A 144,179-nucleotide genomic window follows, 5' to 3' on the forward strand; every position below is an offset into this window, starting at 1 on the left:
TCTATATACCATGTATGATGAACAAGGGAAAATAATTTTGATTTCCTTGTATGTGGATGACATGATTATAACAGGTAATGTAGATGCATTAATTAAAGAACTCAAATTGCAGATGTCACAGGTTTTTGAAATGAAAGACCTCAGAAGTTTAAATTACTGTCTAGGTTTGGAAGTGTGGAGAGACTCTGGGCAAACTTTCCTTACTGAAGGGAAGTATGTCAGATGGTTCCCCAAAAAGTTCAGAATGGAACAATGTAAGACAACATCAGTACCTTTGCAACAAAACCTAAAATTGTGCAGAGACGATGGCTCTAAGGAGGTGGATGCTACTTTATACGGGCAGCTAGTTGGTAGTCTGATATATCTGACTACAACTAGACCAGACTTAGCATATTATGTTAGTGTGCTAAGCCAATTTATGTCTAAACCTCTTGAAAGTCATTGGGTAGCAGAAAAAAGTGTACTGAGGTATCTTCATGGTACTAGTGATTATGGTATTTTATACACTAATACATTTGATGTTATTTCAGCAGATTTTTCAGACTCTGATTAGGTATGTAACCTGGATGATTGATGATCTATCACAGGTTATGAATTTAGTGTTGGATCTGGGGTCATATCATGGAGCAGTAGAAAGCAGAGCATTGTGTCTTTATCTTCAGCTGAAGCCAAGTACCAAGCATTATGCGCAATGACATGTGAAGCTATTTGGTTGAGGAGGTTTCTCCATGACGCAAGAGAAGAGAAGAAAGAAGTGAGCGTCATCAAATGTGACAACCATAGTTCCATTAAGCTGGCAAACAATCCAGTGTTTCATAAGAACACGAAACACATAGATACGCAGTTTCACTTTGTTAGAGAAAAGGTATATTCAAAAGAAATTTTTATTGAATACTATAAAGCATGTGATAATGTGGTTGATATTTTTACAAAGCCTCTTGTGAAAGTGAAGTTTGAATTGTTTAGGGGGATGTTAGGACTTCAGGATAATCCTTTCTCCATTAAGGGGGAGAATTGAAAATAATTAATATTATATTGTATTAATGGAGAAATGGTTACATGGTTGTAACGTAACTCCTTAAGTTAGGAATAGTTCCTAGGTTGTATGAGTTTGTTCTCACGTCCCTATTCCTTTGTAATTTATTGAATCATCTTTGATTAACTGAATGAGAGTGTACACTCCAGTTTGTGCAGCCTCCAGGTGCAGCTTGCTCACCTGTGAGTTGTTGGTTAATTCAATTCATTTCTTTTCTTTCCAATTTTCTAACAGCTATCAACATATATCGTTGGATCGTTGGATCACTGGTTCGCAAATCGGTGAAACTATTAGAATGGAATAGCACTCGGGTTGGCATAACACTTGGTCTAAAATGGATCCAATTAATGAATGAAGATAAAAGGCAGATGGTGATGAAATCAAAACTTATTCACAAGAAGGTTCTTGTATTAATTCACAGTTGAAAGATTGTTTGCAAGTCTATTATTATTGCATAGTTTACTGATGAGACATGGACACAAAGCCACTGAATATTAAATCCAAAGATCCATACGACCAATCCATTCCTCACTTCTAGGCTACTTTGGTAGACGAGACACAGGACACAAGCAAAAAGCATCAACGCTACAAAGATCAATGTAACAATTGCAGTGCAGTAAAGTTGTAATTCACTAGTTATTCCAGATGCTCGCAAAATCTAGAAGATGTTGAATATTAAAGATAAAGATCCATACGACCAGGGCATTTCTTGCTTCTGGGCTACTATTGTAGACGATAAGGTAATAACAACATCAAATCGATCATTTCATTATCTAGGGTTTCTGCTTTAAAGACACTAAATTGATTTTAGGTGCAATTTTTCATTTGAAAGTGAATCTTCTTCCTATAGTATTTTATTTTATTAAATTTCAGAAGACTATGAAGTCATTCATAAGAGGAAAAATGAAAAATCAAATTTGAATTCAATAACATGTTGAAAGAGAAATCAATTTAAGACTTCCTTGCATTGAAATTGTAAAATAATGTCTACCTAAACTATTTTATAATAGTATTTGTCACTACATTATTATATGTTAAAATTTTATGAAAACAATTTATAATTGAAGTATTTAGTAGACTATTTTAAAATTTTAAATATGAAAAGTTTTTGTTTATAATTTTTTTATTAAATTAATGAAAAAATTCCATACATATTTATTATTTTTATCTCTTAACTGGGTTGCAATAAAAATATAAATTTTTATTTCAAATTATTTTTAATGTGATATGAGAGAAATTTACACTTATTATTATTATTTTACTTTTAGATTTTGGAATATTATTTATTCATATTTTTGAAATATTTTAGAGTTTAGAATCAAATTATCTTTCATTATATATATTTGAAAGGAAAACAAGTTTGTGATTTTTAATAATTTATTTGGATTGGAGGAGGAGATAGCACAATCATAGTGTTTCTTATGATTTTCCACCTTTTTCTCTTTTTTTTTAAGCCAATGGGAGTTTTAAATTATGCTTATAGGCGTATATCAACCACATTTACTAATGTAGTTGTACCAGTAATATTAGACTTTCCGTTTCTTATTTTATTATAAAATTAAATCTCCAATAATAAAAGTATTCACGGTTATAACATGCTTTTACCCCTTGGTTAGGTGATGATGTGACCATAGGGGACTATGGAGGATTGAGAGTTAATTTTCTTTTTCCGTAAAGTTGCAACTTTTGCGGTAATCAGTGACGTAAAGGAAGAGACATAGATGTAGAATCTTTATGTAATTAATAATTATAACTGTTATTGGTGTAATGATATATTTTGTATATTTTTTTAGTTGTTTTTTTAATATTAATATAATTATATGGTAAACATTTTAGTAGTATATTTTTTATATTAATTTATATAGTGAATCAATTATATAAATTAAATGGTTGATAAATATGGATAGGCATTAATTCATAATAAACATCAAATCACTTACTTTATGATATGTCTAACATTACTAAAATTCAAAAATTCAAAAAAACTAACTAAATTATAAAATTATTATTATTAGTAGTAGTATTATTATTACTATTTTTAATTATAAAAAGAATTAAAATATAAGTTAAATATATATACACTTGGAGAAAATATGGAACAAGATTCTTAATTTTGGAGATTTGCCTCTACTTTTCCATGAAGATTTTTAATTTGTAAATATGCTTTGTTACAATACCATGGGCTAAGACTATAGCTTCTTAGTACCACATGTCAAAAAAATCACAAATCACTCCATATGATACTTGCTCATATGATTTTTTTTTAATAATCACTTTAATTAAAAAAATGTTACAATTAAGATTTAAATTAAAAAATACACTTAAGATTTGGGTTACAACTAATTATTCTTTCAAAATAAAGAAGTAGCTATCTTATGTTTTTTCTTAAATCTTAAAAAAAAAAAACCACCCAACTAATGAAAGCCACCCAACTCTATGATAAATTTTCTTTCTATTTATTTGAAAGTCATTCGGAATGAAAGCGAGAATCAAGAATATTTTTAATATTTATTCAAATATAGAAAAGTAACTTTCTTATAATGTTTTAGTCGGAAAAAATTACCATGTTGCAATATAATTTAGTTTCTCTATTTATTAATAAATTCAATGCCATTTAGAATTAGAGCTATAATTTGCGTTGTAATTAACATTTCTTTAAAGATGAAGATATTTGATTTCTTTTATTATAGTTGGCGTATTTTGTGGCTTTCTTTTGGATACATTTTTACTATTAGTTCTAAATTGTGCTGAGAAAAGGTAAATATAAATCTTTCTATTATCTTTGATTTATTTATATTATAAAGAATATATTTATGTGGCTTTCTTTTGGGTAAGTTTTTACAATTTGTTTTAAGATTGAATATGCCAAAAGGGAAAATATAAAACTAAGTATGTTTTCTTTTTAATGTGTGATTTAGAAATTACAGAGAATCAAATAGAGATAGGGATTGGTGAGGATTGGATGGATACAAATTTTCACTCTATCCCATTCATATATATTGGTATACTACCTAATTCATTCTTCTTTGCTCACATACAATGTAAACTTGCATAGGAAAGAACTTTTTTACTTTCACAATGCACTCGAAATCTTAATACCCTTCAAACTTTTTCTAATGGATTCAATCCTAGATTTACAAGTCTTTTTAATGGATCCAATGGTTATTAAATTCTTATACTGAAAACAAAAGCCTAATTGCACATATCATGTAAAATTTCTAGATGATCTTACCATGATCTACCTACAGTAGTCTAAAACTAGTTATTCCTTTTAATAAGTAATCAATGCCCAAGTTGGATGTCCTCTTTATTATGTTCCAAATTATGTTTGTGATACGAGTCAATTAAAAACGAATTCCTCACTTTGGAATTATGGATGATTTTGAGAAGTAGAGTGATAAATTACACATTGAAAAGTTTTATGGCATATATTCCTCTATTATTGGTTTTATTGGTTTTGTTTTACATGAAATTTATTATGGGGGTGTTGACAGTGTTGGACCCGCCAACATTCAGGGGATCTCCCCGATATGAAGTCCCAATTGGACCTCACACTATTTGGAGTAGAAGTCCTGACAGGGGGTGGTAATGTTATGCTTTGACTGCGAAAATGCGTAGAGTGATGTATGGTAACTTTGGTGAGAGAAAGTGCGTGACGCTACAGAAAGTCAAGTGTGAAAGTCAAGGTAACATTGATCTCTTGCATGATATGGTTCTTGGGTTTAGCTTCGGTGAGCGAGCCAACTGATGGGATCTTGTGTTCATTCACCAAGGCATCCAAACTATTGTATAACCGTACATATGAGGCATGAATAATTCCAATGAACGAGGTGAGTTTATTTGTTGTTCTAAATCAATATTCTAACTCTTGATTTCTCCAGCTCTACATGTGGCTTCATTTTCTTTGGCACGTTAAGCGGTGCCCCTTTGTATCACATTGTCCATTCCTACATGGCGACAATGGCATATTGTACATTCCTTTTCAAAAAGTCTCTTCTTTGCTGCTGCAAACCATGCAAGTGAACAACTGCCTTATGTATGGTTATGAGATCCTCATAGAGGTCCCGTATGGTCTCTCCATGTTTCGATACTTCACCAAGTATCGCTGCTCTCATTTCCTTTAAGTAGACCTGTGCGGAAGTTGCATTTTGCGTTGGTGCGCGAAGATGTTCTATCTTTTGTTGGGAAAGCTGTAGATTTTGTACCAATTTCTTACTCTCAGCTCTCAAATACTGATTGTTTGATCTCATCGCACTCGAAAAGGAAAAGTTGGCTTCGATAATGGCATTTGGATTCCTGTTGGTGTCCGCCACTATCACCCTTTCTCTAATGAATGCAGGTGATGCATGATCATCGAGAAAATGCTTTATTCATGCTTGTACAATTCTCTTCTAAAGTTCGTTATATGAAAAATTGTACACATCCATTGACATATCTTCCTCAAGAGGAACTATGTCCCATTCCTCGCTCAGGGCTAACTTTGAGGCTAGAGGTCGTGGAGTCTGAATGGTGATGTGTGGTGCACTGGGCATATGGTCAACATCTTCATCCCATGGTTCATGTTCCAACTCCATGTCTACAACTTCAATCAAGTCTTCAACCTGATGAGAAAGCTCCCACTCCTGCATCTGTTCGCTCTCCCCCTCTGCTACTAGTTGGTTATGTTATTACTCTTCAACTTGAATCGACGTTGTTTCTTCTGCCATAGTGCCCTTCCTTTATTCTTCTTCTTGCTTCCGCTTCTCCTCCTGTTCACTCTTTCTCTATTCCTGTTATGTTTTCTTTGCCCTTAGTTCTGCTTCCTGCAAGCTCTATTTTCTCTCTTCCTCCACTCTGCTCTCTGTATCCTCTACTTCCTCTTTTCTTCTACTACCATAGCTACTTACATAAGGATTGAATCCACTTTCACCCTGCATCTTTCTTATCCCTCTATTATGTCAGAAATCTTTCTCTTTCCCTTATCCTATACAAGATTTCTCCCTTCTGCTACTACTATTATAATTCCTGCCATGTTAGTGTTAGCTCCTTTTCTATAAATAGTTGAGTGTCCGCATATATTGGAAAGTTAACTGGCACTTGCTAAATTGCTTCCTCAGTAATGCTTTCGCTAGTCTCTTTTCAGGTATCTCTCTTTGTTTCCATGGTAACAGTGACTGTTAGAGAGAGGTGCTCAACAACTGTGGTACCTATGGGACAAGAAAGACACTCATGGAAAGAAAACATCAGTCTTTAGCAAGTCTACTTTCAAGGCATGCTCAAGCAGAAAACTAGGAATTTGATGAGAGGTATTTTTGTTGGCTTATGGGGGCCTGACCCAGGTTCAATGTTAGTTAGCCAAACAAATCCCTACACTACTGCCCCTTTCGACATCAGCCCGCGGAGTGCTAACTGAAGTCTCACCAAAAGCAGTAGGGGGGATGCTGCAACCAAGTTTCTGCACCCTTGAAATGGTTGTGATGTCGGTTTATTCCAACTATACTTGCCTTCGAGTAGGTCGCTTCACGTTTTGTTCCACCCTTTAGTACCTTCGCGATCTGTTACAATCGGTTTTCGCTCAATCCAAACCAGGGGCTGAAGTCCTTTTGCGCTACTAGGGTAGCGACTGTGATATTTTCCAAACTATGCTAAGTATCTTACTTATCTTATTAACATACCGTTGTTATCTTTGCGTAATCAGATGTTCTTACTTATGTTCACTTAACCAATACAATTATACACATTCGCACACCATATAAGCATTAGAAGTGAAATTCATACCCGATATAACAGATGCATAAATAGGAAATAATTACGCGGAAATGACAAAAACTTCTCTTTATTAATACTTCTAGATGATTACAGACTCGACTCGCCCTGTGCACTCAGGTGCAGGGGTCCGCGCACTCAACTGCAGACTACTAGGCCTTTGCACACTCAACTGTAGAGCCTCTACCTACGCTACGACCCAAAAGTTAGACTTACACTTCAGAGCTATCTCGCATACATCATATCTTCATTATTCGATCTTCTGTATTGATGTCTTAACTACTTAGAGCTTCGCTCTATTTATACAATCCCATAGCCTGCGGACCATGTTTAGATCTTCTACAGTCGACATTACATTATCAAAATAAGGGCAGACAACCCTATGACTCTTTAACAACTACACGCTCTGCGCCCACAAAATGCGGAGTCTTTACATTGGAATTACAAAATTAGACCAAAATCTGGGCTCTAAGCCCCAAAACTGCCCTTGGGGGATCCCGCGCCCAACAAGACCCCAACACAAACATCATGACTCGCCCTCAAGTCACTCTGCAGGTGTGGAGATCTTAGCACGAAGACCTCCCAAATCTGTTTGGATCGCTGCAAGTTCGGCAACGCACTGAGTGGCTGCCTGCTAGACTTCCTTCACGCGTTGTTTGGTGACCACTGCTGTTGAACTGCTGCCCTGAATCCTCTCCTGAGTTGCTTGTAGTTGCGCGACCTTTTCTTCAATGGAGGCTGTAATTGTATATGCCTCATCGATCCATGGCTGTAGTCGCGCTTTCAAGGCTGCCTCCTTGTGCCGAGCGACATCCACCTATTCCTTGAGCGCATTTGCCTATTGCATTCGTGCAAGCCTTTGTGTAAGGGCAACCGTCTCTGCTGTCCCTTTTACCTCATCGTATTTTTGTTGCAGCTCGCGTGCCTCTGTCTCTAAGTGATCCACATTCGGGTACTCCTGCAGGGTGGTTAGGACCTCGAATGATTGTTCGAATGACTTCATGCAATCTGTCACTGCACTGCCAACCGCCACGATTGTTGTCGTAACCGTGGTGCTACGATGTTCCTTAACCTCCGGTGGAGTTGAAGGCTGAGCCTTCAATTGTAGTTCTGTGATCTGTAGGTTCAGCTCCAGTTGAACCTTGGCAATTTCTGCTCTTGCGTCATGCACCCTTGTGGATAACTTACAAACGCGTGCCTCCACCGGTTCCTCTACTTGAATGGCCAACTCCAGGACCATTTGGTAGGCTTCCTCCACAACCTGCATTATTTGTTTGTTCTGCTCCACTGCCTCATTGCACTGCAGGCTCAACTGTTCAATGTTTATGTGCTGCTTGCTCATTACCTGTAGAGCACGACTCTCCCTGGTCCGAAGTTCTATGGTGACTCCATCCTGCAAGAGATAAAGAGTCTCTCGAGGGAGTGCAACCATGTTTAATTCGAATCCTTCTAACTACTGACCATAGGCCTGTCAGCCTCATTCTCTGCAATGAGTGCTCCATCTGGTAGCACTATTGTGTTGGTCATCCTGGCGTGCGACATTTCCTCGGTAGCTGAAGTGCCGACAGCGACGCTGGTGGACACTGTTCCAACCTGTGGAGTGCGCACCTGCAACTCCTGTATTTGTGTCCAGAGTGCCCCCAATACCAACTGGTGTTGTTCCTCAAATTGGTGGAGGGCCTCTGCGGTGACATCCCTCAACGTTTCGCCAATATCATGCAAATCCCCTTCAGTGAGGGTGATAGGGTCGAAAGATGTCTTCGAGGCCTTTGTTTTCATTCACAGCCCTACCTACTCTCGTGTCTCAGACGTTTGAGTTGGGTGGACGTCGTCTGCGGGTCTGCGCCACCTTGTTATGTGTCTATCTCTAGTTTGAGCGAAGGTGACTTTTGTCCTTTGCGCTCTTCGTCTGCTATTTTTTGCTGCTTCGCCAACTTTGCAGCATCGCGCATTGCCTAGGCCTTAGCCACTACTTCTTCTTTCCTGCGCTTTTCTGCCAGCTGCGCCATCCGAAGTTTTGTCTCTTCCTTCTTGCGCTATGCGGCGGATTTCTCTGATTCCACCGCGGAGTCACCTGGAGAGCACTACTACGACGGACAAGACTCAATGACTACGAATATCACATCGTCCGTCTCCAAATACGATAAATCATGCCATGTCTTTGTAGGGTCCTTCCGTGCCCTGATGAAGATATGGTGGAATTTTGCTTTGAACTCTGCAAAGCTTTGCAGACTTTTGTAGACTGTGGGTGATAACTGTAGCTTGCGATTGATCCCCATCCGGATGTTCATTTCCATTAGCACCCAAAATATCTTTCTTTCTCTGATCTGATGTGCATCCCTGGTCGCCCACAGCGAAGCATACTTCACTGCCTTTGGAAGGTCCGACGTGACTGAAGGGAACTCGATATCTTCGGGTAGTTCCCATGCCACCAGTATGATCGACAACATAAGACATGCGTAATGAAATGTTTTCCCTACTCCTGTTCCTCGCAGTAGTTCGCAAGGAACTCACCGCATAGATAGTTCGCCCAATTGAACTGGACCCCCTCTGCGCATTGCGTCGCTAGTGCAACCACTGGCGTGGGCACCTCATCCATGTGGCACTTCCGCATCACCTTCCCTGCCAATATCTCTGTCGCAACCTTGACTGCAGGGTTTTTGATGTTGGAGATGATATACCCTCACTTCTTCTTCTCCAACTTAAACTTCTTTTTCATTGCCTCCACGAGGGCCAACTCGCCACCTTTTCCCTATGAAATGTTTGCTGGATCCTCCCCTAACAAGGGAGTCGTGTAATCCGATGAATCAGATGGTCTATGATGGGGATGGGATCCTCCAGCCACAAGCACCCATCATAAACCAAGCAAAGCAGCTGCCTGATGATGAAAACGGTCACTGGGGTGCGGTGGTAATGCGGCACCCAGAGCAGGTTTAGCAACCCTGCTTTCTCGACACCTCTGAGCCATTTGCGCAACTCCAATTCAATTATTCCAACCAGCGTGTCTATATTCTAGCGCATTAGCTTCGCAGTCGCTAAATGCGGGAAGTTCTCGTGGTCTACGAGGTCCCAATATTCAAATTTCAACACCGGAACCGTCCCAAGTGCAGTCCCTCAAAAATAATATCGTTAGGGAGTAGCACGGTTTGTAGAGAGCTCTTGCCCTCATCTATATCCTTTGGAACCTTGGCTTTAACCTTTTGCGGAGGAACATATTCCGGAAACTGTGTCAAAGGGTCTGCACCTTGGGTTTCAACGTCCATCTCTACATTCTCCTCCTCCACCAGGATTTCTTCAAACTCTTCCTCCTCATCGGCTTCCAGATTAATGGCCTTCCCCTTTTCCTGCAATGTGAGCTTGGTCCTCAGTGGATTTCGGTGCAAGACGCACACTGGGATCATGGCATGTTTATCCTTCTTAGGTCTCAGTGTTCGCGGTGATTTAGGGACCTCAACGATTATTCCAACGCTCTCTAGGGCTTCCACTTCCGCAATTTCCTGCGCAGCTTCCTCGGCTGTCACTACTCCTGTGTCCATGGCTTCTTCGGGTGTTGACGTAATGTTATTCCACAGTTATTTCAGTGTCTCTGGTAGCTGCTCAAACAATGAATTCACTTTCAGAGTCTCGTATAAGTCTCAGTTCATGAATACTTGAGCGCGCAACAACTCAATTCTCAAATTGCCAAGTGTTTTTCACTGGACAATCACTTGTAATTTATAGCGCCTTTTGAATTTGAATTCAACCATTCCCCCCACATTCGGTCCATTAATGCTAGATTGGCGACAGATTTTCAAGAATCTAGCCCATAAAGTTCATCTTAAATGCCTGCCGCCCGCTCCATTAGCCTCAAACCAAGCATCAAATCGTGAATAGTGACTTTAACAGTCAGTTTCTTAGAAACTTGTGCGCCAGTGCAGTTGTCTTTGCGCTGTCACAGACCCTATGACACTTCGCTACTCCGCACAGTGCTGACATCGTGCAGTTTTCGAGCAGAGTAGTTTACAGACCCGTGCCTCCTTTCAGCTGCCTAGAGCGTTAAGATTGTGCTTCGGTCGGCTAGTCAGATGGTCGTGCCACCTTTGTATGGCTTCAAACGACTACCATTCACTTAACCTAAGAAGGGATCTCCATTTAACTTAACCAGTTGTACCGCGCCTTCATCGGTAATCTCCTTAATAATATATGGCCCTAACCTGTGCATTTTTAACTTTCCAGGGAATTTATCAAACTTACTATCATACAACAAAACCAGATCGTTTACCTTGAATCTGTGCAGCTTGATGTGTCGGTCGTGCCATGCCTTTTCACGCTGCTTTTGAAACTGTTGGTGAAATCCAACCAAAAATCGTTCTTCTTCGAGCTCATCTAGCTGCGCGAGCCTCTCCTCCAGGGCTTCGTGATCCATCATAACTGTGAGTGTTGCTATGCACAGACTAGGCACGATGTATTCCATAGGCATTACGACTTTCACTCCATAGACAAGCCTAAAAGGTGTCTGTCCCATCAGCTTCTTGCATGTTGTCCGATAAGCCCAAAATACTGTTGATCCGGATTTAAACAGGAACGCAACAAAATATAGAGATAACCAAATACACAAAGATGCAGTGGAAATAATACTTCATTTCATTAATGTAAAATACCGAAATATGCTTACAAACAGAAATGGAAATAAACCAGCTAGGGTGATGGTAGCTTATCTCTGAGAAGAGATGTGGTGGCTACATGCCTCTGAAATGTGTTACAATGAGGCTTGAAGGCCTATTTATTGTTGAGAAACAATGGAAAACCCTTAACATCCCAAAATCTAACCCTAGAAGATGAAACGCCAAATTGTGGGCCCTGTTTGGGTAAATTGGTACGTCAATTTCCCGGGGTCGTAACTTTGGCACCCAATCTCCGTTTGACGCGTACAATAGCTCGTTAGAAAGATCTATATGAGAACTATAACTTTGGGAAGAGCAACATTAGGCCATGGACCCATGTTGCTCCCAGATTTCCCAAAAAATGTCGTTTAGGGCCTCAAAATGGCTCCAGAAGTTCAGGACCCGAAAAACTGCTAAAAATAGTAAATTGTGCTACAATTACGGAAATTGAAAAACTGAAAGAGATAGTTGTGGGGGTCCAAGTGGGATAGGTGGGTGGCCACCAACATCCACCTGGATCATTCCTCCCCCCTTAGGAAGTAATGGTCCCCATTGCGTTGAGTTCCTCCATCTACTGAACTTGTTCCCGGGTGAGCTGTTCTGCAATCTCTGATGTGTCTAGTAATGGTGGGAAGCATGGTCGACGACTGTCCACATTGAACACTCGGTGCAAGCGAAGGAATGGAGGAATGATGTGCTCCAAAGAATTGTTTCCTATAGCCTTAGTAATGCTGTAAGGACCATGTCAGAGTGGTCGGAGCTTCTGATGGGATCTTGTAAGGCGTTCTTTCTGCAGATGCAACCAAACTTTGTTGCCCACCTGAAACTTGTGTGGTACCCCTGTGGGTGAGGAGAAGTTGTTCTTGTGTTCTTTCATGACTTTATCCCTCTGTTGCTGCTGCTGTGTGGAGGAACCCTTCACGGGGGTCATGGATGTGGTTACGACCTTCCCCTTACTTTGGGAGCGAACCAGATAGAAAATAAATTTCCTAGTCTATGAGATGAGCTTGCTACCTTTCTTAGCAGTGATCAAAGAAGTGGCGGTAGGTGGGGCTACCTCTGGTATCTTGTATAATGAATTATTCAAAGAAATAATGACAGCACGAGGCCTGGACTCATACACAGCATGTCACCTCCACAAGTATGGCTGGCCTAATAATACATCACAAACATCCAGAGGTGTAACATCACACAATACCTCATCTTTGAAAGGCTTGATGTTGTAGGGAAGGCGGCACTGCTGGCGCTTTGAGATCTCGTCCTTCATGAAGCCACCCGATACTGTATGGCTGTGGGTGTGGTGTAGTCGGTAGGCCCAACCGCTTCACGACCTCTGCTGAAATGAGGTTCTTTTGGCTGCCACTGTCAACAATGAATTGCAGTGGCGAACCTTCAGCCACATTTGTGAGTGGAAAAGACGTTCCCCCTCCTCTGGATCTTCGGGCTCATTCTTCTGGATCTTGATGGTGGCAATAGTGACGCTAGGCTCCGCATCAATGATCTGCTTCCCTTTGCCATTACCCTTGTCGGTTTCTGACTCAGGGTCAGAACATGCATCTGATTCTAAAGCCTTCAACTCGGCCACCAAAGACTGCTTGGTCCAACACTCACTTGTGTTATGAGTGGGACTCTTGTGGAACTCACACCACTTTCCTGTGTCCTTCTTCGACTTTGTGGTGTTGTTCTTTTCTTGTGGCTTTGATGGGTTGTCTTGGGTCACCCCGCCTTGGCTTTGTCCTTTGGTCTTTGGATTTGCAGATCCAAAGTCTCGCTTCTTCTGTTTGAACTTTTGCTCGATTTTGACAACATATCGGTACATCGTGCCGAGCAAGGAGATGTTCAGGAACTCCATCTCTTCCTGGATGTATCAGTGTAGGCAGCCACGATATTTGAGTACCAAATGTAGCTTAGAGTACTTGATACCCAACTGTGTTCGAAGGGTGTAAAAAATGTTTGTGAACTCTAGCACATCTTGGTCCCTTCTCTGTCACAGTTTGGTCCATTTGATGTATTTGTCCTCATAGCTTTTGACAGGGTATTACTGCTCCTTGACGGCATCCCGGAATAAATCCCAAGTGGGTGCGGCTGAAAATAGTGAGCCTGTACTTTCATTCTTCTACTCGCAGTAGGTTTCCCACCAGTCCTTGACGTCGGGGGCTGCTTTGAGAAGAGTGAAAACAATCTTTTCCCGACTGGAAAAATCATGAACAGAAAAATACCCATCTAGCAGATTTAACCATTTATCTACCACATCTGCGTCTATTTTACCCTCGAAGATGGGGATTTCAAAATTAACTTGTACCTTCAACAGTGTGGTGTTTCCAGAGTAGCTGTTCGAAGCCAATGCGTCGCCTCTGGGTAGCCGCTGAAGGATCTGGGCAAAGTTGTCCATCATCGTGTTCCTTTGTCGCTCGAGGGCTTCTTCGAGCAAGATTTTGATAGGATCTCCTGCCCCCTCATCTTTCTTCTCATCCGCCATGGGAGGCCATCAGGATTTGCAAGGCTGGTCTTGCAAAGGTTCGACCAGTTCAAGCCCTAACTCCTTATATCCCGACCTCATTGGGGACATGCAAAGAAAAAAAGAGAAGAAGCAGACTGCTCTGATACCACTAATCCAGATTTAAATAGGAACGCAACAAAATACAGAGATAACCATATACACAAAGATGCAGCGGAAATAATACTTCATTTCATTAATGTAAAATACTAAAATATGCTTACAAATAGAAATGGAAATAAACTAGCTAGGGCAATGGTAGCTTATCTCTAAGAAGAGATGTGGTAGCTACATGCCTCTTAACTGTGTTACAATGAGGCTCGCAGGCCTATTTATTGTTGAGAAACAATGGAAAACCCTTAACATCCCAAAACCTAACCCTACAAGATGAAACACCAAATTGTGGGCCCCGTTTGGGTAAATTTGTATATCAATTTCCCGGGGTCGTAACTTTGGCACATGATCTCCGTTTGACGCGTACAATAGCTTGTTAGAAAGATCTATCTGAGAACTATAACTTTGGGAAGAGCAACATCGGTCCACAGACCCATGTTGCTCCCAGATTTCCCAAAAAATGTTGTTTAGGGCCTCAAAATGGCTCCAGAAGTTCAGGACCCGTAAAACTCCTAAAAATAGTAAATTGTGCTACAATTACGAAAATTGAAAAACTGAAAGAGACAGTTGTGGGGGTCCAAGTGGGATAGGTGGGTGGCCACCAACACCCACCTGGATCAACTACAGGTATGTGTAGGTCCCAATCACTTCGCTGCGCATTGCATAGCTTGGTCAGCGCAGTCTCTAGTACTTTCTTGAATGCTTCCACTGTCCTGTTGGCCTGTGGGTAATAAGGTGTGCTCTTTTGATGATGCACTTGAAATTCTTCCATCAGTGTGCTGATCGTTTCATTCAGGAAGTGGGTACCACGATCGCTCATCAAGATCTTCGAACATCCAAATCACGTCAGTACATGTTCAAATAAAAACTTCACGGGAATCACGTTTGTGCAATCCTTTGCCAGCTACGCTTCTGCCCAATGAGTCAAATACTTTGTCGCAGTGATAATATACCTCGCGTCTGTCTTTGCCTGAGGTTTGATGGGTCCTACAAAATCTATTTCCCTTTTTTCGAAAGGTTGCAATGTCATTTGTGGATTCAAAGGCATTTCATCTCTTCGCGATGGCCTCCTTGTTCTTTGACATACATCACATTCCTTGCAATATGCTTTTGAATCCTGATGAAGGGTTGGCCACCACAACCCTGCACGTAGAATCTTCTCCGCGGTTGCTCTCCCTGCGTAATGTCCTCCCGCGACACCTCAAAGAGTGTCCACAAGGATGCTGCTTCGTTCAAATTCAGGTACATACCTTCGCAGTATTTCATCATTCCCTATCTTGTATAGATGCCCATCAATGACAGAGAAATTTTCCGCGTGCACCACTAATTATTTATTTTAGTGGACAAAGTATCCTTCCGACGTAGTTCTAGTTGCTAGAAAGTGTATTATATCTTCAAAATTTCCATCTGCTACACGTGCAGCAAAGAGCTGCTCGTCGGGTAATCCTTCCTCCAAACTAGTAGGTTCCTCCCCTATCTCGATGTGCGACAAGTGATCTGGTCCCGCGTTCAATCATCCAGGCTTCACAACAACTTCAAAATCATATTCTTGGAATAATAAAAGCCATTTGCAAATGCACCCCCCCCCCCCAACACAGGCTTATCGACCAGGTACTTTAGCGCAGAGTACATGTGCATCTGCACAAGTTGGGGCCCTTCTCCATAGGCCTGCATCCACTTGGCCAAATGCGCGGGTGGATCATCCTGTCCATTGTACTTGTCTGTTAGTCGCATCTTAGGCTTCTCAAATCGTACTCGCATCATTCTCCTACATTTGCGCCAATCGTCAAAGCTTCCTTTGTGCATACCCCACCATCTTGTGGGCGTAGTGCGTAGTACCTGGTCCAAGGACTGGAATCGTTGTTTTTCTGGCACTTCCATTTCAAATGCATCCAAGAAGGTATATACCTCATTTAGACCATCATAAGTAGGCAAATCTCTTACTTCTGTCGATAGGTAGTGCAGGGACCTGGTCATCATATTGTTGGGCCGTGCAACATGTATAAATTTACCCTTGATTGCACTATCTTTTTTCCTCCTTTTTATGCATCTGTCCCAGGATGTAATAAGGTTTTGATAAGATTTCAATAGAAAATGAATGAAACTGATTTTAATGTGATTGGCTGTCAAAACTAACTTTCGTTGCTTTTTATGTAGAAATTAGTGAATGGAATAACTGTTGTTCAAACTAGTGAACAACAAAGGCTAAACAGAGAAAACAGCGTGCGTCTTGTGCGGTCAAATCGAGAAGCGAATCAGGAGGATCAGTGGAAGATAGAAGACTGTCTGATAATACTATTTAGTTGTGAATTCCTCAGGATCTCCTCATCCTGAGGAATCACATTTATCTCTTTTCCTCTTTGATTATAAGAGGGGAAAGACGAATAGAATAGGGGACTTAACTTTTCGACCTTTTTACTTCAATTGTAATTTTAATATACAGAGCGTTATTCTGAAGGATACATCGTGTTGTAATGACATTTGGATTTGATGAATAATATATAATTCGCATTGTTGTTCATTCGTGATATTCTGAAGTAGTAATCATTGGCGGCTTGGGCCCGGTCACTGATGGATTTCACTGTTGTTCCCTATTTTATAGTTTACCTTTCTTTTATTGCAAGTTTAATTACTTTGCTTTATAGCTTTGCGATTGATTTACTTTCACTAGTGTTGAGTTTGTGTATTCACTATTAATTCTTATTTTTGTTGATTGGCTTCATTTATCTATGTCGTGGATTGATTTGATTACTAGATAAGAATCATTTATTGTTAATTGAAAGCTAGAGTTTTATTGATCATATAAGGTGTATTACTTTTATGCATAAGTCTAGATTCAGCTGAAAGAGCAATGTTATCGTTACAGTGCACTCGGTTGATGTAATTGCAGTTACATTAAGATTGAATTTGGTTTTGATTAAGATTGAGTTTTGATAAGTTAATTTCCTTGAAGTTACAAGTTGGTAGTTTATGGTTTGATCCGTTTACTCTTGTATTGAAATCAATAAGTTATTTTAAAGCATTACTCTCTGTAGATTCAACGATTTACATCACTTGCACATATTGTGTACACTCTTGAAATAAAAAGACTTACCCAGGTTGATAATTAATGTGAGGCATTTAAGAGTTCTAAAAGACACCTTAAATGCGCCCAACATTTTGGCGCCGCTTTCGGGGAGAGTGTTTCCATTTCACAGAAGGTGAAGTGTGTTTTATGCTTGTGTACTGTGAAAGAACTGGGTATTAAAAATTGAAGGTAAGAACCTGTGTACGAGTAAGTAAAGTGCTTGCTCCCTCGCTTGCTTTTCAACACAATTGCGTAGGAATAGATGTTTGATGTTTGATTGCTGTGAAAGAACTTTGTATTAAAAACGGAAGGTAGAACCTACGTACGAGTAAGTAAAGTGCTTTCTCTCTCGTCCACTTTTCAGCAAAATTGCATAGGAATTAAAGTAGAAATAAATGTTTGAATTTCTGTGTGAATGACTAAGAAGAAAAGAGTAGAAAAAGATTTAATGCCTCTACCTAGATCAAAAAAATCTAAGGGATTGTTACCCCTTGGATGATCAACCTTCATTGACGAAATCATAAGGAAAGTTGAGTCTCAGTCATCAGTAGGACCCCGAATCATTTCTACAAGAAATCCTATTGTAACCCTTCAGGCCGCAGGATCACCATCTGCAGCTGACGTTGAGATTCACAGCAAGACTAAAGGGTCTGAACAGAGTTTTCAAAACACTGAAAATTTGCAGTTTAGCCCTTTACAAGAAGGGAATTCTTGCAACCTTCGTGAAGGAGAAGGAGAAACAGGTAGTGCTGAAAAGATTAATTCATCAGAACCCAAATCTCCTGAAGTAGTAGTTGAATAGAGGACACCCAGTATTCCAGACCAAGGTAGTGCTGTTAAAATCATTTTAAAAGTCTCTTCTAGCTCCCCTAGAAACAGAGCTCCAGCTCCAGAAATCCCTGAAGAATATTGGCATATTTTTTACCAAATGGCCAACAATCCACGACAGCCTCAGACCTCTACATTACAATACCCTATTGTTTATACATCTGTCAATGCTCCCATGAAATCCATTCCATTACAGAATATTCCTAACTTCCATGGGCTAACTTCAGAGGATCATGATGTATTCCTTTTCAAATTCAATGTTTTATGTAGGGGATATGATTACACTACCGACCCCCAGAAACTGAAGTTGTTCCCCTTTACTTTGAAGGGAGTAGCTCTGCGTTGGTTTATGGGGCTTGGTGGAGGTACCATTAATGACTGGGATCAAATGAAAACAACATTTCTAAAAAAATACCAAGATTTTTGCCGAACTAGAGAAATGAAGGATGAAATCTTTCAAATGGTAGCTAAGGCTAATGAGACTCTTGAAGAATATGTAGAGCGTTTTCAATATAATCTACAAAGATCTCCTTATGAAAATTTTCCCCCTTTAGTCCTTAAAACTATGATGATCAAAGGTATGAAAGACCAATGGGTAGAAACATTAAATTTAATGGGGAAGGGTGATATTTATCAAGAGGATTATGATAATAATATACATTTCTGCATCAGGTGTTCCAGAGGCAGTACAAGGCTAAAACCAACCGGACTTGATGCAATCACCAAAGACAACAAAGCTTCAGGAGGAAGCATTACACGAGTTGAAATCAGCAATCTATTGGAAGATTTCAAGATTGATATCCTGGGGACCTGACCACACAATTGGATATTATGCAAGCTAAACAAAAGCAGGACGAAGCTGAACAGAATCTGGCTATTTTTTGTCTGCGCTGCAGAAAGAAACACAATCATAGAGAATGTTTGTTAGATACGATTCAAACATGCACCATTTGCATTAAGGATCACACTACGGAAAGCTGCCCATCGCTTCCTGGATTAAAGGAAGTCTTCAAGGAAGTAGAAGAGGAAGTGGAACCAGTATATCTAATGAACCAGCGTAGTCAATGGCCAACACGTCTGACAGGTATGCCTACAGAACCATTTGTGTTCTTTCCTTCTTCGCAATTTAATTCTCAGTAGTATTCAGGAGAAGCATGGCAGAGCCGACCACCTTTCTCTACTTGGCCACCTCAAGCATTTTCTATGCCACCATGGCCTAACCAATCAAATCCAAATAATAATTGGCCAAATTCCTTTTACCCTCCACCTTTCTGGAAGAACACCCCCTATTCTTCTCAATGGTCTCCTTCTACCTCGAAAAATCAGAACTACCAACCAAATTGGCAATGATCCGCAAACCAACCTATGGGAACACTTCCTCTGCCTCAACCAACCTTACCAGCACCTTACACATTGCAGTAAAATCCTCAACCTAATATACGACCGCAACTCCCAGCTCAACCCAACCTAAATCCAAACAACAAACCAATCCAGTCAGTCCAAATTATTTAGATTCTGGACCCTAAAGTTGAGATGAGAGAATGTAATGAAATTAAGTTAAGATCTGGACACGTAATTGCTCCAGATGAGGACACAAATCTACAACCTGAAGTTAAAGAAACATATCCGAATAAGCCTTTGACTGTAGATGACCAGAAAATAAAACAAGGAGGAGATACAGTCGGGCAGAAAGATCTCGAGCAAGTTATAATTACTTCTCCCCCGTTCCCAGAAAGATTGATAATACCTCGACCTATTGAATATCCCGACTTTGATCTTCTGGGTGAACTCAAAAATCTCTGTATAAAAATACCCCTCCTCTAGGCCATTCAAGACATTCCAATATATGCTAAAACCATTAAAGAATTGTGTGCAAATAAGTCTGTGAGGAAAACAAAAATAACACCAACTATCCATGTTGTCGGAACTTTGTCTGATTTATTACTAGGCAAAGAGACACCTGTAAAATACAAAGACCCAAGAAATCCCATTGTCACAGTACAAATAAATGACCACTCTTTTCCCAATGCTTTAGTTGACTTAGGGGCAACCATTAATATTCTTACAACAGAAACTTGCGAAGTGCTTGGCATCACAGCCTTAGAACCAACCACTACCTTGCTGGAACTAGCTGACCATTCAGTAATTAGGCCAGAAGGAACATTACAAGATGTGATGGTTTCTGTGGACTCATGGGAATATCCAGAAGATTTTTTGATTATTAACCCTAGAAATCAGCTAGATGGACATCCCCTAATACTAGGAAGGCCTTGGCTAGCAATAGTCGATGCTTATATAAGTTTCCGAACAGGCAGTATGACCATAACCAGAGGGAATGGTGTAAATAATCTAGCTTTATACCCTCCTACTCAGCCAAGACTAACCATTGTAAAAACTAAGAAACAACCAACAACATATTTAAAAGAAAATATTCGTTCACCATTGACTGTGGCAGATGTGCTTGAATTCAAAAACCAAACAGAAGATGATGTCATCAACTCCTTTATCAATCACCCTGCTGTAGTGTCTAATTTGAGATGTCACATGATTGAAGCAGTCCTTGATAATGATATTGAAGAAGATTCCTTGAGAGACATTAATGACCAACTGATACCAACAACCACTGTCTATAATAGCAAGCCTATTGAAGTTGAGCAAGGTAAAATCCTAAACATTAACAGTAATCTGAGTAATGACCAGCAACAAAAACTTATCCAAGTCCTTAGGAAATATAAAGGGTCTTTTGCTTGGGATTACCTAGACATGAAAGGGATTGACCCTTAGTTATGCATGCACCACATCTACACTGAAAAATATGCAAGACCCATTCAACAGCCACAACGTAGATTAAATCCTCATCTAAAGGATATTGTGAAAGAAGAGCTTCAAAAATTGTTAGTTGTGAATTTTATCTATCCTATATCTGACAGTAAATGGGTTTCTCCATTAGTAGTTGTCCCAAAAAAGAATGGAAAATGGCAGATATGCATTGACTATAGAGAACTCAACAAAGCAATGCAAAAAGACCATTTCCCCCTTCCACTTATCGACTAGGTCCTAGATACACTAGCAGGAAAGAAATTCTTCTCTTTCCTGGATGGCTTCAGTGGCTACAACCAAATTCAAATTTCCCCTGAAGACCAGGATAAAACTACTTTCACCTGCCCCTGGGGAACATTTTCTTACAGGGTATTGCCTTTCGGATTGTGCAATGCACCTGCTACATTCCAAAGAGCCATACTCAGTATTTTTGCAGACTTGATAAATGAAGGATTAGAGGTGTACATGGATGATTTCACACCCTATGGAGATGACTTTGATCAGGCATTACAAACATTGGAGAAAGTCCTAGATCGGTGTATTGCTACTAGACTATGCTTAAGTCATGAGAAATGTCATATGATGATGACAGAAGGCCTGATTCTGGGTCATTACATTTCAGCAGCTGGAATTCAGGTAGATCCAACAAAGATACAGGTAATCCTCTTATTAGCTACTCTGTGCACCCAAATAGAGGTACATAGTTTTCTGGGATTTGTTGGATATTATCATAGATTTATAAAGAACTTTTCACAAATTGCTGCACCATTATATGCCTTGACAAGAAATGTTGATTTTATATGGACTGATAAATGTGACATTGCCTTCACAAATTTGAAACGGTTAGTATCGACAGCACCAGTATTATGAGGCCCGAATTGGGATATACCTTTCCAGATTTCATCAGATGCATCAGATACAACTATCGGAGTTGTTCTTGGCCAAGAAGAAGACAAGAAACCCTATGCTATATACTACATTAGCAAAAATTTAACTCCTGTTGAGTTGAATTACACAGTAACAGAAAAGGAGTTTCTAGCTGTTATTTATGCTATTAACAAATTTAAACACTATATAACTGGATAACCTATATTTTTGTATACTGATCACTTTGCTATTAAATATTTAGCCAATAAACCTATTACAAATGGTAGAGTGAATTGTTGGTTACTACTTTTGCAGGAATTTGACATAACTATAAGGGATTGACCAGGGAAGGAGAACCTCGTGGCAGACTTCCTCTCCCAAGTGCCAAGAACAGACAATACCGTGGTAGTAGAGGATCAGTTCCCAGATGAACATTTGTTTGTTGTGGCCGTAAAAATGCCATGGTATGCAGACGTAGTGAATTACTTAGCAACGGAAAAATTGCCCAAACTTCTGACATCCAAAGAAAGGAAATTGATTGTGCAGCGTAACACTTGTTTCTCCTGGATCGAAGGATACCTTTTCCACACTGGAGCTGATATGCATATCCGCAGGTGCATCAGGGAGGACAAAATTTATGATATATTAAAAGCCTTCCATGATGGACCTTGCAGTGGACACTTTGCAGATCGCAGAACTAGACATAAAATTCTACATATGGGCTATTATTGGCCCACTATTTATAAAGATGCTAAGAAATTTGTCCGGGCATGTGATAGTTGCCAAAGGATGGGTCGCCCTAGCCAATCTGACGAAATGCCCCTACATCCACAACCGGTGATAGAACCCTTTGAGCGTTGGGCATTAGATTTCATTGGGCCATTCAAACCACCATCCAACCAGAAAAAGTATATATTGGTTGCAACAGATTACGTAACTAAGTGGGTGGAAGCAGTAGCGTTACCACGAGCAATAGAGGAAATTGTTATTAATTTTCTTTTCGAAATTTTTGTGCAGTATGGCTTACCTAGAGAAGTAATTACTGATGGGGGGCCACAACTCGTGGGTCACAAGATTACTGCTACACTGAAAAATCATCACATCACACACAAAATTACTTCTCCATACCACCTGCAGGTGAACGGGCAGGTGGAAAGCACCAACAAAGTTATCAAAGCTATTCTAACAAAGACAGTCTCAACACATCGACGAGACTGGACTGATCGACTGCCAAATGCCTTGTGGGCATATCGTACAACTTGGAGAAACACTATTGGATACTCACTGTATCAGTTGGTATTTGGTAAGGAACCCATTTTTCCCATAGAATTTGAGATACAAACACTAAAAACAGCCCAGGAAATAGGATTGGATTTAACTGAAGCCGAAGTTAATAGGTTACAGCAGATGAACGAATTAGATGAAATTTGGCTATTGGCTCTACAACATACGACACTTATTCAACAGTAAAGAGCTAAATGGCATGATGCCCTGATTAAGAAAAAGACATTTCATGAGGGAAACTGGGCACTTCTTTACGATTCCAGGTTCCAGAACTTCCCTGGCAAACTGCAGACTAGATGGTTAGGCCCTTATGAAATAAAGCAAGTAGATGACAATCTCACTCTTACACTGGCCACCATAGATGGGTCTAGTTCTTCTTTTAAATCAAATGGGCATCGGGTGCGCCTCTACCAAAAGCCACTTGCCAAAGAATATTTCTATCAACAGATACGTGAGGACCCCACCATGCAAGTTTTAGCTGCAGAAGGCAACCCTTCGATAGCTTCATCTTTATAAATTTACTTCTTCTCTGTAAAATATGTAAATATGGTTGTTGATTTGATTTTCTTTTTCTTTTTTTTTTGTTGTTCAATTATTTGAACAACTGTTGTTCAATCTATTGAACAACACTTTCGTTCTTTTCATCGTTTTTCTTTTCAATCTATTGAATAACACTTTCTTTCTTCGTGTTGTTTTGCTGTTCATTTAATTGAAGAACCGTTGTTCAATCTATTGAACAGCTATTGTTCAATCTATTGAACAACACTTTTTTTCATTTTGCGTGTTTGTTGTTCACTTAATTGAACAACTGTTGTTCAATCTATTGAACAACACTTCCTTTCGTTTTGCGTATTTTGTTGTTCATTTAATTGAACAACTGTTTTTCAATATATTGAACAGTTGTTGTTCAATCTATTGAACAGTCATTGTTCAATCTATTTAACAATAGTTTTTTTGTTTTGCTTGTTTGTTGTTCACTTAATTGAACAACTGTTGTTCAATCTATTGAACAATTGTTGTTCAATCTATTGAACAACACTTCCTTTCGTTTTGCGTGTTTACTGTTCACTTAATTGAACAGCTGCTGTTCAATCTATTGAACAACACTTCCTTTAGTTTTGCGTGTTTTGCTGTTCATTTAATTGAACAGTTGTTGTTCAATCTATTGAACAACCATTTTTTCGCTTTTCATGTTTGTTGTTCACTTAATTGAACAACTATTGTTATATACTACATTAGCAAAAATTTAACTCCTGTTGAGTTGAATTACACAGTAACAGAAAAGGAGTTTCTAGCTGTTATTTATGCTATTAACAAATTTAAACACTATATAACTGGATAACCTATATTTTTGTATACTGATCACTTTGCTATTAAATATTTAGCCAATAAACCTATTACAAATGGTAGAGTGAATTGTTGGTTACTACTTTTGTAGGAATTTGACATAACTATAAGGGATTGACCAGGGAAGGAGAACCTCGTGGCAGACTTCCTCTCCCAAGTGCCAAGAACAGACAATACCGTGGTAGTAGAGGATCAGTTCCCAGATGAACATTTGTTTGTTGTGGCCGTAAAAATGCCATGGTATGCAGACGTAGTGAATTACTTAGCAACGGAAAAATTGCCCAAACTTCTGACATCCAAAGAAAGGAAATTGATTGTGCAGCGTAACACTTGTTTCTCCTGGATCGAAGGATACCTTTTCCACACTGGAGCTGATATGCATATCCGCAGGTGCATCAGGGAGGACAAAATTTATGATATATTAAAAGCCTTCCATGATGGACCTTGCAGTGGACACTTTGCAGATCGCAGAACTAGACATAAAATTCTACAGATGGGCTACTATTGGCCCACTATTTTTAAAGATGCTAAGAAATTTGTCCAGGCATGTGATAGTTGCCAAAGGATGGGTCGCCCTAGCCAATCTGATGAAATGCCCCTACATCCACAACTGGTGATAGAACCCTTTGAGCGTTGGGCATTAGATTTCATTGGGCCATTCAAACCACCATCCAACCAGAAAAAGTATATATTGGTTGCAACAGATTACGTAACTAAGTGGGTGGAAGCAGTAGCGTTACCAAGAGCAATAGAGGAAATTGTTATTAATTTTCTTTTCGAAATTTTTGTGCAGTATGGCTTACCTAGAGAAGTAATTACTGATGGGGGGCCACAATTCGTGGGTCACAAGATTACTGCTACACTGAAAAATCATCACATCACACACAAAATTACTTCTCCATACCACCTGCAGGTGAACGGGCAGGTGGAAAGCACCAACAAAGTTATCAAAGCTATTCTAACAAAGACAGTCTCAACACATCGACGAGACTGGACTGATCGACTGCCAAATGCCTTGTGGGCATATCGCACAACTTGGAGAAACACTATTGGATACTCACTGTATCAGTTGGTATTTGGTAAGGAACCCATTTTTCCCATAGAATTTGAGATACAAACACTAAAAACAGCCCAGGAAATAGGATTGGATTTAACTGAAGCCGAAGTTAATAGGTTACAGCAGATGAACGAATTAGATGAAATTTGGCTATTGGCTCTACAACATACGACACTTATTCAACAGTAAAGAGCTAAATGGCATGATGCCCTGATTAAGAAAAAGACATTTCATGAGGGAAACTGGGCACTTCTTTACGATTCCAGGTTCCAGAACTTCCCTGGCAAACTGCAGACTAGATGGTTAGGCCCTTATGAAATAAAGCAAGTAGATGACAATCTCACTCTTACACTGGCCACCATAGATGGGTCTGGTTCTTCTTTTAAATCAAATGGGCATCGGGTGCGCCTCTACCAAAAGCCACTTGCCAAAGAATATTTCTATCAACAGATACGTGAGGACCCCACCATGCAAGTTTTAGCTGCAGAAGGCAACCCTTCGATAGCTTCATCTTTATAAATTTACTTCTTCTCTGTAAAATATGTAAATATGGTTGTTGATTTGATTTTCTTTTTCTTTTTTTTTTGTTGTTCAATTATTTGAACAACTGTTGTTCAATCTATTGAACAACACTTTCGTTCTTTTCATCGTTTTTCTTTTCAATCTATTGAATAACACTTTCTTTCTTCGTGTTGTTTTGCTGTTCATTTAATTGAAGAATCGTTGTTCAATCTATTGAACAGCTATTGTTCAATCTATTGAACAACACTTTTTTTCATTTTGCGTGTTTGTTGTTCACTTAATTGAACAACTGTTGTTCAATCTATTGAACAACACTTCCTTTCGTTTTGCGTATTTTGTTGTTCATTTAATTGAACAACTGTTTTTCAATATATTGAACAGTTGTTGTTCAATCTATTGAACAGTCATTGTTCAATCTATTTAACAATAGTTTTTTTGTTTTGCTTGTTTGTTGTTCACTTAATTGAACAACTGTTGTTCAATCTATTGAACAATTGTTGTTCAATCTATTGAACAATTGTTGTTCAATCTATTGAACAACACTTCCTTTCGTTTTGCGTGTTTACTGTTCACTTAATTGAACAGCTGCTGTTCAATCTATTGAACAACACTTCCTTTAGTTTTGCGTGTTTTGCTGTTCATTTAATTGAACAGTTGTTGTTCAATCTATTGAACAACCCTTTTTTCGCTTTTCATGTTTGTTGTTCACTTAATTGAACAACTATTGTTCAATCTATTGAACATAACTTCTTTTCTTTTTGCGTGTTTTCTTGTTCAATCTTTGAACAACTGTTGTTCAATCTTTTGAACAATCGTTGTTCAACCCAATTAAACAGTAAATTTCTTTCTTTTTTGTGATTACTATTCGCTTACCTCAACCCCATTTTTCTTTTGTTTTTCAGTTTTTTTTCTTTTCATGGCATGGAGTACACTACTTTTATGAGGACAAGAATTTGTGGATTCTATTGAAGGGAGTTAACATCATTAATGTTATGATCTTTAACAGGACAACTTCTTGATGATAGATTCTTTTCAAGAAAAGGGAAATAGTTATTTATATACCACTTTACTGCATCGTTTTCTACTGTGCATGATACTGATTGATCATCTTAACACCATGCTGTTTCCACGCTTCCTGGTTATAATCTTCTATGTCTATAATAAATAGGACTATGGGTACACTTTTTCTATTGACATGTTCAACTTCTTCCACCATCCCTGCTCTTAAGGAGTATTGAGCCTCCCTCTATTTATTATAAAAATGTGTAATAACAACAAAAATTTGTTTTCATATGGAGGATAGGGGGTCTTATTATGAGCCAGCCTACCATGTTCATAAGGCTGTAGCAAAGTGACATTCCCACTATGGCCACCACACCAGGGTTATGATCCATTGGATAGCTAAAATATCCTTGGAGCAGGAGGTCTCATCACGAGCTGGCCTGATCACTTTTGCTACATCCTAGTGAATGGTAGTGTGGTTATCTGGTTACCACGCCAGTACACTGATCTCTTCTGTAGAACAACACCGGAACTCTCCATTTATAAATTGAGGATCCTGGCTCATATGGGTTAAAAACCAACCCTGTCGAGGCTATGGACGCCTGCTGGCAGCAGAGGCTCTGCTTATGGTATTGAAGTTATATCTTATTGTCAATTACTACTATAATACCCTCTTCTTATTCTTTCTTTTTATCGGAGAAATTATTTCCTTAATTTTCCCCTGTTTAGAACCTTTATGTATCAGATAATGTTTTTCGATCAATTGTATCATTCTAAGCTAGAATACGTCAATAGAGTCCCTTTTTGGAATATTTTTTTCCTTTTATTTCTCTCATAACTTATCATCAATCCAGAGCGTCCTATCTCTTATTCATAACTATCATTACACAATCCGCTCTCCTTATAACCTGACCTCTTTCCGTCCTATCATTGATATGCGTACTCTGCTTCATTTACTGTCGTACTGTTCATTCCCTTGCCTTGCCATCAGAACAACACTTTCCCTGTCTACTCGGTCATAGGCAACCTCTCTTTTTAAGGAGGGGGAAGGATTTCCATTATGCCTTTGCATGCGCTATATTTATTCCGCTTATTGAACTTGATATGTTGCTATGATATCCCATGATCAAATGACATGTGGTAGTATGATAGTCCGAGAAGTAATATTATTAATTATCATGGAAATTTCGCTTGACATTATGGAATTTAGTTGTTACGTCCACTTGTTGTTCCATTTTTACCAAAGAATTTGTTGTTCTTTGCTATGTTCTTCTCCGGTGGTAATCTTTGAAATTGTAGGGCGAATATTGGAAGATCCGAGCATTATGGGTGGAAAATCATTTCGCCGAGAACCCTTAGTGTTGGAGATTTTTGACAGAGCCAGGGAAATTCTGGTGCATGCAGGATGGATATCATATTTCACTAGACTTCAGGCCCCTAGCGAAGAAATCGCTATCGAGTTTTTATAGCATTTACAGAATGGGAAGTCCACAGTAAAAGGCATAAGAATAACAATGTCAGAGGCTGTGATAGCTAAAGTTTCCGGGCTATCGATAGAAGGAGCAATATGGCCTAAAAACCACATAATGTTGCATGACGCAGTGGAGATTTTTAGAGACGCTGGTGAGGAATTAACACGAAAAGTCAAGGGCATTCAACCATCCTCCCTGGGAGAACCATGGTGCGAATTGGCAAGTGTCATCCAGAAGTACATCACCTGTGATGGTCAACGGGATGTGGTAAAACTACGACAACTTAAGCTCTTAGCCATTTTAAAGCAGAAGCTTACTGTCAATTTACCATTTTTCTTAAATTCATTATTGCATGACACATCTGATAGAATAAGACGGCCTAGACATCCTGAGACTGTAGTTAGTCATCATGGTTTGATCAGACTAATTGTTAGTCACAGTCTTGCCCAGCAAAATTTAATTTGGGACAATTTTATAACGCCGCTAGAGATAGGGACAAACCCTGTAGTCCAAACCCCTGCAACCGTGGAAATTGAACAACAGAACCCTGTTCCAAAGAGGAAACGAACTGCTCATACAGCAATAGGACCCCATAAGTGCAGGCATTCAGCGAGGCTAAACCCAGTTCAGAGGACTTTCGTAGATCCTCAGGGTAGCGCCGAACAGCCGGCAAAACCATCTTGTCCAATTACTATGCATGAATTTGAACAGGAACAAGAGGAAGAACCTAATTCTGAATCAGAACCCAAGGAAGAATGCAATTCTGACCCAGAACAAGGGGAAGCACAACATTCTTTTCAAAATGATGATGAACCAGAAAATGAAGCAGGGCCTTCTCAAACACCACCTATGAACCCCCAAGATAATTTCTTGCAGGAATTTGAGGAAGGGATGGCCTAGGTTCTTGCAAATTTGAATGCATATATGCAACCTGGAGGATCACTTGACCAGAATCTAAACAAAGCTCAATCCGTAGAAGACTTCGGTCACACAAAAATTTTGCCTTCCCCAAAAGCTGCACACTGGGAAGAGGAAGTGGACACAGAAGTAATGCATGAATCCGATAACCAGTCAGGTGACATGGTTATATTGGAACATAGCCAAGACGAGCACCAGGAACCTTTAGATACAGAGGGTATTGATAAACCTGTTTCTATAAAGGATGCTCCTCAAAAGAAGCGAGTAGCGGAAACAGAGTTAAGGAAGCTGAGAAAGAAATACAGAAAGCTCCAGAAGATGGTTAAGCGGCTACGTCGGAAATTGAAAGAGACTGCAAATATGGAAGCTCAGAGCACTACTACTGAGTTAGTCACTGTCGCCATAAAAATAGAAATATGTGAAGGTAGGGCAATAGGAACCCAGACCGAACCTATTTCTACTCAGACTGTGGCCACACAAACAAGATTTCACATAGAGTTGATAGATAAGTCTACTCAGACCAAGGGTTTACCCTCTCACAATAAAGGAACTCAAACAGAAGAAATAATCAATAATGCTCCATCATGCAGTGAGCATATTCTTTCAGAGTTAGAAGAGGAGTTGGCAGAAGCCCAGCTTGCTTTAGAGCAAAATACGAAGGAGACAGTTCCTCTGCCAAAGTATCAGGAGTTGCAGAGGCAATGCAAAGAATTGACCATAACTGAGAATGAAACGGTTGATAAGTTCAGGCAGGATGAAGAAAAGCAGAGGAAAGTAAAAGCCAAGCTAGATAAGGTCGTGGACCAGATCGATGCTATTTTCTCTTTATACTCTGATGTCTTATCTTGTAGATCTCCTGCCACAAATTATGCTCTATTTTTATTAGAAAGATATTTGCTGTTGAAGATTAAAGCTGTTAAGGTCGGCAAGTCAGTTGAATTGAAGACAACTGATGAATTCATAAATCATTGTAAGGAGCATGGGATAAAAGTCCAACCTCTCCTCTGTGAATTTTATTTGCACAATTTTGTATTAGAAGGGGAGGTGGATAGTAATCCTAGCCCTTTTTTTGGGGATATTCAGTTCCAGACCTTTATTTCTCTTGCAGCAAACCAACTCAAGTGGTCTAAGGCTTATAACACCTTTCAAAGAAAAGAACATGGACTGGATTTGTGGGTAAGGAGTGAACCTACGCACCCCTTACAACTTTTTTGTTAAACACAAAAGGCTCATGACACAGGAGGGTGTAACTAAGATTCTGGGGCCTATACATAAAGAAATCGTGCAAACAGGAAGGGCATATTTCTTATCCATTCAGGAAAGATCCTTGCTTGCATCCAAATAGAGATGGACAGTCTCAACCAATAGTGTCAAGGATAGAGAACCATTTAATTACAAGAATTTTAAAGCTGCCGCAGGCCGTTTTGTCACTTACAGCAATATTATCTTGAGGGAAGGACCATATTGGCTAGGATGTCGATTTAGGAGTCCTATTATTTGGTACCCACCTAAGGGATACCATTCTGGTTGTGAGTTGCCTGAAGGTCATGAAGGGATAGCCTTTGCAGATTTAATACAAAAGCATGGTCTTAGGTTAGATACAGAAAAAATCTTTCCTGCTTACTCTTTAACTGCATTACACAATAACTATTTATGTTCACGAGGACGTGAAACAAGGTAAGCAGGGGAGTATGTTTGGCCATGCAACAGGTATAAATTTACCCTTGATTGCACTATCCTTTTTCCTCCTTTTTATGCATTTGTGCCAGGATGTAATAAGGTTTTGATAAGATTTCGATAGAAAATGAATGAAACTGCTTTTGATGTGATTGGTTGTCAAAACTAACTTTCGTTGCTTTTTATGTAGAAATTAGCGAATGGAACAACTGCTATTCAAACTATTGAACAGGAAAGGCTAGACAAAGAAAACAGCGCACGTCTTGTGCGGTCAAATCGAGAAGCGAATCAGGAGGATCATCGCAACATAGAAGATTGTCTGATAATAGCATTTAGTTGTGAATTCCTCAGGATCTCCTGATCCTGAGGAATCACATTTATCTCTTTTCCTCTTTGATTATAAGAGGGGAAAGGCGAATAGAATAGGGGACTTAACTTTTTGAGCTTTTTACTTCAGTTTTAATTTTAATATAAGAGCGTTATTATGAAGGATACATCGTGCTTGTAATGACATTTGTATTTGATGAATAATATATAATTCACGTTGTTGTTCATTCATGATATTCTGAAGTAATCAAGCAGTAATCATTGGCGGCTTGGGCCCGGTCACTGGTGGATTTCACTATTGTTCCCTGTTTTATAGTTTACCTTTCTTTTACTGCAAGCTTAATTACTCTGTTTTATAGCTTTGCGATTGATTTACTTTCACTAGTGTTGAGTTTGTGTATTCACTACATTAATTCTTATTTTTGTTGATTGGATTCATTTATCTATGTCGTGGATTGATTTGATTACTAGATAAGAATCATTTCTTGTTAATTGAAAGCTAGAGTTTTATTGATCATATCAGGTGTATTACTTTTATGCATAAGTCTAGATTCAGCTGAAAGAGCTATGTTATTGTTATAGCGCACTCGGTTGATGTAATTGCAGTTAGATTAAGATTGAATTTGGTTTTGATTAGGATTGAGTTTTGATAAGTTAATTTCCTTGAAGTTACAAGTTGGTAGTTTATGGTTTGATATGTTTACTCTTGTATTGAAATCAATAAGTTGTTTTAAAGCATTACTCTCTGTAGATTCAACGATTTACATCACTTGCACATATTGTGTACACTCTTGAAACAAAAAGACTTACCCAGGTTGATAATTAATGTGAGGCATTTAAGATTTCTAAAAGACACCTTAATTGCACCCAACAAATATTGCAATTCAGTGTAGTTACGTCATGTAACCGATTCTTCAATCGTTCTATTTCTTCGTCAGAATCCGAAGTGCAGGAACTCTCGTGCTCCCATGTAATCCACCATCCATGGTGGGATTCACCCAGTCTTGGTCTCGCGTTGTTATCTTATAGATACAGTCCAGATCATCCTCACTCTCGTAGTCACGGACCGGCTCTGTATAGAGCAATCCTTCAGCAGGGTTCAGGGGTATAATTACGCGAGTGATTTATTTTCAAAGATCATCTTGTGCTTCTTCAAATTGATTACCCCATTCATATCAGTAGCCCAATCAATTCCCAGGAGCACGAGGTAGGGATTGTTGTCATTAATAATCTCTACTACTTCAAAAAATGCCAGCGCGCTTGCGCCCTCAATATCCACAGTTATTCCTTTCAATTGCCCCATGGGTATGATTTTTTGCTGATTCGCCATTCTCAGCTGGATTGGAGACCATTGCAGCACAGGTCTTCCAATTCACTCCCATGTCTGTTTCGGTAAAACATTCGCATCTGATCCCAAATCCAGAATGGCTTGATCCATTTTGTATTCTCCGATTTGCACTGTTAGTCTCATTTCATCCCCTGTCCTTATTTTATGTTTTCCGGTCTTCCGGACTACACGTGTTTCTCCTGGTGCAGTCCAGTGCATCTGCTGATGAGTTCCTATAACCCTTTCACAGCCTTGCTGTCGCACAGTAACTTCATACAGGTTTCCAGGAAAGTTGCGAGCATGGAGGGATCCATCTTTTGCTCAGGCTTATCATTGCTTCCTGACGTGGAGGTCTCAGCGAAGCTCTTCTTAGCTTCCATGAAGGTTTCCCAAGCACGCTTCAAATCAAACTCAGATTCTTTCATTGGAGCTTTGTGAACCCAAGTACTGTCTTCTGGCTATTTCCCTTTGTCATCTCCTGTCGTGATTCCACTTCAGGAACAATGTTTACATTCGGATCTTTCTCGTGCGACTCAAACCTCATCATCTGCAGGTTTTTAGTCGGGGGAGGTGGTAGCACTCCTTTGTTGCGTATCCTAGCTATCAGTGTAGGACAATCTTTTATCTCATGATCAAATAGTGTGCAATACTTGCACCACAGGCGCATTCGATTAGTGCAATCGCGGGCATAGTGTCTTGGTCCTCCGCAATTGCAACAAATCAACTGTCTGCGACCTCTACTAGGTCCTCCTCCGCCTCAACCTCATCCATGCCCCTGAAATCTTGTCAATAACATTCCTGCATTCTGGTCAAGGGGCCGCGTTTCGACCTGCACCCTGTAGGTGGGAGTTCTATCCATCATCAATTCATAGCTTCTGCAAGTACACTCTTCATGTCCCACCGACCCACAAAAGTTTCAGAAAAACTATTTCGAAGTTTGTGTATACTTCTCTGACAAGTGGCAATTATCTGTGGCATGTTTTCCTGTTATTTAATAGATAGTGCACGACAAAGCAGGCGTCGTGCTAGGTCATGCCTGAGCTTTCGGCCTTAGAGGCATTGGTCCTCCTCCTACAAGGTAATTTGTAAAGACTGGGAAGTGGTCTTTTTCATGACCCTGACTCTTGCATTTTACACACCATACTTCTTCGCGTAACTCTGGTCGAACCATCCTTCAAGCTTTGCATCTCAAGGCACAGATTCTTCAACTACGCGTGGATCTGCTGAACTCCTAGGTTAGGATCTTGCATTGCGGTCTCATGTAGCCTCATAGCAACCTCTAAGGCCTCTACCGGAGTTGTTATCTTCTGCTGTGATAGCGCACTCCTTAAATGTGGTAGTAGCGAAGCTACAAACCACTCGTGATGCTGTCCATTTGTCAAATTCATATTGGCTTCGCGAATCGTACATGATCTAGTTCCCAAGGAGACTTGCCTAGTAACATCGTGATCTCTTTAAATCCCACAATCAACTGTGCTTCAGATTTAGGCATGCTAAATTCTCTATTTAGCGTTGTTTGGTTATCCGCGACTCTCGCATTCGGGTTATCATTGGAGTACTTAATATACTAGGTCAGCGCGCGATCCTGTTGCGCGCTAACCAGTGTCACTTTATTTATATGGTCATATGTAACACCTTGCGCTTCCCATATAGCCCTTACAACGAACCAAAATTGGTTCTAATCCTCATTTCCCAAACCTTTGAACACATGCAACTTCACTATGTTTGCCATACTGAATCACGGTGATGGTGGAGTTGGTACAGGTGAAGTTGGAGGTGATGGTGGTGAAGCCGGTGGTGTGGGCAGAGGCGGTATTCGTGGAAATACCTATCTTATAAGATGAAATAGCACTTCGCGGAGAGACCTTCGCGAGCTCTTCCTTGTCCCCTCATGGAGGTGAAATCAAGAGGCTATTTTCTAGACCCTTATTTCCTTCATTCCTGTAAACCTTTCTGCTTTGTGTAGCCCTGAACATCAAGGTAACTGCATAACCATTTTTTCGCACAACAACATTTTAAATCCAAGTATTCAAATATTTTACTTACTTACCTCGCGGTCCTTTGAGAAAGCATCGTTCAACCTCGCTGTAGCTAACTGAGGTGTCAACCGCGAACTCAGTAAAAATTCCTCCTATAATGCAATCATGCCAATAATCGACAGCGCGCGCAATCTTATCCTCCGATGCTTCCAACCTTCGCACTAGCTCTGGTGTCCACACAATAGGATCGTCATGTTTCCACCTTCCTTGGTTATCTAGTAGCTTCGCAATCCACTCGTATAGCTCAGTAGGGTAGGACAAGAAAAATATTTCGTGGATCTTCGTATACAGGTAGCTGTCTAGCCACTCTTCTTTTGACAGTCGCGGGTTTCTGTTCTTCTGCGCCGCGAACTTGTGAATTCTTCTATCCAACCATCCTTCGATTTCTTTCTTAGTTGGATTCCAATGATACAACATCACACATATCTTATGCAAATTCTGGTCCCAACAACAGAACCATTTTTTAGCTTATGGGGGCCTGACCGAGGTTCAGCGTTAGTTAGCCAAACAAATCACTACACTACTGGCCCTTTCGGCATTAGCTCGCAGAGCGCGGAATGAAGTCTCACCCAAGGCAGTATGGGGGGATGCTGGAACCAAGTTTCCACACCCTTGAGGTGGTTGTGATGTCGGTTTATTCCAACGATACCTGTCTTCACACAGGTCGCTTCGCACTCTATTCAACCCTTTAGTACCTTCGTGATCTGTTACAATCGGTTTTCGCGCAGTCCTAACCAGGGGATGAAGTCCTTTTGCATTGTTAGGGCAGCGACTGTGATATTTTCTGAACTATGCTAAGTATCTTACTTGTCTTATTAACAGACCTTTGTTAGCTTTGCGTAATCATATGTTCTTACTTTTGTTCACTTAACCAATAAAATTATACACAGTCGTGCATCATATAAGCATTAGAAGTGAAATTCATACCCAATATAACAGATTCATAAACATGAAATAATTACACAAAAAAGACAGAAACTTCTCTTTATTAATACTTCTAGATGATTACAGACTCGACTTTCCCTATGCACTCAGCTATAGGGGTCTGTGCACTCAGCTGCGGACTACTAGGCCTCTGCGCACTCAGCTGCAGAGCCTCTACCTATGCTACGACCCAAAACTTAGACTTACACTTCAGAGCTATCTCGCATACATCATATCTTCATTATTCGATCTTCTCTATTGATGTCTTAACTACTTAGAGCTTCACTCTATTATACAATCCCATGGTCCGCGAACCATGGGTAGATATTCTACAGCCGACATTAAATTATCAAAATAAGGGTGGAAAACCCTATGAATCTTTAACAACTATGCGCTACGTGCCCACAAAATGCAGAGTCTTTACATTGGAATTACAAAATTGGACCACAATCTGGGCTCTAAGCCCCAAAACATCCCTTGAGGGATCCCGCGCCCACCAATTGCACAATTGTAAACAACAAGAGGGAGAAGTTTCCTGTGGGAACTTCACACTATGTAGTCCCAACCGCCAAGGATGAATCTTGTGGCTTGAGACTTCGTAATGCACAGTTCAGCCTCGATAATGGACTAGGAGAGGCTGCGCATTGCGCAGTCTCAGCGGCTAGGGAAGTAGGTTGAGCCCTAGAACTGCACAATGCATAGTTGGGCCAACATGTACTATGGTTTATGTAGTTCTAGAGGCCAAGCTTTTGGCTTGAGCCTTAGAATTGCGCAGTGCCTAACTGGGCAAAGTGAAAACGAGCAAAGGAGAGTGTAGATCTGCTCAAGGGAAGTGTGAAAAATGAGTAGATCTAAGTGTTGGTGTGAGCTTGAGTGCATATCTAGATAAGTGTGAATGAATCATGATAGATCATGTGTAGAAATAGAATGAATGGGAATAAAATCAAATCGGTGAGGAGAGTCGTCGCAATGGCGACCATTGGTCAAAAAATAAGAAAATTGATGTGACACTTGCGAAAGGAAAATGAAAACTTAGAAAAACACTTCTAAAAGATAAAATAAGTTTAAATTCCAACAACCATCAAGAGAAACAAGCAAAACAACACTCACACAAGCAAAACGACAAAAACCGACAAAAAAATGACAAAAGATGATAAAAGAAAAACTCACCCGGAAATGCTATGATGACTGCACCGAAGGTTCCTTGATCTCCTTATGAATACTAGAGATACAAGATCAAATGTGTAAATGAGATCTAGAGGTGTCGGTTAACTAGATTTGAGCAAATTATATTATATGTCGTGCATACCTAAAATCAAGGAAAAAATGACACTTGGCAGAAACTTCTTAAAATAGAAATGTGCCACCTTTAGAAAACTAATAATGGATCCTTATTTCCTAGGGATGTTTTTTTCCCTTTAGTTTTATTACTTTTTTAGGGAAACTTCTCATGCACGCTACCGCGAAAGATTGTGCAATTCTGGGGAACTGGGCAACATTTTTGCTCAGTGCACTGCACAGTTTCTGAGCTCAATGAGTGATTGCACATTTTCTAGGCTCGATGTTGGGGTTCCTTCCATGACTGCACAATTTCTGAGCTCAAGGTTGACTGCCAGTATGAGCCGTGTAATTACAATAATCAAGGTTGACTACCTTCAAGGATTGCACAGTTTCTGGAGGCAAGCCCAAAATGGTTGTGTGACCAAGTCAAGAGGTTAGCTTGTGACTTAGAAAAATCAACCAAGTAAACAAATGAGAAAAAAAAAAACACAAATGAAAAAGATAAGTCTTATTCAAAACATGAATACCTAAATCAATACAATATAAGCTCCTATGAATATGAATGAAGGCTCCAAAATCAAAGCATAGGAAAAATTTTGGAGGGTGGTTGTAGCCGCTACAACACTGGAGACACATTGGTAGAACTCCAACTCTCTGTATGGATATGGTTTCATTCAAAACAGGTCTAACTCTTTTGGAAGAATTTTTTAGTTTATTGATTGTCGCAACTTCTTCACTTAGCTTGAGTTAAAGATATAGTCCCTACCATTCTCTTTATCGGCAGCACACATACCAAGCCAAGTCAAATTGAGTTGTTTCGATTGGGGATGAGGAGTATATAAATGCACAAGTAAAAGAAAATGTTAGAGTATTAGTATTCATCTCTGGTGTTTCTTCGCCACCAATAGGACTAGACAGTACCCTGATGAAGTCACTTCAGGAACACAAACATTTTTCCATTGCCAATGATCTTGGACAATACCTTGGCAAAGTTGCTTACTTCACCTCTTTGTGTAACAAGCCTTTCTCTTCTTTCGCCCTTTATTTCATTTTTCATTTTTTTCATTTTTATTGTTCAAAGAAATATGCATAGGCACTTATTTATTTCATGGGGGTGGAAGAGGGATCCTGAATTATTAAGAGAATAAGAGGTTATCCCTTCAGAGACGGATATTTATATATACCTCTGACATACTTGTTAATGTTTTCCTCCCCTCCTTACTCTACTTTACTTAGTTGACAAGGATTAACCGAAAACTAGAAGTCCGATTAGAGTAGGCGGTACTAATTAAAAGTGCAAGCATCATGATTTCAATGTGACTTTATCCAAAAGGAATGTATTTTAGATCATAGTATCATAGACTAAAAGAATGCACTATTTACACAAAGAGAGTGAATAGAAAGAACACCAAGTGTTGATAATAACACAACTTCCTCTTGGATTTCACTATACTTTCTTCAGAAACCAAACATGGTTTCATGTGAAAGCTAACCTATAACTGAAAATAAAACAAAGGAATAGAAAGAAATGAAGTGAAAGAAAATCAAAGGAAACAACAAAGAAAAGAGAAACTACTCCTACTCCTAACCTAAACATAGCATAATCTAGACTCACGTGAAGTGATACTTCCAATGCAGCCATCGGCACATTGGCTAGCCTATGTGGGCAAGGGGATGTATGTCAAGAAAAATATACACGAAAAATAATAAACAAAAAGGATAAGATAATACAAACCAAAATGTTCGAAGTATGAATGAACATGCAAAAAGGTAAAAATGAAAAGTGCATGAAAGTCATTTTGCAGTCGTACCATGGCATTTAAACAAACTGCGAGTCAAAGACATGCAGTAAAAAACTCTCAAACTGCGAAGATGAGCGAACATAAAGAAAGAATAAAATTTCCATTTTGCAACAGTGCTCTCGACGTATGACTCCTCAGATGAATGAGCAATAGGATCGTGTAATACATCTGGAGGATGTGAAAATTGTAAGATAATTTGATTTTCAATAGGTGTGATAGAGTGATGAGGAGCCTCAAAATATTCAACAATTTTCTGATTGGAAGTGGAACTGACCTCAAGACTATGAGAACATGACATAACCATTAGCTCAGGATGAAGTACCTCGACATCTTGGGGTAGTTCCAACTCATTAGAAGGTAGATCGTCACAAATCGATGGCTAGGAAAGATCAACAATGGAAAAATCAAAATATTGACCAAATAAATCAAAGAAGAGGTCATGAAAGCCACAATTAGAAAGTTCAAGATCACAGATGGAGGAATCATCATGATCTAATGAATTGCAAAGAGGGGAAGATGAAAAACGATAAATTTCACCCTCTAAGTTTTCAAAAATATGAGATGAGAGATTGGGAAGATCAATAGTAGAAGATTCATCCTCTCCACATATTGATGAAAAACTGACATCCCACATGTTGTGTGAATGATTGGAAGTAGTAACATCATCATAAACTTAATTTTCACAGGATTCAATAGGAATGAAAGAATCGTGGAAAATTTCAGGATGATGAAGGAGAGGTGTGGAAGGAAAAAAATCATCCTTTGTCACAGATTATTGTTCGGCTATGGGATCCCACACATAATCCTCGTGAATTATATTGTAAGTTGGCTACTTAACAACAACGCCATCCAACACTTGATCCTCATGAACATCACAAGAGAGATTCAAAACAGGTGAATGCAAAAACTCACAATCTGGAGGATCATAGGAACCAAAGGAAGGAGGAAGAGGAGATAACACTTCATCGTAACCATCAGATTTGCAATCCAAACCCACGCTGAGATTTTGAGTATGTGGGGTGGGATAAGATGGTCATAGATTAGGAAATGGATTCTCAATCTCTCCCACCTCAACCTATGGAACCAAAGCTATTTGATGAGAAGGGAATGGATGGTCACTTGGAACAACAACCTTGTCCATCCTAGATTTAGAAGCTCTAACACAAAGGTATGTTGGGAGTAGTTCGAAGGATTCAAGCTTGTGTGGATTTTCGAAACTGTGAACAAGATATTGAAATATTCGTGACAAGAAAGGCTAATCAACTTCATATTTAGGAAATTTAAAACAAAAATGCATGAAATGATTGTGAAAGTGATGCAGTGACTCATCAGGTGATTTTTGCAATTACAAAATTTTCTTGCAGAAACGTTTACAATCATACATATCAAAAGCGCGAAACAATTTTGTGACAAGATGTTCGAAAGAGTGTATAGAGGCATCAGGTAATATGCGACACCATTCCCTTATGCGCCCTTCAAGCGTGACAATGAATAACCTACAACCAACATCCTCATAGTGGATGTTGTTTTCTATGCATATTTCAAGAAAACGAGCAACATGCTCAAATAAGGTTGTTTCAACCTCACCATCGAATCTGAGAGTTGACAAGTCATCTGTGATACTCACCGACACTTTCAGTCTTTTGTTTCCTGGAAAAACATGTCGGGATTATGATTGTGGAAGAAGTAATTAGATGAGTGCGGAAATTCAAAACAATCTTCAAGGGCTGAACTTGTAATATGGCCCTCGGGCCTCCTTCTGGCGCCGGAAATGATCACGGTGTTAGACCCGCCAACATTAAGGGGATCTCCGCGATATGAAGTCTCGACTAGAACTCACACCGTTTGGCCCTAGGTGTCCCAGCAATGGGTGGTAATGCTATTCTTTGACTGCAAAAACGGGTAGAGTGAAGTACAGTAACTTTGGTGAGAGAAAGTGTGTGACCCTGTAGAAAGTCAAGTGTGATGTATGAAGGTTCCAACACATGAAGGGAAAAGGAAGTGAGCACCTTGGAAGCCTATAATACTACACAGCTGGAAAGGAACACATGAGCATAATGACATCACAGGCTAAGATGTGGAATAATCCACAAGTTAAAGTGATGAATTAATACAACAACATGCATTCAACAAGATTCATACAAATGAAAACAAAATATTTCATAAGCATAAACGTAGTTTATATAACATACATTGTAAATATAATAAGAATAGTCCTACTATTTTTAGAACATATGCATGAAAACATGTCAACTCTGATTTTATTATTATAAGTAAAATTTCATTCATACATATACCATTGATGGACCACTAGCCCCAATAGTGGAACATTAAAGTCAAGAACACCTGCTCCTCCAAACAAGTATGCACGCTCTACGCTACAGAGAAGCCAGGGCTTTTCACAATACTCCCAAGCTCCTTCTAAGTCAAAGCCAAAGGCTTGGCTCCCAAAAGCCTCTTGCATGAGTTATGAGGTTCTATTTATAACAAGGGGGGGTGACTCTTCAACTCCCCTTTGTGACCTTTTGACTACCCTTATGACTCTTCAACTTCTTTAGAAACTCATTACATTACATCGCGACTCTTCATATTCCAATAACAATGTAAACTTTGAAACATGAATTGTAAACTCAAAACAAGGACTCTAGCAAAAAAAACATGAAAAACAACACGAAAAAGAAAAGTATTGATGTTGGAATAACTTTTTTTCTTTCTAGAGTAACATTTCAACTTTTTTTTTAAATGTTAGTGAAAAACAATTTTTTTCGTGGAAAAAACATCTTGAAAACGAAAAGTGATGATGCTGAAATAGCTTTTTTTTTGTTCATGATAAATTTTCAACATTTTCAAACAATTGCGTAAAAGATAAAATATCATGACTCCAAAAAACCTTAAATTTCAAAAGAAAAATGAAAACAAAAATTTACAAAAAAAATTAAAATTAAAACAATGAAAAAAAAAAAACTAAAAGTTAAGAAAATAATAAAAAGCAAATAAAAATATATATTAAAAAAAACATAAAATGACAAAAAATGACAAAAAAGAAATCAAATATATAAAGATATATAAAAAATACAAAAAATATAAAACCAAACATAAAAATGTAAAACAAAAAAAACAAAATTAAACTATGTAAAATAATATATATATATATATAAATTAAAAAAAAATTCAAAAAACATAGTTAGATAAAAATAATAACAAAAGAAAGAAAAATAAATAAATAACACTTTTCGGACAATTAAAAAAAACAAACAAGATAAAAAAACATTAAAACAAATAAATAAAACATTAATTAAAAAACACATTTAAAAAAATCAATAAAATAAAAACATTAATAAAAAAAATTCATAATAATAAAATTAAAAATATAAACCACAAAAAAAACATTTAAAAAAAACAATTATAAACAAAATTTAAATAAATTAGAAAAAATAAAAAATAAAAATCATTAAAAAAATTAAATTTAAAAAATCTAAGAAATAAAAAAATAAAAATAACAAAAAAACATTAAAAAATAAAAATAAAAGATAAAATTAATTAAAATTAAAAAAAAAATAATAATAATTATTGATTTTTTTATTATTATTTTTTTTTGCAGCATTCCAGGGCCATAAGCGAGCTAACCTGATTCTCAAAATTAGAATGAGCCCGCAGTCGATTCCCAAAATCGGCTTGAGCCTTCCCAGGGGCCTGAAGGGTCACCACCCTAGGCGGGTGGAGCTACACGCAACTCCGCCCACCAGGGGTGGCGACCCCTCATGCCCCTAACCGAGCTCAAGCCAATTCTCATGATCAGGTTGAGCGCTTGGCCGATTCTAAGAATCGCCTTGAGTTTGCATAGGGGTCAGAGCGGTCGCCACCCTCGCAAGCTCATGTCGATTCTCAAAAATCGGCATGAGCCCACCTAGGGGCCCAAGTGGGGAGACTCAGCATCAGCCCACCTAGGGGCTCGAACGACGACAATCAGCATGAGCCCACCCAAGGGCCCGAGCAGATACCACCCTGGATAGTGGCGACCGCTCGAGCCCCTAAGAGGGCTCAGGCCGATTCTAAGGCTTGAGCCCACCTAAGGGCCCAAGCGACGACCACCCTGGGCGTGCTCACGCCAATTCTCGGAATCCGGTGACGACTCAATCTGATTCTGAGGATCAGCTTGAGCCTGCCCAGGGGCACAATTTTTTTTTTTTGTTAAAATTGTTAAACTATTTTTATAATATATTTTTTAATGTGTATTTTTTTAAAACTTTTATATTTAATGTTTTATTATTATTATTATTATGTATGGATTTTTTTAAATGGTTACTTTTTTCTTTTTAATATATTTTTTATTTTATTATTTTTTTCAACGTTTGCTTGTTTGCTTGCTTGTTTTTTTATTCTTCCTTTATTTTTAATGGTTTTTTATAACTTAATTGTATTTTATATTTTTATATTTTTTATTTTTCTGATTTTATTGTTTTTTAAATTTGTATGTTTTATTTTTATTTTTCATATTTAAAATCTTATCTTAATCTTTTTTTTTTGGAATTTTTATGTTTCAAATGTCATCATTTTTTTTTATATAAAATTCATAAAATTTGTTATTTTTCCAATATTTTTTATTCAAAATTTCCATAAAATTTTTTATTTAACATGTCATTTTTAGCGAAAATATCCTAAAATACATACTTTTTAAATTATATCTATATGCAAAATGTGTACTTTTTGTCCATTTTTAAAAATTATTATTTTTTAGTGACAACTATTTTATGTTTATTGCAATATTTAAAAAAAAAAAAAAAAAAACAAAAAATAAACCTAACCTCAAAATATTTTTTTTTTTAACTTAAAAAAAAAAAAAAAAAAAATTCATTATAAAAGATATTGCAAAGGAAAGCAAAATGAAGAAATTTGGAAAACCCTTAAAATCCAAATATCTTAGGATGAAAAACATGAAGAGGAATAAGACAACTTGAAACAAGTTAAAATAATCAACATTTAAAAAAAATAAAAAAATTATGTATACTTGGGATATAAGAAAAATTAGAGTGTGAAAAATATGCTTGAAAAATATTATTGATGTTTTTCAAAATCTACATGAAAATCACCAATATATATATAAAAAAATTATGCACACTTAATACATTAGAAAATTTAAACTGTAAAATAAAAACCCTCTAAAGAAAGGGGTTGACACCGCATCAACACTTTTCAAAATTAGCATGAAAATCACTAACATTTTTTAAAAATTATCCATACTTGATACATAAGAAAATTTAAAGTGTTAAAAATATGCTCCAAAAAAAAGGTGTATTCTGAATCAGCACCTTTCAGAATCAAATGATTTTTTTCTACCTCAAAATTATGGGTACTCAGTACAGTCCATGTTTCAAAGTTTACATTCTTCAATATTGACAATTGGAATTTCACTTACAACATAATTACAAATAATATTACAACTTAGACTTGTACCCATATAACACAAAATAGGGCAAAGACAACTTGACAACCTACCAAGACACAACACTATGATGCGTGAGTTTGGGAAAACTCTAGCTCAACAACTTCCACTTGATGCTTCTCGGCAACATATCGGTGCTAAGCTCTGTACTATACGATGACATCCCCAAACTAAATAATGGTGTTTGGATGGAAGCGGACTCTAGCCTCCATGGCAACTAGGTACAATGACTTGGAGCTAGTTTCAACCTCATTCTGAACCATGAGAAACATTGTTCTAATCTGGATAAGACCACCAATGTAGTTCTACATGTTCTATCTGTTCAACTCCAAATCTTCCTTAGTGCCAATCTGTCTCTATTGCTCGAAGTACTCGTTGATCTCCTGCATGACCTGGTTCCTAGGTTTAGCTTCTGTGAGCGAACCAACTGATGGGATCTTGTGTGCATTCACCAAGACATCCAAACTATTGTATAACTGTACATATGAGGTTTAAATACTTCCAATGAACTAGGTGACATGATTTGTTGTTCTGAATCAATATTTGAACCCTTTCTTTCTCCAGCTCTACCTGTGGATTCATTTTCTTTGGTAACTTAAGTGGTGCCCCTTGGGCCCTTTGTATCGCATTGCCCATTCCTGCACAACAATAATGGAAGCTTGTACATTCCTTTTGACAAAGTCTCTGCTCTGCTGCTACAAACCATGCAAGAGAACAAATTCCTTATGTATGGTTGTGAGCTCCTCATAGAGGTCCCGCATGGTCTCTCCAAGTGTCGATACTTCACCAAGTATCGTTGCTCTTATTTCCTCCAAGTAGACTTGTGCAAAAGCTGCATTTTGCGCTGTTGTATGGAGTTTTTCTATCTCTTTCTAGACAACGTGTAGATTATATACCAATTTATTACTCCTAGTAGTCAAACACTGAGTGTTTGATCTTATCGCACCCAAGAAGGCCAAGTTGGCTTTGGTAATGGCATTTGGATCTTTGCTAGTGTCCACCACTATCACCCTTTCTCTAATGAATGCAGGTGATGCATGATCATCTGGAAAATCCTTTCTCCGCACTTATACAATCCTCTTCTGAAGTTCATTATATGACAGATTGTATACATCCATTACCAGATCATCATCAAGAGGAACTATGTCCCCTTCCTCGCTAGGGCCTAAATCTGCAGCTAGAGGTCATGGAGACTGAACGGTGACCTGTGGTGCACTAGGCATCGGGTCAACATATTCATCCTATGGTTCTGGTTCCAACTCTGTGTTCGTCACTTCAACTGAGTCTTCAACCTAATGAGCAAGGTCCTGATCCTGCATCTGTTTTCTCTCTCCCTTTGCTACTGGTTGGTTCTTTTCTTGCTCTTGAACCTGAATCGACATTGTTTCTTTTTCCATTTCCCCCTGCCTTTCTTCTTCTTCCTGCTTCTGCTTCTCCTCCTGTTCTCTCCTTCTTTGTTCCTGTTATTTTTTCTACACCTTTAGTTCTCCTTCCTGCAAGCTCTATTTTCTCTCTTCCTCCGCTCCATTCTTTGTATCCTCTACTTCCTCTTTTCTTCTGTTGCCAAAGTTTCTTACATAAATCTATTGAATCCTCTTTCTCCCTGCATCTTTGTTCTCCCTCTATTCTATAAGCAACCTTTCTCTTTCCCTTATCCTGTACGGGATTGCTGGCTTTTGCTAAATTGCTGCCATGTTAGTGTTAACTCCTTTTCTATAAATAGTTGAGTGTCCGCATATATTGGAAAGTTAACTGGCGCTTGCTCAACTTCTTCCTTAGTACTTCTTTCAATGGTCTCTTTTGAAGTAGCTCCCTTTGGTGCCATGGTAACAATGACTTTTGTAGAGAGGTGCTCAACATTTGGGGTACATGTGGGACAAGAAAGACACTCATGGCAACCAAATATCAGTCTTTAGCAAATCTACTTTCAAGGCATGATCAAGAAGCAAACCAGACATTTGATGAGAGGGATTGTGCAATTTTCAATAGTAAGAGGGAATGGATACCTGTGGGAACTACGCACTACATGGTCCCAACAGCCAGGGATGAAGCTTGTGGCTTAAGACTGCACAATGTGCAATTTATCCTAGGTAGTGTACTAGGAGAGACTGCGCATTGCACACTCTTAGTGGCTAGGGACATAGACTGAGCCCTTGATCCGGATTTAAACAGGAACACAACAAATTATAGAGATACCATAAATATAGAAATGCAGTGGAAATAATACTTCATTTCATTACTGTAAAATACTGAAATATGCTTACAAATAGAAATGGAAATAAACTAGCTAGGGCGATGGTAGCTTATCTCTGAGAAGAGATGTGGCGGCTACATGCCTCTAAATTGTCTTACAATGAGGCTCTAGGGCCTTTTTATTATTGAACAACAAGAGCAAACCCTAAACAACCAAAACCCTAACCCGAGGAGATGTAACACCAAGAGTTTATGGGCCCCATTGGGGTGAGTTGGATAGCCAACTTCCCAGGGTCGTGACTTGGTAATATTATCTCCGTTTGACGCACATGATAACCCATTGGAAAGATCTCTTCGAGTATTATGACGGAAAAGACGATTTTAGACAAAAAAATCGTTGGCGGTATATTTCCAAAAAAAACGTCGTTTAGGGCCTCAAAACGGCTCCGGAAGTTAAGGACCCGAAGAATTGCTAAAAATAGTAAACTGTGCTACAATTAAGGAAACTGAAAAACTAAAAGAAGCAAATGATGGGGGTCCAAGTGGAATTGATGGGTGGCCACCAACATCCACCTGGATCATTCCTCCCCCCTTAGGAAGCAATGGTCCCCATTGCGTTGAGCTCCTCCATGAGATGAGGAAAGTTCTGCTAAACTTGGTCCCTGGTGAGCCACTTGCCCTGGTGAAGGAGTTGGCTTGCTTTGACAACTCGATACAGTTGGATATTTTGCTGGCGATTGTGCTTGATCTGTGTGTCTATGATCCAATCAGTTGCAGCTTGTTCCATGCAATCTGAATTTAACTTTGTGGGTGTGAGCTATTTTGCAATGTCGGATGTGTCTAGTAATGGTGGGAAGTATGGCCGAAGGCAGTCCACATTGAACACTGGGTGCAGGCCAAGGAATGGGGGAATGTTGAGCTCAAATGCATTGTCTCCCACAACCTTCGTAATGGTGTAGGGACCATATCGGAGTGGTCTAAGTTTCCAATAGGCTCCAGTAAGGCGTTCCTTTTGCAAATGCAACCAGACTTTGTCGCCCACCTAAAACTTGTGTCGCACTTGATGTTGATCATGTCGCTGCTTGTACTTGGCATTTGATTTCTCCAGAATGTCGTGGACCTGCTGGCGAATATGTTGGATGTGCTCAATGAAGTTGTTTTCCTTATCTGTTTCGGACTGGACATGAGTCAAATCTGTGCGAGTAGCTGCAAATGGCATGGCCACATCAATGGGACATAGTGGCTGGAATCCCAAGCCCGCCTAAAAAGGGCTGTGGTCAGTCGAGCGATGTAGAGCCCGGTTGTAGTTGTGTTGAACATAGGGGAGGCTCTTATCCCATGTGCGTGGATGCTTTGAGTTGTACATGCGTCGAATGTGTACGATCATCCTGTTCACAACCTCTGTCTGGCCATCAGTTTGAGGATGGAAGGCTATGGACTTAGTGAATTTGGTGTCCAACATCAACCAGAGACTGGACCAAAATGTATTGAGGAACCTGTTGTCTCATTCTGAGATGATAAACTGTGGGATCCCAAAGTGTACCCACACTCGTTCAAAGAAGAGTTTAGCAGTGGCTTCTGTTGTGATATTCTTCTTGCAGGCCGCCATAATAGCCATCTTCAAGAACCTATCGACGACCACAAAAACACAGTCATTTCCATGCTTAGTAGAAGGAAGGCCTGACATGTAATCCATGGAGATGGATTCCCAAGGTCGACCAGGGGTAGGCAGCGGGGTATAGAGGCCTTGCTTCTTGATGGTCAGTTTGGCAATGACGTATGCAGTGCATGATCTGATGCACTTCCTAACATCCTATCAAAGATTCGGCCAATAGAAATACTTTTGCAGTACTGCCACCATTTTCTCAACCCCGTAATGCCTAGTAGCTCGACTGTAGTGTGCTTCCCAAAACATCTTGGCACGCTCGCTTGAAGGAACACAAAGGTGACCCAGGTGGCATAACAAGGCATCCTAGAGGTGAAAATCTGAAACATGTTGACCCTCCAAGAGTGCCTGGTATGTGTGGCCAAATTCTGGGTCGCTTTTGTACAAAAGAGGCTAGTCAGAAGTCTCGTGCCCACAAGAGTTGAGCACGGTGGTTAACACCATGATCGGTGGTTGACTGAGGTAATCTGCAACATTATTGGTGCTGCCCTTCTTATACTTGATATTCAAATAGAACTGTTGTAGGTATGTGGACCATTTCTGATGGCAATCATTCTGCAATTTCCCTTGGGTCTGTATCAACTGCAGGGGTCGATGGTCTGCGTGGATAACTGTTTCCTTCCACAAAATGTAATGCTTCCATTGTCAGCAAGCCTGCACAATGGAATACATCTCTTTGTAATAAGTGGGATACTTCCGGTCTGTGTCTGAAAGTGTCTCACTGTGATATGCCACTAGATGCCCGTGTTGAGTAAGGACTGCCCCAATAGCATAGTCAGAGGCATTTGTCTCGACCTCAAACGGTTGTTGCAAGTCTGGTAATGTGAGCACTGGTGCCGAGCAGAGGCGATATTTCAACTCTGTGAATGCCTTCTGTTGAGATTCAAACCAAAAGAATTTTTCTTTCGCTCCTCCCTTGGTGACTTGACTCAAGGGCCAAGTGATATGAGAAAATCCCAACACGAACCTGCGGTAGAAGTTGGCAAGACCTAGAAATCTGCAGAGCTCTGTCAGAGTGGTTGGAGATGGCCAATCCCGAATGACTTGGATCTTGGCTGGATCCACATGCACCCCCCGTTCATCAATAATGTATCCCAAATACTGAACTTAAGTCATGCCAAAAGTGCATTTCTCCAAATTGGCACATAACTTGTGTTGCCGTAGTGTTTGGAGAACCTGTCGAATGTGGTGGAGGTTCTCTTCCCAACTCTAGCTGAAGATCAGGATGTCATCCAAGATGAGTTGGTGAATGGCCGCAAGATGTCATCCATTAGCCTGATGAAGGTTGCAGGAGCATTTGTCAATCTGAAAGGCATAACCAACCATTCGAACAGGCCCTCCTTGGCTTTGAAGGCAGTCTTCCACACATCAGAGGGTTCGATTGGTACTTGGTGATATCTTGACTTCAAATCGATCTTGCTGAAATATTTTCCCCCCTTCAGTTGGTCCAAGAGGTCATAAATCCATGAAATCAAGTACCTATTACGGCCAATGATCTTGTTCAGCGCCCGATAGTCAATACAGAGTCTCCAAGTCCCATCCTTCTTTTGTACCAACACAATCAGGTTCCCACAAGGTGATGAACTCAGACGGATGTGACCTTTTTGCAATAGCTCCTGAATTTTCCTCTTGATTTCATTGTTCTCCAGAACAGAGCGCCGATAAATTGGTCCATTAGGCAGCGGCGCACCTGGGGTCAGATCGATGGAGTGCTTGACCTGACAGTGCAGAGGAACTCCTGCGGGGGATGTGAAGATGTCCTCGTACTCCTCCACGACCTTGTCCATCTATAGTTGTCGTGCGGAGGGGCCTTGTCTGGAGGTTGTGTCCACCGTCTTCTTCTTCCCTTGAGGGCGTATCATTAGGAAAACAAACTTTCTAGTTTTGGAAATGAGCTTACTGCATTGTTTTGCAGTAACCAAAGAGATGGCGGTAGGCGGTGCTACCTCTGGTATCATGTACAACTTATTTCCCAAAGTAACAATAACAGCATGAGGCCTTGATTCATACACAGCATGTCGCTTCCACAAGTATGGTTGTCCTAATGATACATCAAAAACACAATACCTCATTCGTGAAGGGCTTGATGTTGTATGGAAGGTGACACTGATGGCTTACGTGAAGATCCCATCCTTGGTGAAGCCACCCGATGGTGTATGGTTGTGGATGTGCTGTGGTCAGTAAGCCCAGCCACTTCATGACCTCTGCCGAAATGAGGTTCTTTTGGATCCCGTTGTCAACAATGAACTGTAGCAGGGAGCCTTTTACCCACATATGGGAGTGAAAGAGACGCTCCTCCTCCTCTGGATCTTCGGGTTCCTCCTTCTGGATCTTCGTGGTGGCAACGGTGGCGTTGGGCTCCGCATCGATTATTTGCTTCCCTTTTCATTCCCCTTGTTGGGTTTTGACTCAGAGTCCAAACATGCATCTGATTCTGAAACCCTTAGCTCGGCCACCAGTGAGTGCTTGGCCCGACACTCACTTGTGTTGTGCGTGGAACTCTTATGGAACTCACACCACTTTCTCGTGTCTTTTTTCGGCTTCGCGGCGTTGTTCTTTGCTTGCAGTTTTGGCGGGTTGTCCTGGGTCGTCCCGCCTTGGCTCTGTCCTTTGTTCTGTGGTTTGGGGGCACCTTTCCCTTGCTTCGGATTCGCAGATCCAAAGTCTCACCTCTTCTATTTAAACTTTTGCTCGACCTTGACGACATATCGCTATGCCATGCCGAGTGAGGAGATGTTCAAGAATTCTATTTCTTCCTGGATGTACTTGTGTAGGCAGCTGTGGTATTTGAGTACCAAATGCTGCTCTAAATCCTTCATACCCAACTTTGTGCGAAGGGTATGGAAAATATTGGTAAAATTTGGCACGTCTTGGTCCCTTCCCTGCCGCAACCTAGTCCACTTTATGTATTAATCCTCATAGCTTCCAACAGGGTAGTACTACTCCTTGATGGCAGTCTAGAATGAATTCCAGGTGGGTGTGGCTGAAAAAAGTGAGGTCGTACTTTCATCCTTCTGCACGCAGTAGGTTTCCCAGCAGTTCTTGACGTGGGGGGCAGCTTTGAGAAGAGCGAAAATAATCTTTTCCCGGGCGAAAAAGTCATGAACAGAAAAATACCTTTCTAGCAGATTTAATCATTTATCTACGACGTCTGCATCTATCTGACCCTCAAATATGAGAATGTCAAAGTTAACTTGTACCTTAAAGGGTGTGGCGCTTCTAGAGTAGCTGCTAGAAGTAGATGTGTCGCCCCTGGGTAGCTGCTGAAGGATCTGGGCAAAGTTGTCCATCATCGTGTTCCTTTGTCGCTCGAAGGCCTCTTCGAGCAAGATTTTGATAGGATCTCCTGCCCCTTGTCTTTCTTTTCATCCGCCATGGGAGGCCGTCGGGATTTGCGAAGTTGGTCCTGCAAAGGTTCGACCAGTTCAAGCCCTAACTCCTTATATCCCGACCTCGTTGGGGACATGCAAAGAAAGACAGAGAAAGAGCAGACCGCTCTGATACCACTGATCCAGATTTAAACAGGAGCGCAAAAAATTACAAAGATAACCATAAATATAGAAATGCAGTGGAAATAATACTTCATTTCATCACTGTAAAATATTGAAATATGCTTACAAACAGAAATGGAAATAAACTAGCTAGGGTGATGGTAGTTTATCTCTGAGAAGAGATGTGGCGGCTACATCCCTCTGAACTGTCTTACAATGAGGCTCCAGGACCTTTTTATTATTAAACAATAAGAGCAAAAACTAAACAACCAAAACCCTAACTCGAGGAGATGTAACACCAAGAGTTTATGGGCCCCGTTGGGGTGAGTTGGACAGCCAACTTCTCGGGCTTGTGACTTGGTCATATTATCTCCGTTTGACGCACATGATAACCAGTTGGAAAGATCTCTCCGAGGACTATGAAGGAAAAGACAATTTTCAAGAAAAAATCGGTCGCGGTAGATTTCCAAAAAAAACGTCGTTTAGGGCCTCAAAACAACTCCAGAAGTTTAGGACCCGAAAAACTGCTAAAAATAGTAAACTATGCTACAATTAAGGAAACTGAAAAGATTGAAAGAAGCAATGATGAGGGTCCAAGTGGAATTGGCGGGTGGCCACCAATATCCACCTAGATCAGCCCTGAAACTTGATGCAGTATGAATACGACTTAGAATTTCTTAAAGAACTTGGAAACAATGCTTACATTAGTAAATTGATAGATTAGGTTAGTTGGTTGTTGGAATTTGTTGAGATATTTTCTCAACAAGCAATTCCTTGTTTGGAATCTGTTGGATCTCATGAGCACTATTTATGTGACTTGTAATTTGGCTTTGATTGTAATATATGAATTATTTTTGTGTGTACTATGTCCACCATGTCTACTCTACCAATTTCTTTATCGGTATAAGAGCCTCTTTTGGCCTCTTCTTGCTTCACTCCCTTATGGGAAGGCTATGAAGATAAAAGAGCCTTGAATATTATTGTTACACTAAATATATTAGTAAATCAACTTGTTTTATGTGATATTTCTGTGTGTTGTGTCATCAGATAGTACCAGATCAGGACATTTCCGTGGTACGGAGAATCAACTGACATGCATCATTTTGTAAGCTGTGTGTCTGTAAGTGTTATCTGCAACGATGTCTGTGTATGCTTCAGATTTTGTAGCAAGAGATATCACAATTGATATTCATATGCTCCCCGTGCTATGATTCCCAATGATCAAGTTGTGGCATCGAGAATTTTGGCAGATCGTTGTGCGTTTTATAGTTGCAGACTTCTTGCGTATCAGGATCTAGTATGCCCAGTTTGCAAAAGAATGAAATTAAAGCTCTTGTAAGTGTTTCATTAAGCTGGAAAAATGAAATTATAGAAGTAGGTGGAGTCCTTGAGATTTCAAATGCTATTCTACAGGTTGACCCTCCACTTCTCCATGTACTTTGAGAATCTGCAACTTTTGTACTATCAAGTATTTTACAATTCAGTTCCCAATATTATTTGGTTTGGATGACAAGTTGCATCAAAGATTTTTTTGGACAAGATGAGGCTGTTCAAAAGGTTCTTGATCTCACCTTAAAAATAATGGACAGTGATAATTTAAACAACGATTACTACGTTGGATAAGAAAGAATTCCATTGGAGGAGGTATTCGAGGAAGGAAACCTACCTCTGAAGTCGTACAATGTGGTCCTTCCAGACCAGACCTACTGTAGTGAGATAAAATTGGGCCTCACATTCACTGAGAAAAAAAAGAAGATGATGATTATGGTAAGGAAGCGGAGGAGAAGAGATTTGAACGTGTCAGCCGAGGTTATTGTGGCATTCTCCAGGTTAGATTAAAGCTGCATGCTGTCTTTTTAAAATTAAGTTGTTTGTTGTCTTTACCAACGCATAGTCGTTGGTGTGGCAATCACATTAGTTGTCGTTCGTTATATCTCTGGCAATTGGGAGAAATTCAAAGCGGTCACTATGTTCCATCTATGGCAATTGGGAGAAATTCAAATCGTACATTGCATACGGAAGGCGATGGTTTTGCGTGAAAGGGAGTCATTGCAAGCCACGCTGTCCCATTTTCTAGTCTTTGAAGCCATTGTTTTACATATACTCTGAGTTCGAATTACACTGCAGTGTTTCATCATTGAGGGGAGCCATGGTTATTATTTTTTTTTAGACAACAGTGTTTGAGTTCGTGTACTCGTGTTATAACTTTACAAGTTGTAAAATTATAGAGTGGCGTGTAAAATTATTATTTATTTATTTTATAAGGTAAAACTAATTAATGAACAATGTTTCATAATTTAAATTAGTTGTTTTGGGCACTTGGAAACACTCGAACACCTTACTAGTTTGATTGTGTTTATATTGTTATGGTTTGTTGTTTTTGGCACTTAGAAACCCTGAGCAACGGTTACAAGTTATAGTATGAGATCCACATATGTGTGCAACAGGGCAAGTTGTTTGATTAATTTTTGAACACATTCAGTATTCAAACCGTCTTCCTAGCAATTGATGGATAACCAAAAGCAAAATATCTGACAGATGGTGATTGGTCCATAGGATAGTTCATTGATTGACAACTCTTATCGTGGAAGCCCCGATGAGCCGAGTTGTCAATATTGTTGATCTTGCAAAATTCATCAAAGATGGTTAGAAGTGATTATGTCTTAAATGAGTTGAATGAGAAGCTCAAATATTGTGGTGGTGAAAAGAGCATTGTTCGAAGACTTCAAAGTGGGGATAAGGGTTGAGGAAGACCAGTGAAACAGATGAGACATGTTAATTGCACTGTATTTTTGTAATGATGTAAATATAAGCATTAAAGGGGGCACTTGGAAACAATGCTTACATTAGTAAATTATAGATTAGGTTGGTTGGACGTTGTTGGAATTTGTTGATATATTTTCTCAACAATTAATTCCTTGTTTGGAATTTGTTGGATCTCATGAGCACTATTTATGTGGCTTGTAGTTTGGCTTTGATCGTAATATACAAATTATTTGTGTGTAATTTGTCCACCATGTCTGCTCTACCAATTTCTTTGGGAAGTGTAGATTGTGAAATTCAAGTATGATGAAGATGAAAATAAGTATGTAAAATTCATTATCACTATAGTAGTAGAAAGTGTTAGCACTTTGTAAATTTCCCTGAGTTGACCACAAACCCTTTTTAGGTTAGGATCCAGCCCTACTAGCCTTGGAGAGGGCTCTCTCACTGTGTTTTCTTTCAATCAAACTAGTGACTTAAAACTCTTATCTTAGGTTAGCTATAAGGATCAAAAAGGTGAATTTATGTTATTGTTTGAAGGTAAGTGGAAGAAAGTAGATCTACCTCAGATTAGACCAATTTTTTTAGGTTCAAGTGAATAAGGGATGTGATAGATTTTGAATAGGGGCAAGATAGGCAAATTTATCGGTATCAAATCAAATTTTGTTGTAATAAATGGATGAGTACAACATGAGAAAATATGACAAAAACAATGAATTTCGCAGCAAATTCGTAGCAAGTCCAAGTAGCCCTCCATGATTTGTACGTTTACACACTTCCTAGATGAATAGTAAGAGGCAAACACACTTTGATTCCTAGATTATAGGATCCTAACAGAAGGAACATAAAATATAAATACAACCATCAAAATTGTTGAATCTTTTGTGACAATAAAAGAGGAGATGAAAGAACATGAACATATTGTTTTCGATTTTACATAGGTCAATAAAAAAGTTTAATTAGTTGTAGTTGAGGTACAAGTAGATGCAGAAGGAAGAATTATATGAAGATGCTAAAGATAAAGAAATATTGGAGAAGAAGATTAAAGTAAATCTCAAATAGAAAAAAAGAAATATCTTAATGGAGTATCATGTCACAATGAATTAAATTTGGACCAGCAAAGTTATCATTAAACCCTCCCAATTACATGACATATATTCAATTGACATATAATAATTACATGACATACATTCCATTGACATATAATAATTACATGACATATATTCAATTGACATATAATAATTACATGACATACATTCCATTGACATATAATAATTACATGACATATATTGCACGGCAGTTCCTATTTCCAACTCTATTGAAACATAAATGCCTCTGACATGCAAGGGGAATAACAGTTGCTTTGCTGCTAAAATGCCAAAGTCAACTTTGAGAGAAATATAAATGCAAGAGAACTACTATATCTCTAGCATGTCAGACTGCATTTATGTTTCAATAGAGTTGGAAATAGGAACTGCCTATATTCAATTGACATATAATAATTACGTGAAATACATTCCATTGACATATAATAATTACATGACATATATTCAATTGACATATAATAATTACATGATCTACATTCCATTGACATATAATAATGGGATAGTTATATGTCAATCCAAATTACCAAAATTCATATAAATCTTAATATTTTAAAAAACGATTAATTTTAAATAATTCTATAAAATTCGTGGCAGAAAAGTTCGTGCGCTGAGTTGCAGTTGTAGCAGCCCATTGAAACGTTCTGGCAGGCAATCACTTCACTTGTTTTCGATATTTGGTGTTTGGCTAACGTTTAAGCTGACATTAACTTCCATATTTGGAGTCTGCCCAAAATCGACATTAATTTGGGTTTAAATATTCGTCAATTATACTTTTTGACATTAATTTGGGTTTAAATATTCGTCAATTATACTTTTTGACCATTCAATCTTGGAGATACCGTATAGTAAAAATATAATGGTAGGTTTATTTCATTTTCAGATTTAACTGCTTCCTCGAATTTCAATGTTGGAACAACCGAGTAACTATCAAATAAGTAACAGCCTGCGGTGTTACCATAGTTGGGTTGAGAGTCCTGCGGTGTTACCGTTTGCAGACGATATCCAAAGAACCGTTTATGTAAGTAGAGTCATCTGGATCGATCGAAAAACCCCATTTGATTTGCAGATATATCGGGTAAAAGGCATTTCCAGGCACGATTACGTTGTAAGGTTGTCCATTAGAGGATGACGACAGAAGGGTGTATGTATCAGGAGCAGGATCATAAGGAATTAGACTCGTTTGCCAATTCTTATACTGCATATCAATTGATATCGCCTGTTTGCGCTCTTATATTTATTACCTTGGTCTTAGTGGATGTGTGGAATGCCTTCCGAAGGAAGGCTGCTTGGATTCCGGGACAAGCTCTTGTTCTCAGCTCTCTCACTATCCAATCGCTCCTTGTTATTGATCATTTGGATGTCAGTGTACATTCAAGCAACAAAGAGCTGAAAGACGTACAATTGATTCTTCTGGTGAAGGAGCAGCTCCTTATGGACAGCAGGAGAGTTATGGTGTGTGTATTCATCGCCTATCTGCTCCCTGGAATTGGCAGTGGAGGCTTGAAAAGGGTATGGGGCGATGTTGGAGCATTCGCATCGACTGTAATATCCCATATGGCGTTCGAGGCGTACTTCTTTCTAACATTTGATGAATGGCAGATTGATGTAGGGACTCATTATTATTATGTTATATGGCAGAAATTGGAGCCTTATAGTGTATGGTTGATACCGTCTTACATTGCCCTATCGTTAGCCATTATATTGTTGGTTTTGCTCCTGAGCAGCGCGGTCATAGCAGGTAAAAGCATCAGAAACATCATGTCTCAAAAGGTTCCATTGGCCCTCTCTTGCTGTAGTACTTCGGCTAAAAAAAGATTGTGCAAGAATATTGAAGACCACGTCCTGAAATCTTGGATTGTGGTTCGTGCCTCCCAGCCTGACTACGTCATGGCCAGATCAGTATTCAGTGCATTCGCTGGCGTTCTCGTCACCGTTTGCGTTGTGTTATTGCTAGTTAAACGGATATGCATTCCACTTCCGCCTTATCCCATGGATATTTATGCTATTCACTTTGTCTTTGTGGTAATAGGAAGCGTAGCCTCGATATTCAGATGGTTGACCGCAGTTTTTTATTTTCCCAAAGATTTGCGGTGGTTGATGAACTTCGAAGATTTTTGGACAAGGGAACTTGTTCAACAGAAGCAAGATCTCCGTCGATGCCGATTGTTTCTTTCCTTGTTACTCACCATGTCTTTTTGGGTGCAGAAATCCGTGGTCTTCCTTAGCAAGGTCTGTTGGTTTCTCTCTCAGTTCGTATTCGGAATGATCCGACCTTTCATAATGAAAGAGAACAAATCTGATCAATTTTCCAAGTACAAAAAAGCTCTGGAGATCATACGAATGCCGGGAGAAAATGCCGACAGCCTCTGGAGAGCAAATGAATCCGCCTTCGCAAGTACAGAGAATAATGTCAAAAAGGGCATTGAAAGCGGTGAGAGTAATTGTAAAGAATTAATCAGTTTAATAGAACACAAAACAGGGACCCCAGAAAAGGAAGCTCCCACTTCTCTCCAAGAAGAAAAGCAATTCAAGGCGGTTAGTAAAAATTCGTGGAAGATGAGAGCAGTGTCACTGATACATTTGATCATCTACTTTTGTGATGGCTCTAATTCTGATGTGGTTAATGTTTGTATAGAAGCTTACCGTCAAGCATCGTGCTTCATGGATATGGTCGACCGTTCAGATCCTGAAGCCAAATTAGTTAGGGAGGCAGCGGACAACAAATTCAACACTCTTGAAAACGTTTGGAAGAAGTATCGTAAGATGCGGTTCCCTAAAAATAGCAAGCGCAACCAAGTGGACGAGGAGAAAGGGTCACACAATGACTGGAACAGGGCAAGGTCAAACAAGCTATTGGAACAGAAGATCAGGAACCCACTGGATGACAATATGAACCAGCTTTTCGAGGAAGAGGGCCACACAAATCCCTGCCTGGATACGCTGCACGACACCAAGGATTGGAAGACAGTTGCTGCAAAAATTAGTTTATATAAAATCTGGAAAGTTACCGTTAAAATCTGGAAAGTTAGCGTTCGAGATGATGCAATCCGTAATTTAAGATGCTTATTGGCTAACATTATTTTTCATTGCATTGAAGAGAAGGTGCTGGACAAAGCGCTTTTAAAAAATTGCAATAAATGGGCGAAGGCCGGTGAGGAAAACGACATATTCAACGCAGCGTTCATCACAGGCAAAGCGAAAGGAGTGCAGCAACAGGTAGGTACAAATTCGGTCAGAAACATGAACAATGCGAAATATTAAATAACAGAGGAGAATCATATCTATTTAATAACTCGAGTTATATGCATACTTTGTGATTTTGTTGATTCTGTCAACTTTGTGATTTCGTTTAATCTGTAGATACGCCAACGCCAACGCCAACGCCAACGCCAATATAACGCTGCTGTTCGTGTTGTAGCTGAAGGGATCGAAGGCTAACGCTACTGAACAGCACACATATCATGAACATATGTTTAGACTATACTATCGTCAAATTTCCAATTTACTGTTGCCACTATATATTGTCAATTTCCAGTTGTAATGTAGAGGAGCGTAGGTGAATGTTATAAACCTAATTTTCCCGAGCAATAAATTTGCTTTGCAGTCTTTTTTTAATGTATTTGTAGCAATTATTCATGATGTTGTGCTACAAAACCCATACTTCTTCTAAGTGTAGGTGAATGTTATAAACCTAATTTTCCCGAGCAATAAATTTGCTTTTCAGTCTTTTTTTTATGTATTTGTAGCAATTATTCATGATGTTGTGCTACAAAACCCATACTTCTTCTACAAAGTGTAGGTGAATGTTATAAACCTAATATTCCCCAGCAATAAATTTGCTTTGCAACCTTTTTTTATGTATTAGTAGCAATTATTCATGATGTTGTGCTACAAAACCCATACTTCTTCTACAAATGGGACTGTACATGCTACTGTAACGGCCATTTTCTAATGAGAAAGAAAATATATTGTAACCAAAACTGATGGTGGAAGAGTTCTTCAATAGTATAGATCCTTGATGTCTTCATTCTTTGGTTTCTTTTCAGGTTTTTTATTTTCTTTAGTTATATGTGCTCCACTTCTTTTCTTTCTTTTGTATGCCTTTGGGAAAATCTCTTTTAATATTTCCATATTCATTGCATCTAAAACATTGCACCTTGGACATATCTAGTTGATTATTATACCTTTCACACGGTTCAAGCTTTCCAAACATCCCTTTCTTTTTCTTCACTCGCAACAAAATCTTGGTACTTTTGCTTTCCAAACATCCCTATCTTCTTCTTCACTTTGGCAGCAAAATCTTGGTACTTTTCATTTGGTTCAGTGTCATCCTTAGCCTTCAATATTGTCTCTTCTATCATACACAAAGACCATATCTCATCAAAATTTGGAGTGTCCATTCTTGAATAAATGATTGTCACAAAACTGCTCCATTTGGGAAGTAATGCATTGAGTATACAAGTTATTAGTTCATAATCAATAACCACTTCTCCAAGTCCTTGTAATTATTCCCTTAATTGTGATACCTTCAACAAATATGAGGTTAAGTCTTCATCCTTTGAAAACCTTGTCTTGTATAGCTTATTCCTTAGAGATATCTTCTGACCTTTAGTGCTCACTTAATATAATTTCACTGACTTGTCATATAATTCTTTACATGTGCCCAAATCTGCCACAAAAGGAATAAGATGGTCCTTAATGGATTCAATGAGAATCCTTGAATCCTCACTTCTCATTTCATGTACTTTTCTAATTCTTGAGTCTTATCCTTCTCTTGTTGTGCAAATTTTCCTTGAACATAGTCCATGACTTCATTTTCTACAAGTATCAAAACTATTGTTTTCTTCCATGCTTGAAAGTTTGTAGACCCATCAAGCTTCTTTCTTTCCTTACAAAATGAAGTCATTTAATATGAAGATTGAGCCATAGATAAAAGTGTAGTACTTACATTATATAAGAGTGTCTAGCTTGATGAAGAAATCTTTAAATACCTTGATGTTGCCAAGACTTCCAAGAGACTTCAAAGATACCCTAGAATGGTGACTTCTAGGATACCTCCAACAAAGGTGACTTCAAGTTGCTTCAAAGAGTTTGGTTGATGCTCCCAAGATTCTTGATGCTTTCTTGTATGATGGCTTCTATAAAGATGTCTTCCAAACAACCTTCGAAGAGAGAAAGATTGTGTTTCTTCTTCAAGATGATGATGTGTAAACAAGAGCCTTCAAAGTAGGAGTAGTAACCTTCCTTCAAGATGAACCTTTTGAGTCTTCTTCCTTGTATCCTTCCTTATGTCCTCCTCTATGTCATTTCTTATATCCTTCCTTGTGTCTTCCCCTGTGTCCTTCGTGCAAATGATGCCCTTCAAGGTATCTTTGATGAATGTCTTCTCCTTGTGCCAACAAGAGTGATCTTCAAGCTACCTTCTTCTTCACCTTAGCTCTAATACCATGTTGAGAAATTGATAGGGGCAACAGTTAGGGTGATTTCTCTTTACTTTATAATTTCTTATGAATTTATGTTGGCTTCTTATTACTTTATTATGATATGTTCATCAAACAATTACTAAAACCATAAACAATGAATATCACAAATAGACAATGAACACAAGATGTAGGCTCCAAGCCAGGGAAAAACCCCTCCAAGGGGAAAACCCATAAAATTATTCTCTTCTTATAGAATCATATCAAATGAGGAATCCAAGACCCAAACAACAAGACCCAAGTTAGCCCTCATCCCAAGCTCTTCCAGCAAATCAAAGTCAACTCAATTCAAAACCTTCAAAATAGCTTCTAGCATTAGAATTTTCATCTCCAACTTCACAATTTCGGCCCCCAACTTTAGAATTTTGGACCTAAAATGAATCTGCGACTTCGGCCCTACAACAACTTCAAAAATTCACACGTGTGAGATATGTAGGGCGAATTTTAGGGCATAAACTTTTGTTGTATTCTTCTTTCTCTCTATTGCATTCTTGGTTTTTCTTCTCTTGAATTTTGCACTTCTTTTCTTGTAGATCGAACTTGCTTGGTTGGCTCTTAAAATGAGCTCAATCTCTCTCTATTTATACACATCCAAGGGGTCGAGTTATCCCTTCCAAGGCCGACTTGATGAGGCAGGGCCAACTTGGTCTTGTTGGTACAAAAATGACATTTTTTACTCAAATAAATTTCTTTTTCCACTCTCTTTTCAAAGTCCAAATGGGACTTGACTTCAATACAATATTTTGACTTGTGACAAATATTTTTTTAGCTCAATAAATCCTAGAAGCATGAAGAACATGCTTGATCTAAACGACCAAATAGTTTGAACAAGAAAACCCATTCATATAAAATAATATTTGTTTTTCTTATTTTCTTTACATGAAATATACAATACTTAAGTAGAATAAAAATTATGAAAATTAATCCTAGTTATATATCTCTAACAATGCTAACCCTTCTAACCATCATAAGATGACTATCACACTAGTAACTACCTTCCACACAACATGAGTGAACAATATAACCTTATGTATTGAACTTGTGACCATTACAAACCGAGTTCTCATTGCAATGCATGATAATCTATGATTACCTCTAATCACATGGCACAATGGTGACCCTTTCAATGATATAAAATTCGAAATTTTAATTGTTAATAAATCAAAATTACATATTTTTTAAAACTCCATATCTATTTGAAAAATAGTAATAATAATAATAATAAATATTTTTACCTATGATCAAAATCTTAGGAAAAGAATTAAGGCATTGTTGCCACTAGTACTCTCATTTATTTGTCACATTCTAATGAAAATGGAATAGTTTACAGGCCTATTATCTTGGTACCCATTCCCAAACCCCCTTCATAATTTGGAAACATATAGAAAGAAAATAAGCAAATTTAATAATATTATTTTTTTACCTTCGTATAGCTATATGTGTTATTATACAATGTTTTTATTCATATGGAATTGATTATACCTATTAGATATAATATTTGTTTGTTATTTGCCCAATCAAGTTTTTGGATAAGAGAAACGTTTCCAAGCTTATTTAAGCTTCATATCAGATCAGTGAGTGGGAAGAATTTTTTACTCATACAAAATACGGTCTCTAGCATAAATAAAGAATGCCACCTTTGGTATGATGGGCTCTAGTTTTTTCCGAAGATGAAAGCATTATTCATGTAATTTTATCTCATATATAGTTTTTAATGTCGTATAAATCTGTGCCGAGTATATCATAAATAAATGTGACATATAAATAAGGTTGTATACTTAGTGTTTTTATTTAGTTTAATAAAATATTTTAATGTCATAATATATTGTATGTAATCCAAACAATAATAAAATGATTTATATGAATATATTTTTAACTTTTTTCTAATTATTTTTTTAATATAATTAAACATATTTTTAGTAGAGAAAGGTTATATATATAATTGACATTGAAGAAAATGATAACAAGTTAATAATTTATTTAATATTGAATGATGGCAATTTTTTATGTAATGCTCATATTATAGTAAACATGTCATGTCATTGGAGTATAGATTGATATAATAAGAGTTGTACAAATTGTAAGCATGTTATTTTTTACAATTTTTTTTCAAATTTATATTTTTTAAATTATTTTTTTCTAAATTAAAAAATAAAACCCATAAAAATTTTCTATTCAATACTTTACACCCGTGAAAAAATGGAGTTTTATAATTTAATTATAAACCAGTGTTTATGGTACATCGTAATTAATATATAATGTTATTTTTCAAATTATTTATATTTATTGTACATAGTAATTAGTGATATAGTACATAGTAATTAATAATAGAGTAAACAAAAGTCAATTCTTGCCATCATTACACAATAAGAGGGGAGACATTTCAACCAATCATATTTGAGATAAATAGAAATAAATTTTATTTAAAAATAATAAATTTAATTTCATAATGTTAAACTTTGGATAGATTTTAAAATTTTTTAATCAAAGAAAAACTAATAACAAATTAATGAAAAATAAATACCTTATATCCTTCCAACAAAATATAATAAAAGATTTTTTTAATCAAATATTTATTAAAATAAATAAATAAAATTAAACTATAAAACAAAAAATATTTTTTTAATTAATTTATTAAGGTGTAATAAATATTTATTTAATATCAATTTGTTAAAATGAAAATACAATATCACCTCTTCTATAACAACATTTATATCCTACACACTACCATGATTCAATAAATATTAAATTTTCCATATTTATAAAAAAAAAAAAAAAAACTTTTCTAACATACTCAATGACAAATTGGTTCTTTTTGTACATTAATTCTAAAAGAAATGTGATATAATACATATGTACATTCGGAGAATAATGGAGGAGCGATGGAGAGCGTCCGTGAAGGTCTAGGGTGAAACCCTAGGGTTCTTTCTCTGAGCATTGCAGATTTCTGTCACTACTCCAGCGACGCGCACTGTACACCCTGTCTGTTGCGGTCTCACACCCGTCGCTTTATGATATCGACCTGTGGTTGGATATGGGTGACATTATGGAGACGGAAGAGGTACACTATTCAGAGGAGCCTTACCCGGATCGCGTTATTTTCGATAATCCTGGTTTCACTCCCGCCCTGTCGATTGACACAACTACTCCGTTGGCTGCCCCGGAACTGCCTCATCGCTCTCCCGTCGTATCCTTACCTCGACATAGTCCTGTCCCACCCCACATCGGGTCTCATTCTATCGATTCTCCGAGCTTCAAAGTTCCTCCACTTTCACCGGGCACCCTCCACATACTATCCTGTCACACCCTCCCTCGCGCTCCTTTGACCCGCTTTCATCATTTTTCACTACTCCTCCTGTCGATCCCCCGGTTACTGTGGCGGCAGATACCTCCTGCGCGAGAGCCCGTCCGTCTGGGTGTTTTGAGACTCCTGCGGTTAAGGTTAAAACAGCAAAACACTTTCCCCAGGAAGGCATACCAAACCCCCTGGTGGACCACCCGACAGCTCCTCGCACCAGCAAAAGGAAGTCGAAGTGCATCAAGGCTACCTCTAAGGATATCACCATCAGATTTTGTGAGACCTCGGCTATTGGTGAAGTTGCAATCATGGCAGGCACTATGTTAGTTGGGCATGTCCGGGGTCAGGCATATTCGACCAATAAGCTGACTCAGTGGGTCAAGGAGATTTGGGGAGGTTTTCTTATTGATCTGCCAGAAGTCCATGTTCTGCCAAGAGGTTGGTTCTCCCTACATTTCTCAAAGGAAAGTTACACGGATTTGGTACTGGCCAGGTATTGGCCAGGTACTGGCACATCAAGATGGCCCCGGTCCTTCTAAAGTGGTGGAGCCCTTTATTCGACCCTGAACATGAACAAATTGGAGCAGGACCAATTTGGGTGCGCTTGCCGGGTCTTCCGCTACAATTCTAGGGTGAAGAAGTTTTCATCAGGATTGGAAATTCCCTGGGTACATATCTAGATCATGATCGTACCTTTGTGGAGTCGAGAAATAGGACCCTCGCACACATACTGGTTCACTTGGATACCCGCGAGGGACTAGAGGAAAAGATAACCCTTCAGTGGGGTAGATACATCAGAGTCCAGATACTGGACTACGAGGGGGTCCCGTTCCGTTGCAGACGATGTCACAAGGTGGGACATCTATTCAAAGACTGCCCTCTTAACCGGAAAGCAGAAGACTCCCCGAAGATCACTCCTGCACCTTCCAGGGCAAATTCACTGGTCAGCTCGTGCCCCACACCCTTTGGTCCGGCTCTGGTGGCAACCTCTCCCACGGTTGATCTGGGACATAGACACTCTTCCCCGCCGCTGACCAGGGCTCACTCTGCTGCTGAAGCTGCAATAGCTTCGGGTACTCCTCTGAACCCTCCTCTCTCATCTTTTGATCATATTTCTACTGCTGCAGGTGCCTCTGTTCAGACATCTATGGCTCATTGTGATGCAGGAGCATCTGGCTAACAAGACAAAGACAAAATAAAGGCAGAATGGTCTCTGAAGGGAACAAAGGAGTAAATTCACTAGAATGATAATGTGGTTGTTTTTTTTGTTTGTCTTTTATTTAATTAAGTTGTAAGAATCAAGTAACTGAACAGTAATTAGGAATAGTAGGAATGTTAATTATTTAGGAATAGGATTTTAAGACAGTCAATTTTGTCCTTATGTTAATGACTAACGACAAAGAAACAGTTCGGAACAAAAACTAATGTAACTAATCAAAACATAACCGAAAGCAGTTGGAAAGAAACTGCCAACCATCTAACAGTGGCTAAAAAGGAGGACAAAACATCATAGTTTTCTTCTTCATTATTCTGGGTAATAAAGGAATTGAACTTTACAAACAAATATTCTGTGTATTCTAACCTCTACAGTATCCCTAAACAGTTGAATCGATATACAGTAAAGCATTCAGTTTTCTTTTATGAACAATATATAGTTTCTGTGCGTGATAAATTTACAGGTGTGTGGTTACATGCAAACAAAAACCACGTTGGTCCAGGAGAGAGAATTAATTCTGGATAGCACATGGATGAACCCCAGGACGAGGAAAGAAAAGACTACCTCCAGTTCACGAGCAGACCCGTAAGTAGAAACAACAAGATCAGTCGAAGACATAATTTACAAACGGGAAATTAAACTCAGACACTGTCAGGTATGAATCCCCGACAAGTATTCAAAATTTTTTGCATCTAAATTCATACATAAGGGAACAAAAGAAAATCATTGCACATTCATTCTATAGACATATTGGTCGAAACAGAATCATTAAATAGTTACAGTTGTCGTGCTAAGAAAATAAATTCCTTGGTAAAATTCGGACAAGTTATCATATGGGTTTGGAAACCCTCGACACCACTACAGAAGCCAGACAGTGAAACAATAACTGTAAAACCAACAGCCGAGACTGTCACCGACGGAGGCACAACAAGCCATCGACACATCCATTTGAGAAAAGAACAAACAACAGTGACCAGAACAGAGGAGTGTTGCTACCCGTGACAAACCGAGATAACCGAGCTACCAGGTGTGGAATTTCATTGAATAGCCAACCAAGTCACTGGGCTCCAATCCTTCCAAGGAACTGGACCCTACAATCACCAGAACGGAGTCATAAAAACAGGGAAGAGCACACAAGGAGAAACAAATGTATAACAGGAGATAACAAAACAAAACCACAAAATGTTTACTTGGCGTTGGTGAGCCGTGGCCAGAATAAGTACACCAGAATACCCTGCTCACAAAGGAGCCAAGAACGTTAGTTAGCTGAGTAAGGGAAAAGCACATACTGATAGCATAGAATCAGAGAATTTACCTGGTGGACTGACGAAGGCGCCGGAGGGAGTTGACATCATAACCTGCCACGAATGAGAAAGGATGACCAGGAACCTAAGAATGAACATCTAGAGCAGTCTAGTCGGCAGTCGAATGCAGTGACAAATAGAGAGAAACCATAAATAGTCACACAGTTATTTACAGAAGTGCAAGAATGCAAATGTAGACCTTGGATAACCAGTAAAATGCCGGAGACAAGAAACAGAACGAGGAAGACCAGGCCTTATCGAACCAACATTGTAAACAGACTAGTTCCAAACTGAAGGACGAGCAGCAAAAACCCCAGGTCGAAACCTCCAGAAGACATCAAATACGCAGAGCTTACAGAACCCAACGAAGGCACAGACCAAATGACCACAGCGAGGGTTTGATCGCTCATACCTAGGCGGAACGAGAAGTCCGAGGGAGGACAGTTGGCAGTTAACGGGAGACGGAGGTACCAATCACCGGTGCCAGTACAGGGAATAATTGAAGTGACCATAAATCCAATTGCCGGCGAATCAACTTGTATACCAAATAATCTGCAGTTCATTATTGCAAGTTGCCACGTAATTCCCGCGTAGGTATTCGGAGTGAGCGGTCACGTGGGTTGAGCTCATCAAGTGGTAACATAGCAGGTTGTTGAAGAAATCAGGATATGGAGGTTCAAAGACGACGACGTGGAAGAGGTGTGTGCAGGGCAGCAGATGAGGGCTTGAGTGGAGAATTAAGGGCCCTTACTGCTCGTTTAGAAGCAGTGGAGGCAGGTATGAGAAGAGACCCAGAACTTGGAGATGACAGCAAAGAGGAGGCAGTAACTGCTACAGACGGATCAGATGAAGAGACCCGAGAATTAAGACTGTTGAGGTCGGTATTGCTATCTAGCAGCAAACCCAAACCTGAGATTTCTAAGTATGATGGCAGTCTGTCCGCAGATGTTTTGCTGGACTGGGTAAGTGAGTTAGATAAGTATTTTGAAAATGAAGAGATCAGTGAGGAAAAAAGAGTCAGATTTGTTGCAACTAAGTTAAAGGGACACGCCGCTTTGTGGTGGGATAGTGTCCAAGTGGACAAGAGAAGAATGAACAAGCTACCGATTAGGAAGTGGCCAAGGATGGTGGAAAAACTGAAAGGAAGATTTCTGCCTAAAGATTATCAGGTCGAGCTTTACCGACGGGTGCAGAATTTAAGACAGAAGGGTATAACCATAAAGGAATATACAGAGGAGTTTTATCGAGTAAACCTGAGGGCTGGTTATACTGATGATACTCCAGAGAAGACAACGAGATATGTGAATGGTTTGAGGATGGAAATACTGGATGAGATCAGTATTCTCTCTCCGCGGAATATAGAAGAAGCCTTTCAGAGTGCTGTAAAGGCTGAGGAAAAGATTAATAGAAAGCAGAATAACAGGAGAGGGCGAGGAAATGGCAGAGGACGAGGATAGTCCTATGGCAGAGGAAGAACTGCCACTAACAGCGAGGAAGGCAGCAGCTCCAGAGCTTCAGGAACAACAGAGAAGGGGGATAGCACGAGAGGAGGACGACCATATCAGCGAGGAAGAGGAAATGGTCGAGGAAGGGGAGCCAATGTCCAGTGCTACAGGTGCCACAAGTGGGGGCACAGATCCTATGAATGCCCGGAAGCTGAGCATGCTGGCCAGAGGGGAACATTTGTTGCACAGCCTGAGGAAGCTGAAGCACCACCTCAGGAGGTGGAAAATGTGGCGGAAACAGGAGAGGCATTGGTTTTAAATAAAGTATTGTTGAAGCCAGCCAAGGAGACGGCTGAGCAAACACAATGAAAAGCACTGTTCCGAACAGTTTGCAAATCACATGGAAAGTGTTGTAAATTGATCATAGATAGTGGGAGTACAGACAATCTGGTTGCCACCGAGATGGTGGAGAAGTTGGGATTGAAGCGACTTAAGCATCCCACACCTTACAAGGTGTCGTGGCTGCAGAAAGGCCACCAACTATTAGTTGATGAACAGTGCGAGGTCGAATTTCACATTAGCAAGTACCAGGATAAGGTAGTCTGCGATATCATGCCAATGGATGTGTGCCATATACTGCTGGGAAGACCGTGGCAGTATGATCAGAAGGTGATGCACGATGGAAAGACGAATTTCTATAAATTTGTGAAAGATGGCGTCAAGCATACACTTGTACCCATCAAAGAAGAGGATACAGCAGAAGCTAGTGGAACAAAGGCATTATTGGTTGGAGGAAAGAAGTTTATTAAACAGATTGAGGAAAACGAAGTGAATTATGTGATCGTGAGGAAAACTAAGACTGTGTTGCTGAACACAGAAATGTCTGAATTGTTTACAGAGATTCAAAATATGTTATAAGAATTTAAGGAAATTGTAGTTGATGACTTACCGGACAAGTTTCCTCCTAAAAGGAGCATCAGCCATCATATCGATTTCATACCCGGAGCAAGCCCACCAAATAAAGCAGCGTATCGAATGAGCTCGAAAGATAATGAAGAGATTCGTAAATAGGTACAAGAGCTGCTGGATAAGGGGCTGATCATAGAAAGCTTGAGCCCTTGTGCGATACCAATAGTACTCACACCTAAGAAGGGTGGAGAATGGCAGATGTGTACGGATTCGTGAGCTATTAATAAAATCACCATTCGGTACAGGTTTTCCTTACCCAGAATGGACGACATGATGGATTGTCTCAGCGGGGCAGCTTATTTCACGAAGATTGATCTGAAGAGTGGATATCATCATATCAGGATCAGAGAGGGAGATGAGTGGAAAACAGCCTTCAAAACCAATGAAGGGTTGTACGAGTGGCTAGTCATGCCGTTTGGTTTGAGCAACGCTCCTAGTACTTTTATGAGGTTGATGAATGAGATGTTAAAAGAATTTATTGGCAAGTTTGTGATAGTCTATCTCGACGATATTTTGATTTTCAGCAGAACGAAGGGAGAGCACCTTCAGCATGTTCGAAGAGTGCTAGAGAAGTTGCAGCAGAACAAACTGCTGATAAACTTAAAAAAATGTACTTTCCTGCAGAAGGAACTGGTTTATTTGGGGTTTGTAGTCGCAGAAAATGAATTGAAGATGGATCCAGAAAAGATCGCAGCAATCATCAACTGGCCGTCACCAAAGAGCTTGTTTGAGGTACGTAGCTTTCACGGATTGGCGAGTTTTTATCGAAAGTTTATTAGAAATTTCAGTGAAATCTGCGCACCAATGCTAGACACCATCAAAAAGGCCAGTCAACCTTTTTGTTGGACCCGAGCAGCGGAAGACAGCTTTCAGCTTTTGAAGCGGAAGATTACAGAGAGGCCAATTTTAAGGCTGCCAGATTTTAACAAGCTTTTCCAGGTACGATGTGATGCAAGTGGGACAGCTATTGGCGCTGTGCTCAGTCAGGAAGATAGACCAGTGGCATTCTTTAGTGAGAAATTGAACGAAAGCAGGCAGAAATACTCCTCATATGACAAGGAATTTTATGCCATGGTCCAAGCTTTAAAGCATTGGAGACACTACCTGCTGGGCAACGAGTTTGTATTATTTTCTGATAATTCAGCGCTGCAATATGTAATGCAACAACACAAATTAAACCATAAACACGCCAAATGGGTAGAATATCTACAGAGTTTCACTTTCGTGCTAAAACACATCAGTGGGCAAGCCAATAAAGTGGCAGATGCCTTGAGCAGAAGAGCTTTGCTCTTACAGGAAAGTACAATACAGGTGATGGGATTCGAACATCTAAAAGATTTGTATCAGACCGACACGGACTTCAAGGAAGCCTTTGAAGCCTGCCAAAATTCTGTGCTGAGAAATACAAGTCCATGGTTGGACTACAATTTGTAGGAAGGACTATTATTCAGAGGTGGACAGTTGTGTATCCTGGACTGTTCGATGAGGGAAACTATCATACGGGAGAAACATAGCAAGGGTCTAGCCGGTCATTTCGGCATAGACAAAACTTTGGAGTAGCTCAGACACTTTTATTACTGGCCTAGAATGCGAAAGGATGTATAGCGATATGTGAACCGGTGTAAAGTATGCCAGCTAGCAAAGGGACATAGACAAAATACTGGACTTTACACACCACTAACTGTTCCAAGCAGGCCATGGGACCCAGTCAACATTGACTTTGTCTTGGGACTACCTAGAACGCAGCGAGGGTACGATTCAGTGATGGTGGTTGTAGATAGGTTTTCAAAAAATGGCGCATTTTATCCCTTGTCGAAAAACTAGTGATGCCACGTATGTAGCTCACCTGTTTTTCACAGAGATTGTTAGATTACACGGCCTACCCAGATCCATTGTTTCTGACAGGGACGTAAAATTCAGAGGACACTTTTGGCGTACCCTGTGGAAAAATTTGGGCACGCAATTGAATTTCAGCTCTGCATATCATCCGCAGACTGATGGACAAATGGAAGTAATGAACAGGAGTTTGGGAAATTTGTTACGGAGCTTGACTGGGAAAAATTCACGGTTATGGGATCGTGCTCTTGCTCAGGTGGAATTCGCTTATAACGATTCGCCAAATCGTAGCACCGGACACAACCCATTTCAAATCTTGTACAGCATGCATCCTCGGGGGATACATGGACTGCGAGATTTAGGGAAATTGGAGCTGAGAAGTGCGGATGGACAAGATTTTGCCGAAGTGATGAGTGAGCTACACGAACGGGTAAAATTAAAGTTGCAGGACAGCATGTAGAAATATAAGCAGCAAGAAGATTCAAGGTGGAGGGAAGTCCAATTTGATGTTGGAGACGAGGTCCTTGCACACTTGCGCAAAGAATGATTTCCTAAGGGCACATATAGTAAGTTGAAATTTAAAAAGATTGGTCCCTGCAAGATTTTGCGTAAGTCTCAGCCAACGCTTATGAAATTCAGCTGCCACCTGACATAGGCATATCACCTATTTTCAATGTGGCAGACCTGTTTCCCTATACTGCCCACGCAGAGGACGACAGTGTGGTATAGCCAGAATGGGACACCCAAGTTGAGCATAGTTCTTGGATGAGGCATATGCCTTTGGTTCAACCCCATGAGATTGAGGGGATTCTCGATACCCAGATATCCAAGTAGACATGCAGGAAGGAATATCTGCGATATCTTGTCAAGTGGAAAAACTGTCCAATTGAGGACAGTTCGTGGCTTGACGCGACGCAGATACAGAAGGCTGGCTATTCTGTGGAGGAGCTCATGGAACGGAACCATGATTTTCTCTTACCCCAGGAGCCTGATGCAGGAGCATCTAGCTGACAGGACAAAGACAAAATAAAGGCGGAATGGTCTCTGAAGGGAACGAAGGAGTAAATTCACTGGAATGATAATGTGGTTGTTTTTTTTGTTTGTCTTTTATTTAATTAAGCTCTAAGAGTCAAGTAACTGAAAAGTAATTAGGAACAATAGGAATGTTAATTATTTAGGAATAGGATTTTAAGACAGTAAATTTTGTAAAGTTCAATTCCTTTATTACCCAGAATAATGAAGAAGAAAACTATGACGTTGAAAACTACGAGGGGGTCTCGTTCTGTTGCAGACGATGTCACAAGGTGGGACATCTATTCAAAGACTACCTTCTTAACCGGAAAGCAGAAGACTCCCCGAAGATCACTCCTGCACCTTCCAGGGCAAATTCACTGGTCAGCTCGCGCCCCACACCCTCTGGTCCAGCTCCGGTGGCAACCTCTCCCACGGTTGATTTGGGACATAGACACTCTTCCCCGCTGTTGACTAGCGGTCTCTCTGCTGCTGAAGCCGCAATAGCTTCGGGTACTCCTCTGAACCCTCCTCTCTCATCTTTTGATCATATTTCTACTGCTGCAGGTGCCTTTGTTCAGACATCTATGGCTCATTGTGATGCAGGAGCATCTGGCTGACAGGACAAAGACAAAATGAAGGCGGAATGGTCTCTGAAGGGAACGAAGGAGTAAATTCATTGGAATGATAATGTGGTTGTTTTTTTGTTTGTCTTTTATTTAATTAAGCTGTAAGAGTCAAGTAATTGAACAGTAATTAGGAATAGTAGGAATGTTAATTATTTAGGAATAGGATTTTAAGACAGTCAATTTTGTCCTTATGTTAATGACTAACGACAAAGAAACAGTTCAGAACAAAAGCTGATGTAACTAATCAAAACATAACCGACAGCAGTTGGAAAGAAACTGCCAACCATCTAACAGTGGTTAAAAAGGAGGACAAAACATCATAGTTTTCTTCTTCATTATTCTGGCTAATAAAGGAATTGAAATTTATAAAAAGATATTCTGTGTATTCTAACTTCTACAACGTCCCTAAACAGTTGAATCAATATACAATAAAGCATTTAGTTTTCTTTTATGAACAATATATAGTTTCTGTGCGTGATAAATTTACAGGTGTGTGGTTACATGCAAACAAAAACCATGTTGGTCAAGGAGAGAGAATTAATTCTGGACAACACACGGATGAACCCCAGGACGAGGAAAGAAAAGACTACCTCTAGTTCACGAGCAGACCCATAAGCAGAAACAACAAGATCGGTCGAAGACTTGATTTACCGATGGGAAATTAAACTCAGACACTGTCAGGTATGAGTCCCCGATGAGTATTCACAATTTTTTGCATCTAAATTCATACATAAGGGAACAAAAGAAAATCACTGCACATTCATTCTATAGACATATTGGTCGAAATAGAATGATAGTTACTGTTGTCGTGCTAAGAAAATAAATTCCTTGGCAAAATTCGGACAAGTTATCATATGGGTTTGGAAACCCTCGACACCACTACAGAAGCCAGACAGTGAAACAATAACTGTAAAACCAAGAGCTGAGACTGTCACCAACGGAGGCACAACAAGCCATCGACACATCCATTTGAGAAAAGAACAAACAACAGTGACCAGAATAGAGGAGTGTTGCTACCCGTGACAAACTGAGATAACCGAGCTACCGGTGTGGAATTTCATTAAATAGCCAACCAAGTCGCCGGGCTCCAATCCTTCCAAGGAACTGGACCCTACAATCACTAGAACAGAGTCATAAAAACAGGGAAGAACACGCAAGGAGAAACAAATGTATAACAGGAGATAACAAAACAAAACCACAAAACGCTTACCTGGCGTTGGCAAGCTGTGGCCAGAATAACTACACCAAAATACCCTACTCACAAAGGAGCCGAGAACGTTAGTTAGCTGAGTAAGGGAAAAGAACATGCTGATAGTATAGAATCAGAGAATTTACCTGGTGGATTGACGAAGGTGCCGGAGGGAGTTGACATCATAACCTGCCACGAACGAGAAAGGATGACCAGGAAGCTGAGAACGAACATCTGGAGCAGTCTAGTCGGTAGTTGAATGCAATGACAAATAGAGAGAATCCATAAACAGCCACACAATTATTTGCAGAAGTGCAAGAACGCAAATGCAGACCTTGGATAACCAGTAAAACGCCGAAGATAAGAAAGAGAACGAGGAAGACCAGGCCTTACCGAACCAACATTGTAAAAAGACTAGTTCCAAATCGAAAGATGAGCAGCAAAATCCCCAGGTCGAAACCTCCAGAAGACATCGAATACATAGAGCTTACAGAACCCAACGAAGGCACAGACCAAATGACCACAGCGAGGGTTTGATCGCTCATACCTAGGTGGAATGAGAAGTCCGAGGGAGGACAGTTGGCAGTTAATGGGAGATGGAGGTACCAATCACCGTTGCTAGTACAGGGAATAATTGAAGTGACCATAAATCCAATTGCCGGCGAATCAACTTGTATACCAAATAATCTGCAGTTCATTATTGCAAGTTGCCACGTAATTCCCGCGTAGGTATTCAAAGTGAGCGGTCACGTGGGCTGAGCTCATCACATTGTATCATGTCTTCCCCTCCTCTCATTGCCTCTACTGGCCCCTCATTTCTCTCTCCCTCTACATCTACTACCTCTCGGCCATCTTCCGAGGTCTCTCCTCCTCACCAATACTTCCTTCGTTCCAGAACCCACACCAAAGAATTGCCGGTCCGATAGTCTGGTCTTGGTCTCTCTCTATCCGGTGCTATTCCCCTGTCATCCAGAGGCAGGAAGTCTGATCTCTCCAGGGCTATTAAGAAAGCGAGGGCGGAGGTCATCTCTAGTCGCCAATCCACTATAAATGGGGTCCTTAGAGCAGGAAATACCCCGCGTGGTGTTCCTCCATGAAGTGTTTATCCTTTAATTGCAGGGGTTTGGCTAGTGCCTCCAAGAAACTAGCCATGAAGTGACTCATCAAGATTGAGCCTATTGACACCATCCTGCTACAAGAAACTCTTTGCACGGCCGACCAAATCTCCCACACCCTTCAATCCTTGATCCCGAGCTGGTCCTTTGTCGCCCTAGATGCTGCTGGCAGATCTGGGGGTCTGGCCATTGGATATAACCCTCGAACCATTCGGGTTGAAGCATCTTGGGGGGGGTCGGGATATTTGGGACTTGATATATTCTCAGCGGACCTGGGCATGAACCTTCGGATTGTGAATGTATATGCTCCCTGTATACAAAGGGAACTATTCTGGCAGCGCATATTACACCTCTCCCTCCTGGATTCTGAGCAGACAATTATCGGAGGGGACCTCAACTTTTCATTGGGATTCAGAGAATCATGGGGGTCTGCGGCTCAAATTGACACTATCTCCGACTATATGACAAATCTGTTGGAACAGAAAAACTTTATTGATGTCCCCATGCATAAACTTCTTCCCACCTGGAGGAACAGAAGGGTGGGAGATGCAACATTGGCTCGTAGACTTGACAGATTTATCATGAAAGATTCGCTCCTACAACAGCTGCATCATTACAAGCAATGGGTGGGCTCGGGGGCACTCGCCTATATATCTGGAAATACAGGGTCCTTTTAAGAAACCAAAAGCCCCTTACAAATTCAATCACGTCTGGCTGAGAGACCCTTCATACATAAAGATGGTCTCTGATTACTGGACCGCACATTCCATTACTGGAGCAGAGTCCCTCGCAAAAGGTTTCTGTAAAAAGCTATCCGAGATCAAACACCTTTCCATCAATTGGGCCAGGGAGAAGCGAACTCGGGAAACTTTACAGCTCACCCAAATAGAATCTGAGCTGAGCTCATTACTTGATGAACGAAGTCTGGGATTCATTTATGCGGAGGACAAGACCCGTTTGATAGAACTAGAAAATTAGAAGGTTGTTATTCTTAAGGAGCATGAGGAATCCCAGATATTGAGGAGCAGAGCTACTTGGTTAAAAGTGGGGGATGATAACATGAATTTCTTTCATATCTATGCCAAGGGATGAAAGCTGTCCAATACCATTTGGAACCTCCCTACACCTGAGGGAGGCACGACTGACACTTTCAACAAGCTTGCCCACCTCGGTATCACACATTTCAGAAACCTCTACAAATGTCCTCGTGGAGCAAATCTTCCTGATATCATCAATGTGGCGGGACATTTTCCGAGATTTGTCAATGGGGAAGATGCAGAAGAGCTATCTGCTCCGGTTACTTCTGGGGAGCTAGAGGGTACTTTAAAATGGTTCAAAAAAGATAAGAGTCCAGGCCCGGATGGCTGGACCATTGAATTCTATCTGGCATTCTATGAAATCTTGGGGCAGGATCTTTTGAAAGTAGTGGAGGAGAGCAGAACTACGGGTTCCATTTATCACGCCATCAATTCGACTTTCATTGCCCTCATACCTAAATCTGATTCCCCATCTTCTTTTGATGATTATAGGCCTATCTCCTTGTGCAACTGCCTTTATAAGATTATTTCTAAGATCATTGCAAATTGTCTCAGGCCGATACTCTCCAGACATATTGCCCCTCAGCAATTTGCATTCCTCGAATCCAGACAGATCCATGAAGCCATAGGTTCGGCACAAGAAGCCATCCATTCTATCTGGTCCAAGCATCTCAAAAGCATCATTCTTAAGATTGACCTGTCCAAAGCTTTCGACCGTGTCAGTTGGCTCTATATCAAGATGCTTCTTATCCACCTGGGCTTCCCCCACATCTACATCACTTGGATTATGGCCTGTATTACCTCTCCAACCTTCAGTGTCCTCATCAATGGTTCGGCCTCTCACTTCTTTCACTTTGAAAGGGGGCTTAGGCAGGGCTGCCCACTATCTCCACTTCTCTTTCTGATTGTCATGGAGGGACTTAGTCGTCTCATTGCCTCTGCTAAAAGGAGTGGTGATATTTGTGGTCTCAGGATCTCGGAGGATTGCTCTCTCACTCATCTCCTATTTGTGGACGATGTGCTCATTTTGCTGGATGGCAGCATTCGGGACTCCAGAACCTTTTCTAAGATTCTTCTTCTTTTCTCCTCCGCTACCGGTATGCTCGCAAATCACTCCAAATCCACCATCACTTTCACCCGCACCTCAGTTCATGAATCCCAATTTGCTCATCAGGTATTTCCCTACATCATTCATCCCTTGGATAGAGGTCTAAAATATCTCGGATTATGGCTAAAACCTACTTGCCAGAGAATTGTTGACTGGGTCTGGCTTGTCTCTAAACTGGAGAAGAGACTGTCAGTTTGGAGCTATAGATATTTATCAAGGGCAGGCAGACTAGTGCTTATCAAATCGGTCCTGGAGGCCACACCGGTCTTTTGGATGGTTCTTGCATGGATTCCCAAGAACATTCTCGCTCGTATAAAATAACTTTGCAATATATATCTCTGGAACGGGAATCAGGATAAAAGATTATTTACTTGGATCAGCTGGCAAAAGATAGCCCTACCAAAGAAATGGGGAGGATGGGGGCTAAAAGACCTTCCCCTTTTCACACAAGCTTTAGCTGCAAAAATGGGCTGGACACAGGTGACTGGTCAGAATCTATGGGCTCATATCTCATTCCACATATACATCTGGCCTCAAAACATATTGGACTGGATCAGACTACCTACTTGGCCGTCGATGGGCTGCTCATTGGTATGGAAGGAACTGCTCCATACCCTTCCCCACATTCGAGACAATTTGGCATGGAGAATCAACGATGGCTCGCTGGGAAGGATCGGGCAGGATCCGTGGATTGGCTAGTGGGGGAAGACACATTCTTAATAGAGACCTCATCATGTACCTACACGCTCGAGAGATCAGGGTATTCTCGCACATTGCAGATCAGCAAAATTCAGATATTTTCTCACAGGCATGGAAGTCAGCTCAACAACTTGACCTCCCTCCTCAATGGCATCAGGAATGGCATGAATATACCACTGCATTATCGGAATCGCACATAAGAATCAAAGAGGGACCCGATGAATTAGTTTGGTGTTTGGCAGAGAATGGTATTTATTCACCCAAGCCAGGATACTGCTCACTAATACAGCACAAAAAACCTGAACAGTCTTTGCATTGGTGGCGAAATATTTGGAAGCTTACCACCCCCCCGCGCACCAGACTTTTCTTCTGGTGTATTCTTAAAGACATAGTGCCCACGGGGGAGCACCTTACTCATAGAGCGATTTACGGGCCTTCCTGGTGTGTACTGTGCAAAGAGGCATCAGAATCCATGGAACATCTCTTTCTACACTGCACAACAATTCGCTCACTTTGGCAGAGTATTTCCACATCTATCTGCACTGCTGGGTTATGGACCGGTCACGATATACACAGCGCTTGGGAGGAATGGTTTTGCAGACATACAGGATCAAAACTACAGAACCTTCCCTTATTGGTTAGCTGGTATATCTGGCAGGCCCGAAATAGGTACATCTTTGACAACATGGTTGTGTGCTGGCCGCGTATTGAGGCCGACATTATCTCTTCATACAATGAATTGCCAGACCCTATTCCCCCTAGGGAGAGACGCATTCAACCACCTCCCAGCATTGATAAATCTACCCCATGGGCGTTTTTTGATGGGGCCGCAAATCAACATGGCTGTGGAGGTGGTTTCATACTCAACATAGATGAACACCATTGCTACAAAGTTAAGTTGGGACTCGGTGCAGGCACAAACAACTTTGCGGAACTCATTACCCTCCGTCACTTATTACATTTCTCTTTGGGTCATCGGTGTCACAATCTTAACATTTTTGGGGACTCAAAGATTGTTGTAAATTGGTTCAATCATACATCTATTTGTCACATACACACACTCAACAACATATTGCATGAAGTTCATACTTTCAAGGCTGCATTTAACTATATCTCTTGTAACCACATATACAGGGAATATAACTGCAGCGCTGATCAATTATCCAAGGAGGCCGCACTACTACCCAGAGGAGAATGGTTAATACTGGAGCAGAGAGGGACCGAGGAATACCGCTATTATCATAGGCCATATATAGACCAGCTATATCAGAGGGACATTAGTCCCTGAACTATCAATGATTTTATTGTAAGGATCTGAAGCTCAAATTTTGAAATTTTTTGATATATAAAAGACACACCACATATGAGATAATATACTGAAAATGGACCCTGCGTGGTCATGTACAGGCTTATACAGACTGATAGAGTGACTTTTAACAACTGGTTTTTGTATTTCAGTCAGATCACCTTGTGTGGTGTATCTAGACAGCACAGAACCCCACATGCTAGCACATGGATGACACTGTTTACAGCATATGCTATCAGCATTTACAATATGTAATTTTCTCTATATTAATAAAAATTACGGATCTTTCCAGTGGAACAAAAAAATACATATGTACATTCATAATATAAATCATTTTCAAATTTTACAATTACTTTGGTGTTATAAAATATACGAATAAAAATATAATAAGTTAAAAACATATTCTTTATTATTTATAAGTATTAAATAATAATAGTTTTTTAGTTTGATTTCAAATATTAATCAAATATATTTTTTATATAATTTAAACTGGGTGAATTTTTATTTATAAGAAAAGATGGATTAATAAATATATGTTTTTTTTTTTTTTTTTTTTTTCTAGTTAAAACTAACCTAAGTACCCACGGGGGATTTGAACCGGTGACCTATCGCAAGGAGTGCCTTAACAGCGCGCCCATTCACCGTCAATCCAAAACCCCGTGGGCTAATAAATATATTTTTTTTCACAAATTAACAATATTTATTTTAAATTATAAATTAAACTTACATTTTTCTTTTAAAACCATGTGAGAATACTAATTATTTTTTTCAAACAAAATATAAAAAATACATGGAGCATTTTTTTTGGGTTTATTCTCCTATATAATTTAACAATGTTCATTCTTGATTATAAAAGTTAAATAATAACCATAACCCTAAAGTAATTGAATTAAAGAGCATAATGTTTTGGGTTCATTCTACTATATAATTTAACAACATTCATTCTAGACTATAGAAGTCAAATAATAACAATAACCTTAAAGGAAATAAATATTTGGTATTGTTGTTAATGGCTTTTTGGGAGGGGCTAATATTGCATCATGCAAGAATTATGTGGGTTATTAAATTAAGCTACCCACCTTTTAAGTTAAGGTTCGATGATTTATATATGATTTATTTTTTTACTTATTATTTACAAAAGGAATATGATATTTTATTCATCATTAGTTAATATATAATTTTTTTTTAAATGTTGTAATATGATATAATTATTGAAAAACATAAAAATGTAATATAAATTAACTAAAATAAATATTACAATGTATGATCTGGATTGGATTATTGTATTGTTCGTCATTCATTTTAATGGTTTTATAATAGAAAAAGTGTAGGAATCGATTGATAGGATCATATTTATTGATTCGCTCGTGAACTATGGGTACCTAAACTCCTTTTCACCATTGACGTCTACTTGGAACCTCTTACTAGATTCTCCTTTGAAGGTTGCATGTTGGCAGTTGGCTTAGAAAGAACGCCCAACCCCGGATGGGGTGATGATCTAGAATGGGAGGAAGCTTCCACTACCCCACCTAGCTAATGAACCGGGGGACATTGTAGCACACTACCAACGAGCTTAAATGTAGGTTTGTGCTATAATTATGAAACAAACATTTGATTTGGTGGAGCAATGACAATGAGCATAAGGTGGCATGTTCGGGCGGTTTATGCATGCAGAGCGTGTGAATGATGTGAATACTCTCACATTGTTAAATCCTTGGGCATACACTGAGATCATTCCAGTATAACGTGGTAAATAGTTGTCAGCAAGGGAGCTAGTTGAAGTCGTGGAACCTAGTATTGAATGGTTGTGTGTTTGGAGCAACCATGGGAGAACCTGTCAAGTAGTGGTACCACATACCCAATTGAATTGCCATCAAGGAGTAGTTGCTACTTTCCTTTGGGCTTTGTGGTTTCATGATCCAGATTTAAGCAGGAACGCAATAGATTACAGAGATAACCATAAATATAGAGATGCGATAACCATAAAAATAGAGATGCAGTGGAAATAATACTTCATTTCATTAATGGAGAATATTGAAATATGCTTACAAATAGAAATAAACCAGCTAGGGCGATGGTAGCTTATCTCTGAGAAGAGATGTGTCGGCTACATGCCTCTGAACTGTTTCGAACTGTGTTACAATGAGGCTCGAGGGTCTATTTTTTGTTGAGAAACAATGGAAAACCCTTCACATTCCAAAACCTAACCCTAGAAGATGAAACGGCAGATTGTGGGCCCCGTTTTTGGGTAAGTTGGTACATCAACTTCCCGGTGTCGCGAATTGGTCGTACTATCTCCGTTTGACGCGCATGATAGCTCGTTGGAAGGATCTCTCCGAGGACTACGACGAAAAAGACGATTTTTATTAGAAAAATCGCTGGCGGTGGATTTCCCAAAAAAATGTCGTTTAGGGCCTCAAAATGGCTCCGGAAGTTTAGGACCCGAAAAAATGCTAAAAATAGTAAACTATTCTATAATTAAGGAAATTGAAAAACTGAAAGAGACAGTTGTGGGGGTCCAAATGGGATAGGTGGGTGGCCACCAACATCCACCTGGATCATTCCTCCCCCCTTAGGAAGCAATGGTCCCCATTGCGTTGAGTTCCTCCCTGAGATGAGGAAGCTTCTGCTGAGTTGGGTCTCTGGTGAGCTGTTTTGCAATCTCTGATGTGTCCAGAAATGGTGGGGAGCATGGGCGGCGACGGTCCACATTGAACACTCGATGCAAGCGAAGGAATGGAGGAACGTTGTGCTTCAAAGCATTGTTTCCCGTAGCCTTGTTACTGGTGTAAGGACCATGTCGAAGTGCTCTGAGTTTCTGATGGGTTCTGGTAAGGCGCTCCCTCTGCAAATGTAACCAAACTTTGTCGTCCACATGAAACTTGTGTGGTACCCCTCTGGGTAAGGAGAAGTTATTCCTGTGTTCTGTCACGACTGTATCCCTCTGTTGCTGCTGTTGTGTGGAGGAACCCTTCGCGGGGGTCATGGATGTAGCAACGATCTTCCCCTTATTTTGGGAGCGAACCAGACAGAAAATAAATTTCCTAGTCTGTGAGATGAGCTTGCTGCCTTTCTTAGCAGTAATCAAAGAGGTGGCGGTAGGTGGGGCTACCTCCGGTATCCTGTATAATGAATTATCCAAAGAAATGATGACAACGCGAGGCCTTGACTCATACACAGCATGTCGCCTCCACAAGTATGGCTGGCCTAATAGTACATCACAAACATCCAGAGGTGTAACATCACACAATACCTCGTCTGTGAAGGGCTTGATGCTATAGGGAAGGCGGCACTGCTGGCGAACTTTGAGATCTCATCCTTTGTGAAGCCAACCGATACTGTACAGTTGTGGGTGTGGTGTAGTTGGTAGGCCCAACCGCTTCATGACCTCTACTGAAATGAGGTTCTTTTGGCTGCCACTGTCGACAATGAATTGCAGCGGCGAACCCTTCACCCACATCTGTGAGTGGAAAAGACATTCCCCCTCCTCTAGATCTTTGGGCTCATTTTTCTGGATCTTGGCAGTAGCAACAGTGGCGCTGGGATCCACATCAATGATCTGCTTCCCTTTGTCATTCCCCTTGTCGGGTTCTGACTCAGAGTCGGAACATGCATCTGATTCGGAAGCCTTCAGCTCGGCCACCAGCGACTGCTTGGTCCGACACTCACTTGTGTTATGAGTGGGACTCTTGTGGAACTCACACCACTTTCCTGTGTCCTTCTTCGGCTTCGTGGTGTTGTTCTTTTCTGACGGGTTGTCTTGGGTCACCCCGCCTTGGCTTTGTCCTTTGGGCTTTGGATTTGTAGATCCAAAGTCTCGCTTCTTTTGTTTTAACTTTTGCTCGATTTTGACAGCGTATCGGTATGTTGTGCCGAGTGAGGAGATGTTCAAGAACTCCATCTCTTCCTGGATGTATCTGTGTAGGCAGCCACGATATTTGAGTACCATATGCAGCTCAGAATCTTTGATACCCAATTGTGTGCGAAGGGTATGAAAAATGTTTGTGAACTCCGGCACATCTTGGTCTCGTCCCTGTCGTAGGGTGGTCCATTTGATGTATTTGTCCTCATAGCTTTTGACAGGGTAGTATTGCTCCTTGATGGCATCCCGGAAGTCATTCCAAGTGGGTGCGGCTGAAAACAGTGAGCCTGTACTTTCATCTTTCTGTTCGCAGTAGGTTTCCCACGAGTCCTTGACGTGGGGGGCTGCTTTGAGAAGAGCGAAAACAATCTTTTCCCGACTTGAAAATTCATGAACAGAAAAATACCCATCGAGCAGATTTAACCGTTTATCTACAACATCTGCATCTATTTGACCCTCGAAGATGGGGATTTCAAAATTTACTTGTACCTTAAATGGTGTGGCATTTCCAGAGTAACTGTTGGAAGCCGATGTGTCGCCTCTAGGTAGCCGCTGAAGGATTTGGGCAAAGCTGTCCATCATCGCATTCCTTTGTCGCTCGAGGGCTTCTTCGAGCAATATTCTGATAGGATCTCTTGCCCCCTTGTCTTTCTTCTCATCCGCCATGGGAGGTCATCGAGATTTGCGAGGCTGGTCTTGCAAAGGTTCGACCAATTCAAGCCCTAACTCCTTATATCCCGACCTCGTTGGGGACATGCAAAGAAAAACAGAGAAAAAGCAGACCGCTCTGATACCACTGATCCGGATTTAAGCAGGAACGCAATAGATTACAGAGATAACCATAAATATAGAGATGCAATAACCATAAAAATAGAGATGCAGCGGAAATAATACTTCATTTCATTAATGGAGAATATTGAAATATGCTTACAAATAGAAATAAACCAGCTAGGGCGATGGTAGCTTATCTCTGAGAAGAGATGTGTCGGCTACATGCCTCTGAACTGTTTCGAACTGTGTTACAATGAGGCTCAAGGGCCTATTTTTTTTTGAGAAACAATGGAAAACCCTTCACATTCCAAAACCTAACCCTAGAAGATGAAACGCCAGATTGTGGGCCCCGTTTTTGGGTAAGTTGGTACATCAACTTCCCGGGGTCGCGAATTGGTCGTACTATCTACGTTTGACGCGCATGATAGCCCGTTGGAAGGATCTCTCCGAGGACTACGACGAAAAAGGCGATTTTTATCAGAAAAATCGCTGGCGGTGGATTTCCCCAAAAACGTCGTTTAGGGCCTCAAAACGGCTCCGGAAGTTTAGGACCCGAAAAACTGCTAAAAATAGTAAACTATGCTATAATTAAGAAAACTGAAAAACTGAAAGAGACAGTTGTGGGGGTCCAAATGGGATAGGTGGGTGGCCACCAACATCCACCTGGATCATTTCATTTGGAAATAGGTAACTTTGTGTGGTGTTACAGTGTTGGTTTGTTATATTTATTTTGGTTAACTTGTAGGGAAGCCAGCAAGGAATGTGGGCAAGTGAGGTCTCTGCAATAGTTTCCTTCTCTTCTTTAGTACTGTGGGTGGAGTTATCCCCTTCTCTTGTTCATTGAACTTTTCCATCATCCACGGTTCCTTTATTATGTTAATGGTTGTTCCTTTATTTTTCAGTCAATATTTATATCCCAACATATCCCTCTTGGTTTTTTTGTATTGCGAGCACAGTGTTCCTTGTGGTATTTCCCTAAGCTTGTGGATTTTTCTCGGGATGGATATTGGTGGCTAGGGGAAATTAGTTATGCTAATGGTTGTTCCTTTCTTTTGCAATCAATGGATTTGGATCCATATATCCCTATTGGATTTTTTATAGTGTAAGTATGGTGTTCTTGGTGGTATTTTCATAAGCCTGCGATTTGGTGTCAGAAGGGATATTGGTGGTTGTGGGAAATAATTTTTGTCTACACCTATGCTCAGTTGTCACGAAAATCTTCCTAGCTATTTTTTGTGATTTCCAACTCTTGACTCTTAGCTTCAATAGTATGTGGCACCCCCTACCTGCAATGCATCCCTAAGAAAGTTTGCAAGGTGGTCTAGAACTATGCATCTGACTACTTTGTCCTCCATGTCGCATTAGTAGGCTCACACTAGAAGGGGGATCACTTACTATCAAGAGCGGGCTCACTAGGGTTATACCCGCATTATGGGAATTTGAGGTATAATATGGGCCTCCTAAGGAAAATAATAAAATAATTGTTAAAATAATAATTATGATTTTTTAATGAAAAAAGAAAGAAAACTAATTTGTATTTTCAACTTATCTCCTTGTAGGTTTACTCAAATGTTAAGTGTATACATCCATTATATGTGTAATTAAACTCCACATCCAACGAGTACCCACTCTGCATATTCCTTAGTAGATACACATTGAAAAAATTAAAAATAATTGAAAAAAGTGTGTTCAACATGTATTTTCATTTTTTTCAATTCGGGTCTACTCAGAAATATGTAGAGTGGGTAATCATTGCTTGTGGAATTTAATTATGTATCTAATGGATGTCAACACTTAACATTTGAGTAAACCTATAAGGAGATAAGCCTAAAATACAATAAAAAAATAGTTTTCTTCTTTTCCCTCCAAAATATTCTTCCTCGGGGATGAAATCATCATTTGGAATCCTATAAGTTCTTTTAAAGTTAATTTTTTTAATAAATTTTTGAGGCCCATTTTTTACCTCAAAATTCCCCTAATTCATGTACCATCGGATAGAGGATTTTTTTATCGATACCAAAAGATTTTGCCAACCCATATATAGGAAGAACTAACATGTGCAGAGGGTGAAACTCCTTATCATAGGAATTCCCTCTCAAATATGGAGGTTTGTGCTAACTGGGCTAATTGGATCCTAAAAATAGGTCACATGAGGGGTTGTTTCAAAAAATTCATGTGGATGATGGATCTTTACTGCAAAATGAAATTTCTATTGGGTGAACTCTTTTGCATCTCCATGAAATGTGCATGGAAATCCTTCTCTTGTGAACACCTAAAAAAGTACTTGAGGGATCTAGATCAGAGGATGGAGAAGATTAAGCAACATCTTGGTATTCCTCCAATTGTAGGAAGAACATCAAAGGACCCAAAAGTACCCATCCAGGTTACAAGCTTGGACTCATATCCCTCAACTTGATCATGAAATCATTAGATCCCTATAATACTAGTGTAGCCCCCATATTATTATTGTTGTGTCCCATGGAAGCCCAATATTATTGTTGTTGGGCCCTTACATTATTGTTTTTATGTAGGCCCTAATTATATTTTGTCCCTTTAGACTCTTATGTATTTAAAGGAGGTCTCTTCATTTAAATCATCCAAGATTCTTTTATTTATGTGATGTAAAGTACGTTTTAAACCTTGAAGTGTCTTATTATCTAGTCATTGATCTATATTTTCTTATGCTTTTGTGCTCTTTTTTATATTGATACATAACATTTGGTGCCAGATCTCTAGATCATACATTTTTTTATTTTAAACAGGACATCGTGGAATTTTCGATATAACATTTTTCTATAAAGCTTAAAATAGTGACATTGATATCATGTGAAGTTGAAATCTAGATGAAAAATATGACTACAGTTTTAGACCTTGGCTTGCTATATTTTTAGAGATATGGTCTAAGGAATTTACGATTTTTACATGCTACAAAATTCAGTCTCAAACAAGTGTTTGAGGTAAAATCATCATAACTTTCCCTTTGAGCATCATATTTGAATTTTGTAAAAAGTGACTGAAATTGCACAAAATTTGGTTTCATGGATACGAGTTTCAGGTCTAAAGGTTAAAACAGTGACGCATGGAATCACGTACAAGTTCAATCTACTAAACTAATCCTTAACCAGGAAATCATGGGATAACTGACATAACTTTATATTGGAGAATCCAAACTTGGTTTGACTAATGGGGTTGGAAAGAGGAGACATGGGACTATTATAAGACATAAGAGTCAGACCTTGAAAGGCCGAAATAACAAAGATACAATAGTTTCATTATCATCCTCATCACCAAGCTCAAAATAAATCTCTAAAAGGTGTGTATTTTAAATTTTCATAAATTTTGTTTGAAAAATAACTTGGATGTGATTCGAAGGGCACAATTAAGCATATACACCATTAATTGGTTCCAAAATTCATCCTAAGAAAAAAAATGCTACACCCATTAAGCCTTCAGAAATCTATACTATGACCCATGAAGAAGAGGAAGAAATGTAACATGATATGTCAAAATTACAGGACCTGGTGCACAAATTTCACTCTCACAATGAACAACCAAAAATGAACTGGAAAATATGATAAATGAAAGTAAGGAAGGAATAGAAAAGAATATGAATGAAAATAATGAAGAAATAGAAAATAATATGGATGGTTCAAAAGCATACATAGACGGTTTGAAGGAAGGTTTGACAAAGTTGCTACAAGAAAGACTTCCTAGTGGTGATAAGGTATTCCATGACACTCCAAATGAGAACAAAATGAATGTGAATCATGATTTCAAAGACTCCAAATTTGGGTTGAGTACCAACTACATTCCAAATATTGATATAAGGAAGTTTGATGGCAACGATCTAGTAACATGGAAACTAAAAATGGAGCAATTATTTGATCTACATGATGTGCAACAGACACAAAAGGTATGCATTGTATATCTATATTTGAAACCAAATTAGTTTTTGTGGTATTGATGGACTTTTTCTCATAAATCACTTATCACTTGGAAATTTTTTACGGAGGAATTGATAGCATATTATGAGGATACAAAAAGAAATACCTTCTTTTGCCAATTGATAAATATCAAACACAATGGTTCAATGGCGGAGCACATTGAGGACTTCCAAAGATTGAATATCAAGGTAGATGATATTATAGAGGAGAATCTAATTGATGTCTTCATTAGGACTTTCAAGGATCAAATTTGAGGTTTTCCTCTGGGAACCTAATTCATTGGAAAATGCATCAAGGTGTCAAGAAAATTTGAAATAAAAATTATGGTAGCAAGGAGGTATACCACTCACAACTATAAGTATGGAAGTGTTGTTGTTCCTAGCCTCTCACAACCTACAAGGTTGACACCACAACAACTAGAGGATAAAAGAGAAAAGGGGTTTGCTATAGTCGTGATAGAAAATACACTAAAGGTAGTAAGTGTGTTGAGAAGAAATTATTTTAGATATATTATGAAGAGGAGGAAGAAAAGGAACAAGAAACATCAAAAAATGAAGATATACACGAGGAACTAACCCCAAGGTTTGAAAAAGAAGAAATGAATTTAACCATATCTTGTAATGCATTAATAGGAATTACCACCCCTTAAAATTGCAAGATAGAAGGATATATTAAGAATAAAAAGGTAGTAGTACTAATTGATATGGGTAGTACCCATAATTTTATTCATTGCAAGATAGCCAAGGATTTGAATTTCTTTATATATCTAGCACCAAAGTGTCAAGTGATGGTTGCAAATAGAGGAACTATAAATTGCTAAGGGAATTGTCATAATATCAATCTAACCATGGGGTAATATGTATTGGATGGTCCAATGCTTTCCATTCTAATGGGTGGTGTTGATGTTGTATTAGGAGTCCAATGGTTACACTCTTTGGGGAGAATAGCTTTTAATTTTCAAGAAATTTTCTTGAAATTTTTCTGGGAAGAAAAGGAAATAGAATTAAGCGGTATCATAGGGAAAATTAGGAACGTAATCAATTATAATGCATGACAAATATTTTTATGAAGGAACAATGAGGGGTAATTGCACAATTATTCTTGCTAGATGTTCAAACATCTAAGTCATCCATTTCTCCATATCTCCAAAAATTCATTGACAATCATTCCAAGGTATTTGAGACTCCTAAAGGTCTCCCACCTATTTGAAATCATGATCATGTTATTCATTTTATTCTAGAAAGTTTTCATCTAAATGTAAAGCCTTACAATATTCCTTTTCCCATTAGAGTAAAATTGAACATATGATTGAAGAAATGCTAGAGGTAAGTATAATTCAACCTAAACAAAGTTAAACCTCTTCTCCGGTAGTATTGGTTTGCAAGAAGAATGGATCATGGTGTATATGTCTAGATTATAGAGAGATCAACAAGATCACTATTAAAGATAAATTCCCAATTCATGTCATTGATGAATTTTTGGATGAACTACATGGATCAATTTACTTCACTAAGATGGATCTTCATTCTAGATTTCATGAAATTAGAATGAAGAGAAAAGACATTTTGAAAATAGCATTTTGAACTCATGAATGACATTATGTTTTTTTTTTCATGCCTTTTGGCCTTACTAACGCATATTCCACATTTCAAGGTTTGATGAATTCCACTTTCAAACCATTCCTTAGAAAGTTTGTGTTAGTATTTTTTTATGATATACTAATCTACAACAAGTCTTGGAAATATCATGTTCAACATGATGATAGGGTGCTCAAAGTGGGGGATGAGAAACAATTGTATGCAAAACCTTCCAAATTTTTCTTTGGGGTGTAGGAAGTGGAATATTTGGGTCATATTGTATGTCATCACGGTGTTAAGGTAGACCCTAACAAAATTATATCCATCAAGGAATGGAAAACTCCCACAGCCTTAAGGCATATTAGAAGATTTCTTTGGCTGACAGGGTATTATTCCAAGTTCCTTAATTATTATGGGAAAATAACAACACCTCTAACAAAATTACTGAAGAATGATGTATTTTTTTTGGACTCCAGAAGAAACTAAGGCCTTTGAACATCTTAAAGAAGTAATGTGTCAAGCGCCAATCTTAGCTACGCCATACTTCACAAAAACCTTTACTGTGGAATGTAGTGCCCCAAGAAATTGCATTGGTGTTGTTTTAGTGCAAGAAGGAAGACCTATTTCTTTTGAAAGTCATCCAATCAAGGGAAAATATTTACACAAACCTATTTATGAGAAGGAAATGTTGGAAATACTACATGCCCTAAAACAATGGAACCCTTACCTAATGGGAAGACACTTAAAGGTAAAAACAGATCACGATAGTCTTAAATACTTCTTGGAAAAAAGTTTATCTTCAGAAGAGAAGTGAAAATGGGTCAAAAATATGTTGGGTTATGACTTTGAAATCATCTATAAAAAACGAAAGAAAAATGTTGTTGCATATGTACTCTCTAGAAGGGATGATGATGTGGATGCATTGCACTGTTCCAATTCTATTATCAAACCTGATGGGATAACTGAAGCAAGGGATGAATGAAATAATGAAGAAGAGGTGTGGACACTCATTCAAAATTTGCATCAAGATCCTAGTGCATTTGATACATTTATATGAAAAAATGATTTTTCGTGGTACAATGACCACTTATATATATGAAGAACTCACAACTAAAACAAAAGGTTATTTTGGAATTATACACCTCTCCCCCAGGAGGGAACTCGGGATTTTCAAAAACTCACCATAGGGTCAAGAAGGAATTTTTTTGGTATGGCCTTAAATTTGATATTCAGAAGCTTGTGGAGGAATGTTTGGTTTTCCAAAAAAATAATGTTGAGATAATTAAGACTCCTAGTCTCTTACAACCATTAACCATTTTAGGTTAGCATTGGGAGGAGGTCTCAAGGGATTTTATGATTTTTTTACCCAATTCCAAAAGAAAGGGTGCCATCATGGTGGTAGATGATAGAATTACCAAGTATGCACACTTTTATGCACTATATCATCCTTTCAGAGCTAGTACAATCACTACTTCATTTGTGGAAATAGTTCAAAAGCTAGATGGAAACCTAAAAATTAGTGTAAGTTACAAAGATCCCTTTTTCACTCGGAATTTTTGGACAAAATTATTTTCTTGTCTTGGTACTCAGTTAGCTAGCAGCTCATATTATCATACTCAATTAGATGGGAAAATTGGGATAGTGAACACATGTTTGGAAGTATAACTTCATTGCTTTGTATTTGATAAACAAACATAATGGGTCAAGTGGTTACCTTTTGCAGAATGGTGGTATAATAATTCCTTCCATACCTAGAAAAAGTGACCCCATTTATGGTGCTTTGTGGATATCATCCACCATCCGTTACATCATATTTAAGAGAAAATTCTAATGTTAAGGTAGTGAGATATCACATCAAGCATCAACAAAATATTTTCCAACTCTTAAAAGATAACTTGAATTTGATGCAAAATTGAATTAAATAATAAGAAGATCAGCATCACAGTGAAAGAAGTTTTGATGTTGGTGAATGGGTACTTTTATGGCTATAACCATACAAACAAATGTCCCTCAATAAATCTAAGAGGATAATAAATTATCACCCAAGTATTATGGTCCTTACAAGGTGTAGCGAAATATTGGTACTATGGAATAAAAGATGGAACTACCAACATCTTTGTGAATACACCCAATTTTCCATGTTTCATTTTTAAAAAAGGTTATAGGTCACAAGCTCCCAATTCAAACTATATTTCCAGAACTTGACGAGGAAGGAAAAATCATATTTTAGCTTGAAGCAATCATGAAAACAAGAATTTGGAAGCTATGGAATTGATCAATTTTAAAGTATCTCCTGAAGTGGAAGAACTCACCTATTGAATATTCTAAATGGTAGGATAGGTATTTTATATGGAAGCATCTAGAATTACTCATGTGTTGAGTAAAACACTTTTTTTAAAGCAGAGGAGCATGTTATGTTCCTATAATAATAGTGTAGCCCCCATATTGTTATTGTTGTATCCCATAGAAACTAACTATTATTATTCTTGAACCCTTACATTATTATTGTTATGCAGGCCCTAATTATTTTTTGTCCCTTTAGACTCCTATATATATCAATGAGGTCTTGTCATTTGAATCATCCAAGAATTGATCATTTATGTGATGTAAAGGGAGGTTTCCCCCTCAAAGTTGTTGGCATTATAGCTAATATGTTGTTCTTGATGGAAACCTACATGTCAAATATGCCATTGATGTCAACCTAGTTATAATATCCTAATGGTTATAAAATTTCTACAGATGACTTGAATGATGGTACAAGCATTGCAGAGGATAAGGAAGAATATTGAAAGCTTAGTCATAGGATGTAGGGAAAGTGTGATGTTTGAAAAGTATACGTGGCCTTATGAAGAATGGCATGTACATATGCAGGTTTAATAAAGAAGAGTCACGTACACACCCTAACCATGGAAAATAAAAAACCATGATCTTTTCCCATAGAAATCTCCCACAGTTTTGTGACGGTAACACATATTTAATACCATCAAACAATTACTAACAACAAACCCAAGGAATTTTCCTATGATATTGGCTTGAAAAATAGCTATAAAAGGAGAAGGATATCAAGAAGTTTTCTTTGCATTCAACTAGTTATTCATGTATGTATCTATTTTGGAACAAGTATGCACCAGGGAGAAAGGAGGAGGATCATTTGTAAGAGATTTAAAGTTGTCTACGTAAACTAATGAATGTATTGGAGGTATAATGGAGGGAAAATGAAATGAACTAATTGAAAATTAGTATGAATGTGCTTATGTAGGGATTATGCAAAATGTATTTGCAGTATATATGTTTATGCTTATTTCTCCTTTGAGATATAATTGCTTGTCTAATTGTTTTGTGATTTGTACGCTACCTGCAATCCTGAATCTCGCATACATATGTGACTTTTCTTTTGAAAAGTTGTGCATATATTTTGAATAGTTGTTGTTTGGTTAATGTTGTCACTTATAGGTAAATATGGTCCTTTCTATTATTGGTTGATGATTGATAGAGCTTGATGAAGTCACTGTGATGAATGGTTCACTACTAGAGTTTGATAAATATTGACTTCAGATATGTACGTAGTTTTTATGCATTCTCAACGTGCATATACAGAAGTTTCTTTCATAGAAGTCGTATATACATTCTGATGTTATTGCGGAGAATAAAATGATGGGGTAGCTTACTTGTTTGGTTAGATTTATAGGCTATGTTTATTGCATGGAAATATTAGTAGAGAGGTTGACTTGGTTGATAATGAACTGATATATGTATGTTGGTTTCATGGTCAAAAATCGTGTACATAGATGGATAACCCTAATGATAGATGTGTATACATTCTGAATTGTTTATGGATTACAACTTCACTCTCACTATGAGAATGAATAATTCTGTTGTTATTTGTTATTGTTTGTCAAGGATATCTTAATTATTGTTATGTTAGTTGTTGGTCAGATTTTGGTTCTTAACTTGGTCAATATATGATTAGTTGATTATTGGTATATAGGTATGAGCATACTAGTTTGATCAGTGATCAATTGTAGAGGTATAATCAGTATTCAGTGATTCAATATATTAGTATATAGTGGTTTAGTTTAATTAGTATTTGGTAACTTGGTATTTAGTTTATAATGAATGAGTGTGGTGGCCTACAATTTTTGGTTTGTTCTTGAGACGAGTGGATCCATCGTGAAAATTTTAAAACTTTGTCCACAAAATTGCTTAGGGTTGTAGCCTTCAGTGAGGGAGTAGGAGCTTCCTTCTAGTAGGGTCCAATAAACTTGACAGGGAGTAGTAGCTTATTTCTAGTAGAAGATGGAGAATTTGTGGCGGTTGTATCCTCCTATAGGTAGAAGCTTGTGGTGTTGGTAAGATCCTACGTCAGTACTAGATGTAAGAATATTATCTATATAATAAGAAAGATGAAAAAGACGATCGCCACGATGGGTTTCTCCCACATTTGGTTTCCACCTCAAATATTTCTGTCCATAGGTGTTGATGTCTTGCTTATCTGTTATGGTTTATCTTCTCCTTACTACTCATGATTAATGAATAATGAATAGCTAATGAACTAATGATGCAATGGGAAAGTTAATCAACTAATCGAAACTATGAAAAATTGGTAATCTGCACATACGTGGTTTCATTCCCTAAAGGTACGTACACACACTAGTTTTCTAAATAATAGTAGCGTACACTTCTCTGAATTTGCAATTGAATATTAAGTGAAATAACAAACTAATTCATGCCCCCTCTCAATAGTTTTCCTAATAGAAGTGGCTTATTATCTAGTCGCTGATCTATCTTTTTTTATGTTTTTGTGCTATTTTTTATCTGGATACATAACATAAATGGTTATGCTTTTTTATCTCCTATTTTTAACTTTTTTATAAGGAAAACTATGCAAGTGTCTCAGTTTTCATTTAGTTACTTTTGTTTTTTTCAATTCTTAGTTTTTCCTCTCCTCCTTAAGGAGAGTATCTTTTTGGATATGTTGTTGTCTCCCTTGTGAGAGACTGACTTGAGTTCTATAATCCCCTATGTAAATCCCAGTTTTTACAATTAATATAATTCATCCCACAAAATAATAGTAATAATAATAATTTTACTCAATAAAAGTAGGGAAAATTATTATTAAGAAAAATGGAATTTTGCTAATTTTCTTTTGGGAGACAATAGAAAATTAGCTATCTCCTAAATTTTACCAATATAAACAGACCCAAATGTAAACACAACTTAGAAGAGAAGAAAAATCAATGAAATTCGAACCTTGTAGGAACTAATACTTGACAATATAGTATACCCATAATTGTAAAAAATTCAATAGGCTTGCATCAATCACGAGTTATCATTTTAACCACCCATTGAAACATGTTGGAGTGTGTTAATTACTCCTAGTCTTCACACAGTTTCTAATAGTTTACATACAATCTAAATTTTAGGAAGAGATTAACATGTGTACAAGAGCTAAAATTAGCATACCCATTATTCATGTTCTAGGAATACTTCTAGAGGATTCTCTATAAATATTTTTATCTATTTATTGTTGCATTGTCAAATAATTCAATCAATTTGAGTCTGTGAGCAACAACTCTATTGTGTGTTATTGTTGTTTTACTGAGCGTTTAACTGTTGCAGTAGTATGGTTTCACCCTTTATCCTTTAAAGTGACATAAATTCAGAGAAACCAAGAAATCAGAGAGAGAGTAACTAAGCATATCAGAGACAAAATGCTGGATTTAATTTTGCAGAAAGCAAGAAATCGATAAATAGCCAAGATCAAGGGTTTTTAAATGTGTTACCATTAAGAAATAAACCCTTGTTGTGTCATTGCATAGTTTTTATTCATTAAGGGATTTGTAAAAAGGTTGCAAAGTCATCCATCGCTTGCCCACAAAATCCATCATTCCTCGTTGCTAGTTTTTGAATCCCCCATAGTGAGTGATGCAGGAGCATCTGTCTAACAGGGCAAAGAAGGAAGGAAGGTTGACATGGTTTTTGAAAAGGAGAGAGAACACAACTCACTGGATGGACAATATATCTGTCTTTATTTTTATTTTTTGTTTTTATTTTACTTTTCTGTTTAAAATGCCTAAGAATAATGTAATGACTTCTAATTAGGAACAATAGTAATTAGTTAGAATCATTTGTTTCCGAACAATTATATTACTGTTGTAAATACATGTAAAGGAAAATGTGCTAGTTCTGAAGAAGTTTCATATATGAAATAACTACTATAACCGACAACACAAACTAACAACAATTATCCAACTGTTTGAGAACAGTGTTACAAAAGGAGGAAAACAAGCCCAATACGGGTTGACTGTGAAAACGAAATTAACAATAAAAGAATATATTCATTATTCAGTGCACATACAATTCCTACAAGCGTCCTCAAATGCTATATGACTTAATGCTGTGTAATTCTTTTATGGTGTGAACATTGTTAACATACCGCTACAGATTCTGAACCAGAGCGAAAATAAAATTAAATCGAACGAAGAGTAACAATGACCAGTACAGGACACACAACCAAAACGTTCAGGCATATACAATTAAAGCAGGTATGTAAACAAACTACGAGAGCGATTCAAAATTTATTTCCATATAAATTCATAGGGTTATAATACAGTCATCCAAAGTCCATATATATATTCACATTCTCTGTTCAAAAAAAAATTACAAGACCAACCCAGTTCGCAGACAGGGGAACTGACACAACTCCAACCAGAAGCCAAGCACATAGAGTCCAAACTCATTTCTTAAATCTACCACCAAGCCTAATAGCTAAGGAACCAGGAATAGACAGTGGCACAAGGCCAACGTAAAAACAAACAGACCCTACAAGTCGGAAGACCCCGAGAGGCAAACTACAACAACAGAACGATTCTACCCGTATACTGTTCGGGGCAGCCGAAAGTCCAGGCATCAAGACCAACGAACGACTCCACCTGCACAAAGGCAAACAGAACAAGGGTTAGGTTCCAACCACAAAAAAAAACAGAGAACTGGAACGAAGAAATTGAACAAAAAGGAACGAGTGTCGTTACCTGACAGGCAAGCAATAGCCGTATTTCTCACCCGGACGAACCTCCTGCTCACAAAGGAGCCAGGCCATTAGACTCAAGAAGAACAGCAAAGGAAACGTCTAGCATGGAACGGGAACTTGCCAGGCAAAGCTGACGGAGGAACGAACAGAGTATGCCACCATAACCTGTCGAATTTGGGAGCCAACGAACCAGATCTGAAGTGAATGTCACCATGAGCCTTGCAGCTCTCGACTAGCTATAAACCCTCATGAGGTACAGGCAGAAATTGACCAAAACGCATAGAGGCAGACATTAAGGTAGAAAATATACACAAAGAGACAGAGAAATGTACAATGCAAACAAATTCCATAACGTAAACCTTACCAGGGTTTCGCTGAGCGAACAATAGCATACAGGCCGAGTCTTAGAACGACCGAGACCACGAACACAACTAGGAGCACATCACTCTGTCGATCAGGCAGACAAAAAATCATAAACTCACAATGGAAAACACATGAGTCGCAAGGAATCGCCAGGAGCTCGCAGAGCCAAAGACTGGAGGAACAATGAAAACCAAATGAGCGTGAATGGTGTAAAACCCCAAACCAAGGCGGGTTTTGCAAAATCCTGAGGAGGGACAGTTGTCCAATAGATAGACAATCAAGATACACATACTGTAACCCAAGCAGATTAAAAATCAAATGACATTTATATCCAAAATCAATTGCATTGTTATATATATTGTGAGTACATAACACATCAGCGTTTAGATGGCGGGACCACGTGGGTTGGCCCCATCAAGTGGTATCAGAGCAACATTTTGAGGAAGTAGAGGAAGATGGAAGTACAAAGACGAGGACGTGGGAGAGGTGCACGCAGAATAGCAGACGAGGGTTTAAGAGAATAGTTGAGAATCCTTATAGCTCGCTTAGAAGCAATAGAGGCAGGTAGGCGAAGAGACCCGGAACTTGGGGATGATAGTGAAGATGAGGCAGCAACTGTTACAGATGGGTCAGAGGAAGAAGCCCCAGAGTTAAGATTGTTGCGATTGGTACTGTTAGCCAACAGCAAACCCAAACCTGAGATCCCTAACTATGATGGCAGTCTGTCCGCAGATGTCTTGCTGGATTGGGTAAGTGAATTAGACAAGTATTTTGAAAATGAGGAAATCAGTGAGGACAAAAGAGTTAGATTTGCTGCAACTAAATTAAAAGGGCACGCCGCCTTATGGTGGGATAGTATCCAAGCAGACAGGAGATGAATGTACAAGTTGCCAATAAGAAAGTGGCCAAGGATGGTGGCAAAACTGAAGGGCATATTTTTGCCTAAAGACTACCAGGTTGAGCTTTATCGACGAGTGCAAAATTTAAGGTAGAAAGGTATGACTGTAAAGGAGTACACAGAAGATTTTTACCGTGTAAATTTACATGCTGGTTATACGGATGATACTCCAGAAAAAACAGCGAGTTACGTAAATGGCTTGAGGTTGGAAATATTGGATGAGATCAGTATTCTCTCTCCCCGAAATATTGAAGAAGCCTTTCAGAGTGCTGTAAAGGCTGAAGAGAAAATTAACAGGAAGCAGAACAACAGGAGAGGGAGAGGAAATGGCAGAGGATGAGGACAGTCCTACGGCAGAGGGAGAACTGCCACAAACAGCGAAGAAGGCAGCAGTTCCAGAGCTTCAAGGACAGCAGAGAAGGGAGATAGCACTAGAGGAGGTCGGCCATATCAGCGGGGAAGAGGAAATGGTCGCGGAAGGGGGACTAATGTCCAGTGCTACAGGTGCCATAAGTGGGGGCACAGATCCTTCGAATGCCCGGAAGCTGAGCATGCTGGCTAGAGGGGAGCATTTGTTGCACAGCCTGAGGAAGCTGAAGTACAGCCCCGGGAGATAGAAAATGTGGCAGAAACAGGGGAGGCCCTAATTTTGAACAAAGTGTTGTTGAAGCCAGCCAAAGAGATGGCTGAACAGACCCAGCGAAAGGCGCTGTTTCGAACAGTTTGCAAATCACATGGGAAGTGCTGTAAATTGATTATAGACAGCGGGAGTACAGACAATTTGGTTGCCACCAAAATGGTGGAAAAGCTGGGATTGAAGCGGCTTAAACACCCCACGCCTTACAAGGTGTCGTGGCTACAGAAAGGCCACCAGCTACTAGTTGATGAACAGTGCGAGGTTGAATTTCACATTGGCAAATATCAAGACACGGTGGTCTACGATATTATGCCAATGGACGTGTGCCATATACTGCTAGGGAGACTGTGGCAGTATGATCGGAAGCTGATGCACGATGGAAGACAAATTGTTATAAATTTGTGAAAGATGGGATCAAACATATGCTTGTACCCATCAAAGAGGAGGATGCAGCAGAACCGAGTGGAACAAAAGCACTGTTAATTGGAGGAAAACAGTTTGTGAAGTAGATTGAGGAAAATGAGGTCAATTATGCGATTGTAAGGAGGAAAAAACCGATGTTGCTAAACACAAAAAAATCAAAACTGCCTGTAGAAATTCAGAAATTGTTAAAAGAATTCCAAGACATTGTAGTTGACGATCTGCCAGATAAGTTGCCTCCCAAGAAGAGTATTAGCCATCATATTGATTTTATACCTGGAGCAAGCTTGCCGAACAAGGCAGCGTATAGGATGAGTCCGAAAGACAATGAAGAAATTCGTAAACAAGTGCAGGAGTTGCTGGATAAGGGACCGATCAGAGAAAGTTTGAGCCCTTGTGCGGTACCAACAGTACTTGCACCTAAGAAGGGTGGAGAATGGCGAATGTGTACAGATTCATGGGCTATTAATAAAATTACTATTCGATATAGGTTTCCCTTACCCAGGATGGACGACATGATGGATTGTCTTAGCGGAGTAGCTTATTTTACAAAGATTGATCTGAAGAGTGGGTATCATCAGATCAGAATTAGGGAAGGAGATCAGTGGAAAACAGCTTTCAAGACTAATGAAGGGCTGTACGAATGGCTAGTCATGCCATTTGGATTAAGCAACGCTCCTAGTACCTTTATGAGATTGATGAATGAGATGTTAAAGGAATTTATTGGCAAGTTTGTGATAGTTTATCTTGATGATATCCTAATTTTCAGCAGAACGAAAGGAGAACATCTTCAACATGTTCGATGGGTGTTAGAGAAGTTACAACAGAACAAACTACTGATAAACTTAAAGAAATGCACTTTCCTATAGAAGGAGCTGGTCTATCTGGGGTTTGTAGTTGCAGAAAATGAATTGAAAATGGACCCCGAGAAGATTGCAGCAATTATAAGTTGGCCGTCACCGAAGAGCTTATTTGAGGTACGTAGTTTCCATGGATTGGAAAGTTTTTATCGAAAATTTATTAGAAATTTCAGTGAAATATGTGCACCAATGTTAGAGACCAACAAAAAGGCCAGTCAACCTTTTTGTTGGACCAAGATGGCAGAAGACAGTTTTCAGCTTTTGAAGCAGAAGATCACGGAGAGGCCAATCTTGAGGTTGCCCGATTTCAATAAACTTTTTCAAGTGCGGTGTGATGCAAGTGGAATAGCTATTGGCGTTGTGCTCAGTCAAGAAGACAGACCAGTGGCATTTTTTAGTGAAAAACTAAATGAGAGCCGACAGAAATATTCCTCGTATGACAAGGAATTTTATGCAGTGGTCCAAGCTTTAAAACATTGGAGGCACTACCTACTGGGCAATGAGTTCGTCTTGTTTTCTGATAATTCGGCATTACAATATGTAATGCAGCAGCACAAGTTAAACCATAAGCACGCCAAGTGGGTAGAATACTTGCAGAGTTTCACTTTCGTGTTAAAACACATAAGTGGGCAAGCCAACAAAGTGGCGGATGCCTTGAGCAGAAGAGCCTTCCTCTTACAGGAGAGTAGCATACAGGTACTGGGATTCGAACATTTGAAAGATTTGTACCAAACCGACACAGATTTCAAGGAAGCTTTTGAAGCCTGCCAAAATCCCGTATTGAGGAATGCAAGCCCATGGTTGGACTATAATTTATAGGAAGGATTATTGTTCAGAGGTGGGCAGTTATGTATCCCGGACTGTTCAGTGAGGGAAAATATTGTACGGGAGAAGCATAGTGGTGGATTAGCGGGACATTTTGGCATCAACAAAACCTTGGAGCAACTCGGACATTTTTATTATTGGCCTAAAATGAGCAGGGATGTACAGAGATATGTAAACAGGTGTAAAGTCTGCCAACTGTCGAAAGGACACAGTCAGAATACTAGACTTTACACACCACTACTTGTTCCAAGCAGGCCATGGGACTCGGTCAGCATTGACTTTGTCCTCGGACTGCCTAGAACACAGCGGGGGTATGATTCAGTAATGGTGGTGGTAGATAGATTTTCGAAAATGGCTCATTTTATTCCTTGCCGAAAAACTAGTGACGCCACGTACGTGGCACACCTGTTTTTCACGGATGTTGTTAGATTACATGACCTACCCAGAACTATCATTTCAGACAGGGATGTAAAATTCACAGGACACTTTTCGCGCACCCTGTGAAAAACGTTGGGCATGCAACTGAATTTCAGCTCTGCGTATCATCCGCAGACTGATGGACAAATGGAAGTGGTGAACAGAAGCTTAGGGAATTTATTACGGAGTTTAACTGGAGAAAATTCGTGGTTATGGGATCGAGCTCTCACCCAGGCAGAATTCGCTTATAACGATTCGCCCAATCGTAGCACCAGACACAACCCATTTCAGATCTTGTATGGCATGCATCCTCGGGGAATACATGAACTACGAGATTTGGGAAAGTTAGAACGGAGAAGAGCGAATGGGGAAGACTTTGCTGAAGCAATGAGCGAACTTCATGAAAAAGTCAAAGTAAGGTTGTAGGACAGCGTACAGAAATACAAGCAGCGAGCAGATTCAAAGCGACGAGAGGTGCATTTTAATGTTGGGGATGAGGTCCTTGCGCACCTGTGCCGGGAACGGTTTCCTAAGGGCACGTATAATAAACTAAAATATAAGAAAATTGGTCCATGAAAGATCTTACGTAAGTTTTCAGCCAACGCTTACGAGATTCAGCTGCCACCTAACATAGGCATATCACTTATTTTCAATGTGGCCAATCTGTTCCCATATAATGCCCAAGCAGAGGATGATAGTGTGGTACAGCCAGAACGAGACACCCAACTTGGAGACAGTTCTTGGAAGAAACAATTGCCTTAGGCCCAGTCCCATGAGATTGAAGGGATCCTCAACACCCAGGTAGCCAAGAAGACATGTAGGAAATAATATCTACGTTACCTCGTCAAGTGGAGAGATCGTCCAATGGAGGACAGCTCATGGCTCGACGCGGCGCAGATACAGAAGGCTGGCTATTCGGTGGAGGAACTCATGGAACGAAGCCATGAATTTTTTTTACCCCGGGAGCCTGATGCAAGAGCATCTGGCTAACAGGGCAAAGACGAAAGGAAGGTTGACATGGTTTCTGAAAAGGACAAAGAACACAGCTCACTAGATGGACTGTATATCTGTCTTTATTTTTATTTTTTGTTTTTATTTTACTTTTCTATTTAAAATGCCTAAGAATAATGTAATGACTTCTAATTAGGAACAATAGTAATTAGTTAGAATCGTTTGTTTCCAAACAGTTATATCACTGTTGTAAATGCATGTAAAGGAAAATGTGCTAGCTAGTTATGAATAAGTTTCATATATGAAATAACTACTATAACCGACAACACAAACTAACAGCAGTTATCCAACTGTTTGAGAATAGTGCTACAAAAGGAGGAAAACAAGCCCAATACGGGTTCGACTGTGAAAAAGAAATTAACAGTAAAAGAATATATTCATTATTCAGTGCACATACAATCCTACAAGCGTCCTCAAATGTTGTATAACTTAATGCTGTGTAATTCTTTTATGGTGTGAACATTGTTAACATACCACTACAGATTCTGAACCAGAGGGAAAAGACAGTTAAATCGAACGAAGAGTAACAACGACCAGTACAGGCCACACAACCAAAACGTTCAGGCATATACAATCAAAGCAGGTATGTAAACAAACTACGAGAGCGATTCAAAATTTATTTCCGTATAAATTCATAGGGTTATAATACAGTCATCCAAAGTCCATATATATATTCACATTCTCTGTTCAAAAAAAAATTACAAGACCAACCTAGTTCGCAGACGGGGGAACTGGCACAACTCCAACCAGAAGCCAACCACATAGAGTCCAAACTCATTTCTTAAATCTACCACCAAGCCTAATAGCTAAGGAACAAGGAACAGACAGTGGCACAAGGCCAACGTAAAAACAAACAGACCCTACAAGTCGGAAGACCCAGAGAGGCAAACTACAACAACAGAACGATTCTACTCGTATACTGTTCGGGGCAGCCGAAAGTCCAGGCATCAAGACCAACGAACGGCTCCACCTGCACAAAGGCAAATGGAACAAGGGTTAGGTTCCAACGACAAAAAAAACAGAGAACTGGAATGAAGAAATTGAACAAAAAGGAATGAGTGTCGTTACCTGACAGGCAAGCCATAGCCGTATTTCTCACCCGGATGAACCTCCTGCTCACAAAGGAGCCAGGCCATTAGACTCAGGAAGAACAACAAAGGAAAAGTCTAGCATGGAACGGGAACTTACTAGGCTAAGCTGACGGAGGAACGAATAGAGTATGCCACCATAACCTGTCGAATTTGGGAGCCAACGAACCAGAGCTGAAGTGAATGTCACCATGAACCTTGCAGCTCTCGACTAGCTGTAAACCCTCATGAGTTACAGGCAGAAATTGACCAAAACGCACAGAGGAAGACATTAAGGCAGAAAATATACACACAGAGACAGAGAATGTACAATGCAAACAAATTCCATAACGCAAACCTTACCAGGGTTTCGCTGAGTGAACAATAGCATACAGGCCGAGTCTTAGAACGACCGAGACCACGAACACAACCAGGAGCACATCACTCTGTCGACCAGGCAGACAAAAACTCATAAACTCACAACGGAAAACACAGAAGTCGCAAGGAATCGCCAGGAGCTCGCAGAGCCAAAGACCAGAGGAACAATGAAAACCAAATGAGCGCGAATGGTGTAAAACCCCAAACCAAGGCGGGTTTTGCAAAATCCCGAGGAGGGACAGTTGTCCAATAGACAGACAATCAAGGTACACATACCATAACCCAAGCAGATTAAAAATAAAACGACATTTATATCCAAAATCAATTGCATTGTTATATATATTGTGAGTACATAACACTTCAACGTTTAGACGGCGGGACCACGTGGGATGGCCCCATCAGTGAGCCTCAGCAACAAGCTAGCAGCCTCCACCTTAAGCCACAACCACAGCTACCCACCATCGAGTGGACATTGTTCAACTCGCCACATTTTCCTCCCACAACATAATATGTTAAGTATCAAGTGTGTTCAATATCAAATTTTCCTAGTGTTGAAATCTTTTTTAAAAGGTTTTATTTTTTTTTGGTTAAAAAAACACTTCCTTAAAACAATTTGGGTATTTAAAGAAATGTTGGGAGTAGAATTGTTTTTTTTTTATGTGTAAGGGAAATGTAGAAGAGACGAAAAATGGGAAAAAGGTGAAATCAGTGAAGATTTTTTTAAGATCTTTTTTCTAAAGGTTTTAAGAATTAAAAAAAGGAAATGGAAAAATGGAAAAAGTAAGAGAGTATTATAGATAAGAAAAGAAAAGAAAAAGGTAAACAACAAATAGACATATTCATAATGTGGAGTAGCATATTTGAATATACAAAGTCTTCATTTTTCTACAAGCAAAATAATTAACCAAATTACACGCATAGGAGTTATGGGATATTGTGTTGAATGGGTTTGAAGAAACCTTAAGTCAAGTAGACTATAAGACTATGACACAAGCTCAAAGGGATCAACTTATAGCTAACAAGAAGGACAATGTGGCTCATTATTTCTCATTCATCAAGGCTTCGATGAAAACATTCTTTCTAGGATTATAGAAGCAACCAAGTCCAAATAAGCTTGAGATATTTTAAAAATGACATATAGTGAAAGAGGAAGAAACATTGATCAAATTGAGCCGCAAAGTATTGCAATTGATGAAATGACTATTGTAATATAAAAATTAGAAGATTTTGCTATTACAAAAATAATAGGAGACATTGTTCAGGACTCTGCTAAAGAAAAGGAAGATAAACAAGATGATGAGAATGAAGGTGTCCTAGACACTACAAAAAAGTTTGTTGAAGAAATTATAGAAGAAAATGGTGATGTTATACATGATGCAGAGCATGATCATGGTGAAGATAGCAAGGTGAATATTGTAAAGCCCATTGTGTATATACACATGTGAATGATGAAATTGAAGATGAGAATGAAATTGAAAGTGTAATAGAAGCAAAATTGTGAGGAAAACCTACAATGAAAATTGAATTCAAGTATGAAGCTAAATTAGTTTTTCTTGAAGACTGGTTTGCAAATTCCGTGTGTGATGGAGATGGAAATGGATATGGAAAAACTACCATAACTATAGTAGTAAAAGGAATAGAGAAAATAAATGCGTGACCAACGCTAACCAATTTTTATTAATATATTTTTCTTTTCTTTTCTTTTTCAAATATATTTTTGTTTTTTAATTATTTTAATTAATTTATGTTTTATTTTATATCTTATTATTATTATTTTAGAATATATATTTCATAATTTTTTTAATAGATAAAATTTATTTTTCAAATTTATGTATTATTATTATTATTATTATTATTATTATTATAACGCTACGTTTTGTTTTGTTTTATTTTTTTACTTTTCATATTTTTTATTATTTTCTTGACATATTTTTTAATAATTATTGATTTTAACTAATTTATAATGTTTTAACTAATTAATTAATTATTATTTTTTTTCAAAAAAAAAATCTTCAGTCTTATTTTTTTTAAACAAATTATTTTTATTATGAAAAAATCTTAAAAATAAAACATCTTAGGAAGAAAAATAAGAAGAAGAAGATGACAACATGAAAATCAATTAAATAACCAACATTTAAAAAAATGTGAATACTTAAAGCATAAGAAAATTTAAAGTGTCAAAAATATGCCCCCAAAAAAGATTGTTGATGTTGCAACATTGTTTTTCAAAATCAGTATGGAAATCACCAACATTTTAAAAAACATATCCATACTTAATGCATAAGAAAATTTAATAAAACATAAAAAATAAGCCAAAAAGGGATTGATGCTTCATTAACACTTTTTAAAATCGGCATGAAAATCACTAACATTTTAAAAAATATATCCATACTTAATACATAAGAAAATTTAATAAAACATCAAAAATAAGCCAAAAAAGGGGGTTGATGTTTCATTAACACTTTTTAAAATCAACATGAAAATCACTAACATTAAAAAAATATCCATACTTAATACATAAGAAAATTTAAAGTGTCAAAAATATGCTCCAAAACAAAAGTTGATATTGCATCAACACTTTTCAAAATTGGAATAAAAATCATGATTTTTTGGTACCTCAAAAAACAAGAACTCGTATAATTCTTGTTAAGCTAATAACTTTGACCAAAAAAGTTAGTTTATTATGATTAATGGATTCTATGTATATTGTGAGTTTGGAGATAAAAAGTTTTACTCTAAGCGTGACTCTCAACCACCATTGTTGACATCTTCGTCAGCCACTATTGTCATGCATTGAATCCATTGTAATCAATGAGGACATCTTCGTAAGCCATTATCGTCATCCATTGTAATCAATGAGGAAAATCCTACATCACACTCTTTCGTATTTCCTGCATTAACAATCATGTTGTGAGTTGAATATTCCATCAATTTAAGAGTTTAACAATTTTGAAGTATCGGCATCCATTTTTATTTTCGTGTAATTTGATTACATAATCAAGGTGTTCATAAACTTAGAGTAATTCGGTTGCATATTCAAAGTTTTTAATAATAGAAGTGTTTTGATATTTTACATTTATTTTGTGTGGTAAAAAAAAATATAAGGGATTTTAAAATTTTATTGAGCTAAGTTTTTATTTATGGGTAAAAAGGTGTTCTATGGAATTATATAGTGAATGGTATAAACATGTGATTGATTATTTAGTGAAAAAATAAGTTGTACTTATAATAGGATAGTTTTTGTTCTTCATCAATATGGATTTGTTGAGTGGATTTTTATATGCTAGAGTGGCTTTTTATATGCTACCACCTATTAGTATATATTTCTCAATAGTTATTATCTGTCATCACTTGTTTTTATTAGTAAAAATTATGAATTTTGGGTCACTAAAATTAAAATCAAATTACAAATATATGATTTATGAGACATTGTTTCGAATGGATTTGACGAATCCTCAGGTTAGGTAGCCTATGAGGCTATGACACAAGATCAAAAAGATCAACTTTTTGTGAACAAGAAAAATGATGCAACATAATTGTTTCTCATTCAACAAGGATTGTATGATAATATTATTCTTAAGATTGCAACAACAACCATGTCCAAAGAAGCTTGGAATATTCTGGAAATGACATATAGTGAAAGGGTGAGCAATAGTGATTAACGTGATACAAAGTCACAAAGAATTGTTGTTGATGAAGAAACTATTATAACGGGAGAAGCGAAAGATTTCAATATCATAGAAATAATGGAACACATTGTGGAAGAGCCTCTTGAAGAAGAACAAGGCATACAAGACATGGACCTTACAATTGTCTTAAACAATACAATGAAACTTGTTGAAGGAATTGCAAAAGAAAAATGTGATTTTGTACCAGATGGAAAGTGTGAACATTGTGAAAAAAATGAAGAGGGTTGGGTAGATATGCATGCAAGGATAAAATTCAAACCACCTTAGAAGTAGCAACAACAAGTGAGAAGATCTAGCAAGGAAAGTTGAATCTGATTATGAAGACGACTTAGAATTTCTTGAAGAGTAGATTGTGAAGCTCAAGTATGATGAAGATCAAAATAAGTATGTAAAATCCATTATCACTATGGTATTAGAAAGAACAAAAAAATATAAAGAAAACCATCAAAATTGTTGAATCTTTTGTGACAATAGAAGAGGAGATGAAAGCACATGAACATATTACGTAGGTCAATAAAAAAGTTCAATTAGTTGCACTTGAGGTACCAGTTAAGGCAAAAGGAAGAACCATATGAAAATGACACTATAGATAAAGAAATATTAGAGAAAAAAAATTGTAAATCCGAAGTAGAAGAAAAGATATGCATAATATTTCAGTAGAACATCATGTCACAATCAGCGTTAAATTTGAGTGGAGAGATTATTATTAAACCCTCCCAACTACCTAAGATACACTTAATTGACATAAAATAATTGAATAATTATATTTCAATCCAAATTAATTTTAAAAATGTATTTTTAGAAACTTTCCAAAATTCATATAAATCGTAATAATTTTAAAAACAATTAATTTTAAATATTTCTATAAAATTCCTGGTATATATAAAATATAATTAATAACAGAAAGCTCGTGCACTTTTTTTCCTCGTTTCCTCTTTGTCTACCTTTTTATCAATAACTAATATACTTTAATAATATATTGTATACCCGTAATTGCAAAGAAAATTACCAAATATACTTGTGTCTATGAGTTGCGGTTGTAACCGCCCACTGAAACGTTCTTGTAGGCACTCCCTTCACTTGTTTTCGATATTTGGTGTTTGGCTAAGTCTAGTATTCTGACATTAACTTCCATATGTGGAGTCTGGCCAAAACCAGCGGAGCTGACATTAATTTGGGTTTAAATATTCATTAACTTATCACCATTATACTTTTGACCATTCAATCTTCGAGATATCGTATGCTAAACTTATAATGGCATGTTTATTTCAATGTCAGATTTAATTGCTACCTTGAATATAATGGTATGTTTATTTCATTGTCAGATTTAAATCCTCCTTCGAATTTCAATGTTGGAGAAAACGAGGATTGGGAATATAGTAAATAGTAAACTTTCAAATAAGTAACATCATCTTGAATGGTGGGTGAAAGGATAATTTTGTATTTCCAAAGTTACAATTAATTCAAAACATAGATTCTCAAAAGTGCGACAAATGTTGCTGTTGGGTTCGTTCGTCACAAGCTTCAGAGTAGTTGGGTTGAGAGTCTTGCGGTCTTACCATTTGCAGACGATATCAAAAGAACCATTTATGTAAGTAGAGTCATCTAGATTGAGCTAGATCGAATGGTAATCCTAAGCACTAAATGTTCCTAACTGAATTTCTCAATCGAGATCTTAATCATAGCCTTTATGATTAGGACGTTGTTGTGATGAAAATAATTGCTTACCGATCAAAATTATGAAATAGCATATTATTGATTTATATATTTGTAAGAGTTATGGCTTTACTTGGAAAAAGGCGTGATTCAGGAAATCGGTAATGGGGTTACTGCAAATAATTCATGTGGACCGCTAAAATCCCTCTCTATATTCAGAATTGATCAATCTCTTGCATATATCTGAAAGGTGCTTCAAAACGATTTGCATATCTATCGGGTAAAAGGCATTTCCAGGCACGATTATTGTTATAGACATTTTTGTGCCTTACAGCTATAAGCATGAAATGTCCATAAACCAAGGGATCCTAAGTCCCTAAAAGTGTTGTTCCAGCTCCTAAAGAAACAAGGTCAACAAATTACAGCTTCTCCCAGAAGTTCTCCACCATAAACTGCTCAGAACTAGTCAAATCAGGATCATTTCTGCTGCTCCACTATCTAGCTGCGTTGCAAAGCACCCAAATACACTGGTTAGGTGCATTGCAACGCACTTGAATGCACTACCAGGGTGCGTTGAGCGGGAAATGACAAGTGGTAGAGTCATTCCACGAGGTGGAGAGACAACGGAAGCTTCCAGAATTTTCTCCAATGACACTTGCCTCACTGAATTCGACCAGTGATGAGTAAGAGGCTCTCAGTCTCTAAGTGGAAGCAAGAACTGACAGAGAGAGGCCACTAATCAACTCATGAGCTGACTCATCCTATTTGCATACATCTATATATGGATCCCTCACCAAGAGATCCAGAGGCTGGAATTTTGTACATTGCAGAGAATTGTTGTTGGTTTTGAGATAGATATCAGAGTATTGGGTGATTTATGCTTTGTTGGAGGTGAAGAGGGGATTCTATGCTGGGAGGTTGATGCTGGATCAGGAATCATCGGTTGTAACTCCTCCTGGATCTTCTTGTTTTATCAATAAAACTATTTGAGTTTCTCCTACATGCTTGTATATCATTGATGTTTGTTATATTTGTATGTTTAGCTTAAATCTGATCCTAAGCTTTTTATGAACATAAATCTATGTCTTTGTGTAGTTTCCTTCTTCTGTGAACTTGTAGGAACTTGGTGACGTTGGGCAAGTAAGGGAGCAGGTAGCTGGAAGTTGTCAAAGAGGAGAGAGATTGGATCGAAGGACTAGCGTAAGACACAGGTTGGTTCATCCTATTCCTCTCCGTTTATAGTTCATAAAGGAGAATACAAGAGTAGCTTTCCCTGTTTGTTTCTGAGGTCACTGTCACACCTCAGTGGGATAGGGTCGTTCTGAATAGACACTTTTCCCGATAACAATTATGTTGTAAGGTTGTTCATTAGAGGATGACGACAGAACGTTGTATGTATCAGGAGGAGCAGGAGCATAAGGAATTAGACATGAGTTGATATCACCTGTCTTAGTTTATGTGTGGAAGGCCTTTTGAAGGAAGGCTATTTGGATTTCGGGACAAGCTCTTGTTCTCAGCTCTCTAACTATCCAATTTCTCCTTGTTATTGAACACTTGGATGTTCGTGTACATTCAAGCAACAAAGAGCTGAAAGACGCACAATTGATTCTTTGGTGGAGAAGAAGCTCCTTATGGACCGCAGGAGAGTTATGCTATGTGTATTCATCATATCTGCTTTCTGGGATTGTTAGTGGAGTCTTGAAAAGGGTATGGGGAGATGTTGGAGCATTGGCATCGAATGTGTTGGAAAGGAAGAGGAGACAAACACAAATTCACACATAAAATACACCAGCTGCGGCTCTTCTATTGATCACATAAAACTTGATTCTTACAATGAACCTGGTGAAGGGTATTTAACCTTTTCCAAATAGCGACTTGCCTAAAATGACTTAACATGCAGACACACTTAACTTAGTTAACTCACACTCTAAATATTGACTGCACATAACTCTTTATCCATCACTCGACTTGAGTCAATGCTTAGTTAACTCACTCTCTAATTTTAGCTAACTCCACATGCGGTAATAATTAAAATTTCTAACACTCCTCCTTAATTACAATCGTATGACTCAACATAACTCAAACATGACTCAATTATGCCTGCTAGGCTTACAATAAAAATTGACTCAATTATCACTCAAACATGCTTGCTGGTCTATGTCTCAGCTAGGTTTACAAAGACTCAAGACTGTCACAACTTTGCATTTTCTTTTTCTCTTCTTCAAAATTTTAAATCCTTGGAATTACTTCATTTTCTGTTACACTTTCTTGTTGTAGGATTCATATTCCTTTACTTGTTGTTGCTACAATTTTTCTTTGAATTTTCTTGAATTTGTGCTGAAACACAATTTGATATTGTCTACTACATCTCCTCTTCAAATATTCGTTCAACCATGGACTATTGTCAAAACATTGCATCTTCAAACTGTGTTCTTTGCGTTGCTTCTTGTGTTTCATATTCCCGATTTTCTTTATGCCATATTTCTTGATAGAAAATTATTATCTCTTCTTGACTCAATTGTTGAAAAATGGTTTCAATGCATTCATCTTTGTCTTCAAAAACATCCATATCATTATTTTCACTTTCATCATCAGGTACTGGTGTTTTTTTCCTGTAATCTGCACAGTCAAGATCATTAGTCACCATTTCATTCAATTCTTTTATTTCAGTTCTTGCTTTAAGACTCGCATCAATTTGTTCTATTGGTTTCTAAATCCATCTTTCAATGAGCTCCAAATCTAAATCAATTTTTTTTACCAACCTTGCTTTCAACTTCTGCTCCCGTGCTATTTTGAACACCTGCATATTCAAAAACAATGTTAAAAACATCTTTAATATGTCTCTCTTCAGTGAGATTTAGGTTCTCTACATCTTCCTTCTCTGACTTCTTTTCAAATGCATAGAGGTTTTCTTCCACTATTATGTTGTTAATGGATATTCTCATCAAAAAATATTCAATCACTTTATCATGTTCTTGATCATCAACTGCTGCTAGATGACATACTGCTTCATATCTCGTTGCTACAGTGACAACTTCAACTTCCATGTTTCATCAAACATGGTGCTTACTATATTGCCACAATCAATCCCTATTTCAAAAAAGAAACCACACATATCATCAACATAATGTTCATCCACACTATGGTGGGATATCCGAGCATGCATGTGCTCATTGTCAATTTCATTGACAATTTCAACTTCACCAAATCCATCAACTGCAGTTGGTCGCACCAATTCACATTTCACTTTGCAGTCAGCATCCACATGTGTTTCGTCACAGTGGGATTCACCATCATCTGCATCATCCACATTACAATGGATTCCTTGAGCATTAATATGCTCTTGCTCTGCTTCACATACAGAGACTATTGCTTCTCCCTCTGCAATCTTTGTTGCATCTTCTTCATCCATATGCATGCTTTCATAATGGGTTTCAATTTTATGGTTTTGACAACCATCATCCACTTTTGAGAGGGGTTCTCCAAGCTTTGTTTTCCTCTTAGAGTCTTGCTCATATACTCTCAGATCTGCAGCTGACTTCTTTGCTTGTGACATAACTTCTTGTTGCATGTCACTCCCCCTTGCACCAAATTTTTCTTCGTCTTTCGCTAGACTTCTCAGTTCCTCGACTATGGCCTGAACCTTTCTAAACACGGCAACAATCTTTGCCTCTTCTTTTTTATTCATTTTCTTAGACTTCTTCAGTCGCGCTTTGCAACCCATGACTGTTGTCATTCCTTTTCTTATAGTTGTTTTGTTGATTGCATGCAGTTGTCTTCCATATCGCCCCCCAAAAAAAAAATATATGATTTTCAATATAAACCCCATAAGACACAATCTTCACCCAAAAAATTATCATGTTTGAAAAAAAAACAAAAAAAATTGCAGATAGACAAACTTTTGCATAACCCTAAATTCTCTTACCAATAAAAACTCTTTTCCTTTTGTTTTTATTCCCTTAAAAAAACCTTCTCTTGTCAAATAATAAAAGACCTTTCAAATATACTACATCAAACTTTTTAAATCTCATAAACCTTTTCCAAAAAATTTCAAATATCTCTTTAAAAAAACTCCTTTCAAATAACATTTGTCATAATCTTTTTAAAAATTATGTAACCCCTTTACTTTTATTTAATAGGCCTACAATAAAAAAAATTCTATTTAATAGGCGTACCATAAAAACTTTTCTAATATGATTGATACGTAAGTTTCAAACCAAACCTTTTGAATGACTTGGTGCTCAATCAAATCGCACCCTTTAAAATAACATTGCCCACTTGACTTTTCACTTCTCACAGTGGAATGTCTCGACTTTCTCGGGCCCACACACCTTTGGATAGGCAGTTCAGATTATTCCGCTGAGCAAGTGTGGTAGATTATGTAATTTGCTCGCATGGTTTGTGTGAGAAAATGGAAGAAGTTTTGTTTGGAGATCAGCGCTGGGATTTGAAATCAGATCACAAGCCAATTTATTTATGTTTCTCTTGGTTGGAAAGAAACAATTAGAGTCAAAAATTCAACATGTCCAACAAAATCTTCCACATGGCAGAATTCTTTTGACCCCAAAAAAATGTAATACCTTCAAAATGACGCTAGAGAGGCTCTTTGAGAAGGAGAAAACTACAATTCACAGCCTTCATAGTCATCACACAACCCATTTCCGGTTAATGCTTGGTTTGACAAGGAATGCAAAAAGGCAAAGAGAATGTGGAAAGAGTCAAACAAGGATAACATAAAGCTCAAATATTTCAAGCAGTTATTAAGCAAGAAAAAGGTTGATTTCATGGTTTCAAGGAGGGAAGAACTAATCTTCCTTGGGAAAAATAATCCCAAATTATTTTGGAAGGAGCTACAACCGAAAAAGATAAAAATTGGAAATAATATTACAACTTCTAAATGGTTTGACTATGCAAGATAAGTCTATGAGAAGGTTCCCAAGGTTGACCCTCCCCCCTGGTCAACACTGATACTAAACTCTTCACGATGCAAGAGGCAGAGATGGGTATCAAGAAGTTGGGTGTTGGAAAAGCAAAAGACTTAGTTGAACTCCAAGAAGAATATCTAAAGTGGGGCTCAAAGATTCTTGCACCTCACATTACAAAAATCTTCAACAACATCATACAACAAGGGCTCTCCACAGATTGGACATCTAGTCTAGAAATACCTCTTTTCAAGAGCGATGACGTCAATAATCCCTCCAATTATAGGACCATCATGATAAACATTTTGTTTGCAAAGCTATTTGGAAGCATGCTAGAAAACAAAATTAGCAAGTGGGCAGAAGAAAGAGATAAGCGTGCTAAAGGGCAAGCAAGTTTTAGACCTAAGCATTCCACAGTTGGTCATTGCATAACTTTAAGGCACATCATGGAAAAAGTTTGGGAAAGAAAAGAAGAAGTCTTTTGTTGCTTTGTTGATTTCAGAAAAGCGTTTGACTCGGTTCCTAGGGATAAACTTTGGCAGAGAATGGAGGAACTTGGGGTTTCTAAAAATTTGAGAGCAGCTGTACATAGGCTGTATGAAGAGGTGAAAGTCAAAATTAGAACTTCAACAGGCATTTATGAAAGTTTCAAAAGTGATATCGAGGTCAAGCAAGGTTTCCCACTGTATCCTACCCTTTTTGGTTTATATATCGACAAGCTTGAGGAGTGGTTAAATTCGCAAGGGGGTGATGGTATCTATTTGTGCAAGTTTGTTATAAGGCTTCTTTTGTATGCAGATGACCTTATTCTGATTGCTAAATCGGCTCTTGGTTTGCAAGAGCACTTATTATCCCTTGAGCATTTTCGTAGAAGTGTGGGGATGCAAGTCAATATTAGAAAAACAAAAGTAGTGGTCTTCTCTAAGAAAAGAAAACATAAGCAGCATAAGTTCTACTTTGAAGGCAACATTATGGAAGAAGTTGCTGATTACAAATACCTCGGAATTGACTTCAACAAAAATCTAAGCTGGAATGGTTGTAGAAAGAAAAGAACTTTGGGGGGTTGGAAAACATTTTATGTTTTTCAAAATAGGTGTAGAGAGGCAGAGTTATGGGACTGGAAGACCACTCAAACTTTTTTTGGGCTTCTAGTGATTCTGGTGATTCCCTATGGCTGTGAACTGTGGGCTAGCAGTACCTCTGACATGCAGTGGAGACAAATTGAAAAAATTCAGAAGCGTTTGATTACAAACTAATTTAAGATTAAAAGTGCAGTTCCTTATGATATCTTGTTAAGTGAAACAAGGACTGCTCCTATTGAAGCAATTTCTATGGTGCGAGTCATAAGGTATTTAAAAAAAATTGAGCAAATGGAAGAAGGTAGATGGCCTAAGGTTGTCTTTAATGATAGATTGTGCAAGAGCAAAAAAACTTGGATGTAGCAAAATAACAAATGGTTTAGTAAATGGGGTATTTTCTTGAACGTGTGTCCTATAAATAGCAAAGAGATAAAATATTTTGTTATGGAAAAGCTCCACAAACATACTGTTAGAGCCTAGATTTGTCTCAAGCTGAAAAGACAAGGTTCTAGGTCCACACCAAACCACGCTCAGCCTCGTAGCTAGCCCTACGAGGACAAGAGAGGACTCTCTCCGAGTCAATCTTAGCGAAAGATACTCAATGAGGCTGAAGATGACTGATTTAGCAACTGATTTTAGGCTAGGTATTAAGTGCAAAGGATTTGATTTGTTTTTTTGAGGGTTTTTTTGAAAAAATGGGAAAGGAAAATTTGGGTTCGGGGATGAGGCACAGTTTCTGCAGAGTTTTGATTGGGGCAAGGAAGGCAATCGCTTTGATGCTTTTAAGTGAGTGAGATGGATAGATCAGACTGGTGAAGAGCTAAGGAGAGCAAGAAAATCTCAAGAATTCTCCTTAAACAGATGAAAACATGAAAATTTAAACAAATTCAAAGGCAGAGAATAGCAGTTATGGATTCTACCTTAATCACTCATTTGTTCAAATTCAGAAGAAGCCTATACATCAAATACAATATCAACAATACTAAAAACAACATCAAATTTTGTCAAAGGGGTGGCTCACAACCTAATAGGCCATAATTGTCTTTATATAACATAATATAGAAATTACAAAACTTACTCCTCTAGTCAGGTCACACCCATGGACCTGTTGCAAACACAAAAAAAACCCTTCTGGGTCACTTCAGTTTACCAATTGATCTCCCAACAATCATAGAGTATATTAGATTACCCCTCAGGTCACCTTGGCCCACCCATTAGGTCTTACTATGAAACTACGTCGTTGGTTGTCCATTTGTTCCACCCATGGTTAGTCACTCTCCATGATTACCTGTTGTTGGGCAGGGAATCCCCCCAAGGCATGTTTTGGGGCTTAAAGCCCAAGTTTTGACCAAATATTTTTGTAAAAGCCTCGCAAATTACGAGCGTGGGGCGCGAAAGTATGATAGAGTCACAGGGTTGTCCACCCTAGTTTTTGTAATGTAATGTCGGCTAGATAGACCTACCCATGGTATGCGGACCATGGGATTGTATAAATAGAGCAAGGCTCTAAGTGTATAGGATAAAAAAAAAGGAATAGAAGGGAAGCATGAGAAGTTTAAGTGATTGAGTTGAAGTGTAAAGTGTGCCTATGGTTCGTAGAGTAGGAGAAGGCTCTGCAGCTGAGTGCGCGGACCCTTACAGCTGAGTGTGCAGGGCAGGTCAAGTCTGTAACTATTGGGAGAATCAATAAAGAGAAGTTTTTCTATAATCCTGTGTATATTTTCCTGATTTAATGTTTGACTGGATATAATTTGAAAGTATACTATTTATTTACTGCGCGATCATGTGTGAATGTTTTGTATTGCTAGTTATAACTTAAGACATTCAAGTAGGCGAAGGTAATTAATTAACACTGGAAGTTAAGTAAGATCTCAGGTAATAACGCAGAGTGTGGCACAGCCCCTGGCTAGGGCTACGTGAAGGTAGTGTATCAGGTTGTGAGGAACGGGAAGTGCGCAAAGCGACCTGCACGCAGGAACAAATCGAGGACCAGTCATACCTATCAGACATCTTAAGGGTGTGAAAACCTGGTTCTAGCACCCTCCCATACTACTTCGAGTGAGACCTCAGTTAGCGCTCTGCGGACTGTTGCCGAAAGGGCCAATAGTACAGTGATTTTTTTGGTTAATTAACTCTTAACCTAGGTCAGGCTCCAACAAGGCAACAAATGGTTATGTTGTTGAGACCGAGATCTGCATAGATATGTATGATGTTGTATCACTGGAATCCAACAAAGGAAGGAATTGAATATTGGTTGGACAAAAAGATTCACGAGTTCATGGCGCAGGAAAAAAAGAATCCACGAATATCAAAGCAAGAGTGGTTAGATTGCTACTTGTATATGGAGATCCATGAAATTTTCTTTGCATCCGTCCCTACTGAATTGTACGAGTGGGTCACGAAGCTAGCAGATAGCCAAAGAAGGTGTAAACTCGACAAACCTATTGTGTGGACTCCAAAATTGGTGCACAGACTGGAAGCATCAGAAGATAAGATCACACGCATTGTCGATCACTGGCTCGATCAAATCATAGGAGGATTTATCACCGAATTCGCGGTAGATACTTCAGTTAGCTATAGCAACGCAGAACGATGCTTCCTAAAGGGACTGCGAGGTAAGTACGTTAAATCTTTGAACACTTGGATTAAAATGTGGCTGTGTGAAAAATAGGTTATGCGAATAAATTGATGTTTGGGGCTACACTAAGTGGGAGAATCTACAGAAATGAAGGTAGCACAGAACTAGAGACTAGCCCCTTGATTTCACCTCTGCGAGGGGGCGAAGAAGATCTCGCAAACGTTTTGCCAAGAAGTGAGATCAATATGATAAGACAGGGAATTCTATGCATACCACCCCCACCCACGCCAAAGCAAGTTTCAGTGTCTTCACCCCCGTCTTTTCCCATACCACCTCCACCACCACTGCAAAGCAGTATGGCAAGCGCGATAAAGCTACCAGTGTTCAAGGGAGTAGGGAATGAAGATTGGGACTAGTTTTGATTCCTAATAAAAGTTGTATGGGAAGCACAGGGTGTCATGGATGACAATATAAAGAAGGCAATGTTGGTCAGCGCTCTGCAGGATCGTGCACTGACTTGGTACATTAAGCATTCCAATGATAATCCAAATGCAGGGATCATAGATAACCAAGCTGCACTAAAAAAAGAATTTTGCAGGCCAAAGTCAGAGGCACAGTCGATCATTGGATTCAAGGAAATCACAATGCTAGCAGGTGAGACTTCGTGGGAATTGAATCAAAGACTGAAGTGCACAATTTGTGAAGTGAACATGATATTAACATATGGGCAACATCACGAATGGTTTGTAGCATCATTAATGCTGCATCTATAGAATGCACTGTTGTAATAAAGGCTAACCACTCAGGCTGAGGCTTTGGAGGTTGCGATGCGATTGCACGAGACTCCAATATAAGATCCTAACTTGGGAGTTCAATAGATTCACACGCAGTTGAAAAACTTGTGCCTGGAGATGCAAAGTTTGAAACAAGATAGGACAACCCACCCAGAGATGCGCAATGAGGTATGGTGCGTAAAATTCAAGGGCCAGGGGCACGACAAGGATCACTTCATGGTGTTCGTGAATTACCTTGTTGGAGGAGGGCCAATACCACTAAGACCGGAGGCACAAGCAGGACCAAGCGTGGTGCCTGCACTATGGTGCACAATTTGTTAGATAGGAGGAAAGCATGTTACAGATAACTGCCATCTATTACAGAAGTATACACAGAATCCACAACAGTTGTTCTGTAATTTCTATAGGTCAGTAGGACATGATGAGCGCACGTGTAGAAGTTATGAGTTGATGATGGATCGAACTCCTACCTATAGAGTTTAGGCCGAAACACGACCCCTCAATCAAAATGCAGGAATGGTGTGCACCGGATTTCAGGGGTGCAGACGAGACCGAGGTGCAGCGGGGCTAGGAAGAGGTCGCAGACAATTGATATTTTACAGTTGTGAAGGGATGGGGAATTATGCCCATGATTGTACAAATCCAACGCAACCATCATGCTTGTATTGTACGTTGTTTGACCATGAGACAGAGGATTGTCCCACAATGATAGCAAGGTTGCATGATAAAGGATCACTACAACCTCACTCGACTCAAAACCTGCAAATGATGAGGTCTGAGTCGTGCGAGGAAGACCCTAAAGTAGATATTGTGATCTGGAGTGGTATTATGATAGGGGATGACAAGGGAGAGTAGCTTGAAGAAAGTACCTAGGTTCGCAAGGCTCCAATGAAGGAACCATAATTTGATGTGGAGCGTGCTAAGGAGACCTTCATGGACACTGATGCCTCCACTTCAAGAATTAAAGATTGACTGGAGCTGGAAATGGACCCATCGATGCTCACTACATTATTGGAGACATGCATGAAGATACTGCGCGATAGCAAGGCTGTAAAGGGGCTACAAGAACTCATAACTAGATGCACTGGGACCATGTCAGGAGAACCACGTGTAGTTCAGAAGCTCGGGAAGAACACGACGTGAATAGGAAGGGAAATGAGATTAACTGCGCAGATTGGGGAATATGAGATGGACTAAGTGATTCTGGATCTAGGATCAGACGCGAACGTCCTGCCAAAGCAGACATGGGAGCACATGGGTAGGCTTGCGTTGCAATGGTGTCCTATCCAACTGCAAATGACGAACCAGCAAAAGATCCTACCTATGGGGAGATTGCAGGGAATCATAGCAGATATCGAAGGAGCAAGCGCGCCAGCAGATTTTGAAGTAATAGAGATTTTTGATGATAGAAATACCTACCCTGCACTATTGGGAATAGATTGGGCCACTGACATGAATGGAGTGATAAATATAAATAAGCACAAGATGATCTTTGAGAAAACATCTCTACGCATAGTGGTACCTTTAGACCCTGCAGAGGGATCGTGCTACACCGAGCCAGTGCACAACTATGATAGCGATGATGAATTGGAATTCATCTGCAAGATAATTGTGTGGGAGGAGGACTGGGTAAATCTAACCATGGATGGCTGAATCTCATGGGAGCACGAAAGATCTTGCACATCCGATTCTGACAAGGAGATAGAGCGATGGCAGAACCGGTTACACGAGGTGACCACGTTCAATTGTAACATGATGACAAGGTTGTTGTGCCCTGTATCAATAGAGGTAAGATACCTACCTACGTATGATGGGTTAAGTGAGGTGGATGACTTCCTAAAATTTGTATAAAGAGAAGTACCGGAATTGCAGCGTTTCGACGCTCTAAAATGGGCACTGCAAACTACGCCCGCAAGATGGTGGTGTATGCATCAACAAAGTTTTGAGGACTGGAACGAATGCAGAAGGATGATGCACATGTGGTTTGGGAAGCCTCTGATGTGATTAACAGACAAAATTGTCGAACGAACCGGTCCACACACCCACCTATCTTGGTGGATACAAGCATATGGTGTGAAACCTGTACGAATGCACACCATTCTCGCAGTAGGGGACACAATCAGTAAGCTGGTGTGGGTAAGGAAATGGCGCGAATGGCCCCTCTAGTTGGGACCACAAAGTATGGAAAGACCAAGGGCGCAGAAGAATATCTATGCAGAAGCTTTTAACAAAGTACGTAAAGTGCTAAATAAGGTCCACAATGTGAAGCAAACTGACTGGGACGTGCATGTACCAATGGTTCTCTGGGCTTATAGGACCACGTGCAAAAACTTGACCGTGCATGCATCGCCAAGGTTGGAGTATGAAGCAACTGCAATAAGCCCTATAATACTTGGAGAGCTTAGATCATGCATGACAACATCGGTAGATATGATGCTTTGCGGAACCTTGGAAGTAGAAATCCAACAGGGAAATTTTAGACTCCATGAACTTGAAGAAGAAAGTGTATGATTAAGGAAGAAAAGTGCTCTAGCGGACGCAGAAGTCAACAAGCTGGAGGACGAGATAAAGGAATATTTTCTCAACAAAAGACCAGGGTGATAAGGCAGGATGCGTACAATCACAATGACATGTTTAAGGCCTATCATCGCAAATTGATCAATCTGATGCCTTGGCTTGGACCGTACATTACTAAGCATATTGACTAGGGTAGCACGTTGCAGATGGTAAAGTGCGCGATGCTGACTGTAACAATAAAAGGTGGGTATTCTCCAGGAAACATCATGGATGACAGGATGAAACTTCACAGGGGTGGTGCGACCACCTGGCTAATTGAAGGAAGCACAATATTTGCACTCTAGGCAGTTGAAAGGAAGCGAGGGACTATAAACTATTCTACCCAAGAGATGTCGATGTTAGATCTGCGTGCAAAAGCAAAGAGTCACAAGGTCCCCGCCCGTGCATGGGGCGCTGCACTGCCATGTAGGTTGGCCAGAAAGTGACCATTGAATTCACTATTCATGATGGTTTACTCAACTTGAGACCAAATGGAGTGGGAGACAGGCATTTAAGACGCGATTTATGGGCAAGATTGGGGAAAATATACTGCCAAGGGAGCATTAATGAATTGAATTTGGGGGGAACAATCGAATTCAAATTCAAAAAGCGTTATAAATTACAAAGGTTTTCCCAGCAAACAAAACTTGGTCATTTGCGAATTGAGCTATTGAGCAGAGCCCTGATTGTTTTGTGTCGAGCGTTGATTGAGCCCCTGAGTTTGTGAGTGGTAGATTTCTGGACGGACATGATGACAACAACTGAGGATGTTATGGAGATAAAAAAATGACCGCTGACAAGGCTGCGTAGGCCCTGACTATGGGGGATGCTCCGGAAGGTGCTGGAATTGAGACAGAAATCCTGAAGTCACCGCAGATGCAAAGAGCCAAGAAGGAAAAAGAAGTGATGGTTCCCATACGTGTGTCCCTATGGAACTCACCGTGCAACAAGCTATCAATGGAGGAGAAGGGGAAATCCGTCACCATGGAGACTGATGAAGAAGAAGAAGACCCGAAGGATCTTATCATCGCAGAGGACAATGATGAAGTCATTGAGGAGGAAACTCAGCCTGTGCACCCCCCGACAAAGTTACTTGCCTATGTCCCCCGCGGAAAGGAAAGGCTAGAGTACCTAAGGGCCTTGACGAGACCAAGAGCTCACTCCAGACCCCACTCCTCCAAGACAATATTATTTTTGAGGGCATGCACCTGGGACAATTGCCGAGCTTGAAATTTGAATATTAGGACCTCATTGACCACGAGAAGTTCCCTCACCTTGGGACCTCGCACCTCATGAAGCCCAAGCAGAACACCGTGGCAAGGGTTACAGAATTAGTATCGCGAAAGTGGTTGCGTGGAGTGGAAAAGGCTGGGCTACTGAAACTGCTTTGGGTGCCACATTTCCACCGCGCCCTAATAACCATTTTCGTCATCAGGCAGATGCTCTGCCTGGTGCATGATGGGTGTTTGTGGCTAGAGGAGCCCATCCCCATCATGGAAGACTTGGTTCACTACATTTCCCGACTTCCATGCAAAGGAGAGGACCTGCAGACATCTTGGAGGGGAAGAGCAGTGACTTGGCCATCGCAGAGGCCATGAAGAAAAAATACAAGTTGGCGAAGAAGAGAAGGGGCTACGCCATATCCAATATCAGTGACAAAGTAGTGAAAGTGGCAACCCAAATAATGGTTGGTAAGGTTATGCGCAAGTGTCGCGCAGACAAGGTACCCGTGCCAGTGGTAGCACTAGATGAGCAGTGCACGGAGGGGGTCCAGTTTAATTCGTCTGAGTTCCTCTACAAGGAGTTTTTAGAGAATTGCACCAAAACTATGGAACAGGGCAAAACATTCCAGTATGCATGGCTTCTGCTGTCCATAGTGCTCGTGGTAGGGGAATTACCGGAGGATAGTCAATTCCCCACAATTGACAGAGATCTTCCGTAGGCCGCGAAGTACGCTTCGCTCTGGGTCATAAAGGATGCCACTAGGATCCGTGACAGAAAAATATTCTGGGTGTTCATGGAGATGAAACTTAGAATGGGGATCAACCGCAAGTCGCGGTTGTCGTCCACTGTCTACAACAGTCTTCAGAGTTTCGTGGAATTTAAAGTGGGCATCTATAGCATTTACATTAGAGCGCACAAGGACCCAACCAAACAATGGAGGAAGCTACTCTTTGTAGCCATAGACGATGTCATCTTAACATCTTGGAGACATTGCCGCCAGAGTGGCGTGCTCCAGACATCGTAGAGATAGAGAAGTCAACGGCATAGAGGAAGAAAGACGAGGCCAAGCTGTGCATCGCACAGTTGGTAGGAAAGAGAAGGAAGGAAGCAACGAGAGTAGAAGTGTGGGTGGCGTGGGACACTGTTGTTGGCTTGTTGGGGCCTGACCCAGGTTCAGAGGTGATTTAGCCAATCAAATCCCAGTACTACTGGCCCTTTCGGCAATAGTCCATGGAGCGTGGACTGAGGTCTCACCTGAAGTAGTATGGGAGGGTGCTAGAACCAGGTTTCCACACCCTGGAGATGTTTGATTAGTTCAAGTGGTCTAATGTTTGACCCGACGCACATGTTGCTACACACACTTTCCTGTACTTCACAGCCTGAGATGTTGCCTTCGTCTAGCCTTACTCGGGGGTTGAACACTATTATTACCCAAGTCCTTACTACTAATCCAATATTCTTTTATTAACTTAGCTCATTCATATGCTTTCAATTATACTTAACAATATTCACAATTCACACAAGTGCACGTAGTAAATAAATAGTATAATTTCAATTCATATCCAACAGATAACAACCTAAGAATAGATACACATAATTAAGATAAAACTTCTCTTTATTATTCTCTTCCTTTGGTTACATACTCTACTCCACCCTACACACTCAGTTATAGGGGTCTGCGCACTCAGCTGCAGACTCTACTAGGCCTCTGCCCACTCAGCTGCAGAGCCTTTTCCTATTCTACGACACAAGATACACTTCGCACTTCGACTTAATCTCTAAGACCTTTCATGCCCATCCTCTATTAGATGTCTCTTTACAACTCAGAGCCTCGCTCTATTTTTACAATCCCATGGTCCGTGGACCATGGGTAGGGTGACATTATATTCAAAACTAGGGTGGATAGCCCTATGACTCGAACATACATTTCACGCCTGCAATTAATGGAGCGTTACAACCATATCAACTCAAAACTCGGTATTTAAGCCCCAAAACATGCCTTGGGGGGGATTCCATGCCCAACAGTCCCCCAACACAAATATCATGACTTGCCCTCAAGTCACTCTATCGGTGCGGCGATCTTGGCACGGAGTCCCTCCAAATATTCTTGAATGGTACTGATGTCCGCAGAGAACTGAGCTACTGCTTGCTGAACCTGCTGCATCCGCTCTTCTAAGACCTCTGTGACTGAACTGTTCCCATACATATGTACCGGTATATGTTTATAGTCCTGCACCTTTGTTCGGTTCCCTAGAGCATGAAGACTGTGCTGCTGTCGGATAGTCAGATAGTCGGCCCTCTTGTGTAAGGCTTCAAGCGGCTGCCATTCACTTTTCCCGGGAAGGGTTCTCCATTTAATTTGATAAGCTAGACCACACATTTGTTTGTGACTTCCTTAACCACGTATGGTCCTAGCCAATGCATTCTGAATTTTCCCAGAAGTTTTTCAAACTTACTGTCATATAACAGTACTAAGTCATTTACTTTGAATGTGTGCAACTTAATATGGCGATCGTGCCAAGCCTTTTCACGTTGTTTTTGAACCTGCTGATGAAAACCTGCCAAGGACCGTTCCTCCTCAAGTTCTTCCACTTGCGCGAGTCTTTATTCCAGAGCTTCGCAGTCCGTCATCCCTGTGAGCACTACTATTCGTAGACTATGTACAATATATTCCATTGGCATGACAACTTTCACGCCATAAACTAACCGAAAAGGTGTTTGTCCCATTAGTTTCTTGCACATTGTTCTGCAAGCTTATAGCACTGCAGGTACGCGCAGGTCCCAATCACTTCGCTGCGCGTTTCATACTTTGGTTAGCGCAGTCTCTAGTATTTTGTTGAGTGCCTCTGCTGTCCCATTGGCTTGTGGGTGATATGGTGTACTCTTTTGATGATACACCTGGAACTCTTCTGTGAGCGTGCTAATGGTTTCATTCAGGAAATGTGTTCCACGATCGCTCATTAAGATTTTCAGACAACCAAATCGGGTCAACACATTTTCAAACAAAACTTTGCAGCCGTAGTGGCCATGCAGTCTTTTACTAGCTGCGCCTTTGCCCATCGTGTTAGGTACTCCGTTGCGGTGATGATGTAGTGCACACCTATCTTTCCCTGAGGTTTGATCGGTCCCACAAAGTCGATTGCCCATTCTTCAAATGGCTGTAGTGTCATTTGTGGATTTAGTGGCATCTCATCCCTCTGCGATGGTTTTCCAGTCCTTTGACATATATCATAGGCCTTACAGTGTGCTTTTGAATCCTGGTCCAAGGTCGGCCACCAAAACCCTGCATAGAGAATCTTTTATGTAGTCGCTCATCCTGCATAGTGTCCTCCTTTAGCACCCCCATGTGCTTCCGCGAGGATCTAAATTTGTTTAAATTCCGGTACGTATCTTTGAAATATCTCATCATTACCCATTTTATATAGGTTCCCCGCAATGACAGAAACATCCGTTGCATGCACCACCAATTCCTTCTTCGGTTGTTAGAGTATTCCTTCGGCGCGGTCCCTGTGGTTAGAAAGTGGATTATATCTTCTAAGTGTCCATCCGCGACGCGCACAACAAAACATTGAGCATCAGGTAGTCCCTCCTCCAAATTAGTGGGTTCCTCACCCATCTCAATGCGCGACAAGTGATTTGGTCCTGCGTTCAGGCATCACGACTTTATTATGACCTCAAAGTAATATTCCTAGAACAATAAGAGCCACCTGCATATGCGCCCCCCCAACACAGGCTTATTGCCCATGTATTTCAACGTGGAATGGTCTCTATACATCTTGAAATGTCCTCCTAGCAAATAATGTCAGTAATTTTGGAGTGCATACACCGTCGCTAACCCCTCGCCCTCAGTGGTGGAATAGTTCTTCTCGGCTTTGGACGGTCTCCAACTAGCAAACACGATAGGATGATCCAAGCCTTCCCCGCCCTCCTCTGTGAGCATTGCTCCCAACATGATACACGATGCATCAACATGGACATGAAACTCCACATCCCATTTTGGGAAGACGAGGATTCGAGCAGAGGCCAATTTCCCCTTCAGGACATCCAAACTCTTCATGCAATCGTCATTCCAGCAAAATGTAACATCCTTTTTCAATAGCTTCTCCATCGACGCGGTGATTTGGGCATAGCTTTTATGAACTTTCTATAGTACCTGGTGTGTCCCAAGGTAGCATGCAGCTGTTTAACACTTCGCGGTGCTTCCAAATTCAGAATAACAACAATCTTCATAGGGTCCACCATCAGTCATATTTCATTGGCATGAAAATGGAATGGAACCATTTTTGGAACCATTTGTTGGCTTGTTGGGGCCTAACCTAGGTTCAGTGGTGATTTACCCAAACAAATCTCGGTACTACTCGCCCTTTCGGCAATAGTCCACGGAGCATACACTGAGGTCTCACTCGAAGTAGTATGAGAGGGTGCTAGAACCAGGTTTCCGTAGCCTGGAGATGTCTGATGAGTTTAAGTGGTCCACGATTCGACCCAACGCACACATTGCTATGCGCACTTTCATGTACTTCGCAGCCTGAGATGCTACCTTCGCGCAACCCTACTCAGGGGCCGAACACTGTTATTACCCAAGTCCTTACTAGTAATCTAATATTAGTTGATTAACTTAGCTCATTTATATGCTTCAAGTTATACTTAACAATATTCACAATTCATACAAGTGCGCGCAGTAAATAAATAGTATAATTGCAATTCATATCCAATAGATAACAACTCAAGAACATATACACGGAATTAAGATAAAACTTCTCTTTATTATTCTCTTCCTTTGGTTACAAACTCTACTCCACCCTATGCACTCAGCTGCAGGGGTCTACACACTGAGCTGCAGACTCTACTAGGCCTCTATGCACTCAGTTGCAGAGCCTTTTCCTACTCTACGACACAAGACACACTTCAAACTTCGACTTAATCTCTAAGACCTTTCATGCCCATCTCTATTAGATGTCCCTTTACAACTTAGAGCCTTGCTCTATTTATATAATCCCATGGTCTGCGAACCATGTGTAGGCTGACATTACATTCAAAACTAGGGCGGACAACCCTATGACTCTAACATACATTTCGTACCCGCAATTCACGGAGTGTTACAACCATATCAATTCAAAACTCAGGCTTTGAGCCCCAAAACATGCCTTGGGGGGGATTCCATGCCCAACAACTTCACAGACAACGACTGAGTAGGAAAAGGCCGTAGTAGTAGAAACAACACAGGAGGCAGCTACGAAGGGAGCGAGGGCCAAATGTCGCCTTTGCATGGGTAGGAAGCAGAGGAAGAAGAGGGGGGAGAGGACCCACAAACCGTGTCAACACAGTTGAAGCGCCAACACCCAACTGAGCGGATAGGGTCATGCAAGAAGGTTAAGGCACTGAAGTTGTCTATTGACCCAATCACCCTAACTGAGGGTGATCTGCATGACATCGGTGAGACAGTGCATGATGTCACCTTTGAGGCCCTCCAAAATTTCATGTAGGAGAACTAGATTGTGTTGGGGGCCTCTCAGAGCATAGTTACAGGAATTATAGGTGTGCCCTTTTCAGGCTGGTACCCTTTCGACCAGCCTCTCAATTGGAACAAGGAAAACAGAACTGATGTTGCATGCACTGATGACGAATACCATACTGCTACCAGAAGGGGCACTAGTGAGAAAAAATGAGGTCGACAACCCTATGGTTAGTGCACTGAAGGGTCCCGGTATTAATATGGCTACACTCCTGCAAGAGACCTTATATGTTTTGTAGGATGGGATAACTGCAGAGTTGCAAGCTAGGGAGAGCCATGCACTACAAGTCCTTAGTGAGCAGAAAATCAATATGGAACAATTGAGCTTGCAACGCAATGAAGTGGTGTCAGAGAATCAACAACTAGTATAGGTAATAAACGAAGCTTACCAAAGCATCCTGGAGTTGGCCATCCCAGCAGACATACTAGCAGAGGCGTGCATCCACAGGTTAGCAGCAGGGGTGCGTGAGGCATAGAAGGAAATGAAAAAGGTGTAGCTAGAGCTGAACCTTCAAATCACTGAGATGCTGTTAAAGGTGAAGTTGTCCACCCATCCGGAAGTCAGAGAACAACACGCTAGCACTATCACAGCGGGACTGGACGAAATTGGCAGTGTAGTGCGAGACTGCACCAACATGTTGGAAGAATCATTTTCGGTTCTCACAAATCTGCAGGAGGACCCCAACATCTAGTGCTTAGATATAGAGGCATGAGAACTCCAACAACAGTATGGTTGCATTAGAGGAACTATGCAGACAATGGCCCTCACTCAGAGGCTCGCACGTATGAAACAGACTAAAGCACTGAAAGAGCAGGTGGATAGGGCACGACACAAGGAAGCAGTCCTGAAGGCATGCGTTCAGCCGTGGATCGATGAGGCCTCCACCATCACAAAAGAAATTGAAGGCAATCATGCACACATGCAGGGGATGCATGCACTGATGCAGAGAAGCACTTCCGACATAGAGGTCTCGAAACAACGTATGTAGCAGATCCAGCAAGAAATAGCTCAGTGCGCTGCTAACCTTGTCGTAGTTCGAGAATAGTTGGAGGGACTCTGTGTAAAGATCTCTGCATTGACATAGTGACTCGAGGGAGAGTCACGATGTTTGTATTGGGGGCGTGTTGGGCATGGAATCCCCCCAAGGCATGTTTTGGGGCTTAAAGCCCAAGTTTTGACCGAATCTTTTTGTAAAAGCTCTGTGCATTTGCAAAAGTATGATAGAGTCACAAGGTTGTCCACCCTAGTTTTTGTAATGTAATTTTGGCTGGATAGACCTACCCATGGTCTATGGACCATGGGATTGTATAAATAGATCAAGGGTCTAAATGTATAGTGTTAGTGTTAGTATTTGCATCCTGCCATCAGTGATCAAAAATCCTCTTTTCATATCATTTTAAGGGTCCAATTCAACAATTTTTTATCATTCCACTAGGTCATGCAAAAAAATAGTCACTGATGGTAGTCCTAGTCCAAAAACATCACTCTTCCTTAAATGTGATTAGTTGCTGGCATAGTTTCATATCTGGTTGACTGTACATCATCCATAAAGTTATTTTTATCATGCCATTTGTATAAGTCATGAGGTCATTATGTCATCTTGAAATTCAGTCCTTCAAGGTCTCATTAGGTCTTTAAGGTTTTTCAAGGTTTCATTAGGTCATTAGGGTTCCCAAGGTTCCATTCCATTGCATAAGACCAGCAAGTAAAGGGAAATCAAATAACATCCCTTCACCATGTGAAAATGATTTGTAAAGAGAAATGCTTATTTCATTATGTAATTTTATATCTTTCAAATGTAATAATTTCACCATCCCAAGCTACTAACTCAGTGTTCTAAAGATGCCAGACCATCAAAAGATCAATATTTCAAAGGAAATAGTCAAGTGAAAGGGTAAATTTTCAAAGGTTTAAATGCATGCGAAAGGCAGTTTTTTTTTCCCAAGGGTGTCCAAATCATCATTTTCCACAAGCAATAAACCCTAATTTCCTCACCGATTGAGCTAGGGTTGGCTATGGAATTAGAGGCATCTCAGCGTATGATGCATAAGGTAGGCTATTTCAGCAAGTATGAGGAAATTCCAACTCATACACATCATGTGTCCATCATTTTTCAATAAGTCATTTGAAGGGACAAATCATTTGCCACACATAGGGTCGGTTTTTCTTCAAACTATGTTTTAGACCTAACAGGGAAGAATTTGGAAAATTTAAGAGAGGTTTTGGTCCATAATAGGAAAAATAAGAAAAACCTCGTTTAATTTTTTTTACAGGTGTCATTATTTTAGAGAAATGTCAAAAATACAAGTTGTCTCAGGAGAGTTGATGCATTTCTAGAGTGACCTTGGGAAAATCCATATTTCTCCTATCTAGAGTGACCAAATGACTTGCTCAATGAGTCAAATGATAACTAGACACAGAGATATTTCCAATGAGCTATCATGAGCTCAATTTGGAGTTGATAAAGACCTCCAAAAGTTGACTGATACAATACTCTGCATTTTGGCAGCCTCATTCTGCACATTTTGACCAGTCTTGGGAGATTGGGATTTTGACAAGGCAAATGAGCTCCAAATTGAAAAATTCAAGATTTTTTAGAAAGTAGACTCGACAGGTTTTTCAACGAGCTATCCCATGCCCAATTTGGACATCAGGAAGGAATCCAAAAAATGACTTGGAGTGGCGCTACGCTTTAAGAACTTGGCGCTGCACTTTGACGTTGGCATTGCGCTTCTGGCAAACTTTCACAGTGTAATTTAACACTGGTAATGCACTTCTAGGGTGGAACTTTGCTTGTATGCAATGGCATTGCACTTTGTGTAGGAGAGCTAAAAAACCCTCAAACTCTCACGAAAACTCCAAATTTCTCTCTCCTTCCATAATTACAAGTAAGTTGGCATCCATCACTTTAGTTTTGGCTTGCAAATCAAACTTATAAGCATCATTTTCCAGGTTTAATATGAAACCTTAAAAATATTCCTAGTAGTGCCTAAAATCTAAAACCCCCATTATTCATCCTGTCACCTATCCCTACAACTCTAAATTCCCCTATCCATATTTCCCTATCCCCTTATCCCTTTATCCCCGTACTCCTATTCCTTATCATTTCCATCCCTCTATCCCTCTTCCCCAAGGGAATCAAACAAAACAAGCCATCCCTCTCATTTCCTACTCCCTCATTCACTTTCTAGCCCATAAGGTCATCTCCCATCCCCTCACTCCTAAATCACTCTCACTCTTTCCCTTCATACAACCTCAAACCCTAAAACAAATTCTTAAAACCCTCATAACCTCTTTAGCACTCTCACAAGCTCACTCATAAGCTCAAACCCTTATGAGCTCACCTCCCCTTCCCCTACCTCTATTCACCATAACGCATTGCTCAATTACCTTCTCTACGGTTTCAAGGCTTCAAAACTCAACCAACATGGACATAGAGGACAGAGATTATGAGGAGGAAAATATGGCAGTGAAAGCTAGGTTAAGGCGGACTCTAAAGGGAAAAAAGGAGGCGGATAGGCTGAGGATGCTTGCTGAAGCTTCCTCAGCTCATCAGAGCACATGATGATGGTTTTCCTCACCAATTTTGGGCAAATTTGGAGCAAATTTTGTCATTTGCAAATTTTTGAATTTAATACACATAAAAACTGCCGGTGGCGCTGCACTTTTCCTAGGGGCACCCAATGAATAAATGGTTTGAATTTTTGGATTCTAAGTGATGAGGAAATGCACCCTAGAAAGTTTCAAAGTTTTTGGGGAAGAACTGGTCCACCAAAAGGTCAAAAACCACCCTAAAATGACCTTTCTGCCACATTTTGGACACACAGAAGCAGTCTTGGGAGAATCAAATTTTGAGGGGTCAAATGAGCTTAAAATGTAGCAATTATAGGTTTTTTGGAAAGTAGACTTGAATACCTTTCCAATGAGCTATCATGGGCGCAATGTGGATGTCGGGAAGGCGTCTAAAATGGACCTGAAAGTGGCGTTGTGCTTCTGGCCAGTGGCACTGCGCTTTGGGCAGTTTTGCTCAGGATGGCCATTTTTCCAGTTTTTTCATTGTGATCATGGATTCTCTCTCATGGAGGTTGTTTCACCATTTTAAATGATGACTTGGCATGTAATTATGATAGATAAATAGTGATAGGGGGTAGATTCATTGCTTTAGAAGTTAGTTTGAGCTCAAATGAATCCGTTTTTCACTTTTAGAGGCAAGTTGTTGATGATGCCTATATTCTTGTTTATTGTTCAGTATTAGTTAGATTAGCTCCTCATCTTAGGGATTCGACCCCTAAGGATGGGAGGATGTTGAAATCATGTCTATATCTTCTTGTTATTTCTCATTGTAAAGGGGTGAACTCAGCTGGATGCTCATACCTTGATTGTACACCTTTTGTAAGCAGTTTGGCAGGAGATTAATAGGATTTGTAGCTATTTTTATGGGATCCATGTGGTATGAGTTTTAGTACAGTTTCTTCTTATGTGATCATATTTTAATGTGTTTGATGTATTCCATGCATCATTTCATTGCTTCTAGTTGAATGTTTTCAAGTTGATAGGTAGAATTCATTATATCAGTGCTTTGCCTTGGGAAACCATTCATCATTTCATGTTTTTTGTAGTCTAGGAAGGATCCATCGTTTTCACATGTCCTTCTTAGTTCCTCACCAGTATAAAACATCTCATCCCATCAAGCCCTTGATTGCTAAATCCTATGCCTACCTTGCCCCATTGAACACCCTACAATTCTGACCTAATTCCCTAGACCTAAACTGTCCATCTCCTCCCGATGCAACAAAACCCTACAAAATCCAGTCAAAACCTTCGTGTTACTATACCTAGCCTAAAATCCTTTACTTGATCCAGTCATATTGGCTGAGATCCTTATGGAGAGAACCCTCTCCTGGCCTAGTAGGGCTAGCTACTTGGCTAAGCATGGTTTGTGGTTACCCTGGCATTGCCTTCCTTCAGCTTGAGGTTCAATCCAGGTGATAACATAGTGGTGACCATACTGGGGATGTAGTTTTATGTTCCTTAGCAAAATGTATCAATTTTAGATCTGATTGTTGATGGTGGACAATGACTAGACACTGGAAGGTTGAAATCATTCACCTCGCAACTCTAAATCAATTTCGAGATCAGATCCAAGGACTCCACTAGAGGATGAACCTAACCAGCAGAAACATGAAAGGACAATATGGAAAGATAAGGTATTCAAGTTGGAATTTCATCCAAGACATTATGTTCTTTGTTATAAATTATTTCGTCTCTTTTCCCGAGAATGTCAAGAAGGCTTTACAAAGTATACTGTATTCGAGAAAAGATCCTAGACCTACATTTGATTCTTTCCCTTTAAAGATTGTGAATACAAAATATTTGCATGCCTTTGATCTTGATCAATACCCTTCTTCCGAATCTTATGATGACCGTCTTCAAACTAATGAGCCTCAAGAGATCAAGAATAATTCTACAACTTTTGTATATACTCCTATACCTTGTAAAATTCTAGATAGATACAAGCCTCTGATTTTACCTCCTATATCCATGCTTTCCCTAAAAACCATTACTTATATCTACCAAGATTTGATGGTGAATGTGACAACATCGCTGCTGAGAGACATGTACTGAATTTTAAGTCTTTTCTTGACCTTTTTGAAATTGATGAAGAGGATGTTAATATTAGGATTTTTTCTCTTTCATTGCAAGGCAAAGTAAAGAGTTGGTTCTGTTAAGTTCCTATACCAATAGGTTTCATTTTTCATGATTGACCTGGGAGGTGCCAAATATGTTCATCTTTTCATACTGCAAAGGTTCCATATTTTGTAAAAAAGCATTATAGGAAATTTAAAAAATGTAAAGAGGGTATGCCCTAAAACAATAATGAAAGGGCAAGAAAAATCAATTTGTTAGAAAAAATGATAAAAATGGACCCCAAAGAAAGACCAGGAAAGTGGCCAGCCAAAATGCCACTGCTAGCTGATTTGAAAGATGGGCAAAGTCTTGTTGTTTATCACACTTGTTGGATGGCCCAACAGTTCAATCTGGACCATGCCATGTTTTAAATTGCTTGTTCTAGACTAGAGAATGAATATCTATCCAAACAGTTCAAGCTTGGCAGATCACTAGCTAGGTAGAGAAATTAAGGAGCCCAACTGCTTAATCTGGGCCCTTGGAAGAAATAAGGGTAGACTTAGATAGGAGGGCAGTCAAAAGAAAAGAGGATAATTAGGGCCTGCAAGTCTAAGTGCACCCATTCAAAACGAAGAAAAAATGTTAGGTGTATTAGGCTGGGTAAGTAGTTTGAGGTTGCAGAAGCAAGGTTTTGATCACCTCATGTATTTTCAATCAGAGCTCATCTCATCAAGGACAGAAAGGTCAAAGCAGTTGTCTAATGGCAGAACTATGGAAGCATGGCTAACTCCCTTTCACCCCCCCCCCCCCCCCAAAAGTTTCTTACTAACACCCCCTGAGGACCTTGGGATCTGCCCAATAATTCCTGCTCTCACTTCATTTTTTTCAAATACTAAGTCAAGTTTTGGGTTTTCTGGAAAAGAAGCCACATTTCTTGTGTAATCATCATTCCAGATTCCATTCATTTCTTATATCTAAGTTTTCCTTCATAAACTTAGCTTCATGCCCCTACACTTTCACTTCACAAGGTCATATTAACTTCTAACTCTATTATCTAGCTCCCTAGATCACTTCCTTACCCCTATTATACAAAAAATTATATAAAAACCCAAAAATATTAAATATTCCCACCCCATGGCACTATAGCCATATAATTCAGTCTTGAGAAATAATAGTCCATTTGGGACTATTATGAACCCTTCCACGTCCTAAATCCGGAATTAGTTTAACCTCTGGTTAAATTAACAACCATAATAACCCCTTCCTAAATCACAGTTCATTAACCCCTCTGCGCTCATATACATTTTTGGGTTTTCTGTTTAAATGTTTAAACTAAACACTAAACTTTACCCCTGGCGCATACCCATAAAACCCATATTACCCAAAGTCTAAACCTTGGCGCATATATTATAACGTTAAATATTAGGGCGGGTCCCATACGTTAACATCCCACCAGATCACAGTTCCGTCCACGGTCGGATCGGGCCCTCCCCATTCGACGGATCTCGTTGATATCGGAGCGCCCCCAATGTACGGGAGTTAACGTCCGATGGAGGGTGGTTTTGTCACCGTACGCGGGGACGCGTGGCCCGTTCTGATTGCATCGGGCCCACACTAACACTTACTGCCCCCGTACCAAAGGCGGTCCGATGAAACCACTTACTGCCTTCTGTTCGGGTGCCATGTCCCCGTGACGTCACCTTCGCATCAACTCGCTGCTACTCCATGTCACCGCCACCGCATCTGCCTGCATCCCTACCCTGCCACCGTGTCTTGTGCCACGTTGCCTCCCCAGTCAAACTGCCACGTCACCTTGTCATACCCGGCACTCGCCGATGACGTCATGCTGACGTCATCGCAAAAAAGTGCCAAAATGCCGCAAAAACCCAAATTTGCGTTAAGACTCATGAAAATGTCGTTTTTGTTTGTTTTTTATGCAACCAAACGGCGCAAGCTCTTGTATGCAACTTACGTCCAGTTCATGTTCGACGTTCCCGTCAGCCACCCAGGCCTACTTGACTTGCAACCCGACCTCTTCGGCCTCCTCCTGCAACTCTTCACCACAACACTCTCTCAAAAGAACAGGTATTTACTCGAAAAAACATCCGTAAACCTGTTTTTCATAAATTCTCTGCAAAATTTGCCAATACACCTAAAAATTCACCTGGAAGACATTGGCACCCGCGAGCTTCTCCTCTCTGCCCCATTGTATAACTTGATTTGTGGCCAAAACCCGACATCTCTGTCCCCTCTGATAAAATTGCCATTTCTAGCTCGAATTCCAGCTCCAATTTGCCCGCGGAACCACTAAAGACAGTTTGCTAAAGCCCTTTATTTTTCTCCCTTTCCAGTGTACTTATTGCAGAGCCCTCCATACTCTTCATTCCCCTTAAGCTTTACTCAGAAATAACATCTCTGCACAGAACTTAAAACTGTGAGTTCCTTGCCCAGAAAACCATTGTCAGAACTCTGCTTTTTTCTGAAATACAGGCCTAATCCAACTGTAATCACAGTCAAAACATGGAGGCCCCAGTTGCCCTCAATATTGCACCACTAAATGCACCCCATAGACAGTTAGAATGGATTCCACTGGCAGATAGAGACTATCAAATTGCTGATATGGAAGGAGACAAGCCTCATCTTCAGGATTTCTGTGAGATAAGGAGTAAATTCAGAAACAAAACTGATCCATTGAGGATATGGGAGTCCAACATGCCCATGTACTACTTTCCCTTAGTAAATGTCTTTCTTGACCTCATCCATCAATGTTGTTCCAATTATGATCCTTCTCAAAGGGCAGTGATGGGCCCTGCTGGTAAAGTCCTCTTCTACATTACTCCTCAGTCTATCAATGAGATGTTGCAATTCAAACCAACTCAGCCTTTGGTCCCCCTTTCATGAATAATCTGTTGGATCAAGCATTAAAGTTGCCCTCTGCAGAGATTGACCGAATTGCTAAGTTATTTATGCCACTAGACTATTACTCCAGATTCACAATCCCCTATCTCCATGTTTCATTTACTGAGGAGGGAAAAATGCTCATAGATATGATCTCCTACATCCTGGGATTCAGAACAAGTGAAGTTGTGGACATCACTGTCTTTTCCTTGATGTCTATCTTCACTCCAGGACAGCCCCTTGTTGTCCAATATGATTATGCCACCTTCATAGCTAATAAGATTCATGAGAAATTCATGAACCTAGAAAGGGAAAGGGTATTCAAATACACCTCATACATCTATCATTTGCTGCTACATTATCAGTCTAAAAGTTTCCCAGTCGTCCTCAAAAAATTGGATGCTAGGGGGGAGAGGAGGTCAGTCATATTTTGGTCATCAGTATTCCATCATGTTAGTTACTCCCCATACACATATTGTGAATTCATTGACCTTTTTGTCTATCCAACTACCTGCCTATTATCAACAGATCCTCCTCCCAGACTCACTGATGAGATGCAAAAGATTCTACAGCTTTCCAAAAGCTACAGCATTGGTGACTGGTATTTTTACCAAATCCACACAATAATCAGGGTTTATGGCTGTGAATTAGCCCCCTACTAACTGCGAAAATATGTACCTATGAGAATCTTTGCCTTATAATACTTTCGGCAATTTGGTAATGCAAATATGATTCATTTCCATGGCAAAAGCAAAAAGGCACAGCTGAAAATCAGACATCAATTGGGCCCCTTTATTTTCAATAAGAGAGAAGAAGCATGGAAGGATGTTGACCAGATTCTGGGAGAGAAACTTAAGCTCAAACTAAGTTTCATTTGGTCACCATATGATCCCAATCACTTTATAAGCCTTAGAAGAATCAAATATAGGCTTGCAGGATATGTACATTGCAATATCCCTCAAATTGAACAATATGCCAATCAACAAGAATGGGTAGAAGGCACCCTAATGGAAGAGCTCACTGAAGAAGAAATAACAGAAAAAGCAATCAAGAATCTGGAAAAATCTGTTGACTTGGAATCTTTTGGACATGTCTTTTTTACAGCTCCTTGGCACCTTGGAGAAGGCACCTCATCTGCCACGGCCCCCCAGCAACCTGCCCAAGTAAGTGCCCCACCTACAGCAATAGATAAAGGAAAAGCAGTGCAACATGCAGAAGAACAAGTCCACAATTTGGGACAACAAGAAACAATGGCAGATCGGCCGGTTTCAACAGATGGACAGAGTCAAGGGGAAGACCCTTTAACTCAAGCAAAAGTGACTGAAATTCCTATGTTGCAGACTCCTGCCAATGAAGAGAGGGCAAAGAAGAGGGATAGGCAGGAAGGGACCCCTCCAGGGACATCCACAGAGCAGCAAGGAGAAAGGAGACAAGGGTTAAATCCTTTTTCGGAGGAAGAAATTCCAGAGGGGCCCACTGAAGAGCAAGTTCCCCCAAGCATGGAGACATCGGCCAGCTCCTTTCAGAAGGAGCAAGAGAGAAAACAGGGGGTGGAGGTAACATCCACCAGGCAACAGGGCCGACAGGGCTCTGACATTAAAAAAGCATTCACTGATATCAAAGCTAGGAATGAGCCAGTGAGATTACAGCTGTACAACCAGCTAATAAGGATGGCCCCCACCAATCAGCAAAGGCTAATGGCAGCCTATGACATCCAGGAAGGGAGAATGAGGATTGGTCACTTCAGACCTACAACTCAGCAACCCTAATCAACTGCTGACTATATTAGAACTAATCTGGAAGTGTTCGCCAAAGATATCCATCCGATGGACCATATTGAATTGCACAAGCAGACCGGGGAGATGGTATATTCTACTTTAGCAGATAAAACATTGTTAGGCCACAGATTGGAAAACTCTTTGCACAATACTGCTACCCAACTAGAATTGGAGAAAGCTTCATCATAGGCCAAGGACAATAGAATCAAATCCTTGGAAGAAATCATTATAGAGTTGGGACATGATCCCACTGATCCCAAGGGTGTGCAAGCTTTGATAAAAAAGAAAGATGAAGACATAGCCACCCTTAGGAGACAAATGAAGCTGTCACCCACATTACATCCTCAAACTACAGAGGTGGCACAACAAAAGGAAGAGCAGGATGTGGTAGCTTTGCTTACGACCTTACATAAAAGGTTGGTAGAGACAGAGAGTACCTTGGAGGCATCATTACAAGGAAGACAGGGAGAGTTGGCCTCTCAGCCAATTTAAACAGCTCAGATTCTCACAACTGCTCCTCCTACGGCCACCACAACAGTCCCTCCCACTGTTACAACATAAGAAGCAGGTGCTTCAAGCTCAGCACCAATTTCAGCAACTACTTCAACACCTACAGAGCAAGGCACCAGCTTGAGAATGGACAATATGATGAAAGAAATAGAAGCCTTGGAATTGCAAATGGCAGAATTGAAAGAGACAAAGGAAAAGTTGGCTAGAATTGAGGAAAAATATGGCAAGTCAAATCAGGATGTAGCTGAGAAGACAAGGGAAGTGAAAGCCCTGGAAAAAAGAATAAAGGAGCTAGAGAAAGAGCTTACTTTTGATAAGACTCTAGCAGATATCAAGAAAATTTTGTGGGCCAATATTGGCCAATCCATTACAGACCAATGGAAATCCATTGAAACCATTCATGAGAAAATGGATTTGATAAGCTTGGCTCAGTTTGAAAACCAAAAGGCTAGAGAATCTTTAGGAAACATGCTCGAGCAAGCTAATAGAATGATCCAATTCCTGAATACTCACACCAAATGGTAGTTGGCAGCAATGGGAATCAGGAACAGGACTGAAACTATCTTGCTAATAAAAAGGGTGTTAACCATTAGGAATTTTGTGCAGATATTGGAAAGAAAATGCCAAGAGATGCAAGTAGATGTGGATGAGTTCAGAATAAAGATCACAACATTACAGAGTGGAGGGCTAGCTAGCCTAGTAACCAGTGCTGGAAGACTGCTGTCACATGAGCATTATGCCAACAGGGTGAAAAATTATGCTGCCAATCAAATCACAGCTTCCTTAAGCACATCAGAAGAGACAGGGCCTCCATCTGGACAAAGTGTCTTTGATAAATTAGAAAATCTATTCTACATTGCACATGAGATAAACCATCTCTTTGAAGACCAGCCAAACTTTTATAGATACACAGAAGTTGATGAAACACTAATAAAGATAAGAGGCATCAGCTACCTATAGAAGATTGGTGGAGAGGAATTATGGAGACGTTGCTCAGGTGATTTTGGTTATTAATTCTTTTTTGTAAACTACAGTTTAGCATATACAGATGGCACGGTCCACCTGTCAAAGGATCAAAGCAGCGTAAAACAGAATTGGAATGTTAACTACAGCTCATTAAATGTAAAGTAACCTAGCACCAAGGATGAAGACCAAGACAGCAACATGCAGCATACCAGCATCAGAACAACACACACAGAATAAATGCGTAGCAGGCAGCCAACTCATTCAGCCCAGAAAGTCAAAATTTTCTGACAAAATAGACAGCTAGCAAGCCAATATTAACTGCAGTGTTTAATTCTTCATTTACTCCCTTGGAAGAGTTGGTGATGTAATCTATTGCATGAAGACTCATCATCTAGATATTTTTTATCTTATTTTTGTATATATACCTCCCCATAGAACGTATTTGGGGTTGGTTGGTGATTCTCTCTAAGAGCTACGCTTAAAATTTTCAAACTTTTAATACAAATTGTTGGTGAAGTTCATGGTCTGTGCACTATATGGATGCAGAAGTAATGAACTGCATTCTGCTACAGAATTCCTGTGTCGTTTAATGGAACAATAAGTTATTCTAAACTGTGTTTTGTCTTTCTGTGTTTTCAAATTTCACATATGTTTCATGATCTTAGTAACAGAGAAGAAGAATAGCTCAGGACTTGTTTGAATACACCCTCTGCTCAATCTTTGTTTCTAATTGTGTTTTCTTCAGAATAAGTCATAAATATGAATTCTTAGTTGCTCATGTTTGAACTGATTCTCTCATTATGGATGCTGTTTAGGAATTCTTAACTGCTCCTAGATAATATTCTCACACTTTCCCTCTATCAGCATAGTGAAAGATCCTTGACTGCCTTTCATTCCCTGATTTCATGCCATCGATTCCCAAATTTGAAGAATTGTTCCATAGGTGCCTGTCTGGCTCTGTAGCATTACCTTTTCCATAAGAAACACTTACAGCAGTATACCATCATTGACTCCATTGCCCAATAGTCTAGACTGTTCTGAAACTGCATCCCAGTTCTGTCTGAACTCATCATCCAACCAAATTTAAAACAAAACCCTATGCATCATAACTAGCCTAAAATTATTAAACAACAAAGCTAAAAATATAAAGAGAGAGCCCTTTCTGGTTGCAGGTAGGCTAGGACATGCAGCTAAAAGATTGGTTAGTGGTTACCTCGGCCGTATTCCCTTAGAAGCTAGGGAACAACCTGAGTGTTAACATCATTGGCGACTCCGCTGGGGATACAAATTTTTCAATTGCTTTCTATTCCTTAAAACTACAAATGAAGCCTGAATGTCAACCAGAAAGCCTTTGAAACTGTGCTTTCTTTGCATTTACAGGATTAAATAAAAGCTGCTTCAGTCAATCTTCATTCTAGTTTTAAGCTGTAAATAGCTGTTCCAAAAATTTGACCATTTTCCTTCCAATCTGAAACATTCCCAGAAAATACCAAAAACAGGTTTGGAAGCTGGTTCCAAAGAAGAAAACTCGTTATACCAGGTCAAATCCTAACCCAGATCCTCCAGCTGTTTTTGACAATCCCGACTTAATCCCTAAGATCCTTAGGAAACAAGAGGAACAAGAGCTTCTTGTTGATTCTAGCCCTCAAGAAGTTCAGCAAAGTTATATTCCAACCCCTACTAAACCTTCAGTCCGTCCTCACATTGCTCCTTCTTCTCCTTCTTCCTCATCGACCTCTCAAAGCACCTTCTCTACACCACCATCTACTACCCATATTTATACCACCGTTACTGTTGTTCCAGCTATCCCATTTCTTCCTGTTGTCCCATTTGTTCCTGTAAATATGGCAAATAGATATGCCCCTTTACAGTTACCTGCAAATCCAGGGGCTATGCCTCAGGATTATCAAAGTAAGATCACTTATTTTGATGGTACAGGTACGTATACTGCTCTACAACATACAAAGAAAATGCAAGACTATTTTGAGAATTATGAGATAGACGATGATGATGTGAGAATGAAAATTTTTGTCCAAAGTTTAACAGGAGAAGTAAGAACTTGGTTTAGAGCACTTGCTGCAAATTCCATAGCCAATCCGGATGCTCTTTACCATACATTTCTCAACAGATGGGAAAAGAAAAAAGATCCACTGCACATTTTATCTGAGTATGACACTATAAAAAGAGGCCCACAAGAAACTGTCCTAGATTATTGTGCAAGATTCAACAATGTCTACAATGCCATCCCTCAAAACCTTAGACCTCCACCTGATTTAGCCTTAATCAAATTCCCTGATGGATTTGATTCTGACATGGCATATCAATTGAGGGAAAGAGCCCCTCCAACCTTAGCAGACATGCAGAATATAGCTGTTAGTGTAGAGGCAAACTTAATTTCTAAAAGAAATAGGGCAAGAGCTGAAATAAGAACCACTTTTAAAGAAGAGCCTTCAGCATTTGAACAAAAATTGGATGCAATCATCAAAGGTATGGACAGACTTAGGGATAGGGTGGAAACCATCGAAAGAAAGTCATCATGGGAAGGTCAACCAAGTACTGCTAGAAACCCAAACTTTAGAAAGAATCAAAATCCAAATGTTGGAAGGGTTGGTCCCGACCAGAACATCAGACCTCATTTTCAAGAAAACTATACCAAAGCCTCAACATCTAGTGAACCAACCAAGGACCCTCACATCAACTTGATGGGTTTGGACAGTGAACACCAAGTCTTTCTAACACAGGAAGATCAAGAGGCCCATAACATCAATCAATTTCAAACCAAATCAGGAGAGTCATTTGATTTTAGGGAAGGCTATGATGCAACAGTTTATGAGGTTCACAAACAGTACAAATTAAGCAGTAGAACCATAGATGTGCCTGAAACTATCAAACCAAAGGATGCTAAACAACCAAAGAAAGTAAAAGATAAAGCTTCTCTCACAAAATTCTCTGATAAAACAGACCCAAACCCAAGAGAAGTCACTTTGGAAGACATATAAGATGTAGAGACCTCTAAAAATCAGTCATTCTCATCTGTCCCCTCAAAAGAAAATTCAAACAGTATTCCTAAAAATATTTCTAAAAAAGAGGTACTTCAAAACAACAGTCAAAATGAAGAAAAGGTCGCTGAAAATTCAGTTGAAAAGGAAAAATTTGTTGCCTATAATACAAAGAGTCAAATAGAAAAACCTTCTAACTTGGAAACAGAAATAGGTAAGCTGAAAATAGCTATTCCTCTTTCTGAATTGGCCAAACATGAAGTATATAGAAAGCAAATCAATAGGTCATTACAAATACTAGAGAATAAGGATGCAGTCAATGTTTTAGAAGATCAACCTGAATTACTTTTTGGTCCTGAAGTTAATGGAAAGACAACGAATGGAGGAGTCCCACCTTTTTATGTCAGTTTAAACATTCATGACAAAGTGTTACACAATGAAATGTTTGACTCAGGAGCCTCCCATAACCTAATGCCTAAATCCGTGATGGAAAAACTAGACCTAGACATCACAAGACCCTACAAAGATTTGTTCTCATTTGATTCCAGCCAAGTCAGGTGTCTAGGCCTAATTAAGGACCTATGTGTCTCCTTGGTCCAATATCCAACCAAAACAATTCTGATGGATGTGGTGGTAGTTGATATTCCACCCAAGTATGGCATGCTTTTATCCAAATCATGGGGGGGGAACTCCAAGGATCCTTGCAATTGGACATGTCCTATGCCACTATTTCAGTCTTTGTACAGCCAAAGAGATTGTACCGTGAAACACTAATGAAATATGTGGTGAGTAGTCAAGAAAAGTCCCAAAACTTCCCCATCTATTCAATACATTCCGACATGGATTCATTCATTTTGTATAATGCTAACATGTGCCCCAAAACTGATGCCAAACTCCTGATAACAGCACAACCAGAAAGTATGAATGGACAATCTGTTGATCCAGATCAAAAAATTGTCAATGTGACTAATGCAATAAAGAAAAATGACACATCATATGCTTCACAAGAACCCAATTTGCCCACTAAATTTTTTTCCAAAACTCTCAATGCAAGTCATAACCAAGAAATCTTATGGTACTTAGAGTTTGATGGCTCAGTAAACAAATTAGGAGCAGGGGCAGGGGTCTGGATGCACAACATGAAAAATGACCATGCTGAAGGTCATGCATATAGATTAAACTTCAGATGCATAAACAATATGGCCGAGTATGAAGCCCTTTTGCTAGGACTCAAGCTAATCAAAAACTTGGGTGCAACCAAAGTCTCAATTTTAGGGGATTCAGATCTAATCATATAGCAGATGAAGGGAAATTTTGTCACAAATGATCTTAGGTTGAGGGCTTATAAAGGTGCAGCCATCGAAATACTTAACACTTTCTTAGAATTTCAGCTCACCAAAATCTCAAGAAAGCACAATTTACATGCACATAGCTTGGCAACTTTTGCCAGCACATGCAAGCTACCATTTGAACCCAACCACAATTTCACTGCTGAAATCAAACATAGGCCTGCAGTCCCTGATAATGTCAAAAATTGGCAAATCTTTGAAAATGACACACAGATAAATAACTTCCTGACTTTGAAGGAAGAATTCTTTAACATCAATATTGATACTAGCACTGTGGATGATCAACAACAGACAAACAGAATTGAACAAAATATATCAGCTGAAACAACAAGTCTGATTTTGCATCCAACTACTTTTAATGACAAGAATGTACAACAACTGGAGCAAACAGATTTTGATGAAATAGCTGAGGCAGAAGCTGAAGTAATTGATCTAAAAGACAATTTTCTGCCCACAGGTTTAACCCCTTTGGAGGATTTATTCGATTCAAATGACATTTCAAGGAAGCCAAAAATACAACCACTGAATGCTGAAATTGAGGACTGTAACATTGGAACCACACAAAATCCCAAAATGGTAAAACTCTCCAAAGCCTTGCCTGCTGATCAGAAATTGAAATACATTGACTTGTTTAAGGAATTCCAAGATGTGTTTTCCTGGAGTTATGAAGACCTCAAATCTTATGATACCTCAGTCATCCAACATACTATACCCTTGAAAGAGAATCAAAAGCCTTTTAAATAGAAGCTTAGAAGGGTGAATCCTGTTCTCCTTCCCCTCATTGAAAAAGAAGTTAAACGTATGTATGAGGCAGGAATCATTGCTCCAATCAGGTTCTCAGAGTGGATTTCAAATCTAGTGCCTACTAGAAAGAAAATGGGAGAGATTAGATTGTGTGTGGACCTAAGAAACTTAAACAAAGTCTCTCTCAAAGACCATTACCCCTTACTAAAAATGGATGATATCCTACAAAGCGTAGTAGGAGCCTATTGCTGGATGGATTCTTAGGATTCAATCAGATTTTAGTACACCCGAATGATCAAGACAAAACTGCCTTTACAACGCCTTGGGGAACCT

At 39.4% G+C, this 144,179-nt stretch overlaps 1 protein-coding gene across 1 annotated transcript; it reads left to right on the top strand.

Annotated features, from left to right (window-relative positions):
- Window positions 1-56,232: 56,232 nt before the first annotated feature.
- On the top strand, window positions 56,233-58,838 carry LOC149244339 (uncharacterized). The gene is made up of 2 exons (XM_089367976.1): window positions 56,233-58,474; window positions 58,619-58,838. The coding sequence occupies exons 1-2, from the start codon at window positions 56,384-56,386 to the stop codon at window positions 58,694-58,696; spliced, it is 2,169 nt and encodes a 722-aa protein (XP_089224102.1). The 5' UTR covers window positions 56,233-56,383; the 3' UTR covers window positions 58,697-58,838.
- The last annotated feature ends 85,341 nt before the right edge of the window (window positions 58,839-144,179 follow it).

This window comes from Pinus tabuliformis, chromosome 8 (genome assembly GCF_031772625.1).
Source record: "Pinus tabuliformis cultivar Carrire ecotype Pingquan chromosome 8, CPIR1, whole genome shotgun sequence".
Taxonomy (NCBI): domain Eukaryota; kingdom Viridiplantae; phylum Streptophyta; class Pinopsida; order Pinales; family Pinaceae; genus Pinus; species Pinus tabuliformis.

Coding starts and splice junctions, on each gene's coding strand:
- LOC149244339 (XM_089367976.1), top strand. CDS start 56,384: ATGACGACAGAAGGGTGTATGTATCAGGAGCAGGATCATAAGGAATTA. Junction 58,475..58,618: donor CGAAAGGAGTGCAGCAACAG/GTAGGTACAAAT, acceptor TTTAATCTGTAG/ATACGCCAACGCCAACGCCA.